At 41.6% G+C, this 144,179-nt stretch overlaps 1 long non-coding RNA gene across 1 annotated transcript; it reads right to left on the bottom strand.

Annotated features, from left to right (window-relative positions):
* Window positions 1–50,929: 50,929 nt before the first annotated feature.
* LOC114906880 lies at window positions 50,930–133,584 on the bottom strand. The gene is made up of 3 exons (XR_003796551.1): window positions 133,484–133,584; window positions 131,269–131,386; window positions 50,930–51,084 (listed from the first exon to the last, which is right to left on the bottom strand). It is a non-coding gene; the product is annotated as an uncharacterized LOC114906880 (long non-coding RNA).
* Between the last annotated feature and the right edge of the window lie 10,595 nt (window positions 133,585–144,179).

Below are 144,179 nucleotides of genomic sequence, written 5' to 3'. Positions count from 1 at the left end.
ACCAACTCCTTTGGCCTTATTTCTTTAAAAAATAAATCCCATCATGGATGTACAACTAAGTCCTGGTACTTCACGATAATAATAATTTTCATTGTTACAGTCAGGTACTTAAGCCTTCTTGGATAGAAAGCCTAGAGGGGGAGGGGGGGAGAGAGAGAGAGAGAGAGAGAGAGAGAGACTGACTTACAGAGATAGACATAGCCACGTAGATATAGACAATAATACTTAAATATCTATCTTTACCTATTTCTTATTACTTACAACGTGAGTATCATTTACTGAGAATCAGCGATCATCTGGAGCTGTTATGCAAAGTTTCAAAAGAGAGAAAATTCCAAAATCCTCCGTCCTGAGACCACCTTCTATGAGATCTCCTTTTAACATAAGCACCTCCAGGAAGAAACCCTTCTCTCCCGCATCCACCCCTGCTTTGGTCAGAGCACAATAGATGAGAATATATTGGAATTAAAGTGACCAAACCATACCAAATATGAGATGATAAAGCCCAGTCAAACAGGTTTGTGTCTACACATGTTATCTTCTAGATGATTCTAGTCTTAGCTCATTCAAACCTTGAAACAAGATCCAGCAAACTTCCATATTTCAATTTCTGCAAAAGGTCACAAAACCTCCATTCGTCTCCCACTCAACATCTGCTTTGCTGCCATTTCTGCTTTTTCCCGATGAGGGAAGGAGGCATGCCAAGGCACCGTGATGGAGAGGTCACTTAATTTTCCTTTGTAAAGCCAAGTCCCCCATGCTCTCCGTAATTACCAATCAATTTTACATAAATAGCAAAATTAAGCCCTATTATTCTCATTTACCACAAAATTAGAGGAATTAATTAAACATGGAAAAAGTGCCGATGTCTGCCAAATCACGACTTCCGGTAGATGGAAACAAATTTAGGAATTTTGTGCAGGCAGGAAGAAAAATCAGCACGGCATCCAGAAACACAGTGAAGTGGCGCCATTGAAAAGGTTTTGTAAGTGGAGCAGTGTGTAAGCACCAGTACGCTCCTGAGTTTCTCCCCTGGAGCCGGGACAAGGAAAACACTCTACTTTACAGGGATGGAATCCAGCATCTTTACAATGCCGGGTGCAGCTTGTCATTGTTTTGGGAAGCTGTGGTTCGTGTTTGGTTTGAGTTTGAACAAACCCAAAAGAAAAGGCAAACTTAAGGTGTACTTTCAAACCCAGATTTGTCAGAGAAATTCCTTCAGGTGACTGTTTCTAATGAAAACTCCAGGAATCGTACCACTGCAGCATCCATTCTCCCATATGAAAGGTCAAGATGTGTTTAAGACCAAATTTCTGAAATAAACAGAAGCAGAAAGGGTGGGTGCTCCAACTTCCATAGTTTTTGATATTGGGCTCAACAATGCTCAGATTCGTTAGGAAGTTTAGAAATGATGAGATCAAGAATGGTGAAGTATTTTCATAAACTGGAAAAGAAAGATTCCAAAATAAAAGTGTTCTTCAAAGATTGCCTAAGAGTCCCTTGCAATTACTTCCATTAGGAAACAATGAAATATATATTATTCCTTAAATAAACGCACTAGAATGATACCCCTTTTAGACTGCTGGGCTGCAGTAAAAAGATCTTCACATCTTCCTTAATGAGATTTGTAAATTTGTCTCGTGCTAAATTTTTGTCTAGGGAACCCTGAATTATGTTACCTTGAGTTGTTCCCGGTAAGCATAAAGGCATCCACCCAGTTTTTGCTGTGAAAATGGCTCCTTCTGGCAAAGTGAAAGCAATTGGAACTCAGCATTTAATTAGCTGCCTTCTGTAAATATGCCATTATTCTTCCAGCTCTGTGCTGGAGTTATATTTACAAAAGGAACAGATAGCAATAATTATTTTTGGTTGTAGTTAGTATTAGTTAATGTCTGAGAATAATTTAGAGGAAATTAAGACAAGTATAGATTATGGGTACAAAACTGAGGATAAATGAGTGTCTGTCAGAGCAGAAATTTTACCTATATTTTCTACCATGGATTGGGAACTCAACTACACAGAGAAGCAACAAGTTTCTCACCTGAAACCCATTTAGCAAGGAGCACATGCAATCTATATCATCTTCTTTCCAATAATCACATGGTCGGTGTTCTATTATAGATGTTCAACTCCCAGGCCAACTTTTCCAGGGACTCAACACACTTTTGAGCTATTCATGTTTCTTTGGACTCAGTGGCACCCTGGGACGGCAAACTCAGTTTAATATCAGCCAGGGCCAACAAGATGAAGGACGAGAGTCTGCTGTTCCCCAGATCCTCAATGTATTCCAAGGTCAAATATAAAAGGTGGATAAATTAGGTGTTTTGCTGGCTTCTATTAGACTATTAAGAGTTAACTAGCTTTAAAAACTTCATCCTTAAGATTTGTAACATGGGAATTAGCGTGGGTAAAAATGACTCAGAAAGGTCCTACAGCCACTCCTGATGGGAATGATGTAGGGAGCAGGTCACTGGGGGCAGCCTTCCCCAGAGCCTAGATGCTGGAAAACAACACCCCCATCAATTCTGCAGTTTCGGGGAGGGGAGCAAAATTATAAAGTGGGCTAAGGACACAGGATCTGGGGTCCAACATCTCTGGATAGTTGCTCACGTCCCAGCGCTTGTCAACTGTGAGATCCTGAGCAAGTTATCTACCCTCCCAGTTTTCTCATCTGAAAGATGGGAATCACACTAGAACTGAGCGGTTGGAAGGGCTGAATAAGATAAGTCACATAAAGCAACCAGCACTGAGCCAGACACACAAAAAGGGGCTCTCTGAGTGGGGCGACTACAACTCCTGGTACTATTTCCATTTTATCACCATCTCCTGAGTGCTGTTGAACATGGCTGTTTAAATATATAGCAGGTGTCGTGTCTGGGAGCAGAGTTTGGGGGCGGGAAAAATAAGAGGGGAGGAAGTAGCAAGTGTTGGGTTTGTCCCCAGCTGGGATAATGGGCTGAGTTTGAGACTGTACTGTCAGAGGAGAGACAGACAGACAAAATCCTTTGGTCTTTTGTCTGTTTTACTTTTATTTATTTGCGTACTTAGTGTTTCTCATGTGAGGCTTGGCACAATTCTAGCTCAAAGCAGAATCACTGTTCCTGAAATCAGTGGAGAAGCTCTGGGCATGATTAGGGTGGCCTTGAGGTCCAAGAGACAAAATATGACGGGCTTTGGGAAGAGAGCCTCTTTTCACCATTGCCTGGTGCCCGCCACACTCTGGCACCCGGACCGAGAGCGAGCCTTGGACACCTTGGACTGAGAGCACAGAGAGTCAGCCCCGTTGGGGTTCTCAAGGTCGACCCTGCTGGCTGGAAGTTTCCACCCAGCGGTCTGGCACTAATGGACGTGGAGAGATGGAACCGGGAAGGCAGATCCAGGACAGGGGAGACAGATGGGGGACAGCAGCTCACAGATCTGTCTAGGAGCAGATGTGAGGCACGCTGTGGGGGAAGTATCTGGATGGCCAACTTCTAATTACGGGAGCACAAACGGTCATAGAATTCGATCATTTACGCTCGTGTGTCATGTTCGTAGAATCAGGAGATTAAAAATGTTGGGTTGGAATTCATAAACTTTGTCATGAGATTAGCATTCATCAAAACATTCAGAAGTCTCTAGGTAAGGAAAAGGATCTCCCCAAATCCCACCGAAGGAGCTGCTGTGGTGTGATATCTCTGTTCTCCTTCTCTGCCACTTTCAGTCCCAGTTCCAGCTTGTCTGGAGCAGAAGTGCTCCTCTTTAATGTCCTGCAGGAAGAACATGACCTGCTAAGGATGCCTAGCTTTCCGTCCAGCTCCGGAAAGAGGCCACATGGAGCACCAAGGCTCCCAGTCCGGGGCACCAGAGGCAAATATGCAACCCCATTTCCATAGGTCCTCAGTGTTTGTGGTGTGTGTTTTCTTGTTTTACATCACCGAGGTGAATCTTATCTCTAAATAGCCACCTTCATGGACAGTATTTTGAAATAATTTCAAAGTTACCAAAAAGTGCAACAAAAAATATGGAGAACTCCTATATAATCTTTACCCAGATTCACCAATTTTTACCATTTAGTTTTTACACATCCATATTAAAACGTGTTTTTTATGAACCATTTGAGAGTAGGCAGCATACTTCATGCCCCTTAACCCCTTAATACTTAAGCATGTGTTCCACAGACTACTAGCCCCATGAAATACTCTGCCAGAAGAGATTCCTTGGCCTACAAAATGTGGAAACCCCTCCAAGCTACAGCCCCGTTTTAGAATTAAGGGCTCTGAGAGAAAGCATTTTGAGCCAATGCTCCCAAAACTTACTTGACGAGGAACCATTTTGCTTCCGCGTGTGTGTGTGTGTGTGCGTGTGTGTGTGTGTGTGTGTTCTCACATGCGTGCGTACACAAGTGCACATGTGGCACCCAATATCATTCCGCAGAACACTTTGGGGAATGTTCCTCTGGCCACACGGGCTGAGTAGGAAGCAGGCCGCCTGGCCTTCCTGCCTCCTCAGGGCTCCCTCAGCTCCAGGACATGCTCTATTGCTCCCCTCTTGAAGGGCAACCTCTGAAACAGGACATCTTTCTGGGCATAGGACATTCTTACTCTGGCAGAAGAGAAGTGGTCCGTCTGAGCCTTAGGAACTTAGACTTTTAGAGACTAGGATGGAGCCAATGATGAAGGCTGAGGGAGGGCTGGTAATCGAGATGCCACCAACAGCCCCATTTGCAGAGCTAACCGAGCATTGGGCACGAGTCACTGAATTATTAAGAGACAGCTGTCTTCTTCAGACAGAAATTTTCAGTAGTCCTGAAAATAAGCCCTTCTGATGTTCCATCCTATATACCAACGAGGCACTTTCAAAATACAAATGCTAAAAAGAAAAAGCCCTACGACACATGAAAGGCACACCTAACCAGCCCCTTCTCATCCAAATGGGGCACCCAAATGTGTGTCTGGAAATGAAGTGCACAAGCAATGAAGGAAAGTGGGGTGGAGAGAGAGAGAGAGAAGAGAAAGGAGAGAAGGGAGATAGAACGAAGGACAGTCCAAAGTTAGGATGGCAGGAATGTTCCACTCAGCCCCGTGCTGGCTCTCAAACAACTACTGAGGCAGGGAGCAGGGTCCTCTGCATCTGAGGCTGAGAGACACTCACAAAGGACATGAAATAACTCTGCCGGGGCAAACATCTCACATGCCCATTTGCTCTGCCAAACAGTCAAATCCCTCCAATAATTCAGAAATATGGGATCATCCTGGGCTACTGAGTGTGTTCCAAACACCAATCTGGACCGGCCAACTGGAGCTGGACGTTTGGTTCAGTAGCCGTGAGGACGGAAGCTCAGAGGCAAAACCCACCTCAACAAATCCCACAGAGGCAGAGAACAGAGCACTGAGAAAACGCTCTTATAGGCAAAATCTCAGGCTAATGAAGAAGCTGCTGCGAAACCAAGAACTAAACAGAGGCAAACTCACTCAGGCAATTAAGATTTGAGGGCCATTAACTCAACGGCTGTTGGAGGAGAACGTGCTCTGGAGTTAACTGCTGCTTGCTAGCTCTGTGACTTTAGAAGCATTACTAAACCTCTCTGAGCCTCATTCCCCTCATCAGTGACATGATGATTAAAGAGTTCCTACCCAGTAATATTGTTGTAAGGTTTTAAAGATTCTCCTGGTTATTTCTGAGACAGTGAGCATGAATACAGACATATTCTCAAGATTTGTCAAAAAAATCACTATGTGATTCCTGCCTCATGTTCTTGTTCTGTGGATTAAACAGGATAACTCATTTAAAATGTTTAGTCTGCAGTAGCATTTAATAAATAGTAGCTATTATTTCTGTAATTATCATCATCAATGTTATTACAGCGATGATGATATCGCCACATAATCTAGGGTTGAATGATCCAATTTAAAATCTTACAATCAAATGCAGATGGAGGACTCAGATGCAGCTTACCTATTTTCCAAAAGGGGAGTTAAAATCTATTTTGACCTCTCTCTCTCTCTCTCTCCTTCTGTCTCTGTCTCTTGTGCAAGGTAATGAATGTGAAAGTGTTTTGTAAATTCTGATTATACCATCTTCCGTCTGTAAAATAAAAAAAAAAAATTTAAAAGCCATCCCAACGTGTGGCCTCCAGTGTCTTTTACCTCTTACATTTTATGTTCAAAATATTACGGGTGTTTACTATCCCTGGTTCTCAGCTGTGAAAACTCTCTGCCAGTTGAAAACCTCTGGCTGGAACACAGGAGAAACTGCGCCATCTGCCGGCCGCTTGTGAGAACTGCTGGGGGGAAGCTGCCCACAGCCACATAAAATACTCTGGGTGGTAAAGCTGCAATGAGTCCTCTGCCCAGTGGTTTGAGATCCAAGGGGCATGGAGGGCTCAGCTGTCACTGAGGGTCTCTGAACGGGCACAGCTTGAGTCCCAGTGCCACGCAGCTGGACATGTGGCATCTGGCACTGGCCCATCTCTCAAGACAGCACCTGCCTTTGCAACTCGTGAAACAGATGACGATTCAGCAGGGAGCAGGCTTGATGTACTAATCACGCTGCTCCTTGGCACTTTGTCCCATTCCTGGCCCAGTAATTCATCACAGCCTGTTGCCTCCAAGCCGTGGCGTGGGCTGCAGGTCACCTCTGCTCTTTCCTTTCCTCTCCCTAGGGCCTCAGCCATCTGTCAGGCACCATGGCCCGTCAGGAAGAGAGGTACACGGAGCATCATGGCCAGTGCACCACCCCAGTGAGACAGGTGGAGAGAGATGCTGACCATCCCAGAGGTTGCTACCAAAGGCCCTAGCTCTCCTCCACAGGCAGCAGCTCAGGCCAAGTCCCCATTTAAACCAACAATTGCACTTGCACACAGATAGCCTCCCACACGATGGAAGGCTCCCAGCACCTAGCACAGGCCTTCTTAAGAGACTGTTCCTGAGCCGAATATGCAAACATGTGAATGACAAAGAAGCTGACCAGTACTTAGCACCTACTATAGGCCAGATGTTGTGTCATGAGCTTCACATTTGAATGTATTTAATCCTCACAGCAACTCTATGAGGAAGATACTATTACTGTATTTTACAGGTGTGGAAACTGAGGCACAGAAAAGCTAAGCAGCTTGTACAGCTGGTTAACGATGCGCTGGGATTCAAGTCCAGGCTGCCTGACTCCAGAAGTCACACTTCTATTCTCTAAATTTGATTTAGATACTTAATTAACACTGAAGACCAAATAATGCAACCAGAGAGAGAGGCCATAGAATGATGGAGCCCAAAATCACTGGTCGAGGAGTCCCAGGTAACTGGCTTCCCCGTACTGACAACAGGGACCCAACATGAGAGAGAAAGGATCAATCGTCATGGCTGGAGTAAAGAAAGAGGGATTCAGGAAATAGGATGACAGCAGAATCCAGGGAGAACCCGAGATGAGTGACTGCAGTAAATTATAGAATACGAAAGAAAGAGAACAGGAAGAAAACAAAGATGAGGTACAAAAGACTTCCATAATTCTTCACGTTCAAAACCTTAAAAGTAAACAAGCTCAGCTCAGCCATGCACCCAAGTAGCTGAGAAGAGCTGAGCACAGGTGTTGCTGGGAAACGCATGGAGGTTCGATCGCCAGACCAGGTGCTTGGCTTTGGTATTGAGCCGCTGTTCCACGTGGGCTGGTGCACCGTCCTCCGCGCCTTGTGCTCACAGACACCCATCTCCCTCACTAGACAGGCACGGTACTCACTCCCTTATTCAGTCTACTGGAGGCTGGGCACTGAGGATACTGGGGTGACTGGCACTACATGCACCCCGCTCTCATGAGTTTACATTCTACTGGAGGAGTAGACAGAGTGCAAGCAGGCAAATTAAACAAGATAATTACACATCAGAAAACATGCGCTAAAGAAAATAAGCAGGACACTGTACTGGCGAACAATAAGGAGGACAAAGACCCATTGGCCGCAGAGAAGATGACCAGGGGAGTTTAGCCACAGCCCTCATTTCAATGGGCCTCAGATGGCCAATGCTGATGGCACCTCCAGGTGAGGATACCCACAGAGGCACAGAATGAAACTGATGGGAATAGATGACGATCCCCTCATGCAACTCTAATCAAGGGCCTCACCACCAAACCACAGGACTAGTTATGCTACACATTCTTTTTACAAGATAAATTCTCCATCATCTTGTGAATAAATTAATTGGGGTTTTAGTGTATTTTATATTGTTATGCATAAATAATATAATTTAAATATTTTAAATATTCTGAAATCTGGACACTGGATTTGGCATTTCATTTGTGGGGGGTTGCTGTCTGAGAGCCAAAAACAGGCAGGCCCAGCATCTCATGCTGAACTAATAAGAGCCCCGGGATGGGGGCATGGCTTCAAAGGTGAGGCCTGCAGGAAGAGCATTTAAGGGCCAGGAGAGGCAGAGGGAGGAAGAGCTCTGCCAGCTGTGTGTTAACACTACTGCACATGCCAGGACAAAGGCATTGCTTCAGGACTTATGTTAAAAAGAAAATTTAGGGCTTCCCTGGTGGCGCAGTGGTTGAGAGTCCGCCTGCCGAGGCAGGGGACACGGGTTCGTGCCCCTGTCCAGGAGGATCCCACATGCCACGGAGCGGCTGGGCCCGTGAGCCATGGCCGCTGAGCCTGCGCGTCCGGAGCCTGTGCTCCGCAACGGGAGAGGCCACAGCAGTGAGAGGCCCGCGTACCGCAAAAAAAATAAAAAAAGAAAATTTAAATACAGTGAGGAAATAAAAGATACGATCCTGGTAAGTTCCGGTAAGAAGGCTCTGAGTTAAGTCCAAGACAAACTGATTCCAATTTAGCCAAAAGTGGGGAAAACAAAGACCTCCCGTACAGCTTAACGCTACCCTTCAGCTTGATTCCTTGAGGCTCAGGAGAAAAATTTGGAAATGAATCACTGAATCATAAGAAGCTAGGTCAAATTGTGCATCTCAGATTCACACTGCTTCTGAAAATAGGCATTAAAACTGTAGCGATCCAGAAAGAAAAATACAAGTTGAGGCAGAATTTCTCATGACAGCCTTCACGACCTGCCCTGTGGGGAGAGATGGTGGCTGGTGGTTGACCAAGGGCTGAGCCCTTCATCTACTGGTTGCTGTGGCCTCCAGCTGTTTCCTCAAGAGTTTCCATGGATGGCACAAGACAAAAAACCTTCTCTCTTAGGCTGGGGTTGAGGATGCTCAACATTTGGTTTGTCCATTACGGCTGCCCCTTGACGACAAGGAACCCGGGGACTGACTCAGGAGAGATGGTCCTGTTTGGGCCAGAGGCAAAGCAGCAATTTGGGCATTTGGGGAGGACCTGTCTGTCACTGGGGAAAGGTGTCTGCATGTTGAGAAAATAAAATTAGAGCAGGTCCTCCCTTCGTTTAACTACTTCCTCTTCCCCACCACAGAGGCGGAGTTCAGCTTTCAGCAATCCACTATGATAATTTCTTACCCCTTTATCAAGTGTCTCTCTGCTTAAAACCTTCCTTACACTCTGCATCTCTTCCCTTCTAGTTGAGTTCCCAAGGGAAATGCTTTATCACTCTCCTTCCCAGCATAACCCACTGTCTGAAACATTACCCGTCCTCACTAAGTATTTATTAAATGACTGAATTACCAGATTATCAAAATGTGTATCTACTGCCACAGAATTCCCTTTGACAGTTATTAAAAGATTTTTTTCTTAGGTCAACCAACAGTCATGGGGAATCAGCCATTCATTGAATAATTTACTTATTCTACTACCACATATCTACTGGGGACCTACTAGGCATCTGGCACCTCATAAGGTTTTCCAGATAGAGCAGTAAGTAACACAACATCCTGGCTCTCGGGAGTTGACAGTGGGTGAGACCAGGGGCCAACAAACTTTCTATAAAGAGCCAGGGAGTAAATATCTGAGGCTGTGCAGACCACATGCAGACTCTGTAACGTATTTCTCTTTGTCTTCTTTTCCCCAGTCCTTAAAATTGTAAAAATCATTCTTATCTCAAGGATCTTTCAAAATAGGCCACAGGCCAAATTTAGCCCACAAGCCACAGTCTGCCAACCCCTGTCTTAAGACAGACAAACAAACACCCTGATAGTCACATAAGTACAGATGTTATAAGCCTATAGGAGAGGAAGGGAGAAAAACAATCTACACTGGGGGATGATTTTGAGGGGCTTTGGGAAAGCCTCTTAAAGAAACATCTACAGTGTAATTTGATGAAGGAGGTTTTGATGAAGGAAAAAAAAAAAAACCACAGGCAGGATGGGGGAGTGGGGGCTGGGGTGGGACAGGAAGACCCCTCAGGAAAAGGGCTGCAGGTAAGGGCTGTGGGCAGCAGACCTGGGAGGACTCCTTATCACACAGGGCCTCGCCCACATCCCGGAGCCTGGGTTTTATCTTAGTTCCAATGAAAGGCTTTCAGAGGCTCTAAGCAAAGGAGCACCAGGATCTGATTCAAATCTAGAAGAACTCTTTTGACTGCTGTGCACGGTCTGCTTTGGGGAAGCAAGAGGTACAAGGGGGAAGGCCAGTCAACGGTAGCCTCGTGTGATGGCTTGCAGTGTGTCTCCCCTTCCTCCCCAGATATGCTGAAGTTCTCACCCCCAGTACTTTAGGATGTGACCTTACTTGGAAACAGGGTCACTGCAGATATAATTAGTTTAGATGGAGTCATACTGGAGGAGGGTGAGACCCCATCCGATACAACTAGTGTCCTTATAAGAAGATGGCCACGCGAAGACAGAGACACAGGGGGAACGCCATGGGACGACCAAGGCAGAGACTGAGTTATGCAGCTGCAAGCCAGGGAATGCCAAGGATTGTCAGCAAACCTCCCGGAGCCAGGAAGAGGTCAGGAAGGATTCCCCTTCAGGTTTCAAAGGGAGCCTGGCCCTGTCAACACTTTGATTTCTAGACTTCTAGCTTCTAGAACTGTGAGACAATACATCTCTGTTGGTTCAGACACCTAGTTTCTAGCCCTTTGTTACAGTAGCCTTAGGAAACTAACATGCCTTGTAAGGGTGACAATGGCAAGGACAATACATAACTGACCTGGGAAAAGATGCATTGATTTGGAAAACAATTTGAAGGTAGAATCAAAAGAACTTCGTGATGGGCTGGTTGGATATAGCAAAGTGAGGGAAAGGGGAGACGTCAGCATGGATGACACACACCAAAGTAGTAACACTGGTGACCTCTGGCAGGCCAGGGTGGAAGGGGTCTGATTAGAGGGAATGAAGGGAAGAAGGATATTCTCTTTGAAAATACACAACTACATCGTTTCTCTTGTTAGTAGAGGAAGTATTACTTTTATGATAAAAACAAAAGAGTGGAAAAGTCAACAAGGAAAGAAAAAGTGAAAGACTCCCAGGTCTGGCTTGAAGATCCCTGTGGGTAGAGGTATCATGATAACGTTTGAGGGAAACTGAAGCAGCGGCAGGATGCGTTCATGTGGCTGTGGGCACAGGCTGGGACGGGCCAAGATTTCGGGCTGGGACCTAAGGTTGAGATGAAGGAAGGGTATGAGAATGATGGGAAATCTACCTTGCCTCAGAGAGAAAGCAGAACGGGTCAAGAAAACAGAGGCAGAGATGCGCGGGGGAGGCAGGGACATGTGCCTTGAAAGCACAGCTCCCCAAGGCAGCCCCACGGTCAGCACACACCCTCTTGGGTCTGCCCGGGTCTGCCCGGGTCTGCCCGGGTCTGCCCGGTGCAGGACGAGCAGCCGTTCAAAGCAATGTGTTGGCTTTGGACCGCACCCCCTCCCCTTAGAGGAATTACACCAGGGAAGGAATAAAAAGGTTGAATGCTATTTTAATTGAATTTGTTTTCAATTTATTTTCAGCTGTCTAGGGAAAAAGCTTTTACACTCACATCACGTGATTCCGTTTTACTTCGTGTCCGTTATCCTCATAATGAGCTTTTAACGCATTAATGTGGCCCTGTTTGCTGAAGAGTGAATCACGTTGGTCAAATCAATAAATAGCAAAAGCGTAAAAATACACCAAACTAAGAGACTAAACCAGAATATAAATGGAAAACTTGGGCTCCCACTTCCTTAAAAGTGGAGACTGCATTCTGATATCCTGCCCCAAGGTACTGGGCTGAGTGTCACAGAAACGTCTCTATTCTCCAAGTTTCAATTCCCCCGTGTCCATGGAGCCAGCAGAGGTAAACTCTGGGGCCAACAGGAAGCTCTGCTGCCTGCCACCGGTGTTTAATCTCAGCCTCTCCAGCCGCGTGCTGGAAATCTGCATTCCTTTTCTGCACACTCAGTTCCGCTCTTCGATACTCCAAAACACACTGGTCTTACAGGCTCTGAGAATTCCTGCAGCATGCTTTTGTATAACTTGGTATTTCCCATACTGCTTTGACTCAGAAAACTAAAAAAATATTTTAATTAAGATACCAGTTCACACTGTGAAACACAAGAGAAGTATCTAACCTCAGAATCATTTTAGGAAAATTCACCATACCTGAACTGGATTTTCATACTTGCACAGAAGTTTTTACATTCCATGAAACACCGATCACCCTCCTAAACAAAAGGGGTCACCGTTGCCTCTTTCTATGCCCACCATGGAGCATGAGGCTCTTTAGGGCAAATTTGGGGCATTCTTTACCCATAATGTAGGTATTCAGCAATGGGTGTGAAAGGAAGGAAGCTCTTTAGGACTCATTTCATTGCAAACGACACAAACCTAGATCAAACTAACCTAAGAAAATTGGTATTTACTGAAAGTACACTGGAGGAAGCTCACAGCTCTGGACATGCTCGAGGAAGCATGTCTCAGGAAGGCAAGAATCAGAGAAACTGGAGAGATTTCAGGGACTCAAAAATGTCATCTGGAAGCTGATGCCCTCCTTTCCTGGCCGTTTCTTACTTATTTTCCTTTCTGCATGTTGGCTTTGTTTCCCCAAATGGCCAATCCTCATGGCTTTACAACTACAGAAGAAAGATCATCATCCCCTTAAAAAAGTCCCAGTGAAGAATTCTGACTGGCTTGACTTATGGCCTGGGTTTTTGTGACTAGTTCAGCTGGATCGCCGTTGTGCCCACTTCTGAGTCTGGGTCCTGTGATTAGCAGCCTGCATTAGAACCACAGAGTTGGTTCTAGTGATTGCGATGGCTCCCTAAAGAGAAAGGGGAGCTGTGTTCTGAAGAAGGGCAAGGTGTGTAGGGCTGACATAGCATGCAGGGCCACTGCAGGTGGAAAGGAAGGATCGCTAGTTCTGGGGAAAAAGCCATATCGAATCCACGTCCTCCCTCACGTTCTTTGAAATCAGCCAAACTGCAGCTATGTTGCTGTGGACAAAGCTTAGCTCACGTATGGCCCTTGCAGTTTGTATGTAACCTGGGACTGCTTCTCCCAGGAGGACAGCTCACAGGGCTAATTGCTTTAGCAGGTCCATTACCTTGTTGGTGATTCTGTGCCTAATCTGTTCATTATGCTGCTTATGTCTTTTTGTGAGTGGAGAGCAATTGTGTTATTACAAAAGAAATAAGCTCTCTTGTTTCTTGAGAAATTCTCTTACGCCTGGACAGAGCGGTTTTTAAATTTATCAACCTGTCCTTGGTGATACCTCATTCTAAATGACGTATTAATCATGCTTTGAATATACAAATCAATTAAAGATGTTTTAAAGGTTGGATTAATTTAATTAAGTCTCTGGTAGGACTTCATATTTATTTAGACTTTATGTATTGACTTTTAATGAATCGCAAATACGTGTCATGGAAGATTATATTTCCATGACTGTGCTCCTTATAAAGTCTTCCTTTATCTACCTGTATATCCCCCTGGAGAGTTTCATCTTACCATCCATCCATGTGTCCATCCATCTGTCTGTCAGTCAGCCTGTCTTCGTACATATCTACCTACTTACCTACCTACTGACAACGTCTTTTCATCTTGTAGCCATGCCCAAGTGGATTCCTATAATCAATACACATGAGGGCCCATGACCATTCAGAGTTAGGAGATGGCAACCCACACCTCAGGGTTCTCCTACTTGAGGAACTCGATGCTCCCAAGCTGCCTTACGTTCTGGACTGACCAGAAGTGGGGACACTTTAGCCATAGAAACTGACCCATAATTCTTCTGTGCATCAACATGGGCTCGGAATCATCCCCTAAGAGTCACTGAGATGAAAACCGTCAACCAGTCGAGTTTCTCTGCCCAGCAAATAGACCACAACCACCAGGACACACTCATGGACCACAAGGTCTGCCGGACACTCGGCCCCCACCTCCCTTCTCCTCACTGACTCCCTTGATTCTTGTTTCTTAGTATCTCTTCCAACGCTGGTTCCTGAATCACAGAATACCAATTCGCAGCACACAACAGGGAGGGAAAGGCTGGGCTCCCTGGTGAACAGTCTCTCGAGGAAGTATTTTTAAAAATAAAACACTGTTCTCATGCACACAAACGCCCCAGTGAATCCACCAGGACCCACAGAACCAAACAGGTTCTTATTCATCCCCTGTTCCTGCCTCACCTCACACTCCTAGCCAAACTCTCCAAGCACCCATGGGTGCTTTTAAATATTTATCTTGATAAAAATTTTGTGATTTTTTGCACCCTCAAAACAGACAGAACTATGACCCATATTTTACAATATATGTAGCTCATTCTATGTATTTTTGGAAGTTCTAGTTCCTTCCAACAGCTTTATCTTTCCCGCATGAAACAGAAACACTTGGTATCCAAAAAAAAAAAAAATACTATTTTCAAGATAAAGACTTTTATTCCAATGTATGGGCATTATTTTCCTTTGCCTTCAGGATGAAAAACCAACATTCAGTAGCAAATACTCAAGGGGCATCTACTAGGTGCCAGATACTGCTTTACAAAGTTTTGAGGACCCAGCAGTGGATACCGTCTACTGCGGAACAGTCACATGTCAGACAATCAAAGTACAGTGTCATGCAGAGCAGTGACGAGGCAAGCACAGGGTGCTGTGAACGAGAGGACTCACACCCAAGTCACACTCCAGTGATCAGGGAAGGCTTCCCAGAGGAGGTGACTCCACACTGAGGTTCAAAGAGTAAGTAGGAGTTACCAGGTCAATGGGGCTGGGCAGAAGGGAGATGCACGAGGACATCTGGTGGCTGAGTGGTGCAGGTGGGAGGTAAATTAAAACAACCAAAAAATAAATAAATTAAATTAAATAGAGAGAGAGAGAGAATTTGGACAAGAGTGAAGAGGAGGGTCCGAGGAGGAACACAGTGAGAGATAAGCGGGGCCATTGCTGGAAGGACTTTGTTGGCCACGTTAAATCTGATCTTTGCTCCCTCTGGCTGCTTATGGGGAACGGCCCGAGAGGGAAGGTCGAGCTGCGGTGGCAATGAGAGGCAGAAGCAGTGGGGATGGGGAAATGTGAGGCTTATAAAGTGGAAATGCAGCGCGTGGTGACTGACTGGAGGGAGGAGGAGGAAGCAGTGATGACCGCACATGCACCTGGGGGAAGACTGTGTACTGGGAAGTGAGCGTACATACAGGCATGAGCGTACGCAGTCCGCCCACCATGCTGAGTCAGACAGGATGGGCCAGGTCCTGCCACGGTGACAACCTGAATTAACCCCCATAGCAAAGGTGGCTCACACTGCCTGTCCATCACCAGCTGGCTATGACTCTGCCCGGCATCACGTCCACTCTGGGATCCAGGCTGACAGGTCAGCCTCTGTCTGGAACATCGCCCCTCTCACCCCAGAGAAAAATACATAATGAACCTTGAGCAGCCTCTTAACGTTTTACTTTTACTCACATTGCATTGGCCTAAACAATCACGTGGATTACTGGAGTTAAATGGGGCAGAGATGTATAAATCTCTCACTAGGAGGGCCACTGGAAAACGTGATGGGATAGCTATACAATCTATGACAGCTAGGAGAACTGGCTATGAACCCATTCACAATACCAACTGTAAAAACAAAGCAAAACCTAACTTTTCCCATTCCAAGTTGGCGAAGCTTGTAGAGGTTTCAGCATTTGGGGATGTTTACTTAAAAGGGGCAAAAGGTATAAAGGGCCTCATGTGCCTTCATGGGGCTCCATCTGTGGGAACTCGTGCAAATCCCTCTAGATTGAGTCTCCCCATCTGCCAAATGAATGCGTTAGCTAGAGAGGGCTCTTTAAAAGTTCCTTCCGGGTCTAAGATACAAGGACTCTGAGCTCCTCTCTACCCCAGTGGTCTACACATCTGATTTCCAGGTCTTTCACCTTTGCAGCTTCAGAGACAAGGATCTCTCTCGCTGCCACATGGTCACACTGCAGCAGTCAAGATGCAAAAGGGGGCCTCAGGCCTCTGTGATTTGTGAGATGTGTACTCTGCTCTTATTTCATCACTGCCCTGGGAAGTTCTGTCTTCCCTACCTGGTCCTGCCTGCTGCGTCACATTAGAAACTAACCCATTATGCTTGACCTACTTCTTAACCCTTGCCTGTGGGAAGGACCTACGGTACCTCTGGCTGTGGCCCGTCACTTCACGCAATCATGAGGAGGCGGAAGGGTGGACGTGTGGACCCACCCCGTGCCCCCAGGTTGTCGTGTTTCAATCAGTCCTCCTTCATCTTGGCTGATTTAAGGACCACTACTGCCAAAGTCCTCCCGTCTCCTTTAATTTCTGTCCTTTGGTGTTCAACTGGTGAACAATGATGCATTCCAATTTCCAGGTGCCCGAGGCCACAAATCCTTTCAAGATATAATCAGCTGAAAATAAGGATTTTTGCATCCGAGGCTGATCCAACATGACTACACACCGATTACCGAGCCTGTGTAATTAAAAATGAGTATTTCACACACACACACCCCTCATCATACTGATGCAGAAAAATCTGAGATGAAAAATTCAAGAAGGCATTGAATAGAAAGGTAATAGCAGAGAAATGAGTGTGGCAGAGAGGAAGAGAAGAGACTGCCAAGTCCCCTCCTAAGAACAATGCTAAGTTAGCCTTCTTACTTAAAGCCCACTCTGTCGAGTGCAATTCTCGGTAATCTGCTTGATTAAGGAAATAGCATTGTACTGGTTTCACTGAGCCTTTATGACCCAAATAAATGTAGAAGAACTTCCAACAGCAGCTAACTCACCAAGTCTACACCAAAACTTCCCTCTGATGGAAGGTACCATGTAATGTTCCACTCCCAAACATTGATGCAAGGCTGCAGAACTCATCCTTGGGCCCTTGTGATGGGCAGACTCTAAGACGGAGGTCATCTTAGAGTCTTAGGACTGTGGTATTCATGCACTTTTGTAAACCCTCCCGCTGAGTCCTGAGCAGGACTTGCTGCTAATCAATAGAATATGGAAAAGGTGATGGGATATCACTTCCAGGATTATGTTACTTAAGACTGTCACTCCCACATTGCCAGTAGACTCTCCTTGCTCGCATGGATGAAGTAAGCCGTCTTATGGAGAGAGCGACATGTCAAGGAACTGAGGGCACCCTCTAGCTGACAGCCAGCAAGGAACTGAGGCTCCTGGATCAAACAGTGAGTGTGAATTCTTCCAACAAGCTGAGTGAGCTTGAAAGTGGATTCTTCCCCAGTTGAGCTTTCAGATGAGACTCCAGCCCTGGCTGACACCTTGATCACAGTCTGTGAGAGATCCTGAAGCCCCAGCTAAGCTATTCCAGACTTCTGGCCTATAGAAACCATGAGGTAATAAATGTGTATTGTTTTAAGTTTGTAGTAATTTGTTATGCAGCAACAGAAAACGAATACAGATCCCATATACAGATACAGATCCCAAGGGCTTTGGAAAACCTAAAGGGACGCTGGTAGAGGCTTTTCTTGTACCAAAAAAATTTACACTTTTCTTTTGCATTTACCTAGCAGCTGCTTTCCTAAAAAATACAGAGCATATTAAAACCCTGAGGAGAATATTTCATGCTTTATATGTAGACTGGAGTCAAGTTCAAACCATGGATAGGTATAAATGGTGTTTGCACTTACATGAAATTCTGAATGACGTCTGGAAGTCTTATAGCAACTGGGACTTTTCAGTGCATGGGGCTGTCCAGGGTATTCAGGACATTTAGCACTCCAGACTCCCACCTACTAAATGCAAGTCACTGCACCTACAATCACTGCAATAATCACAGGTTTCCAACATGGCCTCTTGGGATCAGTACCAACCTCACTGAGGAATCCTTAAAGTCACTGTCATGGAGAGAGAGCAAAAAGTAAAGTAAGGTGTAAAGGAAAGCAATGCACCGTCATGGGAGAGAGCAGAGTCCCTCTCCCCAGAAGGGTCCGAGTACCGGCAAATGAAATGACACATGCAGGATGCAGCCCAGCTGTGGAGATGAGAATGAGGATCGCAAACACACAGTCCCCTTTCCAAAGTTCTGGTCCCTAGGACCACAGACCCTGGAGTCAGACAGATCTGTGCACCACCTGCCCTCGTTTGTCACTCATGGCAGGGAAATGTGTGAGGGTTACCTAGCATGTCTGAGCTTTAGCTTCTTCATCTGTAGGAAGAAGTTTCAACACTTACATCATAGGGCGGTTGGAGATACTTATGCTACAGAACTGAGCACACTGCCTCACAAGAAGTACACACTTCAGTACACCATCATCTCTTTATTCCTGTGGGTCAAGTTCCTGTCTGAGGAGCCCAGGAATCCCATGCTTGTTTCAAACAGGCCCATGTGGCTCCTGGTCTCAGGGTTTGCCTGAACGGAGAAGGCAAACCAAATTTGATCTGAAATCTGACTTGTCTGTGTCATTCCAAGCTTCAAATGCCCCCCATGTCCAGTGTTTGGTCCTTCTTTGATGTTAACATATCTGACCTCTCCTTTCTCCAGGGAGGTAGGATATAGTAGCAGTTAGAGCACAAGCAATAAAGTCTAACTCTTAGGTTGAAATCCCAGCTCAGCCACCTAATATCTTGTACCTGAGTAAATAAGTTCTCTGATCTTCAGTTTCCTCCTCTGAAAAATGGGGATGATAATAGCATTTATCTCATAGGATTGTTTTGAGAATAAAAAAGATACTCCATGAAAATGCTTACTACAATATCTCAATGTCTGGTTCATAAGTAGGAATGCAACCAGCGATGGCTGATGTTACTATTATTACCATTACTTCTATACCACCGCTACTATTAACTCTTCTCACTGCCATCAGAAGCCTGTAGTGGAGACACTATAGAGCACAGTGATTAGAAGTGTCAGCTATGGAGTCAATTCCTGGTTTTGCCACTTATTAGCTGTGTGTTCTTGTGGCAGTTGTAACTACCTGATGTGAATTTCCACCACCCTCCAATTTTGCTCCCTCAATCTGTCATTTTCTGAACATTTACAGTAGTTGGGAAATGTTGCTTTGAAAGGTACCAACTAACTAATCGTTCTCACTCTTTGTTAAAATGATTAAGTCTATTGCCAAGATAATTGTGAGCAAATGAAAAAAAACTCTGTAAATATCTGGATAGTAATCATAAAAATGTAAAGAGGCTCTGGCATACAGCGGCATATATATGTAAAAAAAAAAAAAGAGATCTCTATGTTGCTGCAAATGGCATTATTTCATTATTTTTTATGGATGAGTAGCATTCTACTGTATATATGTACCACATCTTCTTTATCCATTCCTCTGTTGATGGACATTAGGTTGCTTCTGTGTCTTGGCTATTACAAATTCTGCTCCATAAACATTGGAGTGTATGTATCTTTTTGAATTAGAGATTATCATACTAAGTGAAGTAAGTCAGAAAGGAAAAGAGAAATACCATACAATATCACGTATGTGTGGAATCTATCATAAGATATGACAAAATGAACTTATTCACGAAACGGAAACAGACTCACAGACATAGAAGACAAACTTATGGTTACCAAAGGGGAAAACGGGTAGGGGAGAGATAAATTAGGAGTTTTGGATGAGCAGATACAAACTACTACAAAACTGATAAACAACAAGGCCCTACTATATAGCACAGGAAACTAGATTCAACATCCTGTAACAAACCATAATGGAAAAGAATAGGAAAAAGAATACATACATATATGTATAACTGAATCACTTTGCTGTACACCAGAAACTAATACAACATTGTAAATCAACTATACTTCAATTAAGAAAAAAAGAGAGAGAGAAATCTCTTCTCTTTGAACATAGACTGGATCTCAGAGTACCCAGGAGCCTGCCATGAGATGGAAGGCTTTATTTTTGCCCTTGCCTGTACTCATGGACCTTGGATAAGACCAATAAGATACTGTGTTTTAATCTGGATTCTTTTCTCAGCCTTATTTTACTGGTAGAGCAGGATTCAAGAGATTCCATGAAATAAATAGTCATTTTTCTGTTGGGAGTGAGCGCATTAATGATTAAGTCCAGGTAGAAATTTCTATTTTTTGGTAACATTTGCTGAAAGTTAACCTGGGTCTCCACTTGCAACATACAGCATCCCCACAGGAGCTGGCTTCCTAGGGAGGATAGCTAATATTTTTCAGCAGCTACTGAAAGCAAAAACCAGGAAGAAAATTCTTGTTTCCCTGCGCACAAAAAGCATAGCATCGATTGGATGAAATAATAGCTATTCAACTGGTCATTCCCTTATGACTGCAAGCCATTTGGAGTTGTCACACTTACGAAAGCTGATATCAACTATGTGTAGAAATATCTGGAATGAGATGCTTTGCCACTGACATCTTTAATTCATAATTACTGCAAAGCTGGCCTGTCGAGACCTAGCCAATTGCTAGTCAATACTCTCATGATGAGTGAGAGCAGGGTGAACGGCTGGGGTAGAAACACAAAGCAGACATATACCCCTGGGCCCAGACCTCCGAGTTGGCCAGAGAGGGCCTCGGGAACCACTGAGCGCAGAGGCATGCCAGGCATGGTCTGATGCTTCCCTGCAGTCTGTATTCCATGGAGTTGGAAATTATGTCTTTTCACAATGACACAATGCATATGAGCGCCCTCTGTAAACTGTAAACTGCAAACTTCTATACGGGAGTGAATCACTCTTCTCCAAAGAAATGTGGCATCAAGCCGGCTGCAGTTACTTTTGCATTTGGTGGCACTGTCTACTTTGTCAGAGGAGAACACACCCATTCAATAGATAATTCAAATTAGAAAGCATAAGCAAGGACTGCTAACCCCAAAGAAGATATCCCAGCTTTGGCATTGGCGCCGAAACCCTGTTATGTAACGGAGAGGAGTTGATGATTGCGAACTATCGTGAAATGGCTCGCGAACGTTAAGGAATCGCTTGGCTTTTGACGGACTGCTGGTGTTGTATTTGCTTGCATTGCAGCCCAGTTTGGCAATCTCCACTTTGTCAGCATGAGGCCATTCTCAGCCTTAATTTCCCCATAAACCTTATAAATTGGCCTATGCTAAGTGTTATGGCACATGCTGCTCTGGGAAATTTTCTTTTAAATCACCACTTTTAAAGACCCATCTACTGTAAGTAACTAAATAAGGACACCAGAATTTTTGGTTTTATGGATATCCCTCACTCTTAGTGTTTCACAGAAAATCCTTTTAGATTCCATTATTCTTGGCCATGATGAGTATCACTACCTGAGTCTAATTTAGGTAATTTCCCTGCCACTCTAGTGTGCTAGAACAAAAGTTAGTATTAATTTACTGCTAATTTAGTGTGCTAACCCTTAATTAGCAACGAGCCTGGTTTGAAATAGCTGATATTGAAAACTCATTAAACTTTTATCCAAAATTAAGCCACAAATGCAAGTGTGTATGCAGACATGCACACAGATGCATGCCCACATACCTTCAACTCGCCATCCAATATGTTTTGGAAATACACTACACGGATATTCACTTTAAATACATTAGTACTAAACTTAAGTGTCACCATAATAGTGCATCTCATTTAAGAAGCCAACAGACTTGGAGATCAACAGCTGGCTCAGGAAAAAAAGCCCTAAGCCCAGCAAACGTCCATAGTCCTAGCAACTAGGAAGGGAGGCTGAGGCAGGAGGATAGCTGGAGCCCAGGAGTTCCGGGCTGTAGTGCATTATGCCGATTGGGCGTCCACACTAATTTCGGCCTCAATGTGGTGAACTCCTGGCAGCAGGGAACCACCAGGTTCTCTAAGGATGGGTGAATCAGCCCAGGTCAGAAATGGAGCAGGTCAAAACTCCCATGCTGATTGCTAGGGAAAAAAAGCCCACAGAGATTCCCAGGTTCAGGGAGCCTTGGAGCTCAAGTGAAACTGTATTTCTCTAACAATACAGTCAATGGAGTGTTCTACAAAACATTTTCTCATTTAATCCTCATGATGGCCTCTAAAGATGGTGTCTATTAATGCCTTTCACTGCTAAGGAATCTAGAGTTCAAAGAAGTTCATCCATCCATCCATCCACCCAGCAAATATCTGAGAGCCTTTTATAACAAAGCTCTCTCCTAGGGGACGGGATGCAGTAGTGACAAAACTGACAAAGCCCTCATCGGAGTTTATGTTTTAGAGAGATTAAATAACTTGCCCAAAGGCATACACTCAAATAGGGACACGGCCAGAATTCTAAGTCGTGACTACTTCATTTCTGAACCTTGTTCTTAACCAATACAGCATGATGTCCTCTATGACAGGAGAATATTTAGGAGGAGCTAAAAATTCTTGCTTAGCATTTAATGTTTGCTTACTCCTAAAGGGATATTGGACTTTGCCATGCACAGTCCAGCTCCTCCATTAAACCAGGCCATACCATATGTCTCCTATTCTCTCTCTCTCCTTCTCCCCCCTTCCCTCCCTCCCTCTCACTACTAAGACCTTGGGCATTTGGAGGGACAGGCAGCAAATAATTCTTAATGTCAAACTATGACAGACACTTCTGGTTGCCTATTCAGTGTCCATTCTCCCTTCTTTTCTTCCTATCAGAACCACAATTCTGCTTGGGGCAGCAAATTTCCTAACTAAAGGAGACAATTTCCCAGGCTCCCTTGTACCAGGGATGCTCATGTGAATAAATTCCAACCAATGAGGTATAAGAGGAAGTCCACTGGGTAGACCTTCAAGAAGGTCTTTGCTTTCCTGATGGCAAAAGGACAGATTCAGCTGGCCTACATCTTCTGCCATTTGCCCTGTCTCTCTTTCTGCTGGAGCCTGGGCATGATTTCTGAAGGGGCAGGAGAATGTTGCACCTGTGAAGATTAGGGTCATTTGTAAAGGGTGGCAGAACAGAAAATGGAAGGGGCTTGGGTGCTTCCGGATTTACTCCATCAGCCATATGAATGCTGGGGCACCTCTCCTTGTACGTGAGAAAAGTACACCACCATTTAGTTAAGCCACTGAAGTTGGATGTGGGTACATGCCACTGCTTACAGTACCCCTGCCATAAAAACACAAAATACAGCACTGATAAATTCAGTGTTGAAGAATCACCACCTCTACACCACTGTCACTATTTCCTGAGTACTTTGCACTGTGCAAGGCATTATGCTAAATTTTCTTACATTGTATAATTTATTCCTCATAGGAAACTTACGAGGGAGGTATTGTTACCACATTTTACAGATGAGAAAATTGAAGCTCAGGGTGATTAAGCAACTTGTCCAAGGTCACTCAGTGAAGCTCTGGGTTTCAAACCTGGCTCCAGGCACAGGATTTGCTCATGTGTCCATCTTTTTGAAACCACATGAAGCAACCTTTGCTGGTATTTTGGAAATATTATTACATTGATGTTTAGTACAATAATGGTCCTAAGAGCAAAGATTAAGATGAATCTAGGTCTCTAATATCTTCAGACTTGCTATTTCAATAAAATATCCTACCTGACATTATTCAAGCCTAACAACTTCTAATTTCTTTTCTTTTTGCTTGTAACCAGAAACAGTATGATAAAGTGTGAAAAACATACCCGCAAGCTCTGAGCATATCCAGGAGAAAATAAAGCCTATTTGCCCATCATGCTCGTATCTAACAGTGATATGTGGAGTTATTAATAGCCTAGGCATGAAGCTCTCTCTCCCCTGGGCTTATTTTGACCACATCAGGATGGATTCTGGAGTTGGGAAACATCGTAAGGGATGAGGTTTTAAGAAGCATGAACAAGTTCAGGGAAGGGCATCAAGTATGGCTGTCACATGAGAAAGACTCAGAGTGGATACCATTGGGCGTATTCCTCATGCCCTTGTCCATCTTTTCTCCCTAGATGCCCTTCTTCACAGTAGCAAACATGACCCCCAATCCCCACATGCTCAGAGTCCAGCTTTTGATTTCACCTGCGTAGGCTAATCCTCTATTACCATTTGGGAAAACATTTTTCTTTGAAGCCATTTGACATTTAATCATAGAAGATTTGATTATTTTTTCACCTTGTTCAAGATTAAATCTGTATTTTACACACACATGTGCACACACAAACCTCTTTAGCTATGCCCCACTCCATCTTCACTCTATGTACATCCTGCCTGATCCAGTTTTCAGGTCTTTTGTAAACATCTGGATTACCTGCCTGAAAATACAAAAACTCTCCCAAAGCCCCCCTCTTTTTTGTTTTGCTCACTAGGAGATGTGCTCACAAGGCCAGATTTAAATGTTTAGCTGCTCAAGCACTGAAAGGATTATGATACTCACTCCCCCATTCATCCCTTCCTCACATGTCATCCCAAGTTAAATCAATACCAGAGGATAAAGTAACATAAATTAAACTCCAATTTTTCTGAACATGATTACTTTCACTCTTTTACTTGAAGTATCACACATTTAAATATACTTGGATGTATATATATAGGTATACACATGTGTATGTGTGTATGTATATATACACACAAGTATGTACTATGTGTGTATCTGTCTATCTATCTATATATGTTCTGCTGGCAGGCTAAGTCTATGCTCAAACTGTCAATCTGCTAGTTGGAAAACCCAGTAGTGGGTACTCAGAAGCTTATGCTGGAACGTTTAACTGTGTGTCATAAATGAGGGAAAAGCTTGATTTTTCAAGTTCCTGGTTCCCAAAATTAGGAAAACATAAAAACTAAAGGAAAATAGACCTTCCCAGAGAAAAGCACACTGTTTAAAAATATACAAAGAATAGGAATTGGCTGCCTGAAATATTGTTACATCCAGCCAAGAAACACTATTACTATTGGTCTGTAAGAGATAGCAATATTTCACTTTCCATTCACATGTTGGCTTAATGCTTCTTTGAAAAGTCTGTCTATATTTTCCATCCATATTATTAGATGATAGGCGTATATAATTATCTTGCCCAACCCATACTCCATTAGCTACTTAAATATGTGAGTTTTAACTGACTGATGATGTGTATGAAGAAACAAAGTTCACACTTTCAATGTTCTGATTCCAAATATTAAGACCAAACTTGAATTTGAACAGTTTAAATCATATGTCACCCACAATCAAGAGGAATAATACGTTCTCACTGGTTTTCTGTTGTTGTTCTTGTTCTTGTAAATTAGAAAGTTATAGCAAAATACGGCAGAGAAAGGAATAGCATTCACCCATATTCCTATGACTCAAAATTTATCATTAATTTCATACACCTGCTTATTCTAGGCACACACTGTTAAAACAGTTATGAAAGTTAGAGGTGAACACACTCCCCTTTAAAAGAAACCTTAGGACATCACAGGAAAAGCTAATCGCTCTTTTCCCACCATCCTCAGTCCTATCACCCCATCTCCTTTCAATTTTTTTCTCCCCCCTCCAAAAGGACCAGCTATAATCACTTTTGTATGTAGTCTTACAGTCCTTTAAAAAAAATGTTTTCACATCTACCTATGTTCATAGGAAATACACAGTATTGATTTTTGTGTTTTTCAAGTTTAGATTTTACCCCACCAGAGCATTAGTCTTCAAAGAAGTCTTCAGAAAAGATCATCTCAATAGATGCAGGAAAAGCACCTGATACAAAACAATATCTCTTATTTCATTAAATTAAAAAAAAAACTTTCAGCAAACTAGGAAGAAAAGTGATTTTTTTAAGCTGAAAAGAGAAATCAACAAAAATCCTACAGTGAAATCTATTTAATGGTGAAACATTAGAATACCTTTCAAAGTTAGGAACAAGCAGCTGTCAACACGTCTGTTCAATGTACTCAGGCCAGTGCAGTAAGACACACAAAGTCAGTCAAAGGCATAAAGGTTGCGGAGGAAGAAATAAATTTACCATATTCATACTAGTATGATTTTGTGTTCATGAAAATCCAAGAGAATCTATAGAAGAGGTTTAGCAAATTTTCTGGATGTTAATTGGATACACAGAATTATTTACGTTCTTTGGCACTAGCAGCAATGCATTAAAGTGTTATTTTTTGAAATGTCATTTTTAATGATAATCTGAACTATAACATATCAAGAAAAAAATCAATCAAAAGTGTGTGATAACTTTGTGGAGGAAATTAGAAAATATATATTAAATGTTTTTTATATTAAAAACAAAAAAATATATAAAAGATGACCTAAATAACAGGAAACATATATAAAATTAATTAATGGGAAGATACAATATAAAAGTGATCACTTCGCTCCTAGTAATCTATAAATTCAGCATAACATGAATGAAAATTTTAACAGGTTTTAATGGTACTTGAAAAAAGGCTCTTAAAATTCATCTAAAGCATCAAAAAGTCTGACATACCCTAGCCAAATATGAAATAAAACTAGGTGAATGCACTAGTCTTACTAAAAACCAGGTCTTATTTTAAAGCTGTACTAAGATAGTAAGTTGTTCATGGATATAAACCAGACCAATGACACAGAGTAGATATCCCGGAAATAGATTCATACCAGAAGGAACCAACACACACAAATATATATGGAAACACATATATATGTATATACATATATATGGCAATAAAAAATTAACAGCGTATTTAAAAATGGGCTGAGACAATTGGTTATCTTTATGGAAGAAAATTTTAAGACACAGATCACACTATAAACAAAATAAGCCCCCAGAGCATTAAAGACAGATATGAAAACTGAAACTAACTTTTAAAAGAGAATATAGAGGAATATGGGTCAGGATAGGGAAGGACTCAAACAAAACACAGTGTTAACCTTAAAGGTAAGGACCGACAAGTTTGTATATTAGATTTTTAAACTTCTGTTCCATAAGCAAAGTGGAAAATTAGCCACAGACTATGACTAACATTTGCAATACATATAACTGAATAATTTTCAGACTATATAAAGAATCCCTAAATATAAATTAAAAATGAAGAGCCAATAGGAAATATATGAATTTAAAAAATCACAGAAAACAAAATGACCAATAAACATTTTAAAAAATGCTCACTTGAAATAAGAGACACGCAAGCTAAAGCCATAATGCAGTAACATTTGCTCTAGCCAATTATCTGCTTTCAGATCTATTTTCCTCTCTTCCTCTACTCTTTTTATAGGACAAGTAACTCGTGGCTTCCAGGTAAGTTTAGCCAGTGAGAGGCACTAGGGGGAGATTAGAGGATAGGAGGAGAGAGAGCCTGGCATTTCTCTCTTCTTCCCTCTGCTTCCTGTAGGAGCTCTGGCAGCCTCTGTGAGCATCTGGAGACTCCCAGGTCCTGTCTCCCACCCCAGTTTTAGTTTCTGATAGGGGCCCCAGCCTCTAGTCTCTGGTAACACCACCTTCACCATGTATCTCTCCAGCCCTAGGGTTGACAGTGGCTTCCTACTATTGTGGGTGCTTTGTCACCATACTATTTAGCTTCTCAGCTGTCCCATCAACTGTCTAGTCAAGTCCTTGTATTAAATTTCCTCTACTGAAAAACCGAGAGTGTTCCTGGTGGGACTTTGACCATTTCACACTCATTAGATTGACACAAACTGAAATGTCTGACAATACTATGTGCTGACGAAGATATAGAGCAATATGAACCTCCATATACAGCTAGTGGGAATGCAAATTGATGAGACCACTTTGGAAAGAAGGTGGCAATATTTAGTAAAATTGGAAATGGGTGTTTCCTGCAGCTTAGCAATCGCTAATACATACCCTACTGATACTTTCTCTCATTTTCACAAGAAAGTGAGTAAAATGATACTACATCATTATTTATAGTAGTAAAATTTTTAAAATATATATAAATATCTATTAACAGAAGAAAGTGTTAAAATACAGTATGCTCACAGAATGAAATACTATTGAATAGTTAAAAAGTATCAACTATAGCTTCCTGTATCAACATGGATAAATCACCAAAGCATAATGCTGAGTAAAAAGTAATGCAGAATTATATATATTTACAGCACAATGCCATTTATAGTTGTAAAAATATCAATCCTGTGTATTCTTTAAGGATAGACACAAATGTAGTAAACTTATTAAAAAACATACATACATACGAGTGATAAACACCAAATTCAAGATACTTGTTCCCTTTGGAAGGAAAGAGGGGAATGGGACTGGAGACTGGTGTACATGGAAAACCAACATATCTGTAAGGTTTTATTTCTTAAAAATATCCTATGCAAATTTGGCAAAAGTCATATTTGATAAAGCTGGGTGGAAGGCACATAGGTGTTTGCTATGTAATTCTCCACACTCTTTGGTATCATTGAAGCATTTAATTTAATTTTTAAAAAGAACTTTCTAAAAATAAGTAGCTTTATTAATGTAGATAGCCCAATAATGGATAACTAATCATGACCCCCAGAGTTATGTTGAGTAGAAACTGTTGGGAACTGATAACAGATTCTCTAGAAAACCTACCTAATTTCCTCCAAAAGGAAAGTCATGTTTTATACACACTCACCCCCATTTATCTTCAAAACAATACTTTTTCCGTGTTCATCATTATCAACCATGTCATCCTGCTGAGGCCCATTCCTGAATGAATGGTGCTTCAAAACGCTAGCAGTCATTTCCCGCAACATTGTCTATCACTGCCAACCTTCCTATGTCCACTACGGTAAATCCCTCTCCGTGATGTGCAGTCCGTCTGCCTCAGCATTCACACGGAGTTTTTCATTTAGTCTTGAAATTTAGCCGAGTTGCTTGGCTTCATTTCACTTGCTTTTGCTTTCCTTTATTGGTTATTGAAGGCATTTGTTATGGTCCAGTGCTGTGGGTTTTCACACTTCTCATCACTCCACTGTGATGTATGTCTAGTTTACTAATCTTGGACCAGCTGCAGTGTCGGGAACTTCTTTGTATCTTCAGGTATCCCAGGATCTCCCTCACGTCTGAGCACCTGCACATGCTCCCTCTTGGTGTGGAACACTCTTGCCCTCTAACCCTTACTTCCCTGCTAACTTCTCAACCCCTTAAACCCCAGCTCAATCCCTTGCTCCTGGAAACATCCCCAGATCCTTGCGACTGGCATCCTCTACTTGCTCTGCCATTACATTCAACACATAATATCATAATCACAATATCATAACCACTCTCACCTGCCAAAGTTAAGCTCTATTCAGCCCGGGAACGTGGCTGTATCATTCATCACACACTGTCAAGAACAAAGCCTGGCATCTAGTAGACATTCAATAAATATTTCATGAATAAATTAAGCAAATCAAGTCAGACGAATTGTCTACCCAGGAAGTCATTCCTTTTCTGATGAGGGGTATAGTTTGTATTCATGAAGTCAAAGTTCCCCCAACAGCTCCAAGTTACTACCAAGTTGCTTGGTAACTCATTATAGATCAACCTTCCAAGTGTTTACCCAGTTTTCTGCAGGACTTTCTCTTTAAAAAAAAATTACATTTCTGGGCTCACAAATTCCATTAGGTTATATCATACTGTGTAGAGTTTGAGTTATTTGTTTTAACATCCTTCTTTCAAGCCTATCGTGTTTAAATCTAAAATATTTGCAATGATATTCCTTCACTTTCTTTCATCCAGGTAAAAGTAATACAGAAAGTTTTTTAGTTCCACAGCAAAATGAAGGAAGAAATGATGGAGACTGGAGAGAAAATGTACCAGTGAAGTAAAAGCACTCTTAGAAGGCAAATCAGACATAACCAGTTCACACACACAAACTCTGGCATTTGTGTATCAGCGATGATCATGGATTATTGTTGCCCCATTCTATTAGCCTTTTAGGGATTTTGTCTTTACTAAACCTCAAACAACAGCATGCAAATGTGAGTGCAGAAAAGGGAATTCTTACCAATGAAGCTTGTATGATATGTTCTTCTCATGCCAGTTTACACTATTCTTTTGGTTTGCTTATGCAGTAGCAGCTGGTAGCAATACGTCTTTCAAATTATCACAAGATTTAATGGTATAATGTGATCCAAAGGCATGCAGAATTAGTTACACCAAGAGAAAAGCAACAAACAAGAGTATAAACCAGTTCTAATCTACTATAATCATACCAATTTTTTACTGTATGAATATTTTGTAGAATACATATGTATTTGCATATTGTGTGTAGATATATTTCATTTTTATCTAATTCATTTTATGTATTATATATGACATTTAAATTAATGTATATCATGTATTTCAGAGATGGCTATATTTTACATTTACTCTTAGAATATAAGCTGGACCTTCCCTGGGAAACTTTTCTTGACATTTCTATAATAGATTTGTTATTAAATATTTTAAGGGAACTATTAAAAAACATTTTTGCTTAGCTGAAGATAGAAAATCTCCAAGGGTTCCATGTTTTAATTTTATAAAATGTTTAAAATGTTATAAGTAAACCAGATAGCATTCTCCCCAAACAAGCATTAGGAGATTCTTTGACAATGCCCATCAGAGCATGCCAACCAATATGTTTCAATATACTTATTCCTGATCTAAGCACTGTTAATCCTTTACATCTTTGTTCTGAAGAGCTTTAAATTATACTTTTAAGCAGGGCATATTGCTATGAATTTCAAGTAGATAAGTTAATGTTTATATATTTTAAATGTCTCCCGTAATGCAGTTGCTTATGCATGCAGCTAATGGCAGAATAGGGTGTGTGGAACCCTGGGATACTGTGTATTGCAAATGAGACTTCAGCAGAGTGTACCAGGCAAGTATCTTCACTGTGTCATGTTTTTTGGTTTTTTTTGTTTTTTTTTTTTCCTGAAACCAATGCACTGATCTCAAAAAAAATAGTGCTCAGAGTATGACTCTAGCTGGCTGCAGAGAGAACTTTGGGTGATGGCAGCTAATAAAACTTGTAGACGTAAACGTTTAAGGACTATAAACCATATCCCCTTTTTCCCCAGCCCTGCCCTCACCCACCTTGCCAAAGATCACTACCTTCTTTTGTATCATAAAAAGGCAAGCCAGTATGTCTTCCATTCAAACACATGTTTAAGGAGAGGGGGAAGATGGCAGAAGAGTAAGATGCAGAGATCACCTTCCTCCCCACAGATACGTCAGAAATACATCTACACGTGGAACAGCTCCTACAGAACACCTACTGAACGCTGGCAGACCTCAGACCTCCCAAAAGGCAAGAAACCAACCCCCCCGCCACGTACCTGGGTAGGGCAAAAGAAAAAAGAATAAACAGAGACAAAAGAATAGGGACGGGACCTGCACCAGTGGGACAGAGCTGTGAAGGAGGAAAGGTTTCCACACACTCAAGCCCCTTCGGGGTGGAAACTGCGGGTGGCGGAGGGGGGAGCTTCGGAGCCGCGGCGGAGAGCACAGCAACGGGGGTGCGGAGGGCAAAGCGGAGAGATTCCCGCACAGAGGATCGGTGCTGACCAGCACTCACCAGCCCGAGAGGCTTGTCTGCTCACCCGCCGGGGCGGGCGGGGCTGGGAGCTGAGGCTCGGGCTTCGGTAGGAGCGCAGGGAGAGAACTGGGGTTGGCGGCGTGAACACAGCCTGCAGGGGGTTAGTGAGCCACGACTGGCCAGGAGGGAGTCCAGGGAAGAGTCTGGAGCTGCCGAAGAGGCAAGAGACTTTTTCTTCCCTCTTTGTTTCCTGGTGCGCGAGGAGAGGGGATTAAAAGCACTGCTTAAAGGAGCTCCAGAGACGGGTGCGAGCCGCGGCTAAAAGCGCGGACCTCAGAGACGGGCAGGAGACGCTAAGGCTGCTGCCGCCGCCACCAAGAAGCCTGCGTGCAGCACAGGTCACTATCCAGACCCCACTTCCAGGGAGACTGTGCAGCCCGCCACTGCCAGGATCCCGGGATCCAGGGACAACTTCCCCAGGAGAACGCACGGCGCGCCTCAGGCTGGTGCAACGTCCCGGTGGCCTCTGCCGCCGCAGGCCTGCCCCGCACTCCATACCCCTCCTTCCCCATGGCCTGAGTAAGCCAGAACCCCCGAATCAGCGGCTCCTTTAACCCCGTCCTGTCTGAGCAAAGAACAGACGCCATCAGGTGACCTACACGCAGAGGCAGGGCCAAATCCAATGCTGAGCCCCGGGAGCTGTGTGAACAAAGAAGAAAAAGGGAAATCTCTCCCAGCAGCCTCAGGAGCAGCGGATTAAATCTCCGTAATCAACTTGAGGTACCCTGCATCTGTGGAATACCTGAATAGACAATGAATCATCCCAAATTGAGGAGGTGGACTTTGAGAGCAAGATTTATGATTTTTTCCCCTTTTCCTCTTTTTGTGAATGTGTATGTATATGCTTCTGTGTGAGATTTTGTCTGCATAGCTTTGCTTTCACCATTTGTCCTAGGGTTCTATCCATCTGTTATTTTTCTTTGTTTTTTTTACTTTAAAAAAATTGTTTTTCTTAATAATTATTTTTTATTTTAATAACTTTATTTTATCTTCCTTTATTTTATTTTCTTTTATCCTATTCCTTTCTTTCTACCTTTTATTCTCAGCCGTGTGGATGAAAGCCTCTTGATGCTGCAGCCAGTGCTGTGCCTCTGAGGTGGGAGAGCCAACTTCAGGACACTGGTCCACCAGAGACCTCCCAGCTCCACGTAATATCAAACGGTGAAAATCTCCCAGAGATCTCCATCTCAACACCAACACCCAGCTTCACTCAACGACCAACAAGATACAGTGCTGGACACCCTATGCCAAACAACTAGCAAGAGAGGAACACAACCCCACCCATTAGCAGAGAGGCTGCCTAAAATCTTAAGTCCACAGACACCCCAAAGCACACCACCAGACATGGACCTGCCCACCAGAAAGACAAGGTCCAGCCACATCCACCAGAACACAGGCACTAGTCCCCTCCACCAGGAAGCCTACACAACCCACTGAACCAACTTTAGCCACTGGGGACAGACACCAAAAACAACAGGAACTAAGAACCTGCAGCCTACAAAAAGGAGACCCCAAACACAGTAAGATAAGCAAAATGAGAAGACAGAAAAACACACAGCAGATGAAGGAGCAAGATAAAAACCCACCAGACCTAACAAATGAAGAGGAAAAAGGCAGTCTACCTGAAAAAGAATAATGATAGTAAAGATGATCCAAAATCTTGGAAAAAGAATAGACAAAGGCAAGAAACATTTAACAAGGATAGGAAGAACTAAACATGAAACAAGCAATGATGAACAACACAATAAATGAAATCAAAAATACTCTAGAAGGGATCAATAGCAGAATAACTGAGGCAGAAGAACAGATAAGTGACCTGGAAGATAAAATAGTGGAAATAACTACTGCAGAGCAGAATAAAGAAAAAAGAATGAAAAGAACTGAGGACAGTCTCAGGGACCTCTGGGACAACATTAAATGCACCAACATTCGAATTATAGGGGTTCCAGAAAAAGAAGAGAAAAAAGAAAGGGACTGAGAAAATATTTGAAGAGATTATAGTTGAAAACTTCCCTAATATGGGAAAGGAAATAGTTAATCAAGTCCAGGAAGCACAGAGAGTCCCATACAGGATAAAGCCAAGGAGAAACACCCCAAGACACATATTAATCGAAATGTCAAAAATTAAATACAAAGAAAACATATTAAAAGCAGCAAGGGAAAAACAACAAATAACACACAAGGGAATCCCCATAAGCTTAACAGCTGAAATTTCTGCATAAACTCTGCAAGCCAGAAGGGACTGGCAGGACATATTTGAAGTGATGAAGGAGAAAAACCTACAACCAAGATTACTCTACCCAGCAAGGATCTCATTCTGATTTGATGGAGAAATTAAAACTTTTACAGACAAGCAAAAGCTGAGAGAGTTCAGCACCACCAAACCAGCTTTACAACAAATGCTAAAGGATCTTCTCTAGGTAAGAAACAGAAGAGAAGGAAAAGACCTACAATAACAAACCCAAAACAGTTAAGAAAATGGGAATAGGAACATACATATCGATAACTACCTTAAATGTAAATGGATTAAATGCTCCCACTGAAAGACACAGACTGGCTGAATGGATAAAAAAACAAGACCCATATATATGCTGTCTACAAGAGACCCACTTCAGACCTAGAGACACATACAGACTGAAAGTAAGGGGATGGAAAGATATTCCATGCAAATGGAAATCAAAAGAAAGCTGGAGTAGCAATTCTCATATCAGACAAAATAACTTTAAAAAAAAGACTATTAGAAGAGACAAAGAAGGACACTACATAATGATCAAGGGACCGATCCAAGAAGAAGATAAAACAATTGTAAATATTTATGCACACAACATAGGAGCACCTCAATACATAAGGCAAATACTAACAGCCATAAAAGGGGAAATCGACAGTAACACATACATAGTAGGGGACTTTAACGCCCCGTTTTCACCAATGGACAGATCATCCAAAATGAAAATAAATAAGGAAACACAAGCTTTAAATGATACACAAAACAAGATGGACTTAACTGATATTTATAGGACATTCCATCCAAAAACAAAAGAATACACATTTTTCTCAAGTGCTCATGGAACATTCTCCAGGATAGATCATATCTTGGGTCACAAATCAAGCCTTGGTAAATTTAAGAAAATTGAAATTGTATCAAGTATCTTTTCCGACCACAATGCTATGAGACTAGGTATCAACTACAGGAAAAGATCTGTAAAAAATACAAACACATGGAGGCTAAACAATACACTACTTAATAACGAAGTGATCACTGAAGAAATCAAAGAGGAAATCAAAAAATACATAGAAACGAATGACAATGGAGACACGATGACCCAAAACCTATGGGATGCAGCAAAAGCACTTCTAAGAGGGAAGCTTATAGCAATACTATCCTACCTTAAGAAACAGGAAACATCTCGAATAAGCAACCTAACCTTGCACCTAAAGCAATTAGAGAAGGAAGAACTAAAAATCCCCAAAGTTAGCAGAAGGAAAGAAATCATAAAGATCAGGTCAGAAATAAATGAAAAAGAAATGAAGGAAATGATAGCAAAAATCAATAAAAATAAAAGCTGGTTCTTTGAGAAGATAAACGAAATTGATAAACCTTTAGCCAGACTCATCAAGAAAAAAAGGGAGAAGACTCAAATCAATCGAATTAGAAATGAAAAAGGAGAAGTAACAACTGACACTGCAGAAATACAAAAGAACATGATAGACTACTACAAGCAACTCTATGCCAATAAAAAGGACAACCTGGAAGAAATGGACAAATTATTAGAAATGCACAACCTGCCAAGACTGAATCAGGAAGAAATAGAAAATATGAACAGACCAATCACAAGCACTGAAATTGAAACTATGATTTAAAATCTTCCAACAAACAAAAGCCCAGGACCAGATGACTTCACAGGCGAATTCTATCAAACATTTAGAGAAGAGCTAACACCTATCCTTCTCAAACTCTTCCAAAATATAGCAGAGGGAGGAACACTCCCAAACTCATTCTACGAGGCCACCATCACCCTGATTCCAAAACCAGGCAAGGATGCCACAAAGAAAAAAAACTACAGGCCAATATCACTGATGAACATAGATGCTAAAATCCTCAACAAAATACTAGCAAACAGAATCCAGCAGCACATTAAGAGGATCATACACCATGATCAGGTGGGGTTTATTCCAGGAATGCAAGGATTCTTCAATATACGCAAATCAATCAATGTGATACACCATATTAACAAAGCGAAGGAGAAAAACCATATGGTCATCTCAATAGAGGCAGAGAAAGCTTTTGACAAAATTCAACACCCATTTATGATAAAAGCCCTCCAGAAAGTAGGCATAGAGGGAACTCTCCTCAACATAATAAAGGCCATATATGACAAACCCACAGCCAGCATCGTCCTCAATGGTGAAAAACTGAAAGCATTTCCACTAAGATCAGGAACAAGACAAGGTTGCCCACTCTCACCACTATTATTCAACATAGTTTTGGAAGTTTTAGCCACAACAATCAGAGAAGAAAAGGAAATAAAAGGAATCCAAATTGGAAAAGAAGAAGTAAAGCTGTCACTGTTTGCAGATGACATGATACTATACATAGAGAGTCCTAAAGATGCTACCAGAAAACTACTAGAGCTAATCAATGAATTTGGTAAAGTTGCAGGATACAAAATTAATGCACAGAAATCTCTGGCATTCCTATACACTAATGATGAAAAATCTGTAAGTGAAATCAAGAAAACACTCCCATTTACCACTGCAACAAAAAGAATAAAATATCTAGGAATAAACCTACCTAAGAAGACAAAAGACCTGTATGCAGAAAATTATAAGACACTGATGAAAGAAATTAAAGATGGTATCAACAGATGGAGAGATATACCATGTTCTTGGATTGGAAGAATCAACATTGTGAAAGTGACTCTACTTCCCAAAGCAATCTACATACTCAATGCAATCCCTATCAAACTACCACTGGCATTTTTAATGGAACTAGAACAAAAAATTTCACAATTCGTATGGAAACACAAAAGACCCCGAGTAGCCAAAGCAATCTTGAGAACGAAAAACGGAGCTGGAGGAATCAGGCTCCCTGACTTCAGACTATACTACAAAGCTACAGTAATCAAGACAGTATGGTACTGGCACAAAAACAGAGATATAGATCAATGGAACAGGATAGAAAGCCCAGAGATAAACCCACGCACATATGGTCACCTTATCTTTGATAAAGGAGGCAGGAATGTACAGTGGAGAAAGGGCAGCCTCTTCAATAAATGGTGCTGGGAAAACTGGACAGGTATATGTAAAAGTATGAGATTAGAACACTCCCTAACACCACACACAAAAATAAGCTCAAAATGGATTAAAGACCTAAATGTAAGGCCAGAAACTATCAAACTCTTAGAGGAAAATATAGGCAGAACATTCTATGACATAAATCACAGTAAGATCCTTTTTGACCCACCTCCTAGAGAAATGGAAATAAAAACAAAAATAAACAAATGGGACCTAATGAAACTTCAAAGCTTTTGCACAGCAAAGGAAACCATAAACAAGACCAAAAGACAACGCTCAGAATGGGAGAAAATATTTGTAAATGAATCAACGGACGAAGGATTAATCTCCAAAATTTACAAGCAGCTCATGTAGCTCAATAACAAAAAAACAAACAACCCAATCCAAAAATGGGCAGAAGTCATAAATAGACATTTCTCCAAAGAAGATATACAGATTGCCAACAAACACATGAAAGAATGCTCAACATCATTAATCATTAGAGAAATGCAAATCAAAACTACAAGGAGATATCATCTCACACCAGTCAGAATGACCATCATCAAAAAATCTAGAAACAATAAATGCTGGAGAGGGCATGGAGAAAAGGGAACACTCTTGCACTGCTGGTGGGAATGTGAATTGGTACAGCCACTATGGAGAACAGTATGGAGGTTCCTTAAAATCTACAAATAGAACTATCATATGACCCAGCAATCCCACTACTGGGCATATACCCTGAGAAAACCATAATTCAAAAAGAGTCATGTACCAAAATGTTCATTGCAGCTCTATTTACTATAGCCAGGACATGGAAGCGACCTAAGTGTCCTAAGATGATGGATAAAGAAGATGTGGCACATATATAAAATGGAATATTACTCAGCCATAAAAAGAAATGAAATTGAGTTATTTGTGGTGAGGTGGATGGACCTAGAGTCTGTCAGACAGAGTGAAGTAAGCCAGAAAGAGAAAGACAAATACCGTATGCTAACACATATATATGGAATATAAGGGGAAAAAAAGGTCATGGAGAACCTAGGGGTAAGACGGGAATAAAGACACAGACCTACTAGAGAATGGACTTGAGGATATGGGGAGGGAGAAGGGTAACCTGGGACAAAGTGAGAGAGTGGCATGGACATATACACTACTAAACGTAAAAGAGATAGCTAGTGGGAAGCAGCCACATAGCACAGGGAGATCAGCTCGGTGCTTTGTGACCACCTAGAGGGGTGGGATAGGGAGGGTGGGAGGAAGGGAGACGCAAGAGGGAAGAGATATGGGCACATATGTATATGTATAACTGATGTACTTTGTTATAAAGCAGAAGCTAACACACCATTGTAAAGCAATTACACTCCAATAAAGATGTAAAACAAACAAAAAAACCCACATGTTTAAACTTGTGAAATTATGATCTGTTTCTGGGGTTATCTTACATATAATTCATTGAAGATAACTTGCAGACCTATTTTCTCTTAAGGTCTCAGTAGGGCTATCTTGAAATTATATGAATTTTTTAAAAAAATAAATTTATTTATTTTATTTTTGGCTGTGTTGGGACTTCATTGCTGCACACGGGCTTTCTCTAGTTGCAGCGAGCGGTGGGCTACTCTTCGTTGCGGCGCGCAGGCTCTAGGCGCGTAGGCTTCAGTAGCTGTGGCACGCGGGCTCAATGATTGTGCAACGCGGGCTCAATGTTTGTGGCTCGCGGGCTGTAGAGTACAGGCTCAGTAGTTGTGGCGCACGGGTTTAGCTGCCCCGCGGCATGTGGGATCTTCCCAGACCAGGGCTCGAACCCGGGTCCCCTGCATTGGCAGGCGGATTCGTAACCACTGCACCACCAGGGAAGCCCCTGTATGGCTTTTCAAGCGTCAAAAGTAGAATGGTTAAGTGTACGCAAGGTTAGGATCACAACTTACAAATCAGACAGCTCTTTGATTCAAACCCGTTTCACATCTCCTAGCTGTGCACTACTCTGCGAGTTACATAACCTTTCTGTGCCTCAGTTTCTACATAAATAGGATGGTAATGATAACGGTACTTCTGGCTTCAGTTTATTTTATTCAGTTTATTTAATTCAATAAAAAATTTATAGAGGCTTTTAGCAGTGTCTGGCACAGCATAAGATCTCAATAAATGTTAGTTGCTACTGCCTGCCACTGCTTTTACTATTAATTTTGTATTACTGTGAATAAGCTTTTATTTTTCTCTACTATTGGTTCAGCACGTTGAGGTAATTGAACTCGACACAGAGAAAAACCCACCAAATACCACCTTATATTCCTATAGTAGGTTCTGGTTAACAGCTTTGTTCTAACCTGACTGCATTTTGAGCCCTTTGAGGTTTTGCAAGGAAAATGACGTCACAATATTTCATCAGTCACGTTTCTTAGTTGCAAGGAAAAAGAGAATTAAAAGTAGACTCCGGCTGATAGAAGCAGAATAGGAATTTATTGAAAGGATGTTGGGAAATTCACAAGTTCTTAACCTGTTGTTTGCTTTGTTTTGAGAGAGGGACATAAAATAAACAGCTTCATGGAAAACACCCAATGAGCCCAGGAAGAGTCTTGGGGGCTAATAGATATTTGCTTTTTCTATGTTCTATTTTTATCCTTTATGAAACCATATGTAACCATGCTTCCAAAAATATGCTTCTGATGCAGTGAGTAAATCTTTTTCTTACCTTGTCTACTTAGAGAGTGACAGACGTCACCTAGTTGCTATGCTGTGTTCTACTATTCTAGCAACTGTGACTGGCTTTCTTTATTGACAATAATCAATGGCTTTGACAGATAGAAAGGCGAGGATATTGTTGCATATTTTGATGCATATTGACAGCATGGTTCAGAATGGCTGTCCCTGTCGGTTTCTGCTCTTTGATTTTTTTCTACCTAGGACCCCAGGGAAAGTTCTTAGGGTCTTTAATACTGAAACGCCCCAAGTGTAAAGGGCAGCAGAGACCGGGAACTTGTCTGTTTTTCATCCACTGATGAATTTTATATTTTAACTCTTCATTTTAATCTGGTATAGTTTCAAAAGAGTTTTAAAATTTGGAAAGATTCACTTGGACTTGGGTGCATGCTTCCTTGGCAATAAGAAAATGTTTGGGTTGACAACTATGTCACAGCCACACTTTTTTCTCATATAATTCCAAGTGATTTTAAAACTTTATTAATGTATATTATAAATTACTAAAATTATCTGGCCTCAGTAGACAGTTAAAGGACACAGGGAATTTTCATGAAATTCATTACATGTACCCAGAATTTCCATCATTACTGCTGTCTAAATAAGTACAAACATTATTTACTAGAACCTGCTATTTTATAAAAGGCTTTTCTTTAGAGAGAGAAGATGAGAGTCACATTTGTATCTTGTCCACACTTAAGCTGCCCTCTCTCCTCACAGCAGAAAATAGTCTGTTGTGCTAAATAATTTGAAATACCATTTCGTTAATAGGTAATTAAAATGTGTAGCTAAGGGGCCTCCTGAGACTTTCAGCTAAAGCTACACACTGTCATTTAAATGACTCCCTCTGCTCAGGCAGTTGCCAATCCAGGGGAAAGATCCTGAAACTGGATCCATGGGCAGGTAGAACTTCAAGGCCTCGGACTATCCTCCAAATTGGGTTAGCTTGGATCCTCGGTGAGACAGAGGGACCCTCAAACCATAGCAGGAACTTCTGCTTCTTTGAGCTGCGACCAAGAATGCAAGTCAATACAAAATACAAAACACACAAAACAATGGAGTGGCTTCCCAAGACCACAGCCGTCGCTTCTAGTCTTTGAAAGGGGTTTATTGCCCAGCTGGGTTGATGTAGTACCTCAGCTTCCTTGCTTAACGCCTCCTGACAACTTGCTTGACATCTCAAAGAGTTTCTTAAAATATTCTTAAACCTTTGGCATCCCTTCCTGCCCTGGGCCTCATGAATAAAACATTTATCCAGTCAGCAGCTTTGGCAGAAAGGAAAAGCCAAGTTCCATCCATCAACGTCATGGGCTGAATTTCCCAGTGACTGCAGATCCTTTAGTAACTGCTTCTTTATGATGATATTGGTAAATAGTCCAATACTGCCAGTATCTGTTTTTTGGTAAGCCTTCTTTTTCTAGCCTGGTAACATACCACCACTATGTGGAAATGACGAGTGGCCTTGGTGATCCCAACCGCGTTGTTTCCATTTGCAGTCTGTAGTAGTTTCCTAGGGCTGCCATAACAACGCACTACAAACTGAGTAGCTTAAGAACAAAAACACATATCTCACAGTTCCGGAGACTAAAAGTCTGAGATCAAGGTATTGGCAGGGTTGGTTCCTTCTAAGGGCCGTCAGGGAGAATCTATTCCATGTCCCTTACCTAGCTTTTGGTGGTATGCCGGTAAGCTTTGACATTTCTTGGCTTACAGAAGCATAGCCCTGATTTCTGCCTTCATTTTCACGTGGCATTCTCCCTGTGTGTATGCCTTCCAAATTTCCCCTTCTTACAAGGTCATCAGTCATATTGGATTAGGGACCCACCATACACCAGTATGACCGCAACATATTACATCTACAAGGATCTGATCTCTAAATAAGGTCACATTCTGAGGTACTGGGGGCTAGGGCTTCAACATATAAATTTTGGGAGGTCACAAATTCAACTTACACCTTTTCCAAAGTCTTTTTTTCCCAACATCCCGTTGATTGCATGGAGATCAACCAAATCTACTCAGAAAAGACTAATAAGGATTTGTTTTCCTTAAACAGGCCAAATCAAGTCTGGGGTTCATATATAGAATCTGATTCACTTGCCATAAGAATCGATTTATTATCATGCTGTTTTGTGAGGCCAAAGAGTAAAGCAATTTTGGTGGAAAGTAAAGTCAGTCATGTACGCTTTCAAAACCCCATATTTGAATATGTAGAAAATACAATTTCTTCTCAGATTTCTACAGAAGAAAGACATAAAACTAAAAACTTTTCAGAATTCGGTTGGAGTGGTAAAAGGGGAAGCGCTAGCTTATTACATGAAGAGTCACAGGATCCATATAATTATTAATAATCCTAGATGATTTTACTAGCTAGTAAACCAAGATAGTATCATATTTTCAGATTTCCTTATGCACCAGGTCCCCTCTAAATACTCAAACATGCAAAAAGAAAATATGTCCTCAGTGAGCACAGAGAATCCATCTTGATCCTAAAGAATAAAGTTGATTCATGGTGAAGACAATTTCACTCAACAGGTTCTAATTTTATATTAGCTCTGAAAAAAATTTCCTAGTCTATCCAGAATAAAAACACACTTCTGATAGCCTCTTCCATGACGTTAATCTCAGCATAGATGTATATTTTTTTCACATACCCACGAAGTAAATATATGTGGTGAGTATATCACTACAAATTTGAGATGCTTTAGCATGAGCTTCTGTGTACAAATGCAAAGAAAATACAATTCAGTTCAATAAAAAAATGAATCAAATTGAGGAGAAAAACTTCTTAGTGATGTATAGACAAAATACCATCACAGAGTTCACTTCTCTTGAAGGCGTGTTGCCTCAGTTTGTATGCAGCCAGGCGCCACCTCATTATGTACACCCTTCAATTCTCATGCAATGCGCAGCATGCATGCTCTCTCTCTCTCTCTCTCTCTCTCCCTTCCCCCCTTCACACACACACACACACACACACACACACACACACACACACAGAGCCATAGGCTTTTCCCATAAAGAATAACCAAATCCAAACAAACCCTCTGACTAACCTTCCCTCCTGTCATTTTCTCCTAATTCCAGCAAAGCTACTAGGAAAATAAAACGCTTCCACAACATAATTCTTTTCTATACCTGCCGTGGATCCTGTTAATGAAACATTTTAGGAATTTGTATGACTGTTAATTCTGCCCTGAAGATCCATCAGTGGACATCGGTTTGTAAACATCACTGGAGCTCCTTCAGAGTCCCTGGCACTCCCTCTCACCCACAGTACTCTCAGTGTAAGTATTGAGAGAAAACATTTTTGTGGTTGCTTTCGTTATATTCGCTTAAGAAGAAAAGAATCATCTCCTTAAATAATGTTTGGTTTTAGTCTTATAAAACACCCTTTCAACCACATTTGACTAACTCTCTCCAGTTGAAAATCATATATGATATAGACAGTAGTATACACCTGAATACAAAAGATGTGTATGGTCATTAGAGACATAATATAGAAAGTGGTACAATCCATCTCTTACTTGCAAAGATGCTCCTTGCCTTTCTTTTGCACGTTTTGTAGTTAGGTTCAAATTATGCATCTGGGAAGCCAGAAAGAACAATGACTAAGAATAACCTTCACAGAATAGGCTCAGGGATTATTTTCTTGCTCAGTTGGGGTTTTATTTCCAGGTAACTTTTCTGATGAGTGGGGAACTTTCTCAGAAGACCTTCCAGTTTGCACTCTCAACACTGTGACATTTTTATGTACCCCTTTTAATGCCTCATTAATTTCATTACCACTTGATTTCCTCAGCAAGCAACAGTTACAGCCCCAGTTCTCAGTGTCCTAGTGAAAATAAAAAGATTTAATTGTTTAAGCCCTACTTCCCAAGCCTTGCTTATTGCTGGTCTACAGGAGGTGGATGCAGCAAGAATTTTGCTAAGTCTTGTTACCAGTCCAACTGCGTACTGCTTCCTCTCCTCCAAGAGCTGGACCAGGTTTTCTGGAGATCACAGAGAGTTCTAAATATAGGCCATTAGCCAGTGTCAATGCAAGCTGCGGCCTGTTGCATGTACCACAGGGGTAGGAGTGCTCCATAGCGAGCTCTTGCAAATTCTCAGAGGCCAGCATAGGAGAAACATGTGAACCCCTCCCAGGTTCAAAGGCTTCGAGGCTCTGAACTTGGAAGATGTATTCAGGCAAGTTGGGCACTCAAAGCTCTGCTCAGAGAATAGGAAATGCCTCAGAAACAGCCACCCACCTTCCTAGAGAAGCTTCCATAGGTCTGAATTGACAAGAAATTTTGCAGATAAAGATAAAACAAACATTAGCACAGAGAAGCCTCCCTAGTTCATTGTTAACCCCAGTCAGAATATGTCAGGTCCCTGAAACATAAGTATCTTTAATAAAAGCTACATGTGCTTTTTTCAGTGTCTCCCCAGCTTTATCCTGAGGCCAGGGGGACTAGGCCTCCTGTCACAGCAGAGAAAATGCTATATTACGGATTGGAAGAGAGCCCAGGTGCGAGGAAAAGGAAGCATCCCTGTGAACTGGGGTAGTGACTCAGGGAAAGGAATGCCACTCTCTCAGTCACCCTCACTCCACCGCATCCGGCAAAGTTCTCGATACATGAGGAGGAACTACAGAAAAGCCTAGCTCTTTCCCCCGTGGTGGCTTTGCTCATACAGTTCCTGGTGCCAAAACATTATTGTTCAGGCTTTCACAAGGCTGGCTCCTTCTCATGTGTCAGCTTTCAGCTCAATGCCAGCTCCTTAAAAGGGTCTTTCCTCACTGTTCTGTTATATAACTTCTCTCTACTACTGCCCATCCCAGCAACCCCGTTCCTACCCTTCACTGATGTCATCACAGCCTCTGCTTGTCTTATTTATAATCTGCTTCTGTACTGGACCAAATGCCCCTGAGGGCAGAGACTGTGTATTGATGTTACCAGGACAACTCCTAGCACATACTAGATGCACAAGAAAGGGCGGCTGAATGTGTTCTAGAGCAGCACTGTCCAATAGAACTTTCTGGGATGATGGAACTGATCTGGATGAGGTTCTGTCCAACGTGGTAGCCACTAGCCCAACGTGGCTACTGAGCAATTGAAACATGGCTAGTGCGAATGAGAAACTAAATTTTAAATTTAACTTAATTTTAATTAGTTTAAATTTAAATAGCCACATGTAGTATTGGCTGACATATTGGAGCAGTTTTAGGACAACCCCCTCAGGCCACTGAAGGGTACACAGCTATTCCCAAGAGCGAATCTGACTCAAAGAGAAGGAGCTACCTTGAGCCCGAGCTTGGTATTTTTGTGAGCTACTTAACCACACCTATGCAGCCTGGAAATCACCATTATTAACCTTAATAATGTTTTTCCTGGGTAAAGAATATGACATATGTTATGAAAACAGATAATGTGGATCAAATTTCCAATAAAATCAGTTACCATTTCTCTAATTCATTTTGTTGATGAACTCTGCATACAACATTCAAGCGTCTTTAAAAACAATAAGAAAGGCAATAACTTAAGCTAATTCCCAAGGATTTGTTCAACCAAAATAACAGTGAACCAGAATAGGTGTCTTATTGATTCAATGGGCTGTGGCCTTTGAGGGCAGAGACTGTGTCTGCTAGCTCTACGGTATGTTTATCTCCAGGAACCGGACACTGCTGGCATGGAGAAGGCACTCAGTAATATTGTTTGAATGCACAAATAAATCCTGTAGAGTCGTTCTGTTCAACTACTCAGGTTTATTTATTTTTCTTATTTTCTTTTCCTACTCACTGTACTTATTTTCTCAACTGAAACTAAAAAAGGACGGATGGGGAAAGGCAGGTTGTACAATTAAAAGGACTAATTTTCCCAGATATTCAAGTTTCTCAGATAGAGTAGCCCAAACGATAAGGTCAGTAACAAGAGACTAAGAGAGCACAGGCCCAGGCGAGGTCCAGATTCTCACCATGTCCAAGCACCAAAGGCGGTTGGAGTGGGCACAGAAGGTCCCGCTGGCCGGTGTTACTTTCACCCAGCTACCAGCAAGAACAGACAACTGGCTGGCCCCAAAGGCGTGTTCTCTCCAAACAATACCATGGGAATGCCAAGGAAGGGAAAACTAGGACTCAATGTAATTGGCAAATAAGAAACCAGGCACGTTCTTCATAAACCTGATCTGAATTAGTCACACTTGAGGTTTGCAGCTCTCTCTCAAAAGACACAGATCCCACCACCTCCTCTCACTTCTACAACAGAGAATCACATGACTTTCCTCTTTCCTTTAGGCTCCTATCTTGCAGATGGATCCAGATATAGTTCTAATTTCAAAGTGGCAGCTCCAGCAAATAATTTCCACAAGAACTAACACCCTTTCCGTTTCTTTACGCCTCTTCCTCTTCCCTCCTTTTTCTCCTTCGCTCCCCCACCCCCCACTTCTCTCTGATACAGTGGATCACAGTCAGAATTTCCTCTCTTTGATCTAGTTAGAAAGAGTCCCATTGCCTCAATACTGACAGCGGCTGCAGCTGGATCGCCCCAGGCCAGAAATCCTTTGTCTGCAACAAAGGAACAAAAAGTCTGCCTCTCACCATTTCCCCACTGATGCCTGTCTCCTGCCTCTCAACTGGAAATCTAACTCACAGGCATTTACATCATGAGGTTTGTTTTTATAAGTTATAGCAAAAGGCAAAAATGAGCATGGTTCTCTGGCTACAGGGAAGATTTCCCGGTGCCTAATTTGTTAGGCATGACATTTCTGTTAATGCCCTTGTATTAAAACTGCAGGCCCATACTTTAATTTTGCCATAATATCACATCGTGCCACTTAATAAGAGAGAGCCATCAAGAACTGTTACCGAAAAGACATTATGGAACTTTATGTGACTAAGTTGTATACTGACTCTTGGTCAGTGTTTCAAAATAGTTTCATTAAGACTATGTAGAAAGAAGGAAGGGAGGGAGGGAGGGAAAAAGGAACACATGGGCCCTTAGAGTAGGAACTCCTGAAAAAGAGGGAGTAACAATGTATTTGTTCTTCATGCTGCAATTTATCATCCATTCCGTTTGGCACGGCCTCATTTTTTTAATGAATAATATGAACTCTCTTGTTCTACTGGGTCAGGTATTGTTATGCACCAACCAACTCAGAATCCTGCTGTGCCCAGCACCCTGTTCCGGAAAATAGATGTTAACATTGACGCCCCCTTTCTGCTGAATGACAAACTTCCACAAAGCATGAAGTAAGGTCTGTTCCAATCTGTTCAGTAGTCATGATGGGGTGTCAGAGCATCTGTGACACCTGTTGGGGTTCAGGGCGGGCTGCCCCAACATGTGCCTCAGTGGCATATTGAATTTTTTGAATTAAAGTTACTTAAGACACGGCCAGCGCAAGAGGGAGACCCTGACCCTCCTTTCTGTCTGCCTGAAAGCAGGAAATAAATGTCTTATGTGAAAGGTACACTCCCTGCGTCTGGAGGCAAAAAAGGAGGACACCCTTATCTCCAGAGACAGGGGATTCAGAATCCAAGAAGCCTGTATAAACAGACCTTGTTACTTTAATTCACTACCCCAAGCCCAAACTCTGTTTAGATTCTTCACTAATTGGGCACCCAACACCTAAGTTTCTTTGTCCTGTCAGTTCCTCTTAAATGTATTGTTTCTTGGTTGAAAAAGTATAAAAGCTGCCTGTGTCAGCCACTTCTTAGGTCTCATTTCTATGAGACCTCTGTATGCACAATTAAAATTTGTTTCTTTTTCTCCTGTTAATCGGTCTTGTATAGTTTATCCACAAAAACTCAAGAGGGATAGAGGGAGAAATTTCCCCCTCCCCAACCCACCACACCCAAGAAAATATTAACTTCACATGTGACAGGACAGTAATGAAAATCACACGCAGTTCTTTGCCTCTTTGCCTGTTTTTATGTTTAATCAGAAACAGAAGAAAAAGATAAAACATGCCAGATTTTAGACATATATGAGGTGCTAATTTATAGAAAACAGTATGCATAAGAAACACATGTCTTTATACTCAGATTCTGGAGAAGACAATGTGGGCATCGTAAGAAAATGCAGCAGTTAACAGAACCCCCTTTCACGTGGTAAGGACCTTCTCCAAGACCATGAAGACCACCTTCTCCTAGACTTGGCTGGAATTGTACCACGGGTACTACAGGTATTTCCAAATCCTTCAAAAGCTTTTTGGTTACAAAGGAGAGAGCAATTCTTTGCGTAGCACAAAGTGGTTCTCTGTCTCTCCAATTCTCCGACCTAGCAAAAATTCCTGTCAACTGTCTGCCCAGTTGAGGGATACTGATTCTCCTGTTGCCATGGCAACACATTAGTTGTCAGGTCTCTGTGTCTCTTATACTCAATGCCTAATCTGTTCCTCCTGGCTTTTGGATTTTGACACTTCCTAAGCCTTAATTAGTTTATTTGATGGGACCTGCACATCTTATTTTTATACTTAGTAGTATTGAAATACTAAGTAGCTATTGAAAACATAGTCATCCAGAGAACAGATCACAGAGGTAAAAATCGGTGTGCTGTCAGGCCGACCAGAGATGACACAGAACGAGAGTAAAGTGGGAGGCACAGGCTCTGCCTGCTGCTCCTCAGATACTGGGGAAAATCAAAACAATTTTTGCTATCTGTCATGTAACACAGTGGGAAAATTACGGAGCTGTTCGTTCCGACGTTTGAGGAACATTCTGCCACTGTGATTAGATCACAGTAATATTACCTAGTCACTAAAGGTTTGGATCAATGCTTTTTAATACTTTTTCTTCACAGACAAGCTCTGTCTTTGCTTATTTTTCAGTGGGAATGTCTGCTAAGCGATTCACTTAGAGATAAGTATTTCACACAGGTAAAGCCCTCAGGATAGGAGCCACAGTACAGCTGATAACTTAGTTAAGTTCAGAAAGTTAACAACAAAAGAAAGCAAGGAACGAAGTTTCATAAAGGATTATTATCCAGAATAAACAGTTACTCTAGAGCAGCAATTCTTAAAGTGTGGTCCACAGAACCCTTGGGTGGGGTGGAAGGCTTGGGGTGCAAAGAGCCTTTTAGGGAAGCGAACAGGTCAAAACTAATTGTCATGATAAACCTAAGACGTTATTGCCTTTTTTACTCTTAACCTATACACTGACGGCACGAGAGTAAACGTGGTAAAACTCCTAAGTGGCTTAACACAGAACAAGGCAATCTCTCTGTCTTTGTCTCTTTCTCTCTTTCATTCCCCTCCCCACTTCTCTCCCCTTCTCTCCCTTTTTTCTCCCTCCCTCCTTCCCTCTCTCTCTCTCTCTCTCTCACACACACACACACACACCTGCACAAGTAGGAGGAAGAGGAAAAACAGGAAGAGGAGGTTACGTTTTAAAATGTCCCTGCTAAGGGAGTTTTTAAAAATTAAGTCTAATAAACTGTGGCCCTTGAGTACACATCTTTTTAATATTCTGTATGGCAAAATGAGAAAGTTGCATAAAACCCTTCTGTTATCACTGAAGCAGAACGGGTTGTCTCAAGGAAAAGCATTTGCACGACTCTTTGAGTGGAGAGCGGAACTAACCATTTTTCTTGGTGGAACACAATTTTTGTTTGAAAGAACAATGGACAAGCAATAGTACTGACACTTGAGTATCTGGCAGACATTTTTTCTAAATTGAATAAAGCACAACTGCCGTTTCCACAGAACAACTTGCAGCATAGGTTGCCAATGATAAAATGTGAGCTTCTAAGCAAAATTCAGATTTTTGGAAAAATTGTATCTGTAAACTTAAAAGATCTCCAATACATAAAGATTTTCTTTTCTGATAAGATAAATGGTGATATTAATGAATATAATTTTAAAATATTGTACATTGAAATGTGTCAACATTTGGAAGATCTGAACCAATATTTTCCAAATAATCAGTGAATGATGTTACAAAATCTTTCATGGGTAAAAGACCCATTTAAAGTAAAAGAAAGATCAATAGATTGTAACGTAACAAAACATAAAACATTAATTCTTTTGGTTTCAGATTTCATACTGCAACTAGCTTTAGAAAGACTACCACTTGTCAAGTTTGGGTATATTGTCAAAGAAGAATACCCACAATTATCTAAAAGAGGACATTAAGATATCCATCTCTTTTACAGCTACACATCTGTGTGAGACCAGATTTCCTTTACACCTCAAACGAAACAAACATATCAAAACAAATTGAATGCAGAAACAGATAAGAGACTCCATCTGTCTTCTATGAAGCTATACATTAAAAAGTTTTGCGAAACTGTAAAATAATGCCTCTCTTTTCACTAATTTCTTTTTGTTTTGGAAAATGTAGCTATTGTTCATAAAAGCATTTAGTTACTACATAATGAGTTTATTACTGTTATTTTTAAAGTAGATAAATACATAAATTAATTTTTTTTGTATTTTCAAGTTATAACACAGTAAATATGTAAACAAAGCCCTCTGGAGTCTGCCATAATTTATAAGTGTAAGGGATCTGAGACCACGAAATTCAGGACCATTATCTTAAGAGGGGACAAAGGGGGAACTGTCCAAGGTACCAACACCACAAACCAAGGACCTAGGGCACATAGGAGGTTAGGTTTTTCAAAATCCATTTCACCATCTAGGAGACAAACAGCTGCTTCATGACCAGAATCTAACCTCTTATCCCCAAAGAACAGATAACAAAATCAGAGAGCAATGAAAAGACAACCTAAGTTTAGCCCCAGGACATAGTTCTATTTCCTTGGGAAAGACACTCTTCTCTCGCTCTCTTTCTTTTTTTTTTATTTTATAAGATTTTTGTCTTCTGGGTATTTCCATATTACCCTAAATAAGCAAGATACCATTCCAGATTAACATAGAAAAGATACTTTGGATCGCCAGAGAGTCTATAACCCCAAATATTATTTATAAAAACAGAAGTCAGGACAAGAGGTGACAATGTTTCACCTTTTAACAAACACCATTCCCAATACCTATAATAAAAGATTATGGTAACACTCTGATGCTGACATGTCTAATGCTACTTAAACAAAAACCATGAATCCCAATACCACTAAATGCGTGACTAATGACAGACTAGGGAATATGATACCATGTTTCCAAAAGAGACTGGCATCTTGGACCAGTGTAACCATTCCAGACCATAAGATTAAGACCCAAATCACACTAATATCAGAGGAATTTTGAGAAGCAATACATCTTGCAACACTTAAGTAGAATTCAAAGATTCAAACCTTCAAAAGCATAAAATATTATCGCACAAGCAGAACATTTATCATCCTGGGAATGAGTGAGACCAAGTAAGTCAAAATAAGAACTCTGTTCCGCATGTATGTTTTTCAGAATAAATCAAATAGTAACCACTCTTTAGCACGGATTATTTTGTCACCTACATCATTCAATTTTGGGAAAACTGGGTTCTTGGTTTCTAATCAGTAAATGTAAAGAAATGTTACTATTTACCCGAGTCCAAGACCATCCAAGCAGCTGGACCACTGGATCTGCCATCTCTTCCTGTCACAGAACTGTGAAATAGAATAAAACAATTATGAACGTCCAGCCTGAAACCCTTCTATACTTCCCCATATGCTGTGCTTCTTCACTTCTGAAATGAATAGCAAGCAGCTCCAGGAAAGGGAGACATGAGGGATGAAGCCACATGCCATTCTCAAGAAATTGCCCTCTGGAGCTCACCTTTCTAGGGAGGAAATCAGCTTTTCTTTGGCTTTTTTCCTGGGGGGGTGGGGAGGGCCCACAGGTTCATTTTGTCTTTCACGAGCTACAAACACAGGGATGCTGACTTTATAAAGGCAGTGCCAGGGTTGTTTGTTTGCTTGTTTTTAGAATACAAATCAATTTTATCATAGAAAGGTAAAAGCCTGAATTTTCTAAGTCTACTGAGGCTAACAGTAACGGCAGCAACAAAATCTCTAACCAATTTATTTTAACTCCTTCACAAAAGTATTCAATGTTTAGTTTCTTTATTCCCCACCCCCAAAATTAGCGAAGTGAACTGTAAGAGTAAACACTACAAAGCACGCCACATCTTAAAAGGAGCATATCCAAACGTTACTTCTTAGCTTCATGATCTTTATGGCATGGGGCAGTGTGAGTGTAAATCCCTCGGAAGGTTTAGCCAGGCCACCTGACATCTCCAGCCAACCCACCATTTTCAAATTCAACAAGAGCAGTATCATGTTTCCCAAGTATAGAACACAATGTCCTGAAACCAGAGAACAGAAGAGCTGAGAGCATCACCCCATGAGTCTCCTCTGGTGAGTTATTAAGGAATAAAATACAGTTTGGAGGGAAATGGTGAGGATCTGGTGTTGAATTTCCTCAGGTGTTAGCTGTGTCTGGGGGCTCCGTGACCAAGCTTTCATTTATAGCAACAGTCTGTTCCATTGTTTTGGCCTCTTTCTTTTGTTTGTCAGCAAAAGTAGCACACATTTTAGACATTCTATCAGAATCTGGTTTTGCACGCTGCATTTGCTTTGGTTTCCCACAAGATAAAAATTCTTTTGACTGTCTCAAGGAATCTGTTAATGAGACCAGTTCTTTAAATAAGACAGAGACCTTCACCCTCATCTTAATGGCCAAAATAAGGAAACAAGGCACACAGGGCTCTTTTACAATTTTGTGATTCATGTTGTAGATATAAATTCTATGACTTAGTCTGGTATCCCTGTTTGGGCTTAAATAGAATAAACAGAATAAATAAGACAAACTAGCTCTTAAAGAATCAACCCAGCTTAGGCTACTCTTAATAGTCTCCTTATTACTACCAGTTAATTGAGTGGTCAACAAATATGTTCTGTTTCATAATTAAACCACATGACCACAACATACTGTCGATTGTTACCCTCTTCACTAAAGGATTAGATCTTTCCAAAGCTTTGGTATCAAGCAACCATGAAGAATTTCAAAATCAATTTTTCTTATCCACCAACTAGACAATGGGCTCTACACGGACTTCAGTAAAAACAAAAGTTAAAAACAAATTATGCTTAATTTTTATTTCTTAATATTTCCCCTTAATTTCATTCCTCTTTGTGTTGCCTTTAATCTTATAAAATTATTATTCACAGAAAGCAAAATCCCTCCTGGACTCTTTGCTTTTCTACTTTCTTAATTCAGGACTTAAAATATGCAAGGAACTTTATTATCAGGAAGGAAAATACAATTACACCTCTCAAGTGATGGGAGGGATAGTTGTTATGTGCTTGCCACAGGGAGATTTCATCACACCCAGAATTTGCATTCAATGTCTTTTTTAATAAAGCGAGCAGCATCCCTGTTTCTGGAAGAGCTATCAGCCTTAAGGAGAAGATGGACCATTGTTCTAGTGCACCCTGGTTACAGCAGCTGGTGACAAGATTAACAGTTAATATATTCTTTCTGTAGGAGCTACTTCTCCTTGCACTGCCCATCTTTTTGAGTGTTGTGGTAAAATACACATAATGTAAAATTTACCATTTTAACCATTTTAAAGTGAACAAGTCAGTGGCATTACTCACATTCGCAATGTTGTGCAACCATCAGCACCATCTAGTTCCAAAAGTTTCCCATCACCCCAAAAGAAAACCCTGTACCCGCTGTGCCTACAACATCTTAAACCAGGGATTGAATGCTTAGTTTGGGATCAGAATTTCTTTACCTCCTCCCTTCTTGTCTCCAGTAGATGATCATAGTTGAAGGCATGAGCTCTGAAATCTGACTGCCTGTATTTAAATTCTGCTCCTGGCACCATCTTTAACAAATACTCATTTACTCTGAGCTTCACTGTCCTCATCTATGAAATGCAAGCAATCATAAAACCTCTTACAAGGTTCTGAGGAATAAACTGGAGCATATACAACCCACTCAGTTCTGGGTCTGGCAAGCATTAAGAGCTCAATATATGCTTTATATATGTCTTAATTTAGCTTTCCATCACAACTTCTGTGGACTAGGCACCGTTCTAAATGCTGTGTAAATATGAGCTCCTTTAAAATTCTTAACAATCCCAAGAAGTAGTCACTATAACCAACTTCATTTTACAGATGAGGCAACTCAAGCACAGAGAGGTTAAGTAACTTGCCCAAGGTCACACAGCTCATAAGTGGAGAAGCCAGAATTCAGACCTCTATTGGCCATGCTCTTAACTACCATGCCATGCTGCCTCTATATACTTCCAGTTATCATACTCATCCCAAAAGGCATATGGTTGTTCCTTACCATTCTTTTTCTACTTCCTGAAGCAATTTGATGCTCTCAAAACTAGAGAACATCCATGTTCCTGCCTTCTTCATACAGCATCTTAAAGTGTTTCCATGTACTCCTGCCATTACTTTTTTCATTAACGGTGTGACTTTACAAGTAGTCATTAGCTTAGATATGCCATTTTGTTTTCTCTTTTGCCCCATCACATTATAGCATAATCCCCCAAGAAAAATTCTATTCCCTCAAATGTTTTTGATCTTCACACGTTAATTACCAGTCATCCTTTTGTACTTTCCATCTGTTTATGTAGGTACACTATGCCCCCTACCCCAAGTGGCAGGCTCTGTGTGGCTTGTTAGCTCACATTACAGCAAGAATGTGCATTTAATTCTGGGTACGACTGAAAGGTTAGGACGCAGAAGAAGGGCTGGAGCTCTGCCAGGTACACTGTAGTCATGGTTCTTCAGCTCACCCTGAGGCCAGGGGTGTAGTGCAGGAAACAGCCCCAGGAACAGGGTGGAGGAGAGAGAGATTATGGGAAACCCGGCACATCAGCTTCAAAAGTCCCAATTTCACATAAAAAGAGAGAGGAACCAACATCAGCTAAGCACATGTGCACGCGAGTGTGTGGATGAGAAGCCAGTCTAACAAATTCCACTTCCAGGTACTATAAATTGTTAGCAGAGATCTGCACATTTAGACAAAGCAGGCCCACTGGAAATCCAGGGCAAGGTGCTTCATCACATTAAAAAAGAAAAAAAAAAAATACAGGTTCTGATAAATTTTCCTTGAGGCACAATTGTTTTCCTTTGTACCTCCAAAAGGCTTCATATTACTTCAAGGTGTATCAAATTCAATTTCTTTCTTTTTTCTCTTTTTCTTTAATTACAAAAGTAATATATGCTTTTTGTAAAAAGTTGAAATAATACAGAAGTACATAGAGTAAAATAAAGTTTCCCTCTTACCATCACCACCTTCCAACCCTAGTCCCCAGAGGAAACCACTGCCAATGCTTTAGAAGAAAGCCTTCAGAGTCCTTTCCTATTTTTTTGCACACATGCAAGTATTTTTGCACATATGCAAGTGTATATGGATATGCAAATGCATGGACATACATACTCAAATACACAAAAATCTTTTATTTTTAGTAACAACAGGAAAAAAGAATAAAACAACAAGATTGCAGCAGAAATTGAAGCCATATTGAGTCTCCTATTAAGAGCTGCTGACACCTAGAAAATACCATTGAATTGAAAGGAATTACACAGAAAGGATTAAAATGAAAAGACCTTTTAGCTGAGAACACAAAACATCACTTAATAAATGATGTTATGTATGTCTAACTCCATACTGAGGTCAATTTACTTTGGTTAAATAACCACTCCTCCACATCAGAATTAGGTCAATAGAACCACCAGCTTTGCAGATTTATGTTAGGTGATTCCAGGAATAGAAAAATTTTATTGCATGTATGCGTTGCTATTCACACTCTTGCTTATTTGATTTGACACTCTCCCCATTAGCTTTGCTCATGCATTGCCCCCTTGCTTAAAATATCCTTCTCCCACCCCTATATCTTTCCTCTTTCTACCTAAACTTATTCCTGCTTCAAGCAATAGATCATTTCCTACCACCCCTGGAAAGACCTTTTCGTCACTTTGACCCAAGGAGATCTCTGCCTTCTGAGCCTTACCTGGTGGAGTCTGCTACTTCGTGATCAACCAACCATGCTATGGGCTAGTCTGACTTTGTCCATAACTAGACTGTAATTCCGAGTAAGGGTATCTCAGGCACTTGCAGGTTACCTGGCATGATACGCCTAGTATGCATTAAGAGAATGTTGGATGAGAAATTTATTTCAATTACTATGGACTATGGCCAGATATTGATCAGTGTTCATGGTTTAAACTTCAAGTTAGGAATCAAAGACAATTTCCCCAAAGCTTATAAGTCCTGAATTCTAGGATAAAGAAAGTTAGCATGTTAACCAGGGTTTCTTAGCTCGGGACCCCTCAGTGTATTCCAGAGGGTCATTAAGCCCTCTGAAATTATGAGCAACATTGGGTGTGTGTTTCCATGTGCATAGGGGCTGGGGGTAGGGGAGGAAGTCCATGGTTTTCGTCAGATGTGCCAAAGAGCCTGTGCCTTGAAAGGGTGAAGAAACATTATTTAGGTCACACAGCAGACACAAAAAGAAGTGTTTGGGTAGGGGGTGGCATTTGTGTAGCATTGTGGGGCTTGGATAACACAAGAGGTGCTGCCTCTTCCCACAGATGAAAGAGCTTCTAAGGAGCATTTGTTCCCACTCCTCCATTTCAACCAGCTGTTCAAATGCTTGACATTAATAAACGCTTTTGATATTTTTCAGTGAGTTGAAAAATACCCAGTCATGACCATAAACTCCCTTTATGGCAGGAGATTGCAGCAGGGAGGGTTGTAATGAGAAAAGTGCCTCAGGCCAGAGAGGTCTTACATAAAAATGAGACCTGCACCTTAATGATCTCAGACCTCGGTACACCATTCCACATTCAGCTAAACACACGCCCATAACACTGCAAAGTCCTCTTTCTGTCGGTATGTGCTTATGCATAACTGATAAGAATGATCTCTATAATAAAACATAGCTCTGAGAACCCATGTATAACCCTTCAGCTCCTTAGAGGATATTCGTAAGAATGATTCTAGAGCACAATACCCAAGCCAAAGAGAAGTCTGGTGAGTGGAGCTCATTATTTCTGAAACTTGTCATGTCCCACAGGAGAAAAAAAAAAAACGTCATTTGCCCTGACTTAAATTAGAACTGGTTTCCCACTGAGTAGTGTGTTGAATCTTTGGCAGCCTTAGACAATTACACATCCATATTGGGATGAGAATGAACCCAGCAGTATTTAGACACATCTCAATTTCAAATGATGGAAGCAATGACCCCTTTATAAGACTGGAAGCAAAGTCTATAGTTCCTGGGAATCAGGATATCTGGGTTTTAGTCCTGAGCCTGCCATTAATAGGTGTGTGACCTTGGACAAATGAGTTAGTCAGATTTTCCTCATTTGTAAAATGAGGGGGATGGATTCCGTCTCTTCTCAGCTCCCTTCCAGCTCTAGTTCTAAAGCTTATGTATCATTCTGAAGGCAATGAATGGATTGAGAGATTCTTGATTGGATGAGAAAAAGAGGAAAAAGATTTATCTTGCTTTACAACATGAATTCTTGAAAACTCATGCTAGATTATGGGTCTGCAAAATGGGTCCCATTGTTCTATTAGATATATAAAGAGGCTGTCTTAGATAGTTTACTACTTAACATTCAAACTTCAGGTTTTCTGATCCCAGCCTCTCTCTGGAGATAAATGCTATCTAAGCAAACACCTAAGTACAGTGGAGTCAATATCTAAAAGATGTCTTCTATTTGCTCATTTCGGATGGCCTTATATCAAGGTTTCTGAAGTCTGGTTTACCCAGGACCAAAGCTCTCTTTAAAGAGCTTCTCTTTTCGTTGAACAACTCTTATTGCTCACTCAAAGTAAACTATGGTGCAGTCAGAGGTACTCTTACTTTGACTCAAGATTAACAAACAAACAAACAAGCAAACCAAAACACTAATGGGTGACTTTCCATCCCTATCAATCACGCACACCCACAATAACCCTTTTCTTTATTGTTAAAATTGTAAATTTTTTGTTAGGTATATTTTGCCACTATTAAAAAGAAAACCTTGGATTGGAAGAAGGGAAAGAGTGTGAACCAGCACAGCAATAAGAAAGAATTTGGGGCAGGGGCTAAGGTAAGAGAAGGCGATGTTGTGGATTAGGGTGGGACTAGTTAAAATAAATCACCTTAACATTCTTAAGTCTTTCACTCCTTGGACATGGGATGTCTTTCCATTTATTCATATCTTTTCAAATTTCTTTCAGCTATATTTTGTAGTTGTCAGCCCAATTCAATCCTGGCAGAGTAGCTAGAGGGAGCTTTTAAACTTGTCAATGAAATCATATAACTTCTCTGCCTAAAGCACTGCAGTGGCTTAGCAACACAGGACCATGGGGGTGTTGTAAATGCACCAACACCCATGAGGCCCTGTTCAACCCAGACCCTGCACCTACTTCTCCAACAGTATCCCAGTGAAAACTATCCCTCATTCCCCACTCTCCAGCCAGCACGCTTTGCTTTGTTTCTAGAAACTGTCAAACTTTTTTCCACCTCGGGGTTTTTATATATGTGATTTCTGCTGCCTGGAACACTGCTCCCCTTGTGGCTTTCTCTCATCTTTCAGGTGTAATATAAATATAACCTTCTCATCCTAAGAGGCCACCCCGAATGGTCCTTGGCATTTAGGTCCACCCATCCTATCATGATCGCTGCTCCCCCGTTATGACCTTCAGAGCACTTAGTTCACTGCGCAGCTATGTCTTTGACTGCTCTTTTCTCTGGTGATTCTCCAGCTCCCCCAAGGTCAGAGTCCTGGCTGTCGTATTTAGCCTGTATCTCCATGCCTGGCACATTGTTGACCTGCAGTGAATAATCATTGAATGAAAGCAAACAGTGTTGTCTATCACACACAGGCAAAGAAGTCTTGTCAAGAAGGTCAGCACGAAACAAGAATACCCTACAGTAGGTGGCTGATGGGTTCAGACATACCAAACTCAGCTGAACCATACCCACTTTGGGCCTACAAATTCAGTGATCTGGCGAACAGATCTTGCCGAAAGAAGGAACACTTTGAATGGTACATCATTAAAACTATTTTTTTTAAAGATTCCTCGGTCCAATGTGATAGCTCATTTTACAGCTTTGCAACACTGTACTTAATAATAGTGAAGAACAAAGAGTTATCCCATGCACAGAGTGTTCAAGACAAAATACTTCCAGAGGCTCTGGTAACGCTTCCACTGACATTCATAGCTGGTGATAATGTATTGGGTTGGCCAAAAAGTTCGTTGGGGTTTTTCCGTAAGATCTTAAAGTCAACCCAATATATCATACCAGTTCCATTCAAGACAATTTACCAACACCGCTGCCATCAGAACACCCACTGAGAGTGACATTAATCACAGCTGCAGTGGGGCTGCGAAGTAAGTCACCAGTGTGTCTGCTTCATGGAGAACGGGGAATGAAAGTGGCTCCCAGGTAGGAGCTGTTCCATGCTGAAGCATTTGTACAGCTAAAGCAGGAAGTTATCAGTAGAATCCCTAGAATGTTCTCTAAGAAACTGCTTCCAAACTAGAAGCACCATCAGGAAACAGAACAGCCTGGGGGTCCGCAGCACTGACTTGGGAATCAAAGCTTGTTTTAAGCCTTGCTCTGCTAACCATGAGGACAGGGTGACCTTGGGTAAATCACTTCTCTGAACCACACTTTGCTTACCTGTGAAATGAGGCCCAAAGATCAGCTACAATACACACTGAGTAAGAACATGGGTTCTGCAAACAAACTGCTTAGGTTTGACTTTGCCTCTTACTAGCCACATGCTGAGGGCAAGTTAGACAAGCCTCTCTCTCCCTGGGCCTCAATTTCCTCATTGATAGAGCAGGGACAATAACAGTGCACCGCCATGAGTATTAAAAGGTGATACAATCCTTAAAAGCATGCAACTCAGTACGTAGGACATCGGAAAGACCCACGAAATGGCAGCGACTGCCGTGATTCTTCTCTTCCAGGCCATTCTACAAGCTTAGAGATATCCCTTGACACACAGACTAAAAGTAGTTCTCATATCTACCTAGCAAGGAAGAATTTGGTAGTAATGCCAAAGGGTGAAATGAAGTGAAATGTTCTATATACTCTGAAGACCTCTGAGACAAAAGCATTCAGAATCCCTTTTACCAACAGAGTTACTTAAGCAACATCTTGTATCTTGTGCCATAAAAAAGGTGAGTAGGGGGCTTCCCTGGTGGCGCAGTGGTTGAGAGTCCTCCTGCCGATGCAGGGGACGCGGGTTCGTGCCCCGGTCCGGGAGGATCCCGCATGCCGCGGAGCGGCTGGGCCCGTGAGCCATGGCCGCTGAGCCTGCGCGTCCGGAGCCTGTGCTCCGCAAGGGGAGGGGACAAAAAAGGGGGGGGCCGGCAAACCCCAAAAAAAAAAAAAAAAAAAAAAAAAAAGGTGAGTAGGGATGAGCAGGGGAAATGCAGTCCTATTTAACTGGGAGCTGGGGAGGAAGAGTGGCAAGACAGTCATAGATGAATAACAACTTCTATCAGTCACACATAAGATATTTTTTTTTTACATCTTTATTGGAGAATAATTGCTTTACAATGGTGTGTTAGTTTCTGCTGTATAACAAAGTGAATCAGTTATACATATACATATGTTCCCATATCTCTTCCCTCTTGCGTCTCCCTCCCTCCCACCCTCCCTATCCCACCCCTCTAGGTGGACACAAAGCACCGAGCTGATCTCCCTGTGCTATGCGGCTGCTTCCCACTAGCTATCTACCTTACGTTTGGTAGTGTATATATGTCCATGCCACTCTCTCACTTTGTCCCAGCTTACCCTTCCCCCTCCCCATATCCTCAAGTCCATTCTCTAGCAGGTCTGTGTCTTTATTCCCGTCTTACCCCTAGGTTCTTCATGACATTATTTTTTCTTAGATTCCATATATATGTGTTAGCATACGGTATTTGTCTTTCTCTTTCTAACTTACTTCACTCTGTATGACAGACTCTAGGTCTATCCACCTCATTACAAATAGCTCAATTTCGTTTCTTTTTATGGCTGAGTAATATTCCATTGTATATGTGTGCCACATCTTCTTTATCCATTCATCCGATGATGGACTCTTAGGTTGCTTCCATCTCCGGGCTATTGAAAATAGAGCTGCAGTGAACATTTTGGTACATGACTCTTTTTGAATTATGGTTTTCTCAGGGTATATGCCCAGTAGTGAGATTGCTGGGTCATATGGTGTGGAGAAAAGGGAACACTCTTGCACTGCTGGTGGGAATGTGAATTGGTACAGCCACTATGGAGAACAGTATGGAGGTTCCTTAAAAAACCACACATAAGATTTTGATTCAATTCCAGGAGTTCACGCACTTCAAATGGCCTCTGCCTTTGGGTACTAGAGTGCTGTTTAAATCAGATTGCCTGGGGGTCCTGACCTACCAATGTCCACTCCTCCGGGGGGCCTCCTTGGCATACTGCCGCTCCCATGGGACAACGGTAGAATCCCTACAAGCCATACACATCTCCAGTCTTTCTCTGGAGGTTCTTCCCAAGTTAATCTTCCACTTTTTTTATTTATTTATTTTTATTTTGCGGTACGTGGGCCTCTCACTGTTGTGGCCTCTCCCGTTGCGGAGCACAGGCTCCGGACGCGCAGGCTCAGCGGCCATGGCTCACGGGCCCAGCCGCTCCGCGGCATGTGGGATCTTCCCGGACCGGGGCACGAACCCGTGTCCCCTGCATCGGCAGGCGGACTCTCAACCACTGCGCCACCAGGGAAGCCCTAATCTTCCACTCTTAATGATGCCGCCAGATCTGGAGCCTTGCTCTCCATGCTCATGACAACCAGCTTGCCCATGACCAAGCAGAGACAGTTTATTCCTTTGACACAAAGTCACTGAGAGGCTGTTCTATGCAGGGCCCTGTGCTGGGGGCGGGGGCTCAAGCCGTGATTGACAGGTGTGGCAGCTGTCCTCAATGAGTTCACAGTCAAGAAGGTGAAACTCCTGTGTAGTGTGGGGGTATGGGGGTGGCATGAGATGCTATGGAAGCAGACATGCGCCTGAACCAGGGGTGAGGGCTCAGAGAGGCTTTCCAGGGAAGTAATACCAAACTGGGAGCTAAAGAGGAACAGGAGATAACCAGCAACGGAATGTGAAGGGTAGCAAAGGAGGGGAGAAGACTACTCCAGGGAAAGGAAAGAGAACGCTGGACATCCAGTGTCAACAGGGGATGTGATGCCTTCAGGGTCTTCAAAATCGGAGTGGAGTGAAACTCTAGGGTACAGGATGCGAAGCGGTCTGAAAGGACCTCCTGGTAGAGGACCTTGAAGGTGATGTTAGAGGGTTTTGACTCAATCCCATAGAAAGCAGAGACTGGAGAAATGTTAAGCTGAGAAGTCACACAGTTCACACATTCCACCACCTCTGAGGGCCAACCACATTCTGGTGGCAGGATCATGTCAGCAGTATCCATTAGACACCTACCTCTCAGTGCCTGCTTCTCAAGCATATGCCCAGTGCTAGGATTCTCTGGTGAATAAGGCCCTGCCTCTGCCCTCATGAGGCTCCATCCCTGCTGAACTGAGATGTCTTTGCCAAAGTATCAAGATGACAGAAATGGGTGGGGGCCTTTAAGAACCAGAACTGAGTGCAGTCATGGCTCATTCCCAGGGGCACACAGTGGGATAAGAATAGAAAATCTGGGAGGGGAGGCCTCCCATAGGACCTTGGCCTCCATGAAAGCGACTCTGGGCTGGCAGAGGAAGAAGGTACCTGAAGGGACACTCGCTGGGTGTCCCTCGAGGTAGGGAGCAATAATGAAAAGTGGGCACAAAAAATGCACGATTCTTAAATAAAAAAGGCCAGCTCACACCAAGTGCCCTGCAGCATTATTACAGAACATTTAGAGTTTTTACAAAACACTCTTAAAAGATAATTAACCTAATTTGGCATGTTACAAAGTCATTTTGAATCTCCACGTGGTGAATGAAATAATATAGTCAGCAGCATGTGTGTGTTAGTGATAACTCAGCTTATCAAGGGCCAGAGGAGCCCAGTCTGGAGGTGCATGCCTCTCTCTGAACCCGGGGGCTGCCTATTATCTCCTACCAGCCTTGCTACCTGCAAGGTTTGTGTGCAATGTGGCCTGGCTTTAAAAAAATAATACCAATTTGTCTGTAGGGGCTAAACCCCTGGACCCGTAAATCTGAGGATTTATACTGAATACAAGCAGGTTTAAAGGGGGAGGGCACAGTCCCATCCTAACCATACTGTCATTAAGATATAACTAAATCAAAGTTATTTTAGCTCCTTTAAGGTTTATAAAAAAGGGGGGAGGGGTCATTTAGTCTTTTCATTGCTATTTCATGTGTTTCAAAACTAATCCAATATTAAGAAACAAGCCATTGGGGGCCATCTAGATGCATAAATTGTAATTACAGGATTCCCTTAATTAATTTTGACAGAGGGTTTCACAACAAAGATCCCAAGCCAGTCTTATTTTTCCCAGAAAAGCACTGTGTATGGAATCTTTATTTGCAGAGCCTTCTGCTGACGATGGAGGTTTTAAAAGGCATCCTCTTTAACTCCCTTGATTACTAAAACAACAGGAACAAATAAGCACCTTCCCAGTTACATCAGGAAGTGGCACTCAAACCGTCCCAGCTGGTGTGAACGTGGCCCCAGAGGTCACCACTGTTCATGAGCTTTACTTGCGATAAGATCTGGAGGCAAAAATGGAAGCTAAATATAGAGCCACCGGCTGGATTAATGGGAAAAGTAACGTATTCCAAAGAAAGTAATAAACCCGAGCCCCAGAGAGACACTGAGTCTGTTGCCCCACCATATTCAGACTCTCTGAGCTCCTCCTGAGTGGAGCCCCTACTATCTTCATGGCTGCACTTCCCATGCCCAGCATGGGGCTGGCGTGTCGTGAGCCCCCACTAAGTGTTGCTGCACTTACATATTGTTCTCAGTCTCCAGTATCTCAGCCAGGTAATATTCTCCCATCCTCTGTCATTCGGTCTCAAGAGGTAAGAAATCTTTATTCATTCTCTCACAATCACTCTCGCTAAACACACAAACAAACCCACTTGCTCTACAAAAGCTTTTTACATCCTTACACCAACAGCTTTGAATTTTTACAGTCGGGGCTGGTTAATTCCATTACCGTTTCCACTCACTCACGCACTCAGGTGTTTGGTGACCTTGTACTGTGATAGAGCCAAATGGTCCCTGCCCTTCAAAGGCTGACAATTCTGACAGTCACACCAAAGCAGGGCCACTTGCAGGGGAACTAGGAAAGCAATTCCTGTTTGTAAGTACGTCTTTTCATTCCTAGACCTTGCATTGTCCACTTTCTGCAATTCAAATATTCCCCTTGAATGTCTTATTCTTCATTCTTTGCACAAGCAGAGGTGATGTACCATGACCTCTTCTGTTCGCTTATAAACCTCACTTGTAATGTCCCCCACTGGGCACCTCATCTCTAAGTTTGGGCTCCAGAGTTTCCAAACTCCAGTACATATGCAAGTTACATGAGGATCTTCCTGAACTCAGTGGGACTGGGGCAGGGCCTGAGATTCTGCATTTCTAGCAAGCTCCCAGCTGTCACCATGCATCTGGTCTGCCGCCCACACTTGGAGTAGTAAGGGGCTGATTCACACTGAGAGGGCACTAAACTTCCTAGTGATTGCTCAAGTAAACATAACATCTTGTTTCCTTTTCTCCCCCTGTGGGTTTCTTGTATCCTCATTTGCAGTCTCTCCTCCATAACACACTCTGATTTTGCTGGTGTTCCCCAGTCCCCATAAAAACCGACACCGCAACCCAAATTAGTTCCGCATGAGAACACAGCCATAAAAGTAGACTCACTTCACTCTTTCCCCATTCCTCATTTCAATCATTGAAGACACACAAATTAAAAAGAGAGAGAGAGAGAAAGAAACAATAAAGTACCTACTGTCCTCTGTTCCCCTGTTTATCTAAAGGTGTTGATTACATAGAGGTAATTTTTTTCTTGTAAAGTAATTTATTTTAAATGAAAGAAGGTCAAGCAGCTATTTCATTTATCACTATTACAAAGGAGTCTAACCCAGTGATGGAGAAAGGGAAGGAGAAATTAATTACAAGTCAGAAGCTGCAGTAACACTCCCGGTAATTGTGACAAAAATTTTAACTTAACATTTCTGTCACTGAGAGAAGTTTGATTAATTTTACAATTGGAGATGCTATTGCCCAAATATTAGGGGGATTGGAGGACACAGCAGTTTTCAGCTTGAGATGTAGATGGCTTGTTTAAGACTCAGAAAGTATCTTCGAGGCACCTTCACACCTTATTAACAACTCAGTCAGTGCCATGCTGGAAAGAATTAGCCAAGAAACCATGGAGTAACTGGCAAACAGTGTGAAAAGAAATACAAGCAATGAGCTTCTCTGTAGCTGTAACAAAGCAGACCTTGTTTTGTGCTACAAAGTATCCTGGGATGAGGCTGGTGCCACTGAAATCTGCCCTTCAGGAAATAAAACAAAACAGCCTGTAGCAGATACACTTTTCCATTGGCATTTCCTTAAAGATGTTACACTGGGGTGGGATGAAGGAGGACCCCAGGCCTAAACAATAGAAATTAAGAGAAAGGAAAATGTATATTAACAACATGTTGAAAACTAGCTGAAAATGTTCTTGCAGTGATGAATTCATCAATGATCTGTGTGGTATACTGACCTCAAACTAATACAACATTTTTTTTTTTTTTTTTTTTTTTTTTTTGCGGTATGCGGGCTTCTCACTGCTGTGGCCGCTCCTGTTGCGAAGCGCAGGCTCCGAACGCGCAGGCTCAGAGGCCATGGCTCACGAGCATAGCCGCTCCGCGGCATGTGGGATCTTCCCGGACTGGGGCACGAACCCGTGTCCCCTGCATCGGCAGGCGGACTCTCAACCACTGCGCCACCAGGGAAGCCCCAATACAACATTTGACCCTTAGTTTAGGGCTTATTATGTTCCAGGGACATAAATTCTAAAGCTTTATCTGTACTAATTCCTTCAATCCCCAAAATGACCCTTTAAAGTAGATTCTATAATCATCCTCATCTTATGGACACCCTTATTCTGTGGCGCAAGGAGATTAAGAAACTTATCCTAGATCGCACGCCTAGAAAGTGAGGAACAGATATTCATTTCCACGCAACCTGGCTCCAGAACCTACAGTCTTAACCAGGGGTCAGCACACCGTGTCCCGCAGGCCAAACTCAGCTTGCCACCTATGTTTGAAGTTCTACCGGAACACAGCCGCACTCATTCATTTACATCCTGTCCGTGACTGCTTTTCGCTACGACGACAGAGTTGGGTAGCTGCAGCAGAGGCCGGCGGCTCATAAATCCAAAAATGGGTACTCTCTGCCTCCTGTAGAAAAGGGCACCAACTCTTGCTCTTGCCCATGACGCTATACTGCCTCTTAGAAGATGTCGACATGAACTCAAAGCATCTAGAAAAGCCCAAACAGTGACAGACACCCTGGGTCACTTAAAAAGAGCAAGTGACAGGGAAATGTGAAACTGATGGGATGGAAAACTTACTTGCAAAACATATATGCTAACTTCATTTATCAAAGGCCCCAACAATGGCACACAGTAGTACATTAGATTTTCATATAACACCTGTCATTCAACTTGTGGAGGAAAGCAAGAGAGAGACATACAGTTTCCACCTCTCGATGCCTGTGGTCAGGGAGATGATAGTTTCTAACATGGATCACTGAGCTGTTGTCAGGGAAGCAAACCTTGGGAGAAATACTATTCCTTTCTTTCCACGGAGATCAAATGGAACTGCACAGCAAATCTGAGATTACTACTCACGTTGATGTTTTTCAGGTCTCTAGAGAGAGTTTGAGAACGTGTTGGTACTTTCCAAATCCCACAGGATGAAAAAAAAGAAATACAGGCAAAAAAAGTACTATAACTTCCCCTAAAGTTTGAGCTTTTTAACTGCACAGATTGAGAGACAATTATTATACAATTAGAGAGGATGGGAGGGGTAAAATAAAATGGTAAGAGCAATGATTATTAATAATTACTGGTGTCTGGTGTTAGCAGGTATTAACTAGCACTCAGTAGAGATTTGTGGTCTAAGGGAGCCTTTTATTATATACGGCAGTGAAGGAGGGAAATCTGAAAGTTAGCTGAAAAGGTCAGTTTAAACACCCAAGGAACTTTTACAACAATAGTTCATCTATGTAATCAAAGGGGAAAACTCACATATTAAAAATCAGACTGAAAAGTAGAAATTGAGATAATTTCCAAATTAAAAAGAAAAATCCAGGAAATGCAAAATGCTAGATATTAAGATGTATTTAAAATTTATAGTAACTAAAACAGTTGCCTTACCCCAAAAGTAGACAGGTGGAAAAAAATAGAAGCTAATTAAATCTTAAAATATGTACATAGTCAATATAGGTAAAAGGAGGCATTTAAATCAGTGGAGGAGATATTTCATAAATGGTGGCTAGATTCCTCCCTCCCACAAAAGAAAAGTTAAATATATACTCCCCTTATACATCACAATTAATTCCAGGTGACTTAAACAAGTTAAAAAAATTGAATCCTATAGTAACTAAAGGGGAATGTAGTTTATACTTCCCTCTAATTTACTCACTTTCAGTGTGAGGTAATCAGAAAGCAAAAGAAGAGACCATGAAAAAGATTTTAGAAATATTTGGCCACATGAAAATTAAATTAAAACTTTATCATTAAAATATAAAAGTCAGTCAAAAGCCTTTGAACTATCTGTTAAGTAAGAGTAAGATAATAAAAAGATACCTTAATTACAGTGGACTATACATAAAATGACACTAATAAACATAAAGTAGAAAAAATATTAAAGGCAAACACACAAAAATCCAGCCAACCTAATAGGAAAATACTTGAAAATGCATAGTTATCAAAACAGTGAAAAATTTTATAAAAATTAGATAACAATTTTGATCTATCAAATTAACCAAGATTATAAACCACCACTCCACCTGCAGTGTGCTGGTGAATTTAATCCAAGGGTCCTCCTGGATGAGTGGTGGATGATGTAAGCCCCTAAAAATTTTCAAATAAATGGGCAAAATTCCACTTTGAAGATTTTATCCTGAGGGAAAAAATATCACAGATGTTCAAAGAAGGCTGAATGCAAGTATAGTTCTGATAGAATAGTAGACAAAGTTAAAAAGGGAAAAAAAACCCCGCCAAATATCTAATAATAGACTCTGGTTAAATAGGGTTTGGCACATGAATCCTATGGAATAACTTTTGGTTCTAATCTCATCTTGTAAAAGAAGATTCAAAGACGAGGCAATATTCCAAATACAATGTTGAGTGAAAAGTAATAACAGTACCATGTGTGCAATATGACCTGTGATCCAGAAAAAAAGAAATATATGTAATTTATTTACTTATTTATTTTTATTTATTTATTTCATATTTTCTGCTTATTTATATATATTTTAATATATATTTCACATATATAATATTTACAACAGAAAGATGAACAAAGGAATGTTGTTTTTCTTCTTTGTGCTTTCCTATATTTTCTAACTTCTTTCAGAAACCCTGAAATAATTCTGTAATCAATATTAATAAATGTTATTAAATGTTAACTTCAAAATATAATATGGAAACAGGCAAAGCTGACCACTCTCCCAGGGACTTGGTATGGGGGCAGGAGGGTTCTGGATGGCTGGAGAGAGAATCAGCTCAGCTGTAAGGACAGTGAGTTACTTGCGTCATAGGTTAACTCCATCATAGTGAGGACCACGGCCTGACTTTCCTGTAACACACTATTGCCTGGAAGAGGCAGGAAGGTAGCGAGATGCCAGCCTGATCAAATCCAGGGCTTAAGAGGGCCTGATTCAGACACAGGCCACCCCAAGAAGGGAACCATCCCCTGACATTTTCAGTGCATGGGCAGTGGCTGCCCCAAATGACCTCCTTGGAGCTACCAGCTCATCTGCTCCAGACCCCAGGATCACAGTGCCACATGTGAATCCCTGTCTGTGACTGGAAGAAAGCAAACTGACATTGCAAGACAGAAAGCATTTCATAGCGAGCACATACAGTGATTTTTCCTTCAAAAACCATCAAAGGTAAAGACTCCATTAGAAGTGGTGTCACCGAATCTGATTCTCTCTCCCTTTTCTAAAAGCAGCAAGAAATGTTAAAAGGCAACGTGATAGAAAGCTTTTAGTTTGGATCCGTACACACTTCATTCTTCTGAGAGGAAGTGAGTTCCACCTTTGAAGGTGTGGGCTTCATGCAGAGAAGAGCTCAATTGATTCTCCGCCACTACTCCACTTAGTCAAACCGTCTCTGTCTGCTTTGACAGGAAAGAAGAAGAATACCAGGGTATTACCTAACAGGTGATTTGGGCTCATGTGCAGAATAACAGTAAAAGAGTCCACCCCCAAACAATGCTGATACCTAGCACAATGCCTGAAATATAGCAGAAACTCCATAGATTTGAATAAATAATTCCATGACATCCACACTTTCTGGCAGGCAACTGGGATTTTGCCCTATCTTAAATTCCCTTTCTATATACTTAACTGGCCAACATGTGGGTATCTGGAATTTTACTCATTTTGAACATTCTGGAATCATTCTGTGATGTTTGGCTTTCTAGGCAAGAAACACTACTCATCAAGCAAAACCTTCAAAAGTCAGTGAGTTAGGTTCTCTGCTAGATTCTGCATATTCACTGGAAGGGCATGTCATTGTCATGGTGCCCATCCCAACTAACTGAACCAATCAGGAGACAGAGCTAGAGAGCAGGCATGTCTTATTGGCTGATGGGGGATTAAGTTCCAGGTTTCGTTCCTCCTAGGTCAGGGCTCCATCAGATCAACCTTTCATTCAGCTAGTCCTGAATAAGCAGAGCAAGGGGAGAAGAATGTAACTCCTACTTGCATGGAAGGAACCGTTACATTGTGACTTTTTTCGTTTTATGTTGAGTTAGTTCCCCCCTCCTAGGTCATGGCCACATATGCCCAAGTAATTTGTTTAATTAATTAATGTAAATCATCTAAGTGGGGAAAATGGATTAGCTGGTATGGTGCTTTTGAACTGTATGGTTGTGAGTTAGAGCAGAAGCACCTGTCTATGTTTTCAGAATATACATTTCTGGGCCCCCCTCCCCACCCCAATGATTCTGATTTAGTCAGACTGTGATGGGCCCCATGAATCTGTATTTTTAACTAGCTCCCCCAAATGATTAAGGGAGACAGTCTGAGAAACATTTTACCTAGACCATGAGTTCCAGGGAGGCTGGCAACATCTAATTTATCCACAACATTTAGCCCAATGTTTATCATGGAGAGGTTGCCCCATAAACACTTGTAGAATGGAATTCATGTTTACTAGGGATGTTATATGTCTCTTTAAAAGACACAAACACAATCTACTCATTGGGAAGAAATGTAAGGTAAGCATTTGAAATCAACTTCCTATTGGTTTGTAACAACAATAAAATGACCTGCTTTTCTGATTTCTCTCTACTGTGATTCTGCCACCTACCATTCTCACATGCTCAGGAAAAGGTAGAAAAGACAAGGAGACTGAGGTCCCGAGAGTCATCAGCTTCCTCAAATCACACAGCCAAGATGTGTCAGAATCTACACCCTGCGCTTTTCACACTTCATCTTGGGAAGGTCATAGCAGGGACACTGGTCCAAGGAATAATCACAACCATGGGGTCCCATCCGGTTTTGGCACCACCTATGAGCTGTTTGATTTTGGGTACGCTGTAATTTCTGTAAGCCTCAATTTCCTCATCTGCGAAATGGGAAGCTATTGCTACATTTTCTACCATGATGCTGTTAGGGGAGATAGGATCACACAGAGCAGGGTAAATGCGACAACTGTGTAACAGCGCTTTGTAAACTCCAAGAATTATATATCTAAGTCATCATTGTGAGTACTATAAGTCTTTTAGTTCTGGTTTTCCAGTACTTACATTTTCCAATAATGATTTTTTAGTTTTAAACCCAAACAATTTTTGAAAACATGCACCTATATAGTTAATTTATCCAAAAAAAGAGAGAGGGAGGAAGAAAAATATCCACTCTCCTAGAAATAAGCTGTCTAAAGAGATCATGAATTGGGGTTGGTTTCTGTCTCCTGAAACTTAGTCTTCTTAATGACTACCATCTCCATCTCTTTACATCTCCTTTATTATCGCACATGCCTGAAACTAGTTTACACTAATAAAAAAAAATCACCACATTCCAGTTACTGAGTCAAAAACACATGATTATCTGTAGGATGATTCAGAGTACATAACTGCACCTTTCCTGTTTTATTTGTCATGACTCTTCCCGAACTTTGACCTCCAATTGTTTGAGAAGTATGTGAATACATCCTAATGAATATATTGAATCTTAATTAGGTTAATTAGGCAGTGAGTCCTTGAAATAACAAATGCCACATGCTCTAACTTAGAAACCAGCTATTTCAATTTCATGCCATTAATAATTTTACTAGCTCCGTTTTCTCCTTGAGAGGATATAGGTTTCTGATACGCCTGTTTCTCTCATCCTCCCAATATCATTTTTCTTTAAAGTTAAATTCTCCATGTGTAGCCAGGTCTTTATGTGGACAGAGGTAGAAAGTGAGTTGGATTAATCTAGGTCTTTGAGAGGAAGCTGGGACTTTAGCTTTAAAAGTATGGAGAGCCATCCAGTCATGCTGCAATCTGACCCCAAGTGAGCTAGAGAGAGAGAGAGAGAGAGAGAGAGAGAGAGAGAAAGGAGGCCCTGCAGTGTAAGGCAGGTTCAGCAAAGTCAGAGGGGAGTCTTAGAGCCAAAACTGCTAAACATCTAAGTCTCTTCTCCCAAGAATGGGCCTGCCTTAGGATCCCCAACACTTTCAGTTATTAGCTAGAAGTAGTCTGTAGGAGGAGAAGTCTTGTTAGGAACCGAGGGTAGCTTTCAAATGGCAGTAGCTGGGACCCTCAATCAGTTATGCTTTTTGCAGTAGGAGCTCTGCAAGGAGCATTTGTATGTCCACCACAGTAGCCTCCTGTGCACTGGACATCTAATTGGAGAATTTCTGTGGGTCACTTCTCAGGTACCACACTTAATTGGCCCTATGATGGAAGAGGAAAGACAGAAAGGGAGAGAATATATAGCATTTGGAAAGGGGCTCAAGAAAATAACCTCATCGTCCAGGAATTCTTGCGGGTAGGATTTATTTGTGAACCAAAAAGTTTGTGGGACTTTTTAAAAAATAGCTTTCACTGGGAAGCCATCAGAGCTGATGAGATTCAACCCCAGAGGCATCAAGACGTTCCAAGTTAAAACAGTAAATAATTTGATTGAGATAAAGATTAATAGCTGAAATCATGTGAGTCAGTCAGAAGAACCAGAGAGCATCAATCTCCAAAGATTAATAATGGCAAAAGACAACACTGTGATAACCAGTTTCATAGTGATGGATCATGGGAGAGTTTAATGAGTGAATTTCAGGAGGAGAATTTCAATAGAGTCAACCAGACTTGGCGAAGTGCAAATCACACAGCCAAATCTGCGAGTGAGCTGTTTGCCTGGAGGACACAGGCGGGAATACCATTTTCCCGTCTGCGCGCTAAACGCTGAAATATCACACAAATTGGTGTCAGGAGGTTGAATGGAATCTGCTGCAGCAAAACGTGACTAGAGCAGAGAAGCCGCGCTCACTGCTCTAACTTGGAAGGCAGGAGAGCTGAGCTAACAGAATGTAATTGTGTCTTAATGTGCTCAAGGAGACTGAGAATCATTTGTCATTGTCTGAGGGGCACACAAACTGATGTCATTTATGGGACTGTGTCATATTTCAGAGAGTAGGGGGCCACTGTCCTCAACTCCTATCTTTGCCAGCCTCTGCCTGCATGGATCCAAGTATTCTAACACAATCTGCGACCCCACCAGGTAGCAGGCTCTGTGCTAGTTGTGGGGAATAGCGTGACAAATGAGCCATGGTCCTGGACCTCAGAGGACTGACAGTTTAAAAAGGAGAGACGGACATGTGCATAAATTACAATAAGATGGAATTCGTTCTGGCAACAGCTCGGAAGGATAGCATGTGTTTTGGAATATGGACTTTAAAGACAGACTGGCCCACGTTCTAGCCTTCGCTGTCCCACATACTGGCTGTGGGACTGCGCAAGCACTTCTGAGCCTCAGTTTCCTCATTTGCCAAATGCCGAAAATCATAGTTTTCACCTCTTAATTAAGCTGTTTTAAAGCTTGAATGAGCAAGTACATTCTTTACGCAATGCCTGGAATACTGTAATGTTCTAGAAATTGTAGGTAACGATTTTGTCCCATAAATTAATAACACCTTGATGGTATTGTTATTGTCATACACAAAGTTAAAAGGCAATAGAATGTAAGGAGAAATGAATTGTTCCTGCAAAGAAGGATGGGACCAGGATGTGAAATAAGAGTAGAGAAAATCTTCAAAGAGGAAGAGAGAAAGATTTGACATGGGTATGAAATGAAAAGAGGCATTTTCCAGATTCAGAAGGGAGAAAAGTTTTCAAGGACAGAGGAACTCTTATGAGCCAAAGCAGAGAGTATGAAGGTCCATGATGGTTTAAAAAATGGCAAGAATTTCAGTGTGGCTAGGGTATATTTCAGTGCGGTCCATGGGCTAAGGTAGGAAAAGGTGACTGGGTCAAGACAGTGAAAAGTTTTAAACACTATGCAAAAGGGTACAGAAGAAGCCAAATTTTTAGTTAGAGGAATTATAAAAGAAACAACATTTCTAAAGCATGGAGATATCTTCAAAAGAAAAAAATTAGTAAAAATGTATAGAAGGAAATTTGCTATTACATAATTTACTGGACTCTGATACATCCTTTGTCAAATCAAGTCCCTCAAAATGAAATTATATTCAGCAAAAGCATAATTAAAACAAGTGTCTTAGAACATGAGTGTTAGTCCCAAAGACCAAGTAATATGGATAATTCTGCCAATACTGTCTGTGTGCGTAAGATCAATGACTATTACTAAGTGCCAAAGCACCTCTAACCATTCATCTTCCTCCATAAAGATGCTACCCATAATGACCACCATCTAATGAGCACTTCTAACGTACTTAGGGTTTTGTGGCTTGTGAGTTCTATTATTTATCCCCATTTTGGTGATAAGGCAACAGTTTCTGAGAGATGAAGTAGCTTGCCCAAGGTCCCACGGACAGTAACGGGGCACCTGGGCTGGGGACAGAAAGCAGCCTGACTCCAAAATGCATCACGCAGCCCCACGTGTCCTCATGTCCCTCCTCTCTATCAAAAAAAAAAAAAAAAAAGAAAGAAAGAAAAGGAAACCCAGCACTGACAATCTCTTCTGTATGCAGTAAGAGAGGCTGTAGACTCCCACTGGTTTCCACTCTATTCACATTGGGCAAATTACATTATAAATTAATCCTGATAAAACATTCAACTCTTCCCTCCCCATAAGCCAAGAAGCCTCACTGCAGTCCCGAGGCGCTACCCCACAGGAAGGACCTTCGGAGAAAAACCCAGGGGCCTTGATTGCATTTGCTTTTTAATTAATCTAAGGTGTTAATTTTCAGCTGGAGGAAAGTTAAATTTTTCCTTTTGTTAATCTAATGGCCACCGGCAACACTAGTGCTATTGCAGCAAAAGTTTGGAATAACTGTCAAGCTCCCCAGCGATACAATAAATGCAGTGGCAAATAAAACGGCTCCCCTGGAAGGCACACGAATTTAAATAATTTCCGCAGATGGTCTCTGCCTCTCTCAGTGAAGAGAGAAAAAGGCTAATTGCAACCTAATCAGGCCACACTGACATCCAGGCAAATCCATTCTTTTGATCCTTTCACATTTCTTCTCTGAAAATGAGAAGGAAAAATAAACATCAAATTCTTCCAACCACAGAGAAGCACTACAGGTGTGGGGTTTGAGAAAGTTACAATGTGTTTTCCTCTCTCTGGGGAGCTATTCTATTTCCAGGCCTTCTTTCCTCATCCCCTGTTATATAACTGCTTTATAGGCTGGGACTCTGCTTAACTAGAACAAAGACTGCTATTTGTAAAAGGAAGGAAAGTTACAGGCCACCTGATTCTACTGAAGGAAACTCAGAATATGTCATATCTGTATATCAAGTAATTTAAGGAGTGTGGAGCAGAGATGCTTGCTGTGTGCAGCCACCATGTGCAAAGTACATTGGGATGATAAGCCAAGACGAAGCTCTTATAACCCTGTCTCTTGCTCCAAAGCCCTTTATGAAGGCTTGAGACGTCCCAGAAAGGGCCACCAGGTATTGGTCAAAAGGCTGTATGGGAACCTGCATTTTAGAATCTGGGAAGGTACTGAGATAGCAGCAGAGGCACCCAAAGCTTGGCACTGACTGCAGACTTCATGAGTGTTAGTTCACCTGACATTACCATCCATCTTTTAAAAGTATTTTCTTACTACTTACTTTATTTTATCCATTACTATAATTTCACATGCCAACTCAAACTGACTGGTGGTAGCTACATGGACCACCATGTTTAAAAAAGATGGCGAGACTCCCTGATGTCAGCGACGTCTGCTTGGACATCACATAGGGGAATGGGGGCACAGGGGCCAGGGCTCTGCTCTCCATGTACCATGGGATTATTTCCAAGCTTGCCAGTGATAATATGACCTCAACCCTGAAGGGAATCTGAACTCCTAAAATATCACCTGTCTGATGGACCTACCCCCTAAACCATTTTGAACAAAGGAATATCAGTCAAACTTTTAAAAACTTCCCGAACATTTATTTTCTTCCAAAGCAATTCTTTCCAAAGAAAGTTGTTCCTCACAGTGAACCTGTCTCTTTCAAAACCTTTCCATCTTGAAAAGAAAGGGGCTTGAAAAGATGCAGCTTTGGTTCTGAATCTGTGAATGAAATACATGTTCAACTCTGTATCAAAAAATAAGGGGAAAAGAATCATGCAGGCATCAAGGGGTTACACCTTTGTGCAGAGAAAAATTCTTTCCCCAAATGGGTTAGAAACAGACACAATGAATTCAGCCCATCCACTTTATAATGGCTTGCATTATTAAAAACGTTACTTATGCTTTTTCGTATGACAAAGAACATGAGTAATAATTTTGATAATAACTTTATCTTTGATACACAAAGGAACTCAGTGTGAACGTTTTTAAAATACTATCTTTGGGGCAAAACTGGAGATTAGCAACATACTGGGAAATGAGCTATTCAGATGAGGGAGAAGTCTGCAGTATTTTTTTTTTCTTTAATTTGAAGTTTGGAACCCTAGCAGAAAGCTATTAGAATGCTTAAACAGTCAAATGTCCATTAGAATATTTGGTCAATAGAACAAGATGTCAAACTCATGATCAGGAAAAAAATGTTTAAATATTACATATATATGTATATACACTTATTAATATAGAATCTATATTATTTCTTAAAACCTGCCCCTACTATAATAGTTATTTGATCTACCAAATACATTTTGAAGATATTCAGGTGGTTTGTGGTTTAAACTACACTAATCGTTTGCACTTCAATACAATTAGTGGACAAGTAACACTTGAACTTTTATAAAGCTTGAGCTTTTATAAATATATCTTCTCCTGAATTCTTTGCCAAGTGACAACTGGCATTTACTCATTCAACAAATATACATTGAGCCTCTATTATGTCCCTGATATTGAACCTGAGGGTACAATAATAAATGAAACAGACAGCTTTCCCCACCCTTGTGGAATTTACATGCTAGTATGACGAGGCGGATGCTGAACAATCAACAGAGTAAATACAAATAGGTTGTATGCTAGAAGATAAGTGCTGTGGAAAAGAGATAAATCAGGACAGGAGAAATCAGAGGTACCAAGGGTGGGGTATATAGTCTAAACCAGGGTGGTCAGGGTCGGCCCCCCTGAGAAGGGAACATTTAATTCAAGCTTGGAAGGAGGTGAGAGAATTAACCCCACAAACCCACTGCAACCAGTGCCCAGACCCTGATCAAGATGGGGAGGCTGTGTGTGGAGGAGATTCGGGGGGGTTGGGGAGACCAGGATGTCTGCTTTGGTTCTGCCGGGTTCAAGAGCTACTAGACTGGTGATGACAAGAGACTTGGATATACAAGTCTGGAGTTCAGGAAGGAAAACTGGGCTGGAAATATAAATACGCATGTTCTCGGCATGGAGATGGCATGTGACACCATGAGGCTATGGGAGATCTCTAAAGAAGTCTGTGCAAATAAAAGAGAAATCAGGGTCAAGGACTATGCCCTGGTGCTTTCAACATTTCCAGCACTGGGGAAGAAAGAAAGAACAAAGGAAATGGAGGAGGTTGTGCTGTCCTGGAAGCTAGCTGCAGAAACTGTATCAAGGAGGAAGAAGGCTATTGACTGACAAGTCAAGACAGATGAATGTGAAAAACCGTCAGCGCATGGAGGGTCTGCTCACCAATGTAATTATGTCGGCATGGCATCTACCTCACAGACCCTTTGATTTTATGCTTCTTATTAATCTGAAAATAGGCCACAACCCCACCTCCCCAGGGCAAGGTCACAGCCTGGCAGCTCATCTATAGGACTGGCCTGTGGAATTTTGTTGTTGTTGTTTTCTTGGTGCTTGGCCAGCATGATGTTTTGTAAATTTGAAGACAAATGTTGTGAAATTTCATATTGAGAAAATACTGATTTCCAGGTTCTCCTAAGAAACTTAAAGCTCTCAGTGGTCTGACCCACACTCCCAGCAAACAGCAGTGACTGAGGGATGTGAGTGTCCAGGTCCCCAGGGTGCCAAGAATTTGCCAGTGGGTGCAGACACATTCCCCCACCCCTACCCCTGCCAGCCTCTGTGACATGCAGGACCTGGCAACGCTGCGGTTTGCAATCTCTCTTTTAGGAAGTTTCTGAAATGGAATCAGATCTCAAAGGTTCTGAAGGCACTCCAAAAAGCTGCATCTATATGTGAAGTATAATCGTTGGATAGTTTTGCTTATGAATCTCAGTCTGTAAAACTTATATTATGTTGTGGCAGATTTCTTCTAGACCGGCAGGGAACACTGGTTCCCGGAGATGTTAAGCATTGTTAAGTGGCAAAAAGAGTTCATGTTTAAATAAGCATAGCCAACATCAAGTTAGAGTTAATTTTTCTTTTTGCCGTTACCGTGGGACATCTTAGAGGTTTTAAATGCTGATGTGTGCTGGGACTCTCCAACAGTCATGTCCTATACACTGTTACTCAAACCTGTATGGCCACGGAGGGGATACCTTGTGAGAGGAGAGACCGGTAGGGTACTCTGGGGAACGGCCACACTAGACGGGGACTCCCACGATGGCCAGGACCACGTCTTCTTACTTCCAGATGTCAACACCTTGAATGGCGTCTAACACATAGGTATCTGACAATTTGCTAAATAAATTACAAATTGAAGAGGCTGGACATGTCACCCAGGCAAAGGTAGTGGGATTCTAAATTTCACTCCATAGCTGGACCACAAAAAATGGGGCACTCAGGCCCTGCACAAAACCAGCCCTCAGGAGTAGGGTATGTGACTTCCTCTCAGCTACTTGAATTCAACACCTCATCCAGGCAGCCAGGGCCCTACTTGTCAAAGAGTGTCACTTACAGCCTTGGGAGGGGCTGGTTCCAAAGCCCTCCCTGCAACTGAGCTAGCCTGACACAGAGCACACGACCCTCCTGCACGGCTCAGCACTCTGTCTCTGATTGTTCTCTCTTGGGCTGGTACCAGAGCATCACTTGCTACCCAAAGTCATCTTGCTTTAAATCAGGAGATGGTCTCTGGCAGTAGATGATGGTAGATGTCTGGCATTCCAGCTTCAATATGTGGGAGTTTGACTCTGTTTGTGGAGGCATGAGCTTAAATCAAACCTGCTGTGTAGATGAAATGCCTGAGAAGGGCACTTGCCTGGGGTTTGGGTCAAGCGAGCCCCCGAACGTCTGCCTCTCTGTCTGATTTTATCCTTCTTGCTTCTTTTTAAAAAGCTGTCATTTATTCAGCACTCACTGTGTGCAAGGCATTTCCCTTTCAAAATACCCTCACGAAGCAGATATTAATCCCATTTTACAGGTGGGAAAAGCAAGGCTCAGAAAAATTTTACCTGTCTTACCCAAGGTCACACAGCTAGAAAGTAGCAGGGCTCAGATTTTTACCTCGGATCTGACCTGATTCTAACCCACCCCTGCTGTTGAACCAGTAATTCTCAGACGCACTAAAAGAGACTTAGTAAAATCCCACTGGAGATTGATAAAAATACATTGTCCAAATTCTTTCAGGGGATACTTATACACAAGTCCCCACCTCCACCCAGACACAGGGGAGAGAGGAGAGCATGCCCCTTTAGCCAAGGATTCTGATACAATTTTGTCCAAACTGGCCTTGCACCTACTTTGTTTTTTGTTTGGTACTTCTTTCCTTCTGATTTTCATGATTTATTTAGTTTTCTACACTGAAAGTATATTGCCTTTATAAATTTGAAGGAGCCAAAAAGGATATGTCATTAAAAAATAGCACAAAATTCAAAGGTATAAATATAAGATTTGTTCTTACATTTTTTCCCCTCCTCATAAAAAGGCAATTATTGGTGTAGCCAGGCATTAAAACTTCATTACCACTCTCATATGGGGTCTCATTTGGGAGTGATGAAAGTGTTTTGGAACTAGATGGATGATGGTCCTACAACAGTGAGAATGTACCAAATGCCACTGTTTTGTACACCTTAAAATGGTTAACTTTATGATGTATGAATTTCTCCTCCAAGAAAGAACACCCCGCATTCCTGGACCACAAAACTAAATTCAAGCATACTTTACTCTAGAGAATCAGTTCGACTTTTAACAAAGTCTCTGCCAAGCTGCGGGCTTCCTGGGGAGCCAACGGGCATTCTCTGAAATTCGAGGACAGTAGCAGCCTCCTGAGTTGCCATATGACTCGCTGCCATTAGAAATATGGCAGCAGAGTCAACTCATTCGGGGCAAGGGAGAAAGCGCCACAGTGAACACACCATAAGCTCATGGGTTTTAGAGTATTCAGCAGTGTGGCGGATTCCAGTTCTCTTGGCCTGGCCCTCGTGCCCTTCCACACACACACAAACACCAGTGTCTAGGTGGCTGTACCTTCTCAGCAGGGAACCAACCCCACTAATGCAGCAGAGGTGTCATGCAGAGTAGAGAGCCTGGTCTCTGCCACACCTGGGCACCTGTGCCTCGAAGGGCATTGCCTACAGGAGTCTCATCTGGGCCCTGCTCAGCCAGCTAAAAATGTCCTGTTACATAAAGGTGTTCCCATCCCAGGCATCCCAGGCAACACTGCACTTCCGAATCACTGTCACAGGCACTTGTGTTTGGTGTCCAGGAGCGAGGGTGAAATGTGTGTTGTCACCTGCCGCCTGGGGTGACCAAGAGCAAACACTTACACCGTGTTCCACCAGCATTCAGAATGCAATTTCAGGCTGTGTGGTGGTTCTCCGCCATGCAAGGCTGATCAGCCCATGCGGGGACCAAGGCTACAACTGGTGCTGGCTTCCTCGTCAGCACTCTCCCCAGACGGTTTATAGTTTACAAAGATCAAAAAGCATACAGAGAACGAAGGCAAATACCATGAAATGGCCCTGTACCTTAATTTCTTTCCTAAGGCCAAGGCTTTATAACAAGACTCACAAAGGAGCAATACAGTGGACTAGAAACACACATTAAAAGCACCCCTCCTATATTAAAAGGGAAAAATATGGTCATTGACCATTTTAATGGGATCATTTCAGTCCACTGGCCCCTGGTGCTAAAACCATATTGGAAATGGAAAAGCGAGTGGGATCTTTCATATTCACTAATAATGTCCCAATAGCAGTCAGACTGAATTTAGTCTAAAATTACACACTTCTGCAGAAGGCAGGAGAGGCCTATGAATATAAGGTATCTTAGGACAGGTTTCCTCAAAAGATAGCCTGAGACAAACTTTGCATGCAGGTGGTTTCTTTGGCAAATGGATATCTGGGGCAGGAGGTGGAGACAGGCAAGGGGGGAAGCCAACGCAAAGACATGCAATAAGGTTGGCCCCAACCGTGGCACCACGATGCCTGATCCCTGAGGACATTCTGAGCAGCCTCTGAAATGTGCCTTGGAAGTGTCCACCTGCGGGGTTAGAAGAGGAAGCATTTATCCCCTGGCTCTCAACTCCCATTGGCCAAGGCTTACCCTCAGAAGCATTAACTCCCAGGCCTCCAGGATGCCAAGTGGCTCCGACAGTCACCCTGTGTCACAGGGTCAGAGAAACCCCACAACGAATGCAGGGGGTGTGTTGTGCACACCTGAGCAAGATGCTGTATAGTTGTACCTGTGCAAAGTTGCTTAAAGCCCACGTGAACTAGTTGTTGCACCCATAGTAGAATCAGATGTCAGGGGAAATACAAACTCTGAGGTGATCAGTTACACTAGTTGGAAGACACAAACTGGACACCAACCAAGCTCTGCACGTGAAGCAACACTCACCTAATCCCACCTTATGAAGCAAAGTTGTTCAAAAGTGAGTGCTCAATTCTGAGCATCTTGACTACAGAGCTCATTCTGATAAAGGAAAAGGTGCTTCCTTGCCCCTTTACATTAACAAAAAAGAGATTCTCCACTTCTAATAACCAGTACTGGCTCCTGTATCAGAAGTATTGACATCATGCACCAGATGTTGATTTTGGACAGGAAACGCAAACACTCAGTGTTCTGCCAGCATGGAAGGGTTTATCCTTTCCTCGTCCTCAGAAGAGCCTCTGATTTGCCTCCTTTGCCATATTTCTACTCCCCTACCACACACAGAAATATGATTCAAAATTCCAAAGTTTCATTTCCATCTGGTACACTGGCAAAATACAACTACGGAAGACCTACTAGCAAAAGGAACTCTGTCTCAGGTTATATCATAAACATCTGGGCTCAAGAGACCTCTTGTTCATGAGTCTGGCATTTCCTTATTCAACTAACAAAGTGATAGCCTTGTGGAGATTCACAAAAAATACTACTGAATAAATCTGGTTATTTGGCAATAACAGGAGAAAAGGATGATTCCTCCGTGATGTTGCTTAGGGCAGGAAATTCTATAGTGGCTGCAAGTATGTGGAGGACAAAAATAAGCAAGTCCACCTTTATATTTTGTGGCTTCTCCAGGTTTCTTGAATGGTCAGTGGCTAAATCTCCCTGCTTGCAAGCTAAACCTGGTCTGCCCAGCCCTAGGTTCTCAGCAGTTAGTAAGTTCTATCTTCAATACACTTCCTCCAGCAATTGCAATAGAGCTCTTTTTTTCCATCTGGGGATTTAAATTGTTCCATGAGAGGTACAGACACCCAATCTGGCATAGGGGTTTGATTTAAATGTGCTGTCAGTTTTGATTTTTCACATTACCAGCTCATGCTGGCAGAGAGGGCCCACTAAACTAGCAATAAGTTTCAATCCGAGGAGGTCAAAATAACCCCCATGTCATATGAGTAGCCAGGTGCTTCTTTCCATCAATTTCAGCAAACTGAAGGAACCAGCTGCCCAGTGAACACAATGAAGGGAGACAGTGGTCCTTTCCAGGGTTCAGCCACAGGATTCTACTCTCATTGACCTCTCCCTTTTTAGAGAACAGACTTGTAAATTATCTGCAAAGAGATGCAATAGCTGTTAATTAAGTGTCTTCATAGTGCATTGCTTGGCCACAAAGAAAACAAGTAAGAAACCAGAGAATATTTACAGTTCTTCTTTCAGAAACTGCCTGATCAAGTGCTCTGAGGTTCTAACCATGCCTTGTATGCAGAGGCACTTGGTAAATTTTTGCAGAGTAAAATGCAATGGCACTCACCGCAGTAGCCGCATTTTTTTTTTTTTTCCAGGGTGTGTTCTTCCCTTTCTGTGATAGAAGTTTGGTCTTGGGTTTCCTACTCAAAGACACATGACTGCCCGCAGCTCCAGCTCAACGAGCATAGTACATGGCATGGTCTCTAGAAATAGTCTACCTGGAAACCACTATTAACAGTGATTCTTCCAAACAAGCAGCTTAACAGATATTTTTTCCTCATTCAACTCTCCAGCATTTGGGCTGGCCCGACAATAGCAGTCAACATGCTGCGTTAAGCAGCAGTGCCAATAAAGCCTCAAATCTCAGTGACTCAGAACCACAGAGGCCTACTTCTGTCTCATAAACTTAACCTGTATGGCTTGATGGGGAAACTCAGCTTACTGTAGTGACTCAAGGCCCCAGGGGATGGAGGTTCTATCTCAATTGTGCTTCCTTGTACCCTGAAGCTGGGAAAGAAAAGAGCACTTCAGTGTCTTGCTCTGGTAACTGGCTATTTCCACCTAGAAGAGGCACATGCCATTCCCTCTCACATGTCCTCACCCAAAGAGAGTTACAGACCTCACCTAACTGCAAGGTAGCAGGAAGTGTAACCATCCCTGTACCAGGAAGGAAGCAATGAAATGAAGTACCTGGGACCAGGCCTAATGACTAGCATGCAGTTCTGTTCTGGCTTCATGTGGGGAGATCCTTATGGCTTTGTCTCTGACTCTGGATGGTGTTTAAAGTCCTATTAAAAACCGCCGGGCATTATTTCATTCTTTTTTTTTTTTTTTTTAGGGTTAGCAGAAACTAACAACACTGTAAATCAACTATACGCCAATAAAAATTAATTTTAAAAAAATCAGTAGGAAGAACTTTCCATAGAATAAAGCCAAGCCACTGCGTTATAGTCAAAATATGGTTTAAGGCATGACCTGACAACTCAGTCACAAATGGTCAGGAAGTTCTTAAACCTCTATCATTACTTTCTCCTTCAGTTAAAAATGAGGCCCTTTACCCATACACAGAGCGAAATAAGACTCTAAACAGTTCTAAGCCTGTTTGACTTAGTGGTGTCACCAGTACAGCAATGTTCTCAAGACAAAGTTTTATCATTTACTAAAAATCTGGGAGTCAAGTCTAGTGGGGGTTTGGTCAAATGATGTGTCCTGGTGGGGAGTTGGGAGACTGAATGAGCAGAAAGGCCCCTGTGGGACCTCTAAGGAGAGAAGGTGAGAGAGAAAGAGCTGCCAGGCATCAAAACCCATGACAAGGCTTATGCCCTGACCAGCAACACCCCAGAGAAAGCATCTTTCCTGTGGTCAAGCTGAAAGGTATGGCCCCTTCCAACTTTCCACCAATGTTAAAGAATCTCAGAGAGGGCTGCCAGGACACAAGCGTAGAAGTGAACACCCCCCAAAAAAGAGACACATGTTTGTGGCTGAAGGCAAGGTCAACGAGTTTAGGAGACTAATGTTGCCCGGGAAATCTCAGAGAGTGTGTGTGTATATAAAATATGTTTATTATATTAAATGTGTATTATATATGTTATATTACCTACATATTACATTATACTAAACTCACATCGTACTGGTTTAAGAATACTGGGCTAATATTTCTGCTCTTCCCTAAGGGTAGAAGTCATCAAACTATGGCACACAGGCCCAGTTGGGCTGTTTTTGTATTGTCTGGGAGAAAAGAATATATTTTACATTTTTAAAGTGTTGAAAAAAATGCAGACATTTATCTCATCTCTTGTCATGTCTAAGATTCCCATCTGGCTCTTTACCCAGAAAAAAGTGTGTAGACCTCACCCTAGAGTTAAGAAAGGAGACTGTCTCCAAAACCCTCCCAGGAACACGTTGATTGAGGGAAGTCACGAGGGACCCCATGGATTATGCTGCCACAGGAGGTCACCTTTCATTGGTCTTGGAAACGTCATTCAAGTAGACTGATTGTAAGGAACACAACGAAACTGGAAAACCGTGTCAGAGAACCAAGAGAAAGACAGTAGTGTAAGGGAATCACAGAAAATTGGCTTTCACAACCAGAATGTATGTTCGCTCCTTATTTTTCTTTTTAAGTTATTTTTCAGTGTTGTGACTGAGCCTCTGAGCCTTGGATTGCTTGTCTGTGCAATGCAGGTAATTAATGTTACTTGATCTTCCCAGTTGTCTGTGTTGGTGCATATATCAACCAGGACAACTGGACAGAGCCCCGTTTGAACATTAAATAGGGCCGGGCAAAAAGAGCTGTTGGTGGAGTTCAGTCTCCACACACTTAGGAGACGTGGCACCACTGTCTTATTCACGTGGTAGATTCAGCAAATGCTCAACTAGAATTGGTGTCACTCTCTATTTAAATGTGAGGAAAAACAGGTAATTAATCTAGGCGTGACATGGATATCCAGCCACAGTTTACTAAGACAACTTGGCATCTCTGACGCTAACAATTTAGTTCTCAATTAGGTGACAAACTATGCATAGCAACAGAAAGGCCATGGTCCCTGGAGTGAAAGAAAATAGAGAGCAGAGATCAGTAAAGAACTTTATTGTACGTCCTCACTCCTTCCATATATATGCAACCATTCAACCATGACTAAGCATTTTCTATATTCAGTGCCTTCTCAGTGATAGAAAAGATAAAGTCCCTACTCTCATAGAGCTTCTATTCTCCTGATGGCAAGAGATAAATGGTATACAAATTAACCAATAAACAAGGTAATTATAGAGGGTGATGTATCCTATGAAGGTAGTAAATGCCGGCTGTGACTGGTTGAAGTCAATTTAGGAAGGGTGACCTAACATTTAAGCGTGACCTGAAAAGAGAAGCAGGAGCCAGACATGTGACTGGCTGCAGGGAAAGCATTCTGGGAATGGCAGTGCAAGGGTCCTAAAGTTTCAAGGGGCAGAAAGGCCAGAATGAGGTGAGGGAAGGGGAGCGAAACACAAGAGAAAAAGGCTGGAGAAATAGAGGGGGTCAGATTAAGCACAGCTGTGGCCCTGACACGAAGCTTGCCTTGATTTTGATTGACTGCAAGAGATAAAGTTAAATACTTACAATTGAGCATCTGCGGTCTGATCCCCAATCCTGGAGGCTGGCTAAAGCGGGACAGCCATCCGGAGGGCCTAGGAATCAGAGGGCCTTGCACAGCTACAGCTGAGGGAAGAGTGGGGATGAGCAAACTGTAGTAGCTGAACCTGCAACCAAGCCTGAGGGGTAAGTGTGGGACCAGAAGTGCGAGAAGAGCCAGGGCTGGGAGCTGAGAAGACAGAGACAGTGGCATAAGGTAAGAAAAGACAGAACACGGTGAGAGAGGCCACAACTTCTGTCATCAGTTATCCCTCTTTGGGGCTGGTTTGATGTTCCCTGGTTGGGTTGATGGCAATTAAGGCACAAGGTGGTCATTATGAATCTAGACACATGCTGGACACCCTGAGAGAACAATGGAGGCCAAGTTACCTCCTGTTTTCTCAAGTAGTTGGTTAAAAACATGAAGCGTAAGACACAGCTAAAGGACAATACGAATGCTGAATCATGTGACGGACTGTGTTTCTGTTGGTGCTGTAGGTGGTCAGAGGAAAGCTCCTTCAATAGGGAGCACTCAGGGCAGAGAGAAAAGGAGAAAGAACTTAGGATGGGCCTTAGAAGTAGTGACAAATTTGAAATGGCAAGGAATGGGCAGGAAATAGACAAGCTGAGAAACAGGGTGACAACTAAGAACATTCCAGATGAAGGCCACTATGGCTTCCTCCTTTTCTGGTAATTAGAGCAAAACTATTTTATAGTAACATTTCAACGATACTTAATTTCCTCTACCTACCACCTGGTTCAGATCAATATCACCTCCCCTTTCTGAAAAGGCAGAGTTCAGAGAGACTCTTCAGAGAGAAGAGGGAAAATTGGCTCTTCTGAAAACAGGGCCTTTCTTCTTTGAAACCTCTTACAAAGGGAAAAGCTGCATGGTAATGAAAATTATCACCATCATTATTATTTTCTGGGCTCTCTCTTAACAAAAGCTTCATTTCTGTAATCTTATTGCTGTTTGGTATCATGAAGACATTGAAATTCATTTACACCTTCAGCTCTTGCTACAACGAGTACCACCTGCTACTCTCCCTCTGTGGCTGGTTTATCCTATTATTCTATTTATTGGGACTCTGTGGTAAAGGTGGCAGGAATAGCAATGCCAAAGTTTCCTGCTTTTTTGCATCTGACAGCTGGCGTGTTGTCTGACAACACAAAGGGAAAGAAGAGAGGTTGCATATCAAAATATTCTAAAGGCACTGCTGTCAAACATATAGACACACAACATGGATAATTACTTAAGTTTCACTGCATTGTCCAAAATGAAATCTTTCTAACCTAGGGACATTTCACAAGTTTTAAGAAAATAATTTGGTTTTTGACTCTAAAATTTTTACCTTTTCTTATAGCACAAACACACATAAAACTCAAACTAATTATTATGTTACCAAGAAAATCAAATCTGAGTATGAGGTTTTTTCTTTTTTTTTAATTTTTACTCCCAATATATGAAATGAGTTGATCCAGGTAAAGTTCCATCACGTAAATCATACTCAGACTGACGGTGATAAATAAAAACTAAAATCACCCCTCCCGAAAAACAACATAGAAAACTCGACCTGGCTAAAATGGGGCTCAATGAAACTAATTCCCAGGAGTACATTAAGCCGTAAGAAGCACTGAATGTTCAGCTCAACTCAATAAAGGCTCTTTCCTAATTGAGTATCATCTATCTGCTAGCCTTTGGGTTCTAAAAGCTTCTCAACACATAAACATCTTAGAACATCCCCCTTCAAATATTTCTATTATTAAAACTTCACACTCTATAGCAGTGTCACACACATATTGCCTGCCTGTGGCGAACATTCCTTAAGGTAAAGGTCTTTAGTTAAGATAAATCCATGCCCTATTTTGTCAGTTGTCACAAAGCCTGAGGTTGAAATGGTGAGAAGGTACAAGTGTCCCTAATGGACTTTTCACCAGTGCCCCTCGGCCTTCCAGCCAGTAACTTCTACAGACCCTTCCCATCTGCTGCCAGCCCCCAGCTGCCTGGATGAGGAATGGATATACGACCAGGAATGGTATTGCAGAGGTTGTCCCTGACATTTGATTTGTGTACCAGGGCTCCAGGGTGTGAATTGCCCCAGTTAGATTCTCTCTCAGGAATTTAAAGCAAAAGACACAGGTAAGTTCCAAGGTGGTGGTGAGAACTTTCGGAGAGTTGGGATGCAGTGGGTGGTGGTACATATCAAAGTCCCAAGGGACTAAAGACTTCAAGGCAACTGGTTGAGGGCTACAAGACATCAGATACACAGAAAAACAATTAGAGAAAGCATGGAAGACAGAGGTGAAGGTCAAGTCAGTCCCTGGAGCTGCCTTGGTACTGGATTTATAGAACTCAGGTTGTGTAACATTCCCTGGATTCTGGGGAGATCTCTGTATCCTTACAAAAGAAAGATGGCCTTTAAACTTGAACTAGTTGAGGAAACTTGCACAAGCCATTTAGATAGCCTCATCCACCAGAGGGCAGACAGCAGAAGCAAGAAGAACTACAATCCTGCAGCCTGTGGAACAAAAACCACATGCACAGAAAGATAGACAAGATGAAAAGGCAGAGGGCTATGTACCAGATGAAGGAACAAGATAAAACCCCAGAAAAACAACTAAATGAAGTGGATATAGGCAACTTCCAGAAAAAGAATTCAGAATAGTGCTAGTGAAGATGACCCAGGACCTTGGAAGAAGAATGGAGGCAAAGATCGAGAAGATGCAAGAAATGTTTAACAAAGACCTAGAAGAATTAAAGAACAAACACCTAGAAGAATTACAGAACAAACAAACAGAGATGAACAATACAAAAACTGAAATGAAAATTACACTGGAAGGAATCAATAGCAGAATAACTGAGGCAGAAGAATGGATAAGTGACCTGGAAGACAGAATGGTGGAATTCACTGCGTGGAACAGAATAAAGGAAAAAGAATGAAAAGAAATGAAGACAGCCTGAGACCTCTGGGACAACATTAAATACAACAACATTCGCATTATGGGGGTCCCAGAAGGAGAAGCGAGAGAGAAAGGAGCCGAAAAAATATTTGAAGAGATTATAGTCAAAAACTTCCTGAACATGGGAAAGGAAATAGCCACCCAAGTCCAGGAAGTGCAGAGAGTCCCATACAGAATAAACCCAAGGAGAAACACACCGAGACACATAGTAATCAAACTGGCAAAAATTAAAGACAAAGAAAACTTAGTGAAAACAGCAAGGGGAAAATGACAAATAATATACAAGGGAACTCCCATAAGGTTAACAGCTGATTTCTCAGCAGAAACTCTACAAGCCAGAAGGGAGTGGCATGATATACTTAAAGTGATGAAAGGGAAGAACCTACAACCAAGATTTCTCTACCCGGCAAGGATCTCATTCAGATTCGACGGAGAAATCAAAAGCTTTACAGACAAGCAAAAGCTAAGAGAATTCAGCACCACCAAACCAGCTCTACAACAAATGCTAAAGGAACTTCTCTAAGTGGGAAACACGAGAGAAGAAAAGGAACTACACAAACAAACCCAAAACAAATAAGAAAATGGTAACAGGAACATACATATCGATAATTACCTTAAACGTAAATGGATTAAAGGCTCCAGCCAGAAGACCCAGGCTTGTTGAACGGATACAAAAACAAGACCCACATATATGTTGTCTACAAGAGACCCACTTCAGACCTAGGGACACATACAGACTGAAAGTGAGGGGATAGAAAAAGAGATCCCATGCAAATGGAAATCAAAGAAAGCTGGAGTAGCATTACTCATATCAGATAAAATAGACTTTAAAATAGAGAATGTTAGAAGAGACAAGGAAGGACACTACATAATGATCAAGGGAGCAATCCAAGAAGAAGATATAGCACTTATAAATATATATGCACCCAACATAGGCGCACCTCAATACATAAGCCAACTGCTAACAGCTATAAAAGAGGAAATCCACAGTAACACAGTAAGAGTGGGGAACTTTAACACCTCACTTACACCAATGGACAGATCATCCAGAAAGAAAATTAATAAGGAAACAGAAGCTTTAATGACACAACAGACCAGATAGATTGAATTGATATTTATAGGACATTCCATCCAAAAACAGCAGATTACACTTTCTTCTCAAGTGCACACGGAACATTCTCCAGGAGAGATCACATCTTCAGTCACAAATCAAGCCTCAGTAAATTCAAGAAAATTGAAATCATGTCAAGCATCTTTTCCGACAACAACACTATGAGATTAGAAATCAATTACAGGGGAAAAAAATGTAAAAAAAACAAACACATGGAGGCTAAACAATACGTTTCTAAATAACCAAGAGATCACTGAAGAAATCAAAGAGGAAATCAAAAAGTACCTAGAGACAAATGACAATGAAAACACAACGATCCAAAACCTATGGGATGCAGCAAAAGCAGTTCTAAGAGAGAAGGTTATAGCAATACAAGCCTACCTCAAGAAATAAGAAAAATCTCAAATAAACAATCTAACCTTACACCTAAAGGAACCAGAGAAAGAAGAACAAACAAAACCCAAAGTTAGTAGAAGGAAAGATATCATAAAGAGCAGAGCAGAAATAAATGATATGGAAACAAAGAACACACTTGCAAACATCAGTAAAACTAAAACCTGGTTCTTTGAGAAGATTAACAAAATTGATAAACCATTAGCCAGACTCATCATGAAAAAGAGGGAAAGGACTCAAATCAATAAAATTAGAAATGAAAAAGGAGAAGTTACAACAGACACCACAGAAATACAAAGCATCCTAATAGACTACTACAAGCAACTCTATGCCAATAAAATGGACAACCTGGAAGAAATGGGTAAATTCTTACAAAGGTATAACCTTCCAAGACTGAACCAGGACGAAATACAAAATATGAACAGACCAATCACAAGTAATGAAATTGAAAGTGGGATTAAAAATCGTCTAACAAACAAAAGTCCAGAACCAGATGGCTTCACGGGTGAATTCTATCAAACATTTAGAGAAGAGCTAACACCCATCCTTCTCAAACTCTTCCAAAAATTTGCAGAGGAAGGAACACTCCCAAATTCATTCTATGAGGCTACCATCACCCTGATACCAAAACCAGACAAAGATACTACAAAAAAAGAAAATTACAGACCAATATCACTGATGAATATAGATGCAAAACTCCTCAACAAAATACTAGCAAACAGAATCCAACAACAGATTAAAAGGATCATACACCATGATCAAGTGGGATTTATCCCAAGGATGCAAGGATTCTTCAATATATGCAAATCAATCAATGTGATACACCATATTAACAAACTGAAGGATAAAAACCATATGATCATCTCAATAGAGGCAGAAAAAGCTTTTGACAAGATTCAACACCCATTTTTTATCAAAACTCTCCAGAAAGTGGGTATAGAGGGAACCTACTTAAACATAATAAAGGCCATATATGACACACCCCCAGCAAACATCATTCTCAAGGGTGAAAAACTGAAAGCATTTCCTCTAAGATCAGGAACAAGACAAGGTTGCCCACTCTCACCACTATTATTCAACATAGTTTTGGAAGTTTTAGCCACAACAATCAGAGAAGAAAAGGAAATAAAAGGAATCCAAATAGGAAAAGAAAAAGTAAAGCTGTCACTGTTTGCAGATGACATGATACTATACATAGAGAATCCTAAAGATGCTACCTGAAAACTTCTAGAGCTAATCAGTGAATCTGGTAAAGCAGCAGGATACAAAATTAATGCACAGAAATCTCTTGCATTCCTATGCAATAATGATGAAAAATCTGAAAGAGAAATTAAGGAAACACTCCCATTTACCATTGCAACGAAATGAATAAAATACCTAGGAATAAACCTACCTAGGGAGACAAAAGACCTGTATGCAGAAAACTATAAGACACTGCTGAAAGAAATTAAAGATGATAGCAACAGATGGAGAGACATACAATGTTCTTGGATTGGAAGAATCAATATTGTGAATATAACTATACTATCCAAAGCAATCTACAGATTCAATGCAATCCCTATCAAATTACCAATGGCATTATTTACAGAACTAGAACAAAATATCTTAATATTTGCATGGAAACACAAAAGAACCGGAAGAGCCAAAGCAGTCTTGAGGGAAGAAAACGGAGCTGGAGGAATCAGACTCCCTGACTTCAGAGCTACAGTAATCAAGACAATATGGTACTGGCACAAAAAGAGATATAGATCAATGGAACAGGATAGAAAGCCCAGAGATAAACCCACGCACCTATGGTCAACTAATCTATGACAAAGGAGGCCAGGATATACAATGGAGAAAAGACAGTCTCTTCAATAAGTGGTGCTGGGAAAACTGGACAGCTACATGTAAAAGAATGAAATTAGAACACTCCCTAACATCATACATAAAAATAAACTCAAAATGGATTAGAAAAAAAAAATGGATTAGAGACCTAAATGTAAGACCAGACACTATAAAACTCTTAGAGGAAAACATAGGAAGAACACTCTTTGACATAAATCACAACAAGATCTTTTATGATCCACCTCCTAGAGTAATGGAACTAAAAATAAACAAATGGGACCTAATGAAACTTCAAAGCTTTTGCACAGCAAAGGAAACCATAAACAAGATGAAAAGATGACCCTCAGAATGGGAGAAAATATTTGCAAACGAATAGATGGACAAAGGATTAATCTCCAAAATATATAAACAGCTCATGCAGCTCAATATTAAAAAAACAAACAACCCAATCCAAAAATGGGCAGAAGACCTAAACAGACATTTCTCCAAAGAAGACATACAGATGGCCAAGAAGCACATGAAAAGCTGCTCAACATCACTAATTATTAGAGAAACGCAAATCAGAACTACAATGAGGTGTCACCTCACACCAGTCAGAATGGGCATCATCAGAAAATCTACAAACAACAAATGCTGGAGAGGGTGTGGAGAAAAGGGAACCCTCTTGCACTGTTGGTGGGAATGTAAACTGATACAGCCACTATGGAGAACAGTATGGAGCTTCCTTAAAAAACTAAAACTAGAATTACCATATGACCCAGCAATCCCACTACTGGGCATATACCCTGAGAAAACCATAATTCAAAAAGACACGGGCACCCCAATGTTCATTGCAGCACTATTTACAATAGCCAGGTCATGGAAGCAACCTAAATGCCCAACGACAGACGAATGGAAAAAGAAGTTGTGGTACATATATACAATGAATATTACTCAGCCATAAAAAGGAACGAAATTGGGTCATTTGTAGAGACGTGGATGGATCTAGAGACTGTCATACAGAATGAAGTAAGTCAGAAAGAGAAAAACAAATATCGTATATTAACGCATGTATGTGGAACCTAGAAAAATGGTACAGATGAACTGGCTTGCAGGGCAGAAACTGAGACACAGATGTAGAGAACAAACATATGGACACCGAGGGGGGAAAGTGGCGGGGGTGGGGGTATGATGAATTGGGAGATTGGGATTGACATGTGTACAGTGATGTGTATAAAATGGATGATTACTAAGAACCTGCTGTATAAAAAACAAATAAAATTTAAAAATTAAAAAAAAAAAAAGCCACACACACACACAAAAATACACTTGAGCTAGTTGAGCAGATCTCTATTCCTTTCAACTGGAAGATCCCTTACTGATAAGATGGTGAATAGGCTACCTGAATCAGAGTTACCTGGATGGTGGTTAAACATACTTAACACTGGCCTCAATCCAGACCTCCTAAATCAGAAGACACTGGGGATGCATATTGGGATTCAACACCACATACCCTGCTAGAAAATAAGAACAATATTCCTTACAGAAACTTCTTCAAACGCATTTTGCCTATAACAGTTAATGAAAATATGAAGAACAAAAAAGTCAGCTATCGCTCTATTCAGTTTTCAGAACGTGTCATGTTCACTTTATCTTTAAGTCTTAAAAAAACACTGCAAATATGAGAGGTGGTTAAGTCAGTACACAAGCAGCAAACACTTGTGAAAATCACTCCTTATTACTGTCGTAAGTTCCAACTGTTCTCCTTAATCAAACATGTGCCTATTGAAATCAGCATCACATACAGGTCCAGTTTCCCCTTCTGTCCATACACTATTATGTGTCACAAAGAAGCTGCCATGTGATAATTGTGATGATTTCAATGATTAAGTGAGAAAGCTGATGTCAAACTACCTCCAGAATCACAGAATTACAGGGTTTAGTCTTTCAAAAATTATTTACTAAGAACTAACTCTGTGCCTAGAACTCCACCAGGCACAAGGAAACCAGAAATAGCTAAGATGTCAAGCCTTGACCCAAAGGAATTAGAACCTTGGGTTGCGGGCAGAGGGGAGATAGATCTGTAATTCATAATGTAATTTTTTAAGACTGCTAGGAAAAGCTGTGAACACCAAAGCAGACATACAAAAATGCACATTGGGGACATGGAGTGAACTCTGTAATAGGGGAGGGACAGGCAGGTGTCCTTCAACCCCATTCAGACATGCTTTAGTACAGTACAAACTACATCTGGGAGGGTTCATCTGCTTAATTCTAGAATTGAGAATTAGGAACCATGTTGGCTTACAGATGAACCATGTCCTCTAACCTCGCTTTATCAGTAATAAAATAGATATTACAATCTACATTTGCCATCCCCTCTGTCTTATTTCTCAGGTTGATCAAAATTCAAGAGGGTTTTGTTATATACTGGGGTTCCTCAAAGATCCCAGCACGAAGAAGTTAGTAAGAAAACATCTTCCTAGAACTTTTCTACACTTCATTTCAACAAATATTTCAGCATCTACTACACTGAAGACAGGGCTATGCCCAAAGATGTACAGATCTTACCATTTAGAGCTTAGTAAAAGAGAGAAAGACAGACATGGACAATAAAGGTATAATGAAGTATAGCGTAAGTGTCACATGTGAACTATGACATAGTGGCATGGAATTATCAAGATAAGAACAATTAATTCTGTCTCACAGATAGAGGCAGATTCTCTGTGGACAAGATATTTGATCTGGACCTCAACATAAATTAGGATTTGAGACTCTAAAGACTTAGGTTAAATGAGGAAAAAAAAAATACAGTAAACAAATCTAACAAAGAATATATACTGTATGAGTTAGCTTTTGCTATGTAACAAACCACTCCAAAACATATTAGCTTAAAACATTTAACATTTCCAATAATTTGGTGGTTCTTTGGGGCTGAGTTGGCTTGGCTGGCGCCAGGTGGCCTAGGAGGAGCTCACTTCCATGTCTGGAGCCTTTTCTGTGATGGCTGAGGCAGCCAGGGACTCTGTCTTTGTGGCCTCCCATCCTCCAAGAGGCTAACCCTGGCTTGTTCATAGGAGGGCAGAAGAATTCTCGACAGCAAGAGAAAGCAAGCCCCAATAAGCACATATTTTCAAGTCTTTTGTATCACTTTGGCTAACACCCATTGGCCAAAGCAAGTCACAAACCGGATCCCAGGGGTGGGGAAATAGATCCCCCCTCTTGATGGGAAGAGTAGCAATGTCAGCTGCAGAGATGTGTATGCATTCATGAATGGGAGGAATGATCACAGCCATCTTTGAAAATTACCGACTGCATATATTAAATGTATACAAAACCACATCCCTGGTTGATCCCATTATTTTTCACTTTGGGCAGGGCAGGAGGGGGTAAAGAATATATAAGAATATTCTAAATGGAGTCAAACATGGTCATCACCACCTCCACCACCACCACCATCACAAACTCAAAAAGCAAAGTTTAAAAAAAATACATGAGGTCATTCTAAAGGTTAAACATTGCTTTAAACAGTATCATTTGAGCCACCCTTGTACATGAAAGTAGAAGAATGGTATGAGCAGCTGGAAGATGACTCATTTAAACTCTATTTAACAAGGAAAAAAGGAAACCCAAATTGGAGAAACTCTTTGTAACTGAGGACTATGCAAGGTGCTTGACCAGCATGGTTCAGCAGCCAGTAGGTGCTCGAGTGACGTTTGTTGACTTTGTCACTGCACTAAAAGGGGCTCCAATATCATGGAGCGATGCTGAGCATCTGCTTATCCTAGGTCCTCCATGGCTGAGGTTGCCATTTGGTCAGAATGTTAGCAAACGGAGCCTTGTCACGAACTTTATCAGGCACTTAAAGTCAATATCTGGAGCCCTCTCCCCACCTAGAAGGTGAACCTATATTGAATTGAACCCTTTTTGTACTGTTACAAAATAAGCTCTTATAAAACAATGAGCAAATGGAAAATAGAGTGTCTTTTATTGATTGTGACGTTTCCACTTAACTCGATTCCAGAAGGGGAGCTTTTCCAGTGGCACATGCACAGGGATCAAGGGCACCTCCCCGGTCGATAATTCTGAGGAAATGGACAGCCTCGTCTACCTAATGGATCTCTTCAATTTGCTTCACTGGGGTCCAACTTGGGATTAGTCACGCGACAGATTTTTCAACAGTTCCTCCAGACTTTGCTTTCTTTCAAAGCAATTTGGTAAATGCCGGCTGAGAGACTCAGATTACTCTCGTGACTGAGAACTTAATTTTTTTGAAAGACCCTGAGGTGTTCTTTTGCGTTTTGTTTTGAATCAGTGGCAGTCTTTGATTCTTGTATTACTGAATTTTCTCAGTATGTCACTAGCAAAATACACACTCCTGAACAACACCCCTCCACACACACACACACGCACGCTTTACAGGGAAAAAATTTGTCCATGAAGTATGCTCTCAAAAAGGATGCGTTCCAGTAGTTTCTTATGTGCTTCCCCCCGCCACCCTGCTTTCAATGCCATTTTTAATAAACTTTGTATTTGGGGATAACTTTACATTTACAGAAACATTGCAAAGATAGTACGGAGAGTTCCCATAGACCCCTCACCCGCCTGAGTTTCCCCTAATGTTTCCACATTACTGTGGTACTTTTTTTTTTTTTTTTTTTTGCGGAACGTGGGCCTCTCACTGTCGCGGCCTCTCCCGATGCGGAGCACAGACTCCGGACGCACAGGCTCAGCGGCCATGGCTCACGGGCACAGCCGCTCCGCGGCACGTGGGATCTTCCCGGACCGGGGCACAAACCCGTGTTCCCTGCATCGGCAGGCGGACTCTCAACCACTGCGCCACCAGGGAGGCCCACTGTGGTACTTTTGTCGAAACTAGGAAACCAATATAGATACATTACTGTTACCTAAGCTAAACACTAGACTTGATTCAGATTTCCTCAGGTTTCCATTTATGTTCTTTCTGTTCCAAGATTCAGTCCAAGGAACCTCACTGCATTTAGTCAACCCGTCTCCTTAGTCTCATCTGGTCCGTGACAGTTTCTCAGTCTTTGTAATAACCTTCACATTTTTGAGGAGTAGTAGTCAGGTATTTTGTAGAAAGTCCCTCAATTTAGGTTTGTCTGATGGTTTTCTCATGATTACTTCGGGGTTATGGGTTTTGGGAAGAAAGGCTGCAAAAGTAAAGTGACTTTCTCATTATATCAAATGGGGTATCTGCTATCAATATAACATCACGGGCAATGTTAACCTTGATCACCTGGCCAGGCAGTGTTAACCAGTTTTCCGCTCTGAAAACTTTTTTTTTTTAAATCAGCTAAGCCTAAAATGCAGTATCAAATTCAGGGAGTATTTCTAAACACTGTGTTGCTCAAGATACTCAAATCTAAAGTGCCATTGTTATGTGAGTCTTCTTCATAGTAGGCTGGGAAAAGCTGAGTGGGAAGTTGGAAAGTATTTGGATGAGAAAGGAAAAAGAAGAAGGATGTAAGCTTATTTCAAATTAAACTATCATTTCCAAATTCTATAGTAAGAAATTTCTTTCAAATAAGATACTAACCTATGTTGGACAACTGGTTGGTTTCAGCTTTACAGGATTCAGCCTCAGAAGCTTCTGTTAGTTGTATGCAAGGCAAGCTGAACCACACTTCCAAACCCTTTAGATGTTTTAAATTGAAATTAGCAATCGCCAACTGAAAATCTATTTTATAGTTGAGAAAAACTGAGAATATAGGTCTCTGTAATTCATTTAACTACATCTTGCAGTGGGTGGGGAAACAAAAGGAGCAGTTTAATCTATTTAAAATCTTACCGAGGTAGCACCTAGTACGTAAATAATGTTTCTTACGTATTCTTCTGCCCTGTGCTACAGAGCCCTACCCCTCAAAGTGTGCTTCTCTAACCAGCTGCACTGATATCACCCAGCAGAAACGCAGGGTCTCAGGTCTCATTTCAGACCTACTGAATCAGGAGCTGCCTTTTAACTAGATCTCCAGGTGACTGGTAGGCACACTGATGTTTGAGAAGTGCTGCTGTAAAGAATATTACCCATGAAACCTGGATGTGAAAAATAAACATAGACCTAATGGAAAAAAACATGTGTATGGGCTTTAATCCCTCTATCTTCAAGCCAATGATAGTATGTACATTTTCAAAGCACAGTTTGCTGAAGGAATTGATGGTATTGGTGGGTCTGTGAATTATGCTACATGATTTACTCTGCAAAAGCAAAATTGTTCTCTTGAACAGATATGCTAATTAGTTACAGCTTGAGGTAGTCAATGCACAAAGAGATATCCTTTAACATAATTTTTCTTAAAAAAAAAATAGTGGGTAGTAAAATAAAGCTCCAAACAGAATCCGACAAAGCATAAGCCATAAAAAAAAATAAACTGGATTACACTAAAATTAAGAATTGCTCATCAAAAGACACTATTAAGGGAAAAAAGGAAATACATAGAATAGGAGATGATACCTGTAATTAATACACCTGATAAAGCATTTGGACGATATAAAAAACTATGAATCAATAAGAAAAAAAATAGAGAACCCAGTGTTTGAAATGGGCAAAAAATATGACAGTTCACAGATGAAGATCTCTAAATGGTGCTACACAAATACAAAGGTACTCAATCTCATCAGAAATAAGGAAACAGATTAAAGCCATGATGCCAAACCACTACTACTCAACCACTAGAATGACTGAACAAAAACAAATGAAAAAACCAACACAAATAACTTACATTACCAAGGGCTGGCAAGAATGTGAAGCAATAGGAACTGTTTGTGTTAATATAAATTGATACAGTTTTGGAAAAAAAATTAAAAATAAAGATCTATTAAAAAGGGGATGTTAAAAAGGTAAAGTCTCATGTTATAACAGAGACAGTAGAGGCCTCTGGGCCCAGTGTTTTTACGTTAACTTCTTTCCTTACTGTGCCCTGTTGCTGCCTGTACTCCTAGGAGGTCTTCCAGACAACAGGTTTTTGTTTTTAATCATACATGTGTTTCAAATGGGCCTCACTATATCCAGACCCCATTCCCTGCATGACCTCTGAACCTTGGCTTCACATCCTTCCACAGACATCCCTCCCCCGCTGAGGAAGCGCCCCCTAACACTTGGCTATTGTGATGTGTAGGTCAATCATGATTTGGGGAAGAATCCAGTCCCTAGGCTGAGATGCAATGTTTTTCAGAGAAACATGACAAAGGTCACCCTGGAGACAACTTTTCTTAACAGATGATTCTCCTGCACACCAGAGATGCCAGCGTGGACCTTGACTCAAATATCCTGCTGACATCCTGCATTTTGACAGTTACAATTCTTCCTTTTTCAATTCTTATTGATTTTCAAGATTCTCATTTCAGAGATGCATGCCATCATTGTACTACAGTGTTTAGCAATTTATCTGTGCTTGCTTTTGTATGCCAGGTTAATCCTTTCCCACTGAAGCTGCAGGCAGGTGAGCAAGTATCATGTTGCTGCTCAGGTGCCATCTCTGCTCACAAGCTATTAAACTGAGACATTTCACCCTCTCACCTGAGGAAAAACATGCTAAGGGATGTTCACATTGGGTAACGAAGCAGAAGGCTGAGGTTGGCAATAAACTACTCCTGAGAAAAAAGGCATAAATTAGGAGGAAGCCAAATCCAAGGTGGGCAAGGGGAACAGAGACATTGCCCTGTATTTCTATTCAAAATGCCCAGATTCCCCTCCGGATGTCAGGGAGAGAAGCACATTAAATAATTAAATATTTCCTTGGTTCTGGTTATGGGGCAGAAATGGTGAGTATTTATTTAATATATTGCAAATAAATAGATTTTAGGAAGCAGGGAGAAGGTAAATGAACCTGGACAAGAATACGTTTCTTGCTGGACAGGTTTTCCAACAAAGATATTCTAGAGCAAATAGTGGAATTTACTTGAATTAAAGTAAAGCACTCGTGGTGAACCTACTATAAGAAAAATGCTTCAAAATTTAGAAATTAAACGCACAACCAAAGCTTTTAGGGATTACAGTAATTACTTATTTTTGCTCTTTAGCCTAATTTCAACTATTCCATCTGTAGTAATCATGATAATGGTGTTTCCTTTTTGATGGGGGTGGCGTTTCTTTATGTCAACACTTTCCCTCACACTTTCTTCTGATTCCATTGGAAACTCTTCCCAAATTCCACATAGCATTGAAGGGCTATTAGTCATGGGCCTCCCTCCCTTCACTCCACCTAACATGATCCCCTTGGCCAAATATTACATGGGACTTATACTGAAAAAAATCATTGTTTTAGAAATTCCCATTTAACTGGGCATGTTTAGGATGTACTAAAAAATTATTCCTATATCTGAAGCTCAAATTTAACTGGGCATGTTTGGAAAATACCTATACTAAAAACCTATTTGTTGGTTATCTGAAGTTCAAATTTTAAGTGGGCATATGTGGAACATACTTATATAAAAATTATTCATCATTTATCTGAACGTCAAATTTACCAGCATCCTGTGTTTTATCTGACAACCCAATGTACCGGGGTAGGGGGGTGGGCGGAAGAGAATTTTCCCTCCCAAATGTATCTCTTTGGCACGAGGATTAATTTATGTTGATTATTTTTAAGAAATGGGAGAGTCAGGAAATCTTTCTTTTTACTTCCCCCTTAGCTGCCTAAAGAATTTAGATAAAGCGTGTCCTAGGAATAGAGCTATCACCAGGGATATCTGCAAAGTATGTGGACTACATATAGAGGGGTAAACTCAGAACCACTCTGTGTCCCATTGTTTCTGCACGGCCCAGCAAACACTTATTTACCAAACATTTCATTCTCCATCACCACGTGAATTGCCTTTCTCCCCTTTGAAGTCCCAAACCACTACCCCCAAACATCGTCTTTTGTCTTTAGCTGAAGATGGTATTTAAGGTGAAGGTTTCAGCTATTTTGGAGAGTTAATTTACCTGGGTCTCTTCCACGTATACATGTTATTAAATTTTGATTTTCTCCTGTTAATCTGCCTCATGTCCATTTAATTCTTAGGCCAGCCAGAAGAACCTAGAAGGGTAGAGGAAATGTACCCACTCCTGCTTTTGGGTGCCGTATTTCCCTTATGATATGTGCCTGCTGGGTTCTTGTTCCATAAGGCAGCGATTATCAAATGCCACCTTAGTGTCAACCAGCTGGGAGTTTGGGATAACCTAAGTTATTCTGAACCGAATTTTGAATTGAGTCCTTATCCTACCTTACCTTTGCTAGAGCTTGTGAGCTCCCTTCAGTGATATGAGAGCACCACCCCTGAGAACAGTTATTATCAAGAGAAAAGACAACACTGACTTAGGGAAGCTGCAGTCTCTTATCCTGTTAGTGACACAGAATGGCTAAGGTGTCCTACCTAGGGATATTTCCACTGCAACATGAAGACAGTGCTTTGGTCCAAAGAAGAGCTCACCTTCACAACCCAAAACAGGCCTGTGAAAGAGACTGTGAAACTGCACAGGGCAGAGTAAATGAGGGAGATAACTAAGAGTGTGACTCCGTCTTGGCTCTTACACTATCCCTGAGTGACCACTTCACTCAAAAGTGATCTGTCCATTTCCAGTGCTGTTTAGTTTGGGCGGGGTATGTAAGTTTGTGTGTGTACATGCCCAGGTGTATGTGTTCCCAGGGCAGTGAGTGGCCTAGAACTCCCAACCTCCTCTCTACTCCTCTCTCAAATCCTTTAAGGGCCTGGAAATTATACGATATGTCATTTCCCTTCCTTTTCTCTCAGCATCTTTTATTCAGAAGCACTTTATAATCCATACATGCATGTCAAGAGGACATCCTGGGGCCAGATCCCTACAGCCTTGAGTTTGGAAGAAATTGGCTCATCACTGTGCATTTTCCTGACATGCTGCATCACCCATGCAGCCCTTACAAAGATGGTGGCATTTAAATTCACTTCGTATAAGATTCTAATGATGTATGTGGGGAATAGATCTGCTAATGGGCTGAAATTTGAAAAGTTTTCAGATATTCTTTATGCAACACTGAGTTCTGTGCTGCATAATGACCCATTTTACAAATAAACCTGTAGGACCTTGCTCTCTGTGTCAAGTTAGAAAGGCAAAAAGTTTACCTTTCCCTAACATGTGTTAAGGTACACAGTAGTGGGGGGGGTAGAATAAAGGGAGTAGGTTTGGAAATATTGGCCCAAGTGAAAGATTCACAAGAGACGTATCTTGAGCTTGGAGTAATGAGATGACCCTGAAATGTGGAATTACAGGGCTTGAAGAAGCCTCAAAAATATATCAAACCCAGTTAACTAGAAAGGCAGGATGGGGCCTTTTTCAGGCCTGGAGAATTGGATTCTTTTGCAAGCTCCTGACTGTCACGCACACAAACAGCAACATATAATACTTAAAATATTTGATAGTTTCAAATGTTTTCCTATCCTTTATTTTCTCAGATTTTTATGAGTAAACTTTGAAATATGACTATTCATCCCATGTTTTAAATGAGGAGACATACTTAAAAGTGATTGGGCAAAACTTCCATTGCACAGAGCTAATAAATACAAACTCCGGATTTTCTGGCCTGAAACCTTTTTCCAATGTAGCTTTGAGACACCAACTACATCCCAGGCACTATTCTAGACACAGGGTGAATAAGATATACATACTCCTGCCTAAAAGAGCTTAGCATAGTAACTCTCCATAGACATTAAACAAACCTCAGTATTGTGAGAATACAAACTACTTCACATATCTTCAAAAAGTAGAAATAAGCCACATAAAAATGTATTCAATATAGTCACTACACACTGAATTTTGAGGTATTAGTGGCCAATTTAAAAAGAGTCAGAGAAAAGGAAGAAGAGAAAAGGATATTAGAGGCATGAGAAAAGAATCAGTGAGAGAAAATCCTTGTGGGATGGGACAGGAAACAAAAGGCAGAAAGACAATATTTAACACTCAGCCATGCTTATTAACAAGATGGGGACAGCTGCACATCTTCTTGCCTTTATAGTTTTCACCACCTGGGACTTCAGACATTTTGCTCTAGGAATATTTAGTTCTCCTTTCATGGTACCCATGCTACAGGATATTCCCATGCGGAAGTGTCTACCAACTCCTTTACCTCTATTACTCTTTTCTCATAACTTAGATTTCTTTCTACTTATAGTGAACAAATCACGCCTCCTAAAACTGTAAACTCTTTGAAATTCATTTCTGATTCATCTATCTCCTAACCCACCTTGCATAATTTCTAGCATCTATTAGGTCCTCAATAAATCTTCAGTGAATTAAGTTTAAATTGAGGTTTCTTCATTTCTAATTTACCACCTTGGGTAAACAAATCAGATCCTACTTAAACATTGATTTTTATATCCACCATGCCGAAAACTCTGTCCTATTCTAGTACGTTGAATAAGCTCACTGAGTTTTCATCAAGGAAAGGTAACTCCACTGGATCCTGGGGAGAGAGGATGAAATGGGAAATACAGACATTGCCCTCTAAGAACTTACACTATGTCCCTCCTCACAGTGTGCTTCCCATGTTAAGTCAGAACCCACTAGATCAGTCCTCCTACTTGGGTTACCTAGGGACAAACTTGCCCATTGAATCATCAGGATTCACTGAATCTTCTCACCTGCCCATGAGCTTCACTGAAGGGTGAGGGGGGAAAGGAATCAGCCAAGTTCATGTGGGTCACCTGGACTTCATCCAGCTTTGTGCTGATAGGGAGAGCACCTACCAAGTGCTACGGCCTGTTTATGTCCCCCCAAATCCTACCCTCACAGGTGATGGTATTAGTAGGTGGGACCTATGGGAAGTAATTAGGTCATGAGGATGGACCCCTCATGAATGGAATTAGTGCTCTTATAACAGAGATCCCACAGAGTCCCCTAGCGCCTACCACCAAGTGAGGATACCATGAGAAGTCTGCAAACCAAAAGAGAGCCTTCACCTGACCATGCCGGCAACCTGATCTTGGACTTCTAAGTTTTCTCCAGAACTGTGAGAAATAAATTTGTATTTTTTAAAAGCTACCCAATGTGGTATTTTACTATAGCAGCCCAAATAGACCAACACATGAAATAAACAAAGAGTGGAAGATGGCATATATAGTACACAAAATATATGAGATAAACACAACAAAAGTATTATTTTATAATTTGTCAATTGTTTTTCTTAGTGACAAAGATGACAATTTACCAAAGGAAGATTGTGGGGAATGTCCTCTACCTTGTATGATACTTTCCAAATGAGAATCTTGGCTTGGAATTCAGATTACAGGATATCTAGTATATCACTGATGTTCACACGAAATTTTCCTCAAGTGAGACCAGATGGGGAATGAAGATGAAGTACAGTTCTCATTTGTTTCTTGCAGAATCCTGAATTATGAAAAATCAGGGCTTTCCATAGGCATCAAGATGAATATGTTGTAATTGTAATCTAGAATAATAAATCTCTTGGTTGTACTAAAGAAAGCCAGAACTGCAGATTCTGCCATTAAGAAGCCCGGATGAGTAAATATACTGTGGTGTTTCCATTCAATGGAAGGTTACTCAGCAATATAAAGAAATGAGCTAGCAAGCCATGAAAAGACATGGAGGAAACTGAAAGGCAAACTGAAAGGTAAAAAAAAAAAGCCAATCTCAAAAGATCAGTGTTTGCCAGGTTTCTGTAGGGGAAGCTTGAGTAGGTGGAGCACAGAGGATGGGGAGGGCAGTGAAACAATTCTTTATACTGTAATGCTGGGTAGATGACATTATACATTTGTCAAAACCCATAGAATGTACAACACAAAGAATGAACCCTAATGTAAACTACGGACTTTAATAATAATGTATCGATATTGGCTCATCAACTGTAACAAATGTAGCACAATAATCCAAGATGTCAATAGCTGGCTGGTCTGGGGAGGTGGGGGGAGGAGCTTTGACAGGATATATTGGAACTCTGTGTACTTTCTGCTCAATTTTTCTGTTAACCTAAAACTAAAATAGTCTATTAATTTTATTAAAAAGCAGCCCTATAAGAAAAAAAATTAATTGACTGGAATGAAAACCTTAAGAAATCAAAACGAATCATGATTACAAACCTGTTTTTGGAGGGGAAACACAGTAGAGATGTGTGGCCTATGGTGGTGTTCTTGTTGTCATTCATGATAGATAGAGTGAATTTTGAGAAGCAGGGAGGCAAGTGTTAAAAACTTGCAAAAAAATAAAATAAAAGAGAATATCCTTGCAAGCAGCACTGGATCACTGCATGGCAACCAGAGAGAGTTGAGATGGGGAATCAATTAGAAAGGATGAATAACACAAAGAAGAACATAATAAAAGGTCACAATAAAAACTGAAGATCTACAGGTACAAGGAAAATACACATTAAAAGGGGAGAAATGTAAAGAACTCAGAGACACATTTTTAACCACTATATTTGCTAGTTTCAAACACAAGGCCGCTGCAGCTGTAAAGCATTGTGCAGTCAAAGGGCACCATTTGAAGTTTTCATAATCTTTCAAGAGCGTAGGGCAGAGAACTATAGCAGGCTATAACTCAACAACTTTTCAAAACTTTCTAGTACTTTCTCACCCTTAGTGATTTTCTCTCACTCATTCTCGATTTTGCCTTCAGTAGAAAGATTTTTCACATTCATATGGTTTCCAGACACACTCTGCTTTTGCTCATAGGATCAGGACAATAAGATGAACTAAAACAATTCTGGCTTTGTTTCTTCCCCTACTTTATTTCCAACTGTGCAAAGAAGCCAGGTGAAGGGTGGGGAGAAAGTGAGTAACTGGAGTTAGCTCCTTTCTTGCCACCCTGTACATTAACTAGGATTCCCACAAATCTTCCTGGCGGCGGCGGGGGGTGGGGGGAATGAAATATAATAAAAAATATTTGGCCTTCGTCCCTAGCTCTTAAAACCTTTGCAATCTCTGCAGTGGTAAGATCGTCTTTTATGTGCTAATGCAATGACTGGTAGTTAAGGGCCCCTAGGTAGCTTCAGAAAGTGGGTCGGAGACCAAAAGACCAGGCATAAGAGGGTTGCAACTTTCAGTTCCAGCCCCTGACCTCTGGAGAGGAGAGAGGGGCTGGTGGTTGAGTCACATCACCCATGGCCAATGATTTAATCATTCAGGTCTAAGTAATGAAACCTCCATTAAAACTCCTGAACAGCAGGGCTTGGAGAGCTTCTCAGTTAGTGAACACATCAAGGTGCTGGGAGGGTGACACACCTAGAGAGGTCACGGAAGCTCTGGGTCCCTTCCCCTTGTTCCTGAGTTGTATCCTTTCTAGTAAAATGGTCACAGCAAGTAAAGTGCTTTCCTGAGTTCTGTGAGTTGTTCTAGCAAATAATTGAAACTGAGGAGGGGGTTGTGGGAACCCCTGAATGTATAGCTAGTCAGAAACTTGTGCCTTTCAACTGGCATCTGAAGTGGGGACAATCTTGTGGGACTGAGCCCTTAACCTGTGGGATCCGATACTAACCCCAGGTAGATAGTGTCAGAATTGAACCGAGTCGTAGGACGCCCAGATGGTGTAGGAGAATCGGTTGATGGTGTCAGAAAACACCACAGTCTTCTGCTTAGACTGAAAAATACTGACTGTGGCCCTAACAAAAAATTAGACAAGATTAGACTAACAAAAAAGAGGTTAACAAGTGAAAAACAAACAGAATTTTATTAACATGTGCACTGTACACACACATACATGGGATTACCCAGTGATGAGTAAGTCAAAGGTGTGGTTAGAAATTGCGCTTATATAGAATCTTAACAAAAGAACAATTAATTTTTCGAAATTTGAAAAGACAAAGGAAAAGGACTTTGAGCTTCTAAGGGCAACAAGTTGTGGAAAGACAGATACATAGGGAATCTGGTGGTAGATAAGTACCAGTTTTAGCAAGGTTTGCTATGTGGATTCCCCCTATGCTATCTCTTGGCTGATAAGGGTCTAGAGTTCTCTCCAGGGATTAATTTCCATCCTTTTTGGTAGAGAGGGAAGGGATACATCTGTACAAATTTATATCCTGCCTTTGAGCAAAGAGGGAAGAGCAGAAAGCTTTTCTTATATCTGCCACTTCTCGCTTGCCTTCTCACATGCTGAAGTGGAATATTTTGGGATGGTATATTCTGTTACCCTTCAACTGGAATGTCTGTAAGGAGTGGCCCTGTGTAATATCTTTTTTTATTTTTAACATCTTTATTAGAGGATAATTGCTTCACCAATGTTGTGTTAGTTTCTGCTGTATAACAAAGTGAATCAGCTATACATATACATATATCCCCATATCCCCTCCCTCTTGCATCTCGCTACCACCCTCCCTATCCCACCTCTCTAGGTGGTCACAAAGCACCAAGGCTGATCTCCCTGTGCTATGCAGCTGCTTCCCACTAGCTACCTATTTTACCTTTGGTAGTGTATATATGTCAATGCTACTCTCTCACTTCGTCCCAGCTTCCCCTTCCCTCTCCCTGCGTCCTCAAGTCCATTCTCTACATCTGCATCTTTATTCCTGTCCTGCCCCTAGGTTCATCAGAACCTTTTTTTTTAGATTCCATATATACGTGTTAGCATACGGTATTTGTTTTACTCTTTTTGACTTACTTCACTTTGTATGACAGACTCTAGGTCCATCCACCTCACTACAACTAACTCAATTTCATTTCTTTTTATGGCTCAGTAATATTCCATTCTATATATGTGCCACATCTTCTTTATCCATTCATCTGTTGTTGGACACTTAGGTTGCTTCCATGTCCTGGCTATTGTAAACAGTGCTGCAATGAACATTGTGGTACATGACTGTTTTTGAATTATGGTTTTCTCAGGGTATATGCCCAGTAGTGGGATTGCTGGGTCGTATGGTAGTTCTATTTGTAGTTTTCTAAGGAACCTCCATGCTGTTCTCCATAGTGGCTGTATCAATTTACATTCCCATCAACAGTGCAAGAGGGTTCCCTTTCCTCCACACCCTCTTCAGCATTTACTGTTGGTAGATATTTTGATGATGGCCATTCTGACTGGTGTGAGGTGGTACCTCATTGTAGTTTTGATTTGCATTTCTCTAATGTAATATCTTTTTAAATGTTTTTGGTCGTACTGTGCTCAAACCAAAAAGCTGGATATTAAAATTATTGAACTTGTTCATTGTCAGAAACCATCTAGAGCTCTCAGATAGCTTTGAGCACAGAAGTGGGAGGTGGGGAAATTAAAAAACAAAAACAAAACAAAACTTCTCTGGGGCCAGAATTAAAGTGGTCTTTTCCGGACGCGCAGGCTCAGCGGCCATGGCTCACGGGCCCAGCCGCTCTGCGGCATGTGGGATCTTCCCGGACCGGGGCACGAACCCGCGTCCCCTGCATCGGCAGGCGGACTCTCAACCGCTGCGCCACCAGGGAAGCCCTAAAGTGGTCTTCTTAATAGCACAACCTGTTCCTGACCTCTAGCTAGACTAGGTTACATTGGGAAGGGAACACAGGTGGGGCATGGCAAAGTAGAAACTGGGGAAACTTCTGGAAAAACAACTAACATTTGTTAACTACTATGTACCAGGTACTGTTCAAATGGCTTTATATGTTTTATATCATCTAAGCAGAAGTCTGAGTAAATTAGTTTTCTTTATTTATAGAATGCCATTATTCCAGTCCACCTCCAGTTTTTTAGGAACGACAATAAAAATAAACCATTCTCACTCTTGATATAAGACAACTCAAGAGTTCACATAGGTATGGAAAAACCAGAACACTAGAATTTGCATTGTCAATAAGATAGAACGTCACAGTTTATTTCCTCTATCTTTATCAGATAGGTGATAGGCTTGATGTGTGGAAGGCAATGAAAACCTCAGTGAAAGGATTAAGTCTGGGATCCTTATGGAAAATGATTATGTGACTTATGCCAAACATAGAAAATGTGTCTGAATGGACATGTGGTATATTTGAAGGTACTTTGAGGGCAGTTTTCCATATTATTAAACAGAGAAAATAGAATGTTTTCTACTTGTACTCTTTTCAGTTTTGCTTTTTAATATTTTACTTGCATACCATTCTGTTAATGCAGTTTTGTATATGAACATCCTTCATTTTCAATTTTAGTGGAAAGCAATGCTGTCCTGCCCACAGCTGTATTTTTGTTGTTGTTGTTTTTGTGGTACGCGGGCCTCTCACTGTTGTGGCCTCTCCCGTTGCGGAGCACAGGCTCCGGATGCGCAGGCTCAGCGGCCATGTCTCACGGGCCCAGCCGCTCCGCGGCATGTGGGATCTTCCTGGACCGGGGCACGAACCCGTGTTCCCTGCATCGGCAGGCGGACTCTCAACCACTGCGCCACCAGGGAAGCCTCCACAGCTGTATTTCTTAAATGTTGGCTTGTGGTGGCCCACAATGAATACTTGATACTTGAATGGAAGAATCTACTTTCCAACCATAAGAGACTAGAAAAATAAACTGAGGTATGTCCATACAATACAATTCATGGAGGCATTGAAAACTTAGAAGAAAAAAGGAGGAGGACTCACACTCCCCAGTTTCAAAACTTTACTATAAATAAAATAATGGGGTGCTGGCATAATAAAAGCCATACAGATTAAGAGAATAGAGTTGAGAGTCCTGAAATAAGACTATATTCCTATGGTCAACTGAAATCAACAAGGGCAACAAGACCATTCAATTTGAGAAAGAATAGTCTCTTCAACAAATGTCATTAGAACAACTAGATAAACACATGCAAAAGAGTGATTTTGAATCCCTGCCTGACACCATGTAAAATAATTAACTCAAAATGGATTAAATGCCTAAATGTAAGAGCTAAAATTATAAAACTTCTAGAAGAAAACATAGGGCTAAATTCTTGATGACCTTGGATTCGGAAATGGATTCTTAGATATGACACCAAAAGCACAAGCAAGAAAAAATAAATTGGACTTCACAGAAATCTAAAACTGTTGTGCTTCAAGAAAGCGATAAAGAACGTACAGAATGGGAGAAAATATTTGGAAGTGATGTATCTGATAAGGATTTAATAACCAGGGTATACAAAGAACTCCTAAGTCTCAACAAAAAAGACAACTCAAAGAATAGACAAAGGACTTGAGCAGACATTTCTCCAAAGATAACAAATAGCCAATAAGCACATGAAAAGATTCTCAGTATCATTAGTCATTAGGGAAATACAAATCAAAACCACAAGATACAACTTCACACACACAGGGGTGATTATAACTTGAAAAAAATAAAGGAAAAGAAAATAAGTATTGTAAGTATGTAACAAGTTGGAAACCTTGTACATTGATGGGAATGTAAAATGATACAGCTTCTATGGAAAGCAGCTGAGTGGTTTCTCAAAAACTTAAACATAGAATTACCACATGGTCCAGAAATTCTACTCCTAGGCATACACCCAAAATAACCGAAAACAGGGATTCAAACAAAAATTTGTACACTACTGTTCATAGCAGCACTATTCCTAATAGCCAAAAGGTAGAAACAACTTAAATGTCCATCAATTGATGAAAGGATAAGCAAAATGTATTATATTCATACAACAGAGTATTTTTCAGCCATAAAAAGGAGTGAAGTACTGAGAAATAATGATATAACATGGCTGAACCTTGAAAACATTATGCAAAGTAACAGAAGCCAGACACAAAAGGTCATATGTCACATGATTCCATTTTTAAAAAAATATCCAGAATAAGCAAATCCATAGAGACAGGAAGCAGATCAGTGGTTTCCAGGTGCTGGGGAAATTGGGGGAATGGGGAGTGACCTCTCAAATGGGTACGATTTCCTGTTGGGTGATGAAAGTGTTGTGGAACTAGACAGAGATGATAGTTGCACAACATTGTAAATGTGCTAAATGCCACTGAATTATACACTTTAAAATGGCTAATAATTGCATGGTATGTTAATTTCCCCTCAACTATGCTTACAGAAATACCCAATAATACAATATCATGTTCACGATTCACTGTTAAGAAAAGCAGGACACAGAATAATAGAAGATTGTAATTACATATAAATAGATATGCCTAGAACAAAAGACAGGAAGGGAATAATACAAAATGCTAATAGTGGTCATCCTTAGGTTACAAAATAGTAACCTATTGATTTGTTCTTTATATACTAACGGATTTTCCAAGTTTATCTCAACATGCATTCCTTTTAAAATCGGAAATAGCAAAAACATCTTATTTTTAAAAATTAAATAAGCAGAAACCTTAAAGCTCCTTTCACTCTAGTATTCCTGACTTGAAAAGAAGCCATGTGAAGGGAAGGAAAGGAAGAAGAAGTAATGACTGAGGAGTTTCTCTCTCAGTAAAGAGAGTAGGGTAAGGGGCAGGAGGCCACCCAGCAGAACACCAGGTTCCGCTCCAAAACGTAGGGCTGAAAGGGGTTTGCAGAACCTCTAGGAAGACCCCTGCCTGCCACCACGAACCTAGACCACTCACCTTTACAAAGCCATGCTCCATAGTGGAGCAGACAGAAGTTTGAAGACAAAATTCAGGGGGAATAATCCTGGGTTATCTGGGAAAACAGAAGGAATTTAGATGCTGTGGCTACACTTTCAAGTAGTGGTTGATAAGGAAGCTCCATTTAGCAGTTGGCTGCTTAAGTGTATGAATGCATGTGGCAGAGACGCTGCTCCTCTACAGATCCCCAGCCTTCTGTGCCATTAGACTGGTTCCCCACGTCTGGTTCTGCGTAAAGGGCTATGAGTGGAAGTGACCTGTGACACTTCTAGACTGAGACATGTGCTGTGGAGAGCATACATTTCAGATGGCACAGCTACTAGACAGAGCAGGGCCATTTGGCCTTTATTGTGTTAAACTCCTGAAATTTTTCATTAATTTTCCTTACACAGAAACTGGAACCCAGAAGCAGGGTGCTGTCATAACAAAAACCATACAATATAAGCATCAGGGTAGCTGTTGGGCATCAGGCAGCAAGGAACTGGAGAGCAGAGGATAGAAAGTTAGTGGTTCCTGTTTTGTAGGAGCAATAAATTTAGTGGCTGTGTGTCTGTGCTGTCTTGGCAGGCGGACCACGTATCTATCATATTGAAAACACAGGATTAGTGTGTGTTGGTTGCCACTGGCTACATATGGCAAGATGTTGATAGAAAGATGAGCTAGGGAAAGAAGAGGCCAGTTTATAAAAATAAATAAATGCAAGGAAGTATATGGTATCTCAACATTTGGGGCCTTACACCTCAGATGCCCAATGAAACGTCTCAATTGGATAAAACGCTTCAGAGGAAAGACTCAATGAAGGGTGTAGCAGGAGGAACAAGCCTAGAGATCTAATGTACAGGCATGATGACTCTAGTTAATAATGCAGTACTGAATGGTGAAGGCATGCTAAGACAATAGATTTCAGGTGCTCTCATCACACAAATCAAAGGTAGCTATTTGAGACGACATAGTAATTATCTTGGCTGTAGCATTCATTTTACTATTTTTATGTTTATCAAATCACCATGTTGGACACCTTAAATACATACAATTTTTATTTTAAAAATATATAAAGTTTTAGGGCTTCCCTGGTGGCACAGTGGTTGGGGGTCTGCCTGCCGATGCAGGGGATGTGGGTTCGTGCCCCGGTCTGGGAAGATTCCACATGCCGCGGAGCGGCTGGGCCCGTGAGCCATGGCCGCTGAGCCTGCGCGTCCGGAGCCTGTGCTCCACAACGGGAGCGGCCACAGCAGTGAGAGGCCCGCGTACCGCAAAAAAATAAAAATAAATAAAGTTTTAAATCCATACCAAGCTAATAGGTGGAAAATATATGTTATTTTAGTTTTTAAAATTTGTGATGATGATGTTTTTCTTATATTCATTGGTCAATTACAACACTTCTTGTGAAATGCCTACTTGTATACCTTATCCTGTTTCTACTGAGTTATTCACCTTTGTCTCCCTGATCTATGAAAGCTATATGTTAAAAACTTTATGCCCTTTTCTGGGAAAAAAAAAAAAAAGTGAGGGAGATGTGGCTTTCCTATTTTTTGTTCTCCATAGCCTCAAAGTAGCAGTCATTAATTTGGGTAGAAGAAGAAGGATGAGGAAGCAAACACAAGGTAGATGTGAGAACTGTATAGTTACTGACTCATGGAACGTACTAGAAGCAATTATCAGAAGCCTACTTAATTCTCAAGGAAATGAGAATTACAATTCTCATTACATTTGGAAATGTACTGCCAAAAGAAACTGGAAGCTGGAGCTAAAAAGCCTTCCTCTGTCTGAGACTTAAAATGACTCTCAGATCTACATCTCCCTCCCCCCAAACAGGAAGAAGACTGAGTAACCTGTGTAGCTCCTGAGGAGGGAATGATGCCCCATGCATACTTCAGGCATGGTCAGAAGGAAGATTCAGAAGAATCCCCTGAAGGTCTCCAGAGGCCAGGGTCCACTGCAGAACAATGCACAAGGGAACTCCTTTTATGGAGCCTAATCAAGGAATACCCCCAACCTAGGAGGACAGGATACCTTCCAATGTCTGATAGATTTCAGATTACAGGAGACCAGTGGCTACTCAGTGACTCCATTCTGTCCCTTTCCAAACACTAGGAAATTATTTGGAATCTCAACAAGTGTGCTTGTTGTGAGTGTCCTGCCTGCCATGGATACTGATGAGTAAGGGAAGGCAGGTTGTTTTCTTTTTAGTGCTTAGGTCGCCAAACCAAGAGCTGCCACATCCAAACCTGACAGCTATTTATGGGGCATTGTCTACAGATGCTAGAACTTTAGTTGGATTGCTTACCAGACATCCATGCATCCCTCTGCATTCCTACCTCCCTCCCCCCTCAGCCCCCTCCCCCAATGCTGAGGTCAGGGTCATGCAGCAAGTTTTACCAATTGACTGTGAGCCAATCTGTCTTATTTCTCTCTACCCCTGCACTCAAGACCTTGCAGGTCACATATTCCTGATGGCATAGCTATGGGGGCCACCAAACTATAGTTGACCTAATATGAACACACGATAATCTTGGGTTATTAAGTTTGGGGGGGGATTTGTCTATTATGGAAGCTAGCATTAATTAGCCTGATCGTATAATAGATTTGTTATATGATAAAGGTATTTCAGTCAGTGTAAATATGGGACAGGATCTGACCATGAGAAGCTAACTTCAGGGCCCAAAGCAGTGATATGAACACAAAGATTGATCATGGGATTCAGCATGGGGCTTAGAGCATCAAGTTACAGATCAGGCTCATCCTCTAATCCACCGGGCATCTCTGGGCAAGTCACTCTAGCCTTCTGCAAATCATTTGTAAAGAAAACAAGAAAAGTGGAACCACAACATTTCCCAAGCTTTTCCTGCCACGAATACAAACATCTCAGTTTCTCCACCATCTAAGTGTAAGCTCATATACATCTTCGCCCATTTACATTACAGAACGGTCTGGAAGCTTACACTGGGGGATGGCTCACAGAAGCCTCATAAGGAATGATTCCTCCCCATCTTGAAAAGTGGTTCTCAGTGGCAGTATGGCCAAATATTCTGATTGAAATATAGATTATCCCTATGAGAGACATCTAATAAGCCTCCTTAAGCGGGGTAGATAAGAAAGCCGATTCAGCACCTACAGGAAATAACTTTGGGCTTCCCTTTGCAACCATGCTACGGACAGGGGCCTGTGGCTGCTGTGTCATCACCAGTTGTGACAACTATGAACTCTAGTTGTAGTGCGCTACTTACCCTGCAGCTTTTCCCCTAAGTTTCACCATGTGTGGGGTACTTCCGTTCATCCTGTGCTTCACAGGGAATTTGTGTATGTGTAATCGATGTTAGTAGATATAAAGAACTTCATCGCTCTTAATAGCCGTCCTTCAGAATGCTACTGGTAGTCTAAGAGCCAGGAAGGGATCCTGATTCTTTACTGCAGAACCCAGATGGCTCGTCATCTGGCTCCTTCTGAGAGCACAGCAGACAGCCCCCTTTGTTGCATTAGCATGTTTACTACAGCTGTAGTTACCTGGTGACGGGATGAAATTACACAGACAGCAGTTTACTTTCATACCCCCCCACCCCGTAGTCAATTTCCTAGCATAAGCCACTCTTCCAGGGAGCATGTAATTTTCATTCCCGTTTAATTTCAATCCTCTCTTGTTTGACAGAGTGATTTCTCACCCTTTTTAGATGGTGCCATGCACCCCTCAACTGGATTTCTTCTCCCTGCTGTTAGAGTCTGTTCCTGCCTGAACTATTTAGAGAAACAGTTGTCTAAAAGCAGTTAATTTAATTGAGATTGCACGTGCACACACACACACACACAAATACACAGGGGTTTTTTTTCTTTTTCTGACACACAAAGGAACTGTTTCAATATTGTTCTTTCCCAGTTTTTTAAATATTTATGTGTGTCCTCACAAAGTAAACTTCCACAGGGTAGATATGAAGCCTATAATATCTAGATTGTTTTGGTGGGGGGAGCAGGGGGCAGAGTACAATTGACCAATAGCCGTTTTCTTCTGAACTGAAAGTCTGCTATAAACAAGAAGATGCCGTAATTTCTCAACCACCATCAAGTTCTTTTATAAATGACTCTTGAAGATTCATAAATGACTTTTGAAGATTCATAAAAATCTAGCTTAGTGATTCAACAAAGCTCTCAGTTCTCAGTCTATGACCGGATCTTAGCCCTATTACTGGAGAACGGTCAGTATCATCCTAGGAGGCAGATACCAGGAGAGAGATATTGAGAAAAATGATGCACATGTGCATGCCCACACGCACGCACATACACACCCCACATTCTTTTTACGGAAAATATTCAAATCAGAGACAAAACCAAAGGACAACCCATCCAAAAATGTTTCCTGATCTGGAATCCTCATTTTCACTAGCAACACGAATGCTGAGCCTCACAGCTCACTTTTCTTTGGCCTCCCTTTGAAAGGGGGTACTGGTTGGAAAGAAAACGATTCTCCATGAGCAGGGAGCTGATTGGACAAGTCACTTCATTTTCCTGTCTCTTTCTCTCTAATAGTATCTCCGTCTATATCTTTGGGAATTTCAATAAAGAGATTTGTCTTCCTGGAATACAAACTTCAACTTGTTTTAGTTCTACAAATAATTTTTCCCCTTTCCCAATGTCTTACTCACCAATCATGTTAACCAATGAAGTAAAATGGATATAGCATGCCTGGGGAGGGGAAGTGTATGTTGGGGCAGGGGATAGTAACCCATGTTTGTGTAAATCAAATACTATGTGGGGCCCCATGTGATTCAGTCCCAGTACTGTGTCATAAGCAAAGAGACATGGATCCATCAGCCAACGCATCTGAAAAGTTTCAGTCTTGCAGCTCTCAGAGAACATTACTGACACCCTAATTTACAACCCAGAATGATTCTTAAAATCCTCTTTTCCTTTATCTCCAATTCATGAACTCCACAACTACTCCAGAACCTCTCCAAATCCTTTACTCTCAACTTTTCACTAGAAATTCTCTTTACTCTCTAGGCCACATGATCCTGAGAAAGACAGAGACAGACATATCTACATAGAAACACACATATATGTGTACGTATATATGTAAGGATACACGACTCAAATATATATTAGGCATGTGCCCATATAAGTTTCTCTCTATATACACATATACATATATGTTTGTATATCACACACACACACACATTCAATCCCAAAGTTCTGCATCACAAAAGCTTATAAATTGGATCAGCAAAATAACTCTCCTTAAAAATTTAGAAGGGGGCTTCCCTGCTGGCGCAGTGGTTGAGAGTCCGCCTGCCGATGCAGGGGACACGGGTTCGTGCCCCAGTCCGGGAAGATCCCACATGCCACGGAGCAGCTAGGCCCGTGAGCCATGGCCGCTGAGCCTGCGCGTCCGGAGCCTGTGCTCCGCAACAGGAGAGGCCACAACAGTGAGAGGGCCGCGTACCGCAAACAAAAAAAAAAAATTCAGAAGGGAAATTGAGGCAGCACGGAAAACAGCTTCTTCAAAGGGTTGGAGAATGGTTTAAAAAATATATAACAAACTCCTATACTGATAAAGTTTTGTCCCCACCATAGCTATTCATCCTCTCTCTCTCTTTTTTTTTTGGGGGGGAGGTAGATTCTCAAGCTACTGTCACTGCATCAGGCCCCTCCCTCCATGCGTATATGGTTCATGCTGACTTTCTACTCTAACTCAAAGCCAAAAGCCATTTATGAAGATACCAAAATAATCATGTAATTCCATAAGAAATGCCCCTCTGCAGGATGAAAGTGGAGCTTAGACAGCCAGTTTTCTGGGCAGCAAGGAGATCTCTCGATATTGCCTCGTCAGTCTTTTAATTTTAGATGTGTGTTTTTATTTTAAGAATTAGCCTCTAGATCTTCATGGCTGTATTCACAGTTGGATTTTTGGCTTATTTACAGATCCCTCACTGCCCATCAGGAGCCCTCCAGAGACACACAGAGACCCATTTATCCATTATCCAATCTGAGTTACCAAAGGGTCAGATAAGATGATTACTAGCAGCATCAGACTGATGTCTAGTCAGGGCTCCTTCTAGGTCTATTTTAATAGGAGTAATCTCAGAAGCAATTGCAACATATCCATACTTGTAGCTCACACAGACTGCCACTGCTGGGAAGAGCTTCCCAATCCTGTGGGCAGCCTTTTATCCTGGGGCGGGGGAGCCTCTGACTCCTGAATCCATGAATTTAATCTGTCCGAGTCTAAACAGGACAATGATTTAGACGAGCGTCAGCTCAAAATGTTGATGACCTATGCCAACCCCAACAGTACCACTCTACTGAGCTCATGTTAAAACGTGCACAGGGAGGCAGCTTGCCTTCTCAGATGAAAACATTTGTCAAGCTCGCTCGTGCAAACGTTGACTGAGGGCAGAGACTTCGGATTTGAGGACAAATCTGGCAGAGGTGATATACGAATGGCAATGCATGATCAAGGGTAGAGGAGAATGCAATTGAGGTGACTGAAGTCAGAGCCAAATGGGGTCTGCCTTGAGTGTCCAGGCCACACTGACAGGTTTGGGAACAAGATAACCTGCATCCAAGGTGTTCCTTAGGTCAGCTCAGTTGATTCAGCAGGGATCTAAGGCCCTGGTGTGAATGCTTACCTGGCAAGAAATCTGACAGACGAGCAGCCTTGGGAGACAGCCTTGGAGACGGCCTCTGTCCATCACTAGCTGTTTGATAATGGATAAAGGCCTTGCCTCATCTGAGCCTTAGTTTCCTCACGTGCAACATGTGTAAAACATTCACCAACTACTTAATAAGCTTGCAAGGATCCAGTTAATGTAGGGAAGCATTTATCTCGAAGTAGGGGCTCAGCAGTGATGGCTGCTGTTATTCTGAAGGGCCAGGCACCCTGACCTAGAACACATGGCTGGTCCAATCCCTACAGGCAGTGTCACCCACAAGGTATAGCACCGTTTCCCATCTGGGGAGAAAGTTAACTGCAGATTCCCATGGGAGTCAAGCCCGGAAATTTGAATATTTAGTGAATTCAACCAGGACCTTATGTATTTAAGGGATGAGAACCACTGGTTCAGGATATGGAGACCACCTTCAGTGCTGAAATTATTTTAAGCCAGACATTCTTTTCTGATGGCTTATAGAAAGTATACGAGGCACACACATGAAGTTCAGACATTGTGCAAATTCTTTTGCCTTTTGGAAGGTTTTTTACTTTAAATATTATGTTTTAGTTTAAAAATCCATAATTTAGAACTCAGAAATACATTCCCATAGAATTACTTTCTTTAAAGGGTGGTTAGATTTCCAGGAACATTTCCAAAATCCTTGTGGTAGCCAAAATATAGTACTTTCAATTTGTATCACAGGTTAAAAGGACTTTTCTTTTTTGATATGATATTAAAGAATCAAAAGTGAACATGGCATCAAAGGCAAAATAACACTAAAGTAAATAGCAGTGTATCCAGATTAAGAATTGAATCCTTCCTGAGGTCCCTAGTTAATTGCTTAAGTCATGTATTTGGCATTTTAGTTATAACTGAAGGCACAGCTCACGGGCACATGGTCAAGCAATGGGAGCTGGTTTCATGGGCATCCACCCACTCAGCTTCTGGAAACCGTTTACCACTTTGAACAGTGTTTAGTGGAACTGGTGAATTTAAAGACCCCTTTTAAAGAGAAGAATTTTTAAATGGACCCGAGGTTGGCTTACTCATTTTGCAGATACTTGGATACGTAGAAGTATGTTAATGATCACAGCTCTGATATAATCACCAGCACACACTCAAATGAGAAACGAACGAAACTGCGAAGCATAATTAAAATCAACATTAAAGAAATACGATAAATGAAACTGCCACTTACTATGCGAATATGTCCTGCTCTCTTGTGTATGCTTGTGAATTTGGTGGGTTTATACCAACTTTTTGTTTACCAAATTCCACGGAGTTATTTGCCTTCATTTGGGCCACACACACGCTTAACATAAAGTCCTTTTCTGTCATTCTTCCCGTTGATACTCGTTGTCTACTAACTGGCTCTGTGGTAAGAGGAGACCCAGAAACCTGGAGACTCTAGAGGAAGCGTAGACAAAAGAGACCCCATGGCCAAACCTTCCAAATGCCCTTCTGGGTGGGGAAGCCCCAGTAAGGGCAGGGTCATGGCCATCATCCCACGCACTAAATATTCACGAGGCTATTTACATAGAGGCTGACAGAGAAGGAATAGGAGTTTTCACAATTCATCCCTCTGGGGGCAAAAACAACAGCCTTTTTGCCTAAGTAGGAAGAAGAAGACTGCTGCCAGGAGGGGTGAAGCCCTGGTCAGAGCACCATGCTAGGTTGCAGTATGCTCAGATATAAGGCCAACTAGGCCTAACTGTTGAGCACTTGAAAATGGAGCTGGTGTGACTTGAGAAGGGCTGTAAGTATAAAACATATACTACATTTCAGTATGGAAAGAAAATTCAGTTACGATTCTTATATTGATTACATATTGAAATACGTTTAAGCCAACATGTCTAAAATGTTCTCAGCTGATTTTATCCATTCCCCTACTGTTTTTACTGTGACAAGTAGAAAAGTTGAAGTTATGAAAGTGACCTGCATTCTACTTCTGTTGGACAGTGCTGCTCTAGCTATTACTCAGTCCTTCTTTTTCTAACCCATCAGTGAGACTGATTGGCTCCAGTTCCATACCCTTTCCTCAGTCACTTCTCTCCCTCCTCACTGTGGCCACCTTAGTCCGCGCTACCACTGCTCACACCTGGATAAATGCTAGAATATTCTAACTGGCCCTGGAAGTCTGTTTCTACACAACTGTTAGTATGATCTTCTCAAACCCTTCACATCATGTGTCTCTTCAATGGCTTTTGATTGCTGTCAGAAGGAAAGCTAAACTTGTTTCCGTGGCAACGAGATACAGCGTACTTAACCTGCCCCTGCCTACCTTTCCCACTTTATCTCATATCACAATCTTCCCTTCAAGGGTCCAGCATAGTGTCCTTCTCTGGGCTTCTAGAAAAACAAAAAACAAGCTACTTCAACCTCAGGGTCTTTGCACTAGCAGTTCCTTTTGCCTGGAAATCTCTTCTCCCTGATAGTCAGTATAGCTTCTTCTTCTTCTTCTTAAGATCATGGTTTAAATGATGCCTCCTCAGAGAGGCTGTCCTTGACCTCTCAAAAGCAGGCAAACTTAGTTATATCCTTAGAATTCTTCTCTGTTGCACATATCAGTTTTTGAAATTTTATTTATGTGTTTATCATCTTTCTCCATACCCTAGAATATGAGCTCCATCAGACCAGAAGCCCTAATGGTAAAGTCTGTTGATAATTTACTGGTATACTGGTAATCCTCATACCTAATATAGGGTAGGCCTTCATATATAAGTTGTATTAATATATTTATATATATATATATATATATATATATAAATACATACATACTTTTCCAATGAGTAAAGTTATATTGGGCAGAATTAAGGCTATTTCATCCTGTACATTGGAGGAGGGTTAGAAAAGTAACATCTGAACACACAATGAAGATTCCCTACTTATCTAGTCCAAGGCAAGCTGCCTCATAACGGTCACTCAAACCTTTACTGATCTAGAGCATCTAATGTCTAATATTTTTCATGGTAAGAGCCTAAATGAGACTAGGAAGCAGTGGCTGTCTTTAAATAAGTGAATCACAACTAAGGCTGGATCTGTTTCTGTTTTAACCTAACATAGGGCTCTCCCCCAGGATGTTATAGCAGACATGGAACATGATATACCTCATCAGTACTACAGATACAACACTCCCTAATTTTTCCAAAAACCATACCTGAGTTCCTTCCCACCTATTCTTAGATAGACCCAGTTTAGTTTAAATATGGAATAAAAGGGTAATTAAGAATTTGACATACAGTTTCAAATCTCACATCTAAAAATCACGAAGTCAGCAAATGTTATATGCTGGGAGTCAGCGAAACTATAGACTTAATATAGATCTTCTTTCAGCCTTAATTTTACTTAAAAATTCTTGTGTTGGGGGGGGATAATTTAAACAATGTTAATACCAATATTAGAACAAACACAGATACTGAATGGAAAAGAGGAAAACTTTGTACCAATTTTTTAGCTAAACATTGACCCTTCCAAACAAATCTGCACTTGGCAGGCTGCTCTGGCTTCTCTCCCAGACCCAGACTCTCAGCAGTGATTTTTACCCTCTTAGCATTAGGAGACTGGAGGGGAAAATTTCAGAATCATTAAGGCAGTGACTCTGCCCAAACCATGGCTGCTGGTATCTCACCAGGGAGCCATACAGTCTTCTAATACTGGGGTGTGGTTGTGAAGTCCGACAAATGCAGAATGCAATGGGGTTCATTACCAAGAAGGCAAATTAATTCTATTTTCAAGGCGGTAGTGAGAAACAGGTATTTTGATTTGCTACCGTTAAATGATGTCAGATTTTGGTCACACTAACATACAAAAGTTCTACATCTACCACCACCTCACTTCCCAATAGAAAACACAGGTACAAACACCAAAATAGATAAACCAAACAGTAAGATCATCAAACAGCAGACTGAGGCATCAAAATTCAGGTGCTGTGGTTTGTCTCTAGTTAAAAAGGCTACATGGAAACTTTTGGGCCCCAGGGAAAATGCATTACATGCAAAAGAGACTTTGGTTTGGAACCAGCACCCAGTGCCTACCAGAGCACAGCCCTGACGTGACCAGACCCTGTATCCCGACAGCTATTTCTACACTCTTAACACGCGCACACGTTGCACAGCCTTCCAGATAACCTTGGGCAGCGGTGGCTACCCAGTGGGAACTCGTTACCTGCCAGTAACGACCGTGCTAAGAGCCCTGTGTGCATCTTCTCCTAGGGTCCCTCACCAACCCTGGGAAGTACATGCTGTTCTTCCTCCCATTTCATGATCAAAAGCACTGAGCCTCAGTCATGCTAGTTACTGCTGTATACGCCTACGTTTCCTCTTTCCAGAGAGAGGCCCACTTAAAGGCACGAGAAGGCAGTGAGCTCTCCTCTTTCTGCCTCTTAATCCACAACCTTCTGGGTTTGTGTAGCACATCCAGAAATCCCAGCGAGCTTATCCACTTCAATATTAGGGACATTTTTTCCTGTGTGAAATGGGCTCAAACGCAGAGATTGAGAGAGAAGCCACCCTTCTTGTCCTCACACCAAGGAGGGCCAAGCGGAAATGCTGCGTGGAGAGCTTGGTGCTCTACAGATGGCTTCAGGAGTTGACGAGTGCAGTCGGATATAAATAATATTTAAACCAGGACGTGGCTTGGTGACATAGCTAATTCCAACTGCAATCGCTTTGCCAGAGCAGCTTTCAATGCTGTTTCACGTGATTTCACAAACCCTGGAACTGCACAGGGTATTTTCACACCCGCAGAGGTAATAAGTGACTTTTGATAACACTTGCAAAGTCGGTTGGCAAAAGTCAAAGAAGCCGGTGGAATGTAAGCTCTCCAGAGGTCCTCTTCCTGCTCCCCACTGCCTTCCTGAGTGGAGGGAGGCCATCAAGTGGGCAGGCTGCAGGCTCACGAACAGACTGACGTCCCAGTTGGTGTGTGGGTTTGCCTCAATTTTATCAGGAGATGAAAACAAACATGAAAGTGCCTCGGGTTTCATGGCAGCAGCAAGACATGGGGCTGAATTTCCTGCCTTCAGCAGATGTGGAGCCCCTGTTCATAGATCATCCTACCCTCTAGACACATAAGCGAACTGTACACAGATGTCACCTGTGTGTTAAAATCCACACCAGGAATTTATCTCCTTGGTGTGTGAAGGGTACGTGCTTCCAGGAGTAGAGATTTCTGAACTCTCTCCTCTGCTACATCCCAACCATCTTTTAACTCAGAATCTGTAAGTGTCCTAATATAAAGAGATGCCAATATCCCTCACGGTATGCTCTGAGACAAAGAGAAACTCAGGCATAACTATTCAGAAATTCAAAATCAACATAGCCTCGAACAAAATTTTTAAAAGTCATTTCTTGTGAACACTTTATGGTGGATTCCACATCATACGAAGGGACTATGTCCCACAGGAATTTATTAGTAGTCTACGAAGAATTCTATGAATAAATTATACAAATTGTAACACTATGTGTCAAAAACGACAGAACTCTGCTGAAAAATTCTGGTAAGTAGACTTAAAACATGTGCATTACATCTGGATGACCAGTTCAGATAGAAATCATTCATTCAACAGGTATTTATTGCTAGGCACCAGGAATAGAGGACTGAAAACCAAAGTTATGGCCCATCTTGTGGAGTTTATGGTCTGGAGGAAGAAGTGGTTAACAAACAAAAGGACACACAAACAGACAAACAGGGACAGTAGCAGAGAGCAGGGAGGAGATTCATCGCTCCTTCCTGAAGACCTCACTCAATGCTCATGTCTCTCCCTAATGTTTCAGATCACTCTTCAGGATATAACAGGGGCCCGAGTCATCTTTGGAACATCAGTCATTGCACCAGCAAGGTAATGGTTAGAGAACTCAAGGTAATAAGCTATCAGATACTCACAACGTCAGGTCAGCCCAACCAAATAGAACGAACACAGTGTCTCGAGAGGCAGTAGAAAGTGCAAGCTTGGGCATCAGGGACCTGGACTACTCACCATCTGGATGTCCTCCAGGCAAGGCACCTATGCTCAGTGAGCCTCAGATTCCTCACATGTAAATGGAACAAGTGTACCAACCTCAGACGGCTCTTGTCAGAATGAGCTAATATAACGTGTCTGTTCACTTCTGGTTACACAAAATAGGTAAACAAAAAGGGCTGTGATTCTCACTGAGGAAATTCGACCTCTCACTTGTAGAGGGACAGCATGAAAGGTACCCAGGGACTTCCATGGAGGCAGGCTCTCTCTGGAAACCAGGATAGGGATTTTCCACGCCCTCCTCCTCTCCTGGGCGCAGATGGGTATCTGTTCACCCCAGATGAATGACCCAAGGCAACCCCACAAACTAACACTTTTCTGTCCGTTAAAATAATCGAGAAGGTAGAGTTACTTCTACGATCTTCTCCAAGTTACAAGTTACATTCTTCTGATCAAGAGAGAAAGATGAGTTATGTTAAGGGGTCAGTTGTAAATTATCTTAGGGCAGAAATAATAGTCCATATTTAAAATACAGATTGCATCTATCGCCATCCTCAAATTCGGTTTGTGGTATTACGTACCCAAACTGGATTGAATTTGGTAAGTATTTGTTGGCAACCTTCATAATCCTCTGTGTTCCTATCTCAGTTCTAAGATGTACAAAAATGTTTCACATAGAGAATCTGAGTAGAGTATGTGTATGAATTTTCCAGGTTGACTTGTATGTACTCTGTCTGCCGTAGTTCCTGTTTGCTCTGAACACCTTGGCTCCTTCTACAGCTCCTGCTCTGGTGTGTTTATTGAGTGTTTCCCTCTGAGTTTGTTTGTAATCACAGCCCTGGCACTTGGAAGATTTGCCACTAGGAGTTTTAATGCAGGTGGTCTGAAGCGAACATGAATCTTGCCTTTTCCTAGAGAGCCAATGTCCAGCCTTTCACTAGCTAATGACCACTCCCCTCCAACCACCACCCCTGACATGCACGGAGCCCTTATTTGGAGCCTGGCCCTACTATGAGCTTTTGTATGTGGTAACTTGACCCCCTGACTTCCTCTGAGGAGTGTAGACGATGGAAGTTGTCTCCCTACGAAGGATGGCCTCAAAACCCAGGGCAGTTTCATCCCAAATGGTAAACCAATGGCTACTACATGTTGTTCACATGTGTCTGTGTGTAAATAAGTTATTAATGGGGACTCTAAAGTCCATGGCTTTTCTAAAAGGGTTTCTGCAGTTTTCTTAAGCTCCCTGGGACAGGGATCATGTTTTACATATCACTGTATGTCCAGCACCTAGCACGTGCCTGGAACTTTGTAGGTTTTAATCACTTTGTTAAATGAATGAATGGTGGCTTACATACAGTACAGAAGAGAAGGCCTGATGATGAAACAAGCTAGAACATGACCTACTTTGAGGAAGAATGACCAAGTGGTGTCAGAGGTAGGTCCAAGCAGCCGGCAGGCCTGCGCATGAGTCTCGGCTCAGCCAGGAGCCTGGGGAAATTTAACCCTTGGTACCCCACAGGAGACATGGAGGAAATGGCACACGGGGTTTGGGGGAAGTTGAGACAATGTTCAGAGCCGCTTGGCTAGCATATCAGTGAGGCCCTGGTGGAGAAGGCAGCACTGGAACCAGGACCAGATTCACTATGCAGGTGGAGGAGGTGTACTTTCTAGCCAGAAGAAACTGCCTAAATTCAGACCAAGGGTGGGGAATCATGGGGCAAGAGCAAGGAACAGCATAAAGTCCATTTCTCTGTAACAAAGGGTGTGTGGAAGGAAATAGGATGTGGAGAGTGAGCAGGGCTTCAGTCCAGCTTGAATTCTGCACAAAGAATGCGGGGCTTTATTCCATAGAAAGGTATGCCCCAGAGTGGGCAACACACGCATCACTGGCGTACACACGCAGTGCCAGGTAGATCGTAGAGAGGCAGTACGTCCATCTGTCCCGCTCCGACCTCTGATGAAGCCAAGGAGAAAGTCTCCATCAATGCATATCTAGAACATCTGATCCATGACAACTATACTAGTCAGGGTCTCCAAGGAGAGATATGACCCCATCAAAAGTAGGAGAATCCAGGAGGGGTTAACAAAGGGGCTACAGACCACGTACGGGGATAGGTGACCACAAGCAGCAACCCAGGGCTAGTAAAGGCCCAGCTGTCACTATCTAGGTGTCAAGGGATAAGACGAGGCAGAGTTTACGGTAACGCAGAAGGGGAGAGCCCTGTGGACGAAGCCACCTTAAAACAAGCAGTAACCTTTGGTCAAGGCACACCGCCAGGCAGGCGGTCAGGAGGCAACGGAGGGGGCAGGAAACACACTGCTTTGCTTCCCTCCCTCCAAGACCCTGCTGGGCTCCCACAGGCTGAGCCCAACTGGAGACAAGAAGGTAGCAGAGCTCCCGAGTCTGTCCATAGAGCTCAGCCTCCTGGGGCAGAGAGCAAGGAGAAGGGAGGAAAATGGATCTGGAGGAACAAATGGAAGACAACTCGGTACTCACCCACTTTTGTACACACAGAGAGAGCAGGCCTCAGGCTTACAGCCTCAGGCAGTACTATCTCAGCTAGGAGATGCTACTTCTGTTTTGTTTTGCTTTCACTGTATTTATTGTCAGCTTCTATTATGATAGATGATACCGGTTTTCCATTTACTTGGAGATAAAGTTTCCTTTTAGAATACATTTAAGTAAAAAAGGTCCATTTAAAGATAAATATGAAGTAAGCAACGGCACAAAGAGAAGGGAAAGCGGCAAAAATAATGGAGGTGATATTGGGATGACCGATGTTTGGAAAATGCCTCATAAGAAAACTGGGTGCTGCTGACAGTTTGCGAGCAGGAGAAATAGGATCAAGGCTCTGCTTTGGGGAGCTTAATGTTGCTGCAGCTACACAGTCCACAGCAGAGGAGCTGGGAGGCCTTTAGGTTGTGGCAGTGGGGCTGCAGAGGTAGGGATGGAGGGGAAGAGGTGGAGGAAAAAGGGTAGAATTGACAATATTTGGTAATTCATTTCACAGAGGGCAAGCAAGATATGAGGCAAAAGATAACAGCTGCTACCAAAAGTGCCTTTAAAAAGCATCTATTACAGGAATATTAGAACTCATGTAGGAAAATAACATGACAGCAATCAAGGCCTGCTAACAGGTAGAGTTTTTAGGTAATTCATCTCCTGTGAGGCCGTCTGCAATGAGAGGAAAACATGAATGTTTATCTAATGAGTGTCTCCTCCTGATGTTTCTCCAGAACAGCTGGGTTTGTTTTTCAGATTTGCGGCAGAAAAATTGGGAAGGTCAGCCAGGCTTGACTTCCAGCACCGGGAGGGCAATTTTCATGCCTTGGATCAGCATCATAGAGGAGGTGATTTTATAGCACACAGATACTCTGGATGTTTATTTAGAGCTTGGAAGTAAGCTGGGAGATCCATTTCCTGAAAAGACTATTTCGTTAGAAAAATGAAGTCAAAGAGACATAATCATCCAAGTGTCACAGAAAAATAATTTGAAACTACAGGTTAGGAATAATAAGAGTTCATCAAGTTTGAAAAAAAGCTTCGGCCTGGTAAGGATTTTCAGAGTAGTTTCTCACCTTACCCTGAATTTCAAAAAAGAAAAAAAATTACACATACACACAATGACTTTCTGGACATGCTTCACTTGTATGAAAGTTACTTTCAATTAAATTCTCAATTTCTGGTTTCCTGAGAGTTTTAACCGTCATGTTTTCAAATGAGCCAGTGATTCACAGGAATTGAGAGAAGGAAAAGACCTATCAGATCATCAAGTCCATCTCAAAAGATATCCAGGGGAGTTTTTCCTGCAGTTCGCCTACCACTGCCTTGTTCAGTTCTGGTTTTAAATGACTCTTCATCAGTCTAAGAGGCCCAGGGGAACCCTCTCTCAGTCTAAGGGTCTTCATTTTAGAAAAGAATATTCTAATATTAAGTCTTGATATACCACTTGCCTCTCCCAATGGAGCCCCACTTCTCTACCATTCTGTCCTTCAGCCCCTCCAGATGCTAGGAAGAGGCGTTATATTTCCTCATCGGTTTCTCTTTCCTTCCCCTTCAACATTTCTTATTCTTTTTTTTTAATCTGAAGATTTGTACGCATTTATCTGCATCTCTGATCCCTATCACCAGAGCAACAGAAGACTTTGACAAGGCTGTCATTTCAAAGGCCAGCTGCTTACCTTTATGGCCTTCAACTCCCATCCAGCATGATACTTTCTAGAATCCTGAGCATTTCAGACCTGGGTTAACACCATGGGTGACCAGATACTGGTCTGGGGACCAGGGCCTGCCACAGAACGTGTACATGACCAAAGGTCTGTGGTCAATGTGGTAAAGGTCCCTACTTCTCTAGGGTTTGCAGGATAATGGAAATCTGGCCGTGTATTTTTGTATATTTAGAAGCATTAGAAAGAACGTAGAGCTGAGAAGCATCCCATTTTTGCAGTTACCCAACTCTGAGCCTCTGGATCTCAATTTCTACATTTGCCAAAAGGAGGGGTTGGACTGCACACCAGCTAAGGGCAACTAGTGCATTACATCACTAGAGCTCAATCTCAATTTGAAGTAGTAAAGGCAACACCCCCGATTTACGATTGTCAGACTTAGCAAATAAAAACACAGGACGCGCAGTTAAATTTGAACTTCAGGGGAGTAAATAAATTTTAATGTAAGTATATCTTGTGCAATATCTGGGACATACTTATACTAAAAAGTATTCACTGTTTATCTCAAATTCAAATTTAGCTGGAGGTTTTCTATTGTATCTGGCAATGCTACTCTCACCTCCACCTACACATTATCATCCTGGTTGATGGCTGGCATGTAGGTGGCTGAGTAGAAGATTTTCTTTCTCATGACCTCCACCCAGTGCCCTGATAGAGCCCCTAAAGCTCCGCTAAAGCTCTAGGCTCAGATATTTCCAAATATGTGCATGCTTACTTGCTTCTCAAGGTTCCTGAACAATCCGAATGTGACCAAATGAGGGAGAATACTTTAAAAAGTGTAAAGTGCCATACGTGTGCATTATGAACATTAAGCATGAAAGCCCGCATCAGAATGTGATGACAAGGTGGTAATAAGTCTTCATTTCCTGTACTACAGTCCTGCACAGTTAAAAGCCAGCCTTCCTCTCAGGATCCCAGCACTCTCCACAGCAGGGCGGCCACATCTCGGCTCTAACAATAATAAAACTTCTCGTTTAATTATTGGAAATTTCCCATGTGCCAGGCACTGTCCTAGGGACTATACATGCATTATTTCATTTAAGCTTAAAAACAATCCTGTAAAAATGGAACTCCGTTACCTCCATTTTACAGATGAAAAGACAGGCCAGAGGTGCAAAGTGACTCATCGAAAATAGAAGATTGTCCACGGAAATGGAAGGACCACCAAAGGTTTTTCACACATCATGACAAAGGGATTTTAAATTTTATATCTGAAAGCAAAGGGCCAAATGTACCAAGAAACTCCTAGGGAAAAAAGCAAGCCAAGGGACTTGTCCCATCAGATGATAAGGCTTATTTTAAAGCTACTGTAATTAAGACAGTGTGGTATTTGAAAAGAGGAAGACAAATGGAAGCGCAGAGAGAATACAGAAACATACCCATGCCTGTAATGGAAACGTGACTAGTTCCCTGACAGGAACCTGACACGCAGAGCAGTGGGACAAAGAGGGCTATTCAATAAAGGGCTGACTCTATGCAGAAGTAAAACTGAATTTCGACCTCAAGAAAGCAAACACTGAGTCCATATGCGTCAAGACCTAAATATGAAGGACACAACTTGAAAACTTTAATAGATGAAAACATAAAGAATTATTTATCACCTCAGCACAGAGAAGGATTGCTTAAACAAGATGCAAAATAGCACTAAAACGAGATTGATCAAATGTGGCTACATTAGAGAGAAGAACTTCTGCTTATAAAAACAAACCACAAAGTGAAAACAAAGATTAGAAAAAAGTATGATTCACAAGGGATCAGTCTCTGGACACGCACTGTTGTATACAGTAGCTGCGACATACGCGTGGCTTGTGAGCAATCGAACTGTGACTAGCACGAATTGAGATTTGCCCTAAGTATAAAATACACACCAGATTTCAAAGTCTTCATCAATAATTTTATATGATTATGTTTTAGATGTATTTGGATAATATAAACGAAGCTAAATGAAATAACAAGTCATTAAAATCAATTTTACCAGTTTCTTTTTACTTTTCTAATGTGGCTACTAGAAAATTTTAAATTACAGATGTGGCTTGCATTATGTTCCTATCGGGCAGCACTGATCTAGAATACAGAGAGCTCCTATGAGTTAATAACAAAGAAAAAAACCCAATAGAAAAAAATGAAAAAGGTTATGAAGAGATTTTTCACAAAAGGAACAGCCAACATAAGAAGATGCTCAACCTTATCAACACTCTGAATTAGCGAAACCAAAACTGCAATGAAATACCTTTTACGCCATCAGATTAGCAAAACCTAAGAACCCTAACGACATCTACTACTGGCAAGGGTATGGAGCAACGAAAGGTCTCACTCACTGACGCTAGGAGTAAAAGTTGGTACAAACACTTTAGAAAACACCTTGGCGCTAGGCGGTAAGACTGAACATGCACATAACTAGGAGCGAGTTTGCCAGTTTACAAGGTATCTACCCTGGAGAGCTCTTGCATGTGTGTGACAGGAGACAGGCACAGTGATGCTTTTAACAGCCTCATTTGTGATACCAGAAACCGGAAATGGCCCCAGTTTCCATCCACTCTAGAGTGCTTGGATCAGTTGTGAAAAACTATACGGAACGTTTAAAAAGAATGAACTGAAGCTATGTACAGCTAAACGATATCAGCGATATGGAGAGGTATTTCTTACAGGTTAAATGATCACACAAAATTCAGAGGGCGCCGTCTCTCCGAGGGAGGAAGGTGGAGGAGGTGGGCGTGCCCGGGGAGGGGATCCTGGGGAATAAGGGGAGTCACTCAGATTCCATTGTGTAAACTGAGTGGTGGGTTCACAGGTGCTTATTTTCCTCTAATTTAAACTGTAAATATACATCGTATATCCTGGTTTTAAAGTACGCTACTTCACAATTTAAAGGGTTTTTTTAAAAGGAAAACACCACCAGTTACTCTGTGCGTATGTGTGATATTGCATTCATCTAGATGCACTGCCTTTCACTTGCTTTTTAATAATGACACCTCTCAGGTGGGACCATGTTCTGTTGATCTTTTCTCTGCGACCTGGCCCCTCCGTCCCACTTCCTGTCCTAGGTAATCTCCAGATTACATGTTTCATCTATGATATAAATACCATCTTTGGAAAAATAAAATAAGGATTGCCATTCCTGTGCTCGATTCATCTCAGTCACTTTCTCTGCGAGTAGCACAGACCAAAGGGACTCAGGACCCGCACTCCATGGCCACTGAGCTTAGAGGACCCGGGGGAGCTTGCGGCCTGGAGGAGCCTGGCCCCTCTACTCTCGCAAGCTCTCTGCACCCTCGGTCCAATCCTGCTTTGATTCCCCCACTTGAGTTTTTGTCACAGTTAATGCAAGGTAATTGGAGATACTCTTGAAACAGAACGTGTGGACTCGTATCAGTACTCTTGCAGAGATACAAGAAAATAAAAAGGTGCAGACTTACTGAGGTATGTTTAGAGTGGCCAGGTTTCCCAGATGATTCTGCAGCTCTCAACCCACACTGAGGCAAGGGCATCGAAAGCAAATTTAGTCGACTTGAAAACTGAACCTCCATCCTGATCCTAAAACAATTAAAAGATTTTTATTTTAAGAGGTCAAACCACCCTAGCAGGTATTTTCCCTAAACCGTTTTTTTCCCTTAGAAATGGAAACTCTGATGGAAACTCCTGGAGTATCAGGTATAGCTCTAATCTAATCTTCCTTAGATTAGAACAAAAATAAACCTGTATTAATTGTGTGTGTGTGCTTTAATTCTTGCACCTGTAGCACCCCCAAGCCAATATCACCTTGGAAACGTCATTCCCTCCACCTGAGGGCAACTGAGGCCTTCCCTGAGCAAAAGTCCTCTTAGCAGGAAGGGTTTATGGGGCCTGCTACTCTTATGGATCCTAGGCAGCCTCTCCATGGTTTTCAGGACCCTGATCTTCTGTCTCCTCTAGGTGAGCCCTAAGTCCTGGCTTTAAAAAACATGACCAATCAATACACAAACCTAGTCATGACGAATCAATGCACAAACCATTATTCTCACTGTGGAGTGGAACAATTACTAAAATCTATTTGCCAGTAAATGTGCCTCATCTTGTAAATCGTTGGGTCATTAACCTTAACAATTGACGGTGTGCCATCTCTATCCAATTCAATTAAAGTACACACCAAGGTAATATTTAAGAATGCATTTCAGGCAAAGGAATATACTATTATATTATTATATCCTCATAAATTAAACAACGCATTTATTTCCCTTCTTAGAAAAAGAACACTGCATGATAAACACAGGGTAGAGGAGAAGCAAAAGCAGTGATTTTAAGAATAGCTCAAGAGAACTGGAGACGAGAAAGGAGGAATCCCGAGGGCATAAACCAAGTCACCTGCAGCCACCACTCCCTCTGGCGTCGCTGCGGAATTTCTGGGCTAGGTGAAGGGTGGAGCAGACGGTGCACTCAGACTGTTAGTGGCTTGTGTTCTACCTTGTGACAAAGAAATTCCTAAATTGTTCCAAACAGCTAAGAGTTCACTACCTGTTCCTAGTCTGGCATGACTGTAGCTGAAGAGTTTGATGCCAAAAATTAGCAGAAAGTTCTGAGTCCTGACACTGATGCTCTATAGTCTGGGAGGGAGCTTTCTCTTTCCTAAACGTTCTGAGGGTAAGTCAGAGAAAGCTTGCTTCACAGCACTCTCTCTCACTTTTCTTCGTATTTCCCATTTCAGGGGTTAGGCAGGGATTAAATTGGAAAGGATTGTAACAGGAAACACGTCTCAATACTTATGGTGTGTCACTAGATTAGATAATAAACATGTATATTTTCCTCACAAGGGACTCAAAATTAAGCATCTCTTCCATTTTCTTTCTCCCATAATTCCTCCAACCTGAATCACATTCTAGCTACAGCCAGCACAGCTTAATTCTACTTTCTATTGCCGCCCTAACAAACTGGCACAAACGGAGTGGCTAAAATAATTCAAGTATATTATTTCACAGTTCTGTGGGTCAGAAGTGTAACACAGCCTCACTAAGCCAAAACCAAGATGGGGGCAGGGTTGCCGGTACCACTTTCTGAAGGCTCCAGAAGATAGCCCGTTTCCTTGCTCATTCAGGGGTTTGGAGAATTCAGTTCCTTGAAGTCTGAGTACTGAGGTCCGGGTTTCCTCCCTGCCTGGGAGCTGAGGGCTGTTCCCAGTTGCTGGATGCCACCTGCATTTCTCAGCTTGTGCCCCTTTCTATTTCTTAAAGCCAGCAACAGAGGGACGAATGCTTCAAATCTCTCCTGCCTCTTCTGACACTCCTTACGTTGTGGCATCTCTTCAGATTTAGCCAGGAAACGTTTTCTGCTTCTAAGGGTTTATCTGATTACACTGGGTGCACCCAGATAATCTAGGGTAATCTTACCATCTCAAGATCCATTACCTTAATCACATCTACAAAATCCCTTTTCCCATGTAAGGTGACATATTACTAGGTTCCAGAAATTAGACAGTGGGCATCTTTGGGGGTGAGGGTGTACATTATTCAGCTACCACACAAGAGCAGTGCTCATACTGCATGGGCCACTGATAAGAACAGAAGAAGGGATAAAACCTGACTCTTTTCTCCCTGTCCTTTCCCACCTCCTTCCCGAAGCTTCCCTTCTCTACTCTGAAAGCAAAACTTGGCTACTCACCACATTCCCATCCTCCAACGGACCGTCTGGTTGCAGAACTCTCCATGGAGATGGCCAGGAAGACCAGCTTTCCCCACTACTCACTACCAGCGTCTACCCAGCTTCCTCTGCGCCAAATGTTCTTTTCAGCAATTACCCAGTGGTTCCCAAGCATTAGTTTGCATAAGAATCACCTGTGGGCACACATTCTCATTCCAAATCTGCTTCTGCTGTGCTGCGGTTGGAGACTCGCTTCACCTGGCACTCAGTGAACCGGAAGCAGATGGTTTGAGAAGCTCTGCTGGCCCAAGAGGGCTGGGAGCAATGGAGGTGCAAATGGTTTAGGAGAGACCCCTGCCCTGGCAGATGATCCCCTGTCCAAAGGCTCTCCAGAACCCCTACTTCTCCTTCTTGTGTAGCCACAAAAGACTCATTTCCTCACAACAGGGAAGAAGAAATTTGACATCTCTGTCTCCATATTGTACCTACCTCTTCTACTGCTTTAACCTGAGTCAGAAGCCTCTGCTTAGCCCTGCGTGTAGAAATGTTAATCATTAAAGGAATTCCGCTTCCAGCTTAAGATTCATGCAAACAGCCCCTCACCCGAAATTTGCCTCCCACAGGGAGATAAGGAAGTATGAACAAAAATAACGATTGTCTTGTCAAGATTTATAGGAACTTCATGACCAGACCCACATCTACCAGAGTCAGCTGACCAAGAACAGTTTTCACAACCCTCCCCTGACCCTTGCTGGCGCCCAGATGTCCGCTGTCGTCTGTCACCTGACTTTAACCCCTTCCTACTTCTCCCTTTCCTAGCATAAAAGCAGCTTGAATTCTACCCCAAAGTAAGATGGCTCTTGACAACAATAGTTCGCCATCTTCTCTGTTTGCTGGCTTTCTGAATAAAGCTGCTTTTCCTTCCCCAACACCTTGTGTCTCAACTTTCTGACCTGTCTTGTGGCGAGCAGTACAACCTTGGGCCTGGCCACCACAAGGGCAGCCACACCTGTTGTTTCCGGTGCCACCAAGTCCCTGAGGAGGGCCTTTGGGCAGAGCTCTCACTCAATATGCTTTGATAGTGTATCGTCATGAAAGCACTCTCTCTGGAGTCAGCAGAAAGTTATGTGACCTTCAGCAATTTCCTAGTTGAGGCCCCCCTTTGCTCATCTATCAGATAGGGGTAATAATAGTAATTTACCCCACAAGGCATTTGTAGAGAGAGTTCAGGGAGACACTGCTGCAAAGCACAGAGCAGAGTTCTCAAGTACTGGATAAAGATGAGCAGGTTTGTTATCACCGATACCATCATTATTCAAGTTGTCCCCCACCTGCCCTGTGACCTGGGCAAGTGGCTTGGCCTCTTTAATTCTGGTTCACTCTTCCCAGTAGAAAGAAAAGAGAAAGGCCTTTACCCATTTCAGGAAGTGAGATGGAAAATGCATCAAGGCATTTACTTGCCCTGGTAGTTTGCTTCTTTGCCAAAACCTGGAGAAAAACAGCAGGCATGACTAGAGTTTGTGGGAATTACATATACTATGTTTATGCTATTAGTTTCTGTAGACCAAAAGCTGACAAACTTTTTCTATGAAGGGCCAGATAGTAAATATTTTTGGTTTTGTAAATGTACAGTCTTTGTCCCAACCTCTCAGTTCTGTGGTGTAGTGTGGAAGCGGCCACACAGACAATACAAAATGAAAGAGTGTTCCCATAAAACTTTCCTTACTTAGCAAAGCAGGTGGCAGACTGGATGGGGCCCATGTGCCACAGTTTGCTGACCCCTGTTTTAGACAAGCATCTAGAAGGTCCATGTTTAGTTCTAGTGAGAGAATCTCTGTTCTGCCCTATATTTTATTGTCTTTTACCGATATTTGTGAATTTACTGTCCTTAAAAGCATATTTAAATAAATATTTATATCCATAGGCATGCCTGAAAAATTTAAATTAAAATTCATGTAAATGCTTGGGACATATTCTGAAACCCACAAAAGAAGTTAATATTTAAAGGACCAAGTGTTCTAATAAATAATGAATTTCTTTGGAAGATTTTGAAAGCTATGGAGCTGTGTGATTTTAGACAAGTTTCTTGCCTTCTCTGACTTTCGGTTACCTCCTCAGTGTAATTCAAGGCCCTAGTAGTCTCTATTTCATAAGAATTAAAATAAATAAGCACATGAAATTAAGTGATATAAAGCTCTAAGCCCAGTGCCTGGTACGTGGAAAACACTCAGGATCATCACCATTGTCCTCTCCTGTCACCATTAGGGACCCGATCATGAGGAGAGTTTCTTACTTATTATAAAATAAGTCAAAATCTATAGAGGGAATCCTATCTAAGGCAACTGCCTAGGTTTCTTCTGAATGGTGAAGTAGACTTTGGGGGGCAGTGATTAGCATTCTGAAAAATCCTCTCAAGATTAAAAGTGATTCAGTAAACCCATCTCATGGCTTACAAATTGCAGGCCAATGGGTTCAACAGCTGGGTTAGATTTAATTATTATAGTATCTAAATTTTAAAAATTTGAATGTATTTGAGCCATAACCTCTCAGGTAACCACAGCTCACTGCTGTCCTGATAGAAAGTAGCTACACACTGCTATCATTCTGGCCCTGACTCAGTATCTAACTTCTGGTCTAAATTTTTAATGCTACGTTTTACTATTACACAACCCCACCTTCTTATGTCATGATCTCATTGCCGTCAATACATTTAGAGGAAGAATCTTTATCTTTTCAAAAACATATGGCCACTTCCCAGAACTAATGTCATCCAAGGCTGCCAACAAATGATGTAATGAGACAACTTAACTGCACAATGAGATGTTCCTTCCTTGCTTGTAGCTGCCAGACCTCACATATAAAAGCTGTTTGAGACTCTGTTTCCCCCCTCTCTCTCTTTCTCTGAGGACGTACGAGAGATTACCATAGAAAACGCACTTCAGCTGTGGAGTAATTTGACTTGGGGAATGGCTCAGGTGGGGCATGAGGTTTTCTCTTCCATGACTAGGGTCAGACAAAGAGACAAATGGCAGACGTCAGGCTGGCAAGAGTCCTGGATGGACGCCCCTACTATATGATTTTCTCTTCATTGCTCCTAAAACTGCATTAAGGTAGAGCAGATGGTGCATCCAATCTGTGCCCACCATCCAGCAAGCCAGATGAGGCTCTGACTGATACTTGCTCACAATCTTCTGTAACCTTACTTGGCCCTGGACTTTCAGCTGATGCGTGCTTAATGCGCATTGGTGTCCTGGAAACTACAGAGCAGGCATTCAATGAACTCACTTCACCTAAACCAGACCGTCAGGAAGATAGTAACATTGGTAATAATATTATTAATATGAGCAAGAAGTAATAAGAAATTTTAAAAAAAATATAAGATCACGTCACTTTCCTGTTCTGAAACCTCCAATGTGTACTCATTCACCTGAAGTAAAACCAGACTTTCTGTGAAGCCTGCAAAACCCTGCAGGACCTGGCTGGCTCTTCCCTCCCTGCTCCAGTCTTACGTTTTTTTTTATTATAAGTCTTATTGAGATATAATTCATGTTCCATCCAATTCATCCGTTTATTTTTTAAAATTTTTATTGGAGTATAGGTGCTTTACAATGTTGTGTTAGTTTCTACTGTACAGCAAAGTGAGTCAGCTATACGTATAAATATATCCCCTCTTTTTTGGATAGCATACAATTCAGTGGTCTTCAGTATGTTCACAAATGTATGAAACCATCACTGCAATTTTAGATCGTTTCTATCATGCTAAAAAATAACACTGTACCTACCAGCCACTCCTCACTTCTCCTGACCTCACAGACCCTGATAACCACTGATCTACTTTCTGTCTCTATAGGTTTGCCTATGGTGGACATTTCATATAAATGGACAATATGCGGTCTTGCATGACTGGTTTCTTTCATTTAGCATGATGTTTCTAAGGTTCATCAATATTGTAGTATATATGAATACTTCATTCCTCTTCATGGTTGAAAAATATTCCATTGTAGGGATATACCATGCTTTGTTTATTCATTCATTAGCTGATGACATTTGGGTTGTTTCTATATTTTTTGGCATTATGAATAGCGCTGTTGTGAACATTTATGAATAAGGTTATGCGTGGATATATGTTTTCATTTTTCTTGGATATGTACCTAGGAGTGGTATTGCTGGGTCACATGGTAATTCAATGTTTAAACTTTTTATCAATTTGGGGAAATTTTCATCCATTATTTGTTCATATATTTTTTCTGCCCTTTTTTCTCTCTCTTTTCCTCTGGTACTTCCAAATGCGTACATCTAATAACTTGGATTTCATCACAATGAAAAGTTTTTTCCTCAAGGATACCATCAGGACAGTGATAAGGACTGTTTTCCAGGGTGGCTGCACCATTTTACATTCTCACCAGCAGTATATGAGGGTTCTGATTTCTCCACAACCTCACCTACATTAGTTACCATCTCTCTTTTTGGTTAAAGCCATCCTGGAGCTCTCTTCTTAGGCCTGCCTCTCCTCTTAGACAAAATCCTTGAGTCCCTTTCCCACAGCTGGGTCAGGGGTAGTGGTCTGCTTCTTTCAGAGTGACACCCCTGCTTTATATGCTGGGTGCCGGGCTGGGATGGCATCCTCTGATCTTCCCCCCTTACCTTCCTAGCGTGGAAGCTCCACCCTGTGAGCAAACTAGGTGAAGGTAAGGGGTCCCCAGTATTCTCCACAGCTGGGGTAACACCTCTTCCCAATGAGGGGGTGCTGAGGGAGTAAGGGAGCCCCAACACCTTGGCAATACTCACCTGGAATTTAGCCTCTGCAACATGCAGCTGCGGGGCAGGGGAAGGAGGGAATGAGTCCTGACTCTAGTGCCTCAGGCTCTCACTGTTCTTACCAAGATTTAATCGATTTTCTTGAATAAGTATTTATTTGCTGTGTGCCCCTAGGACAATCAAGGAGTTTTCAGGTAGTTTAAATGGTTAGTTTTTGTTTTCTTAAAAAAATTTTTCACGAGTTATGGTTGTTTTGCTGTGGGGAGGGTCCATGAGGCTCATCACATCACCATTCTGGAAGTTGTCTCCCCCTCCCCCTTCATCTTGGGCCTCCCTTCCCCTCCTCCTCCCTGCTCTTGGATGAGAAGCATATATGCAGGGCTTATCACTGCAGCTGGATCTCTGCATTTACTGTTCCCTCAGGCTGGATAGTTCTCCCTTGAAGTGAGCACTGCTGCATCTCTACCCAAGTGCGGTTTCCACCTTGATCCCTGCAGGCAGAGTCCCTTCCCCTCATGACACAAAGAAAATCCTCATTACTCTAGAGCAGAAGTCAGAAAACTAAAGCCCGTGGGCCAAATTTGTCACACTGCTTGTGTTTGTACAGCCCACAGGCTAAGAACTGTTTTTATACTTCTGAATAATTGAAAAGAATACTTCATTACACATGAAAAGAACTGCAAATTTGAGTGCCTATAAATAATGTTTTATTGAAACACAGTTATGTCCATTTGTTTACTTTTTGTGTGTAGCTGCTTTCACACAACGAAGGCAAAATTGAGTAGTGGCACACTATAAATCAGTGACAGAATTATGACTTGAAAGCATTTTGAGGCCACATGTATCACCTATCCACGTAAAGACATTTTCAAAGATGAAATATGTAAAATCTCCTATCGGCATTCACAGATAACATTTGCAATTTATTTGGTGATAGGAAACACTATCTTTGAGCCTCAAATAATCAAAATGATATCCCTCCCAAAAGAAGTCCATTCTTCTCATTAGTAGACCTATATTTTTTAAATGGATTTAATTATTATTCTATTTTGAATTTCATCAATCCATAAAAATTTTGTGGAAATTTGTTTTATCTTGTTATATAAGTACCTACATAATATCCTCAGTTTTGCCTCTTGACCCACAAGTCTAAAATATTTCCTAACTTGTTACAGAAAAAGTTTGCTAATCATGGTGATTCTGTTCCTTTGCTGGTGAATGATTTTAAGGGTAAGCATTTGGCCCAGTTCCGACCAATAAGATGCAGGAGGAAATCTGCTGGGAACACTTCTGGAAATACTATCTTCTTTCTCTGGATGTTATTTCAGATGTGGTGCTGGGAACAGTGGTAGCCATGAGGGGAGATAGTCTGAAGACCAAGCCAACTCTTGGGAGTGGAAGAACGTGGGTCCTTGTGCTGCGGTTGAGCCCTGAGTTAGCCCGCCCTAGAACCCTAACTGGGACTTCCTGTTATGTGAAACAGTAAATAATTCTTATTACTTCAACCATTCAAATCAAAGTTTTCTGCTACTTACTGTCCAGCACATTCTAATTGCTATCACCTTGGAGCATCTCATGGCTCTTTCTCATCATATAGGGGTCAGGACACATGCCCCCTCCTCAGAAAGTCCTTTCCCAACCACCCTGAGGCAGTTGCCTGTGATGTCCCCCCCAACCCCCTTAGTCACTCTTCTTAGCCTGTATCACCATCGCTAATTATCTTACTAGGCAGTCTCCCCTCACTCAAGTATAAGTTTCCTGAGATTTGCCTGGGCTCTTAGAACAGAGTTTGACACCAAGTAGGCGCTCAATAAATATCTGTGGAATGAATAAAAAAATACTACTAATGTTTTAACTGATATTTCATAGCATTAAATGTTAGTAATATTTATAAAATTACTAAGAAATATTAATGTTGACTACTAATAAATATGTATACTGTTCATTATTCAAGCTAACATTTCCGTAAGTGTTTAGCACATGCCATACTCAGGGCCAGAGCTTATCACAGGTCCCTCAGTTAATCTTCGTAACAGTGTTACATCACAGAAGACTGCCTACTTCCATTTTCTTCGTTACCATCTATACTACTAGTACAAGCAAGGACAATAAGGTAACAACAATAGACATTTTTAAAAACCAACAAACTTAAACTGGACTCATTGTTCTGCCCCAGGACCTTTCTAGTGGGAAACCGCACTGAACCACGGTGGTTTTCTTCCAGTCCTCAACCTCACCTGCCCGCAGAAGGAAATTCCAGCAGAGAGCACACTCACCAGGGAGACATTTCAAACCCAATCTACCAGGGCAAGTAACGCTGGTTATTGCATCTGACTTGATGCCTGCCCTTTCCTTCTCAAGGAGGCTCTGTGGTGACACATGGTAATTGCCCAGTTCCTCTCGGGGTCCTAGAGTTATGCAGACAGGCTGTAGCAAATCTCCTGCTATCTTCTGATAACTTCTCTAAGAGCTGGCCAATTACCTTCTCCCCTGTGTCAGCTTCTGGGATGTTGGTTAACGTGATTGTTTTCCCCCAAAAAAGTTACATCTTGGTTTCTGCAGGATCTCTGCTTTAAACCTAATAATTTTCTGTAACACCAACTCACCGTGCCAAATTCCTGAGGAGTATCCCAGAAAGGGCATGTATGTAGTAATTAATGTGCATTCCCCTAGGTCAAGCGTCTCCGTAATTCTAACCACTATTTTCAGAGCAACAGTGATCCTTTCTGTGTCCTTTTATCAATAGTAAGTCTGAAGAGTGTATTTAGGATGATTAACTTAAAATATGTTCTGTGGGCTCTATGGCATCCTCAAATTTCACTTTAGTGGTTCCTGGAACTCTTCGAAGAGATGGGGAAGGGGACAGCCATAAGTACCTATGAGCCAGTGAAAAGTGGCTAGTGTGACTAAGGAAGTATATACATATATATACTTTTTTTTCGGGGGTGGGCTTGAACTGGTTTTGTTTTATTTATTTATTTATTTATTTATTTGGTTGCGCTGAGTCTTAGCTGTGGCTCACAGGCTCCTTAGTTGCAGCTCGCTGGCGCCTTAGGTGTGGCACGTGGGCTCCTTAGTTGTGGCATACATGTGGGATCTCCAGTTCCCTGACCAGGGGTCAAACCTGGGCACCCTGCATTTGTAGCATGGAGTCTTATCCACTGTGCCACCATGGAAGACCCCCTGAACTGGTGTTTTTTAAGAGGAAAAAACAAGATATGTTACTCTCACTATGTCCCAACTTTGTAATTTTTATGAGATACGGTGACTTAGGTAAAATATTTTGTTTAGTAATGTTTCCTCTTAACTTCATCTGTTCTTTTTATCTGAGTGGGCTATTTCTTTTTTTTAAATTTAATTTAATTTATTTTTTATACAGCAGGATCTTATTAGTTATCTATTTTATACATATTAGTGTATATATGTCAATCCCAATCTCCCAAAACATCCAACCACCACCACCCACTCTGCCACCTTCCCTGCTTGGTGTCCATACGTTTGTTCTCTACATCTGTGTCTCTATTTCTGCCCTGCAAACTGGTTCATCTGTACCATTTTTCTAGGTTCCACATATACGTGTTAATAAATGATACTTGTTTTTCTCTTTCTGACTTATTTCACTCTGTATGACAGTCTCTAGATCCATCCACGTCTCTACAAATGACCCAGTTTTGTTCCTTTTTATGGCTGAGTAATATTCCATTGTATATATGTACCACATCTTCTTTATCCATTCATCTGTTGATGGGCATTTAGGTTACTTCCATAACCTGGCTATTGTAAATAGTGCTGCAATGAACATTGGGGTGCATGTGTCTTTTTGAATTACAGTTTTCTCTGTACATATGCCCAGTAGTGGGATTGCTGGGTCGTATAGTAATTCTATTTTTAGTTTTTTAAGGAACCTCCATACTGTTCTCCACAGTGGCTGTATCAATTTACATTCCTATCAACAGTGCAAGAGGGTTCCCTTTTCTCCACACCCTCTCCAGCATTTGTTGTTTGTAGATTTTCTGATGATGCCCATTCTAACTGGTGTGAGGTGATACCTCCCTGTAGTTTTGATTTGCATTTCTCTAATAATTAGTGATGTTGAGCAGCTTTTCTTGTGCCTCTTGGCCATCTGTATGTCTTCTTTGGAGAAATGTCTGTTTAGGTCTTGCCCATTTTTGGATTGGGTTGTTTGTTTTTTTAATATTGAGCTGCATGAGCTGTTTATATATTTTGGGGATTAATCCTTTGTCCATTGATTCATTTGCAAATATTTTCTCTCATTCTGAGGATTGTCTTTTTGCCTTGTTTGTAGTTTCCTTTGCTTTGCAAACACTTTTAAGTTACATTAGGTCCCATTTGTTTATTTTTGTTTTTATTTCCATTACTCTAGTGGGTGGATCATAAAAGATCTTGCTATGATTTATGTCAAAGAGTGTTCTTCCTATGTTTCCCTCTAAGAGTTTTATAGTGTCCAGCCTTACATTTAGGTCTCTAATCCACTTTGAGTTTATTTTTGTGTATGCTGTTAGGGAGTGTTCTAATTTCATTCTTTTACATGTAGCTGTCCAGTTTTCCTGGCACCACTTACTGAATAGACTGTCTTTTCTCCATTGTATACCCTTGCCTCCTTTGTCATAGATTAGTTGACCATACGTGCATGGGTTTATCTCTGGGCTTTCTATCCTGTTCCATTGATCTATATTTCTGTTTTTGTGCCAGTACCATACTGTCTGGATTACTGTAGCTTTGTAGTATAGTCTGAAGTCAGGGAGCATGATTCTGCCAGGTATGTTTTTTTCCCTCAAGATTGCTTGAGCTATTCGGGGTCTTTTGTGTCTCCATACAAATTTTAAGGTTTTTTTTGTTCTACTTCCATAAAAAAATGCCATTGGTAATTTGACAGGGATTGCATTGAATCTGTAGATTTCTTTGGGTAGTATAGTCATTTTCACAATATTGATTCTTCCAATCCAAGAACATGGTATATCTCTCCATCCGTTTGTGTCACCTTTCTTTCATCACTGTCTTATGGTTTCCTGAGTACAAGTCTTTTACCTCCTTAGGTAGGTTTATTCCTATGTATTTTATTCTTTTTGTTGCAGTGGTGAATAGGATCGTTTCCTTAATTTCTCTTTCTGATATTTAGTTTTTAGTGTGTAGGAATGCAAGAGATTTCTGTGCATTAATTTTGTATCCTGCAACTTTACCAAATTCACTGATTAGCTCTAGTAGTTTTCTGGTGGCATTTTTAGGATTATCTATGTATAGTATCATGTCATCTGCAAATAGGAACAGTATCTATGTAGAGTATCATGTCATCTGCAAAAAGTGACAGTTTTATTTCTTCTTTTCCAATTTGTATTCCTTTTATTTCTTTTTCTTCTCTGATTGCCATACCTAGGACTTCTAAAACTATGTTGAAAAATGGTGGCAAGACTGGACATCCTTGTCTTGTTCCTGATCTTAGAGGAAATGCTTTCAGTTTTCCACCATTGAGAATGATGTTTGCTGTGGGTTTGTCATATATGGCCTTTATTATGTTGAGGTAGGTTCTCTCTGTGCCCACTTTCTGGAGAGATTTTATCATAAATGGGTGTGAATTTTGCCAAAAACTTTTCTGCATCTATTGAGATGATCATATGTCTTTATTCCTCAATTTGTTAATATGGTGTAACACATTGATTGATTTGTGTATACTGAATAATCCTTCATCCCTGGGATAAATCCCACTTGATTGTGGTTTATGATGCTTTTTTTTTTTTTTTTTTTTGCAGTACGTGGGCCTCTCACCGTTGTGGCCTCTCCCGTTGCGGAGCACAGGCTCTGGACGTGCAGGCTCAGTGGCCATGGCTCACGGGTCCAGCCGCTCCGCGGCATATGGGATCTTACCAGATTGGGGCACGAACCCGCGTCCCCTGCATTGGCAGGTGGACCCTCAACCACTGCGCCACCAGGGAAGCTCCCT

This window comes from Monodon monoceros, unplaced genomic scaffold (genome assembly GCF_005190385.1).
Source record: "Monodon monoceros isolate NGI ecotype Baffin Bay Population unplaced genomic scaffold, NGI_Narwhal_1 Super_Scaffold_3, whole genome shotgun sequence".
NCBI lineage: Eukaryota > Metazoa > Chordata > Mammalia > Artiodactyla > Monodontidae > Monodon > Monodon monoceros.
The sequence above is the reverse complement of the archived record's forward strand: the minus strand, read 5'-3'. Positions and strand labels throughout refer to the sequence as shown.